The 144,179-nt window shown below is 39.4% G+C and overlaps 1 protein-coding gene, 1 long non-coding RNA gene and 1 pseudogene across 18 annotated transcripts; all 3 read right to left on the reverse strand.

Annotated features, from left to right (window-relative positions):
- Positions 1–44,923: 44,923 nt before the first annotated feature.
- Positions 44,924–48,436, reverse strand: LOC107803646 (uncharacterized). Of its 3 annotated transcripts, none has more exons than XR_001652052.2 (3): positions 48,284–48,436; positions 48,082–48,148; positions 44,924–47,313 (listed from the first exon to the last, which is right to left on the reverse strand). It is a non-coding gene; the product is annotated as an uncharacterized LOC107803646 (long non-coding RNA). The 3 variants fall into 3 exon arrangements; XR_001652053.1 differs by lacking the exon at positions 48,284–48,436 and having other exon boundaries at positions 44,924–46,345; positions 47,162–47,313; positions 48,082–48,277; XR_001652051.1 differs by lacking the exon at positions 48,284–48,436 and having other exon boundaries at positions 48,082–48,277.
- Positions 48,437–51,468: 3,032 nt separating this feature from the next.
- On the reverse strand, positions 51,469–80,111 carry LOC107803645 (pre-mRNA-processing protein 40A). Of its 15 annotated transcripts, none has more exons than XM_075252329.1 (30): positions 79,808–80,047; positions 79,276–79,323; positions 78,893–78,952; positions 74,600–74,821; positions 74,182–74,502; positions 73,773–73,931; positions 73,624–73,700; positions 66,179–66,248; positions 61,825–61,877; positions 61,654–61,711; positions 61,174–61,529; positions 61,018–61,090; positions 60,726–60,824; positions 60,485–60,553; positions 60,334–60,411; positions 60,062–60,148; positions 59,876–59,910; positions 59,624–59,729; positions 58,501–58,581; positions 58,312–58,404; positions 58,146–58,199; positions 57,930–58,046; positions 57,712–57,810; positions 55,150–55,197; positions 54,976–55,068; positions 53,692–53,799; positions 53,551–53,603; positions 52,907–53,009; positions 51,998–52,285; positions 51,469–51,902 (listed from the first exon to the last, which is right to left on the reverse strand). In XM_075252329.1, the coding sequence occupies exons 4-30, from the start codon at positions 74,609–74,611 to the stop codon at positions 51,756–51,758; spliced, it is 2,937 nt and encodes a 978-aa protein (XP_075108430.1). In that variant the 5' UTR covers positions 74,612–74,821; positions 78,893–78,952; positions 79,276–79,323; positions 79,808–80,047; the 3' UTR covers positions 51,469–51,755. The 15 variants fall into 15 exon arrangements, with proteins under 15 accessions (XP_075108430.1, XP_075108425.1, XP_075108421.1 ...); XM_075252324.1 differs by having other exon boundaries at positions 74,600–74,668; positions 79,808–79,946; XM_075252320.1 differs by having other exon boundaries at positions 73,773–73,934; positions 74,600–74,668; positions 79,808–79,946.
- On the reverse strand, positions 74,020–74,133 carry LOC142180506 (U6atac minor spliceosomal RNA; annotated as a pseudogene).
- Positions 80,112–144,179: the final 64,068 nt, after the last annotated feature.

Raw genomic sequence — 144,179 nt, forward strand, 5'->3', positions numbered from 1 at the left:
CTTGCCTAACTTTGTGTGGGGGAACTACCCCTTAGGGGTTGAGTCATTTGTACTAATTGTGTCATGTGAAGGCTGTGTACGCGAGGTGACGAGTACGTACTCAGGCTTATTTTTGGAAATTTGACCGTTTTACGCTCTTAGGTTCTTATGTCCATTAAAAAGGAAGTTGTCTTATCATGTAAAATCCTCCATTTACAAAATTTACCCTTACGTGTCTTAATTGGAGTTGATTAATTTATGTTCTACCCTTGTTGCCAATAAACTCTTATGTGCCTTAACTGAAGTTGTCGCATCTCTTATTGCCATGTTGTCCTTTCCGTAATTGCTTATCCTTAATTGAAGTTATTGATGTTCTTTCCGTAATTGCTTATCCTTAATTGAAGTTATTGATGTCTTTTCTAGTAATTGTTTACCCTTAATTGAAGTTATTGATGTCTTTTCTGTAATCGCTTATCCTTAATTAAAGTTATTGATGTCTTTTCAAAACCCGGTAGATATAAGTCACAAGCTCTAAAGAGAAATACTAAATATTCCTATACATCAGAGTCTAATGAGGATAAGGTGACAACAAAATAAAGATAGAGGGGGACTCGAGATCTGCGGATGCTGGCAGATATACCTTGAAGTCTCCACGTACGGACTAGCTCACTGATACCTGGCCTGGTAGGCAGTACCTAGATCTACACAAAATGATGTGCAAAAGCGTAGTATGAGTACACCACAATGGTACCTAGTAAGTGCCAAGCCTAACCTCGGTAGAGTAATGACGAGGTCAGGTCAGGCCCTACTGGAAATAATAAGAAATAAGGCAGAAGATATAATAATATAATAAAATGATAGAGAGTGAAACAATTAAAATTTACAAAAGGTAATCACACGGAATCAAAGAAAGACAATACAACATGTAAGGAAAGAAAAAATCTTACAAGTTAAGGAACAACAACAACAACAACAATATAGCAAATAGAGAAAATCAACAAGGGCACTCCCGAGGTACCGCCTTGTAGTCTCAAAAGTAAATATCTCACAATCTTTTCTTATATCACCGCGGGAGCCTTTATATTTTGTTTTGAAAATCATTTTTCCGAAATAGCATCCCGCGTTTTAGCCAACCTTATCATATCGCATGACTTCTAGTAGTTCCCCTACTAGCCACGCTTATCAAGCCCACCTTATCTCACCGCATGCATTTCAACACCCAGACCTAATACCACTGCATGGGTATCAATAATCACAATGGCACGGCAGAAATCTCGTGCAACAATAACGATCGCACGACAGAAACCTCGTGCAACAAGCAAACAATCATCTCAACAATAATCACGGAAACCCAACATAACAACTAAAACAACGATATTTCAAAAATAGCAATTTCAAGTAAAGAATCCCACAGTTAAATAAGGAACATGGAATCAAGAAGGCAGGTAATTCAACTAAATAGGTAGTACAAGTTTCAAATAAGAGATAAGACAAGTAGACATGTGAAATTAGGCTAAACATGAAGACTATACATGCTAAAGTAACTCAGTTAAGGCATAGAATGGAAACTACTTAAATAAAATCGGGATTTCAACATTTAGCATGGGTACTCACTCGTCACCTCGCGTACACGGCCCTCACATATCACAAATTTGTCACAACAATACCAAATCCTAAGGGGAATTTCCCTCACACAAGGTTAGACAAGTCACTTACCTCAAACCTCGCTCAATCAATCAATAAGAAGGCCTTTCCCTTGATTTTCCAACTCCGATCGGATCGAATCTATCCAAAAATATTTCATACTATAAATATAACTATAGAAAACTAATTTAAAAAAAGAACTTATGACTTTTGCAAAGAATTGAAAAATCACTCCAAAACGTCGACCCGGGCTCACGTCTCGGAACCCAACCAAAATCATAAAATTCGAACACCCATTCGATATCGAGTCCAACCATACAAGAATTATCCCAATCCAACATCATTTAGTCTTTCAAAACCCAAATATTTGGTCTGAGAACTTTACACCTCTTTCCCCTAATTTTTCAACCGAAATCCTTAATTAAATGAAGAATTTAATGATAGATTATTGGAAATTAATCAAAAATGAGTCAAGAATCCTTACCCAAATTCTTCCTCTGAAAATCCCTCAAACTTTTACCTCAATCCGATCTCTATAGGTCCCAAAATGAATTCTGAAATCAAACCCTCGAAAATCCCCTTTCCTGCCCAGTGAATCCGCATCTACGATCCAAGGCCTCCCTGGCCATATCTGCTTCTGTGATGCATTCCTCGCATCGACGTGTCTACTTCTGCGGCACATGGACTGCACCTGCGGCCCAAGATGTTCATGACAAAACTCGCTTCTGCGGCTTGAGGGCCGCTCTTGCGGTGCCGCACCTGCGACCCAAAATGCACAGGTGCGATTGCATCAGAAGCAGCAGTGCTTCAGCAATGCACCAAGTCAAATATTTATCCATATTCAATATGAATCACACCGAGGGCCCCCGGGACCCCGTCCAAACATACCAACAAGTCCTAAAACATTATACGAACTTAGTCGAGACTTCAAATCACAACAAACAACGCTAAAAATACAAATTGCGGATCGATTCAAGCCTAATGAACCTTAGAACTTCTAACTTCTACATCTGATGCTGAAACCTATCAATTCACGTCCGATTGACCTCAAATTTTACACACAAGACATATTTGACATTACAGACATATTCCAACTTTCAGAATCAGAATCCGACCTCGATATAAAAAAGTCCACCCCCAGTCAAACCTTCCAAAATCTTCCAACTTTCGCCAATTAATGCCGAAATGACGTACGGACCTCCAAATCAACATCCATACACGCTCCTAAGACCAAAATCACTATACATATCTATTGGAACTAAACTTCGTTCCGGAGTCATCTTCACACTAGTCCAACTACAATCAACTCCTATGACTTTAACTTTCAATTTAGGGACTATGTGTCCCATTCCTCTCCGAAACTCTCCCGAATCCGACACCAAGCACCCCATCAAGTAAAGTAACCAAAAAATGAGATAAAGGGAGAAACAAATAGGGGATCGGGGCTAGCACTCTCAAAACGGCCGACCGGGTTGTTACATCTGCTAACTGGTGAGATTATGGGTAAGGGTTCTTGTTCTTCTAAGGGAAGGTGTTAGGCACCCCTTAAATCTACTTGGGGTAGCTCCATAGGACTTAGACTAGATTAAAGGGTTAGTTGTTTGTATTATGCTTAACTAGTATTAGAGAGGTCGTATGCTATGTATCTATTTTTTAAAGACTTAATACTTGAAAAAGGGTGCACGGTTTTAAAAGACATAGGTTTAGAAAAGCTTTGAAGATAATGTTATATATATATACATATAATTGAAAGAGTTTAGAGTATTGTAAATAATGCTCGTATTTATAAAACGTATGAGATGAGGTTAAGTTGTAAACACTTTGTATTCAAATAATTGTGGCTATTTGTGTAACTCTAATGAAGTAAAATATTGTGGGGAAATAGGTCAAGATATACCTTAGTTTCTAAAATTATCTAGATCTTAGACTAAAGGGGATGTTGGTAAATACTTTACATTGAAAATCCTTCGGTGTCATTAAACATTAAACCCAAAAGGAGTAATGAATATCTATGGGTAGAGTTCCACTCAAGGTCAAAGCCCCCTTGTTAACCCCCTAATATTTCAAAGTTCCCAATGGTCTCTAGGGCCCAGAGTCAATGCTTGTGCTAGAGAGAGCAGCCCAACCAAGAGCTAAACCCCACTCCCAAATACCACTAACCATTAATGATTCACTCTTCCCTACAGGTTCAAGTGCCAATGAGGCACTTTCAATATAAACCAGTCACCATAACTGTAAGGCCCTGTAAATATTTGCCAAGGAATTTAAGGTTTCGTGGTACCGAGGTAGGCTAATGGGTTTAAGGATTGTAAAAAACAAGCCACGGTATGAACCTTTTGGGTTGAAGAATGCACTGAAGTATTGATGGGAACCTTTGGCAGAAGAAGGGAATTCTGCGGTCAATTTAGCGACCGCAGAATCGTTCCGCGGATCTCCTAAGCATCGTAGAGTGGAACAAAAAATGGGTTAATTTTGAAAAACAATTATGCTGGCCGCAAAATGATTCTGCGGGCCGCATAACCATTCTGCTGGCCGCATAATCATTCTGATGGCCGCATAAAATTTTGCTGCCCACATAACGATTCTGCTGGCCACATAATCGATTCTGCTGCCCACATAATGATTCTGCTACCCACATAACGACCCTATTTTTGATATAAGGCCTTAGGGGGTCATTTTAGAAGGAAAGATCTAATATTTTAGAGAGAGGAGAGAGCTATTATAGAGAGAGAAGGGAGGGCACCAACATCTTCATGCTTCAAATTCTTGCTCAAGCTTTGGAGATTCATGGGAGAAATCCACAAGATCTTCATCTAATAGATAAGGTTCTACTCCCTAGCCCTAAATTTCATGATTTGGACTGAAAGTAGGTAATGAAAAATGTGATTCTTTGGTATGAGAGTTGTTATATATGCATGCATATAAATATAAAGATGGTGGGAAGGTAATTGAGCTAATATGAGTAAACTCTTGGTACTGAATGGGTTATGGAAATATTGTAGAAGAACCTTGTGGTCAAATTTGCACACCTAATGTTTGATAAAATACCCAAATGAGCTGAAACCATGAATATCTTTCTAATTTGTGTTTAATTTTGTTATGTCTCAAAATAGATTGGGATTGCTAGGATTTTTGGAACATTATAGTAATTTAAGGAAAGCTCAAAGCAAGGTATGTTGGCTAAACTTTTCTCTAAGAATCGAACCCCACAATGTCCTCGTAAGTTTCATGTATGGTTGGTTCAAGTTCTTAATTCCCATGTTCCAAGTTATTCCTAATAAATTCGATTATCTCGAGTAAACAAAGTGTTGCAAGTTATGTGTTCAAAATGTGTTCCGAATGTTCCTATCACATTATGTTATCCTTCGGGAATGTGTTCACGAATGTATGTGTATTAAAATGTTATGGCTTTGAGAAGTGTTTCAAATGAAAGTTATGATGCCAAATTGTGTGAGAAAAACACGATGTGCTTAAGACTCTTAATTTCTCATATGTGTACCTAAAGTCTTGATTTGAAATACATTATTGTTGATAATCTATAAAGATGCTTGAAAGTGAAAGAAGTGGGTTGAAGATATAAAGTGTGGCCACCGTGCCAATAATAAAAGTTATACTTGCGGTCAATGGTGCCAATAAAATGAAATGATGTGACAGACGTTATGGTATGAGCCTTGATTCAACTGTTCCAAATTGACTTCAAAAATAGATTTGCCTAAAAGCGTATGTACTCAAGTCGTGCCCAAATGTGGTTGTTTAAACTAATGTTATGCTTTGTAAGTATTTCCAACGTGTTTTGAGCTCTTATATATTCATGAGTTAAAATTTTATTTCCCTTTTGGGAAAAAATATTTCAAGAATAAATGATGTGTTACTCGTTTATGATTTTAACTTGTGCTTGGATTTCCAATCATTTTACTTGGAAAGAAATCCATTGTGTTTAAAATCTTCATTACTAAAGAACCTAAAGTTGTGATTTCTGGAATATTCTATTTATTGATATTTATGATGATGATCCATGAAAGGAAAGAAATGAAAGTGTGGAATATGAAATACGGCCATTGTTCCATGAATGAAGAATCATATGTATGGCCAAGAGAGCCAATAAAATAATGATGTTGTAAGTGCTTGAAAGTGCCAATGAGGCTATAAATGGTGTGAAAGGTTATGAGGTAAATGCAATTGTATTTCTGTTTCCCTTGTATGAAAATGAAAAATATTATTTTTGGAGTATCGTTAGTCACCGAGGAAGGGTAGGTTGACATAACCTAACCCCGGAATACACCTCCACCCGCATACATTGGGGTGAGGCGGCAGGGCCTCTTTGTGTAGAGATTGTGATTGTGAATACACCTCCACCCGCATACATTAGGGTGAGGCGGCAGGGCCGCTTTGGGTAGAGATTGTGATTGTGAATATACCTCCACCCGCATACATTGGGGTGAGGCAGTAGGGCCGCTTTGTGTAGAGATTGTGATTGTGAATACACCTCCACCCGCATACATTGGGGTAAGGCTGCAGGGCCACTTTGTGTAGAGATTGTGTTTGTGATTACACCTCCACCCGCACACATTGGGGTGAGGAGGCTGGGCCACTTTGTGTAGAGATTGTGTTTGTGATTACACCTCCACCCGCACACATTGGGGTGAGGCGGCAGGGCCGGTTTGTGTAGAGATCGTGTTTGTGATTACACCTCCACCCGCACATATTGGGGTGAGGTGGCGGGGTCACTTTGTGTAGATTGGATGTCTTCAGATGAGAAGGCCTAGCTGATCAGAACGTGATCGGAACCCGTGCTAAATTCACGGTGGTGTATTGGTGTTAAGGATCTCCCAACCAAAAACAATATTATCTTCATATTTTGAATATCATCTTCACAGTATTATCTTCGTATTTTGAAAATTATTATGTTTTAACTTGGCATTTGGATATCATTGATCGTTGCTTGTTGTTTCCATGGTTGTCCCTCTCTTATATTGGCATTCTATTTCAAAAGAGGACATTTAGCTTTACATACTAGTACTATTTCACATGTACTAATGCCCGTTTTGCCAGGGGCACTGCATCTTCAATGGATGCAGGTGGTTCATCAGCGGGTAGCTTTAGTCCTCGTTAGCAATCACTCTCTATTTAGCGGGTTTTGGTGAACCCTACTCTATTTCGGGCATTATGTCATTTGATGTGGTATTTTGAGCTTTGAGTTATAGCCGGGGCCTTATCGCTGACACTTCCATTCTTCTCTTCTGTTGTACTTAAAGGCTTCGTAGACAGGTTGTGGTTGGTGTTTGATGTTGGGTAATGAACTAGAAGTGTTGGTACGTGGCAAACATGTTTTTCATCATATCTATAAACTTGTAATATTTTGGAAGTCGTAAATGAATCTCTTTGAATAATGGGAAACACTTAAGTCTTATCATGTCTATCTATTGTACTGATTCGTATATTGTTAATGGGCAAGGTTATGTAGAAGGCATCTAGTAGGTTTACTTAACCATGGTATCTCGATTGTGCACGGTCACGCTCCCCGAGGTCGGGGAGTGACAATAACAATACCATACCACAGAAGTGTACCCCTCTTAATAAAGCCAAACAGAATACCATGAGAACACAAAATAATTTATTTACACCATCATAACCATGTTTCCAAATCAAGTGAATGACTAACACATTAACAAATCAAACGGTTGAGTTTTAGACACATATAGAAGCATGGACATTGTCATGTTATCATTAGAGAACCAAAGCATCCGAGATCAGGTAACCTTGAAGGTAAAAAGAAAAGCATACAGTTCATCCCTTCAACAGTTAATGAATGCAAGTGTATTTACCTTTACAGCCTCTTAATTAGACCAAAAGGCAGTGATTGTGTAAACGCAAGTCTGGTTTTATCATATACAAGTTAATGAGATTACTGGAAGTTTTGAAAGTATTAACCAAGGTTTCAAACAGATAGTCATAGTCAGAACTTCTACAGATACTGTTACAGATACCAAAATACACCCAGAGTTTCAATCAAGACTACTAGTTTATAAATCTATATAGACCTCATGCCATCAATCTTCTTATCTCTAAGATCATGATGTGACTACTCCTTTATAAGAATGTTAAACCCTCACTTATGGATAAGTAGACTGTTATATTCAAACAGGAACAACAGGATGTTCACCTTAGAGTTCTCATACTAGATTCAATTTATTTTAAAGGAAAGAAAGAGCTTGATATAGTTTCAAAATAGTGGAAACATATGTGAAATCATAAAAGACATAACAGAAGCATTGGTGAACCGGGATGGGTACAAGATCACAAGAGGAACACACACAAAATGTACACAAGCATGGATATAGAATGATAAACAGAGATGGGCACAAAATTCTTATTGAAGTTGTACATAGGATGCTCAAGCAAACGCATTTACCAAACAAGATTGAATTTCATTCATTTATAAAGTCAAGTCATTACTGGGTTTAGAGAAGTTCAAAATAGGAGAGACCTTATACTAAGCATTTTTAACTTAACTGCACAAACTAAAGAGTGGTAGTTCAAATGTGATGGTATTCATTTAAACCTACTAACACAGTAACTAATACTCAATCACAGCAGATATGATTTGTATCCTCAGAGTTGATTATTTATGACAGAACACATACAAAAAGAGTCATTGATGTTCATCAGAATTGGTTTGGTTGCCTTAATGAGGCTGTTTCATATGATAAGGCTTACATATGTGATTATCAGTTATAAACACAAAACATTCATAATAATGACTCAAAGGTTGCTTCAGATTATCAAACACTTATGTGAAGAATGAAAGCACTTTAAACATTTAAGCTTAGCATACTTCAACCATCATCAAATAAAGATTAAACTATGAGAATATATATCCATCTTAGTTAAAATCATCAAACAGTAACTTCAAGAGCAGATTTCAATAAACAGGATTAGAGTGATAGGCACGAAGATCACAACAGAACACTAAAGGAATCTAAAGATAGAACAAGTAGAGGAAACTATCAAGACACATTAAAGAGCTTAATGGTATAGGCCATTTGATTCAAGATAACAGTCATCACGGTCACATAATAATTCAAGAAAAACTAGTTCGAGACTCATAAAAGCATAGACTTCAATCATAAATTGGTAACAAATCAATATGAGTTGGAACATGCACTTATAAACTAATGACAAACATCATAAACAAAAATAGTCAATAGAAAGATAGCAGTATATTCATGATTTTCAAAATAGGACAGTCAAAATAGAATGGGTGGAGGTATACTGACCTCTATTTGTGCAGCAGACCAAACAAGGTTTAACTTAGTCGTGTAAGAATCAAAGATTCAAGCTTTTGAGTAGTTAAAGAACTCGGAAACAAAAGAGAAATAGAAACTGATGAGAGAGAGCCTAAGCTTTGAAATTTTAGTGGTTTTTGGTACTCGTATTAGATTTTTTAGTTCTCGTTAGGTCTTGTTAGGTGAGAACATTCAAAGCCCTATTTATAGTGGTTGTGAAAACCTAGGGTTTCGGGGATTCAAATCACTTAGTGGAGAGTAATGGAGGATGGATGATGATAGCAAAGAAGGTAAAATCAGAGTAAAATTAGAGTGAATCAGAGAGTAAACAGATGAGAATCTTACCATGAGTGCGCGACAGCCATGACAAGTGAAAAACTCATCGGACAAAGATCGGAGGTCCAGAGGTCATTCCATTTGACCTCTGGTTTAGAATAATCATCATAAGGAGGTCATGAATGCCTTAATTTCATTACAGCATCAGAAGATTTGAAGACTGAAGTTTCATGATTGTGTTTGGGTCAGAGAACTCAAGATTTTGAATTTTTAAGATGAAACGGGGAGATAACAGCGAGATTCGCAGAGTCAGGAGACATAGGGAATGATTTGGGGTCATGATTCATAACATTACACGATTTGGTGCAAGGTTTTCTGGTACTGATGGTCTGAAGCTTGAGAGAAAATAAGAGAGGAAAGAGAAATGGGGCAGTAGGGATGAGTGATAAATGAATTAGGGTTAGGGAATGAGACCAAACGGTCTCTAGGTTAAAGCGGGAGGAAAAGATCTGGGCCGTTGGATCATTTGATCAGTGACCCTCATAATTTAAGTACTAACGGATATTAATGAGGAAATATAGTGTTTGTTGGATCCCTATGATCCAACGATGAGGATTAAATCTTCTGGGCATTTAGAATTAAGAGGAGAATGGGAGTTAAAACTTAGACCGTTGATCAAATGGATGGACAGTCTAGATCAGATGTGTTTGTTTTGCGAGTGGGTAGTGATAAGTGAGGATTTTGACTGCTTATTAGCGCCTTTTAGCTTTTGTTTTAGTCTAAAAATATTGAATTGTGTTCCCAAAACTAATGAAATTATGCAAAATTGCAGGAATACTGAAAGTTGGTCTCCCGAGATGAAACCCAACTCAAAAAGGAGTAGTCCGAAGCACAAGGTAATAAAGGCCGCGGAAGCACAAATGTGTGGTCCGCAGAAGAAATTATGAACCGCAAAATTCCATCTGCGGCCACAAACAAAAAAGGAAAATGCAGCAGACATTTGCGCAAATTGCGGACCGCACATGAATTGTGCGGCCGTAAAGCTGGGCTAAGAGTCGAAGATCAGAGAGTATGCAAAAAGATCAAGTCTAGAGCCTTAGTGAATTGCGAACCACACAAGAATTGTGCGGCCGCAGTCCAAAAATGTACGGCCGCAGAAGAATGCCTCGCGGCTGCAGTTCAAAATTGTGCGACCGCAAAACTCCAGTTCCTGCCAGATGAAGAAATCTGCGGACCGCACATGGAATTGTGCGGCCGCAGAACCTCCTAAGGGGCATTTTTTCCGAGTTTTTCATCCTTGTATAAATAGACGAGTTTCACAAAATTAGGTCAAGTTTGAACCTCTGAAATTGTTGTAGCCATTTTTCTTTGCTATTTTAGGAAGTTTTACTTTGCTTTGGTGTATTTACAATAGATTTAATTATTTTAGCTTCCATTACGAGTTTAATTAGTCTTTCTTCCTTATTTTCTTCAAAACCCATTATGAGTAGCTAGACTTCTACTAGGGTTGTGACCCAACCCTAGTGTGTAAACCTTATGGGTATCTAATTTAGTACTTGTTTATGATTAGGTGTTTATTATTTAGTTTAGTTCATGCTTTAATTGTGGAATTAATGGTTGCAAATATTAGTTCATGCCTATTTGACTTAGTCTCTACTTGAGAAAGAGAGACTTAGTTTAGGATAACATAGCTAACATGGAATTGGGTCAATTGAGATATTGATTAACCTAATTAAAGGGTTCTACCTAGAGATAGTAATAACCCGACTTGAGCTATTATCAACTATTTTGGGTGATACCCATTTGGTCTTGTGAAAGAAAAATTGGGCAAAACCACTCTCTGACTGAGAGGTATTGAGAGGGGAAATTAGAGTTGATAGATATAATATACCCTAATCAACGAAACAAGCATTAAGGTCTTTATCCCATTAGGCAAACACCTAGGTCATGGTCACAGCCCTAGGCTTTTTATCCATTTGGAAAAACCTTAAAACAATTTTCTTTAGTCTTCTTCATTTATTTTGAAATCAATTGAGTAAAATTAGAAATAAAAAACAAATCTTTGTGTGGAAGTGTAATCTAGATAATTCAATCACTCACAGTGAAATATATACCTCTAACCCCCATCTTAGCTCCATGTGGATTCGACCCTGACTCTTAGTTGGGTTTCTATTATTTCAAATGATCGTTTCATATCTCTTTTGAGGTGTGTTTTGGACGTGATCAATTTTTGGCGCCGTTGCCAAGGAGTTAAAAACGGTGTTAGCTATATATTTGGGTGTGTTTTTGGAGTATCTTCTTTTCCTTCCGTGTTACTAACTTGTTTGAGAAATCGTAGGTACAACCATTGCAAACAATGAGCTCGAAAATATTATTTGGGGGATGTAGACATCGAGGATGAGCAAGTTGATGAGGTTCCTCTTGAACCTCAAGCCAATAGAAGAGGCCGAGTGCCTCATGACAATGTCCCCATTCCACCCCCACCTCCACCATGAGCGGCTCCACACCGGGTGTTACCCAATGAAGGATATGCAAGTGAAATAGTCCCTCCCTGTATTGGGGTGGGCAACTTTCAAATCACCAATGTGATGCTCACTTTTCTAGAGCAACAAGGTTTCTTCACCGGTGCTCCAAGTCAAAATGCATACAAACATTTGAAGGGGTTTGTGGACACTTGTTGGGGGAGAAAGCAAATAAATGTCTCCGAGGATGCATTGAGGCTAAGGCATTTTCCCTTCTCTCTATGGGGGAAAGCTTTAGATTGGTTGGAACGTTTGCCGAACCATTACATTCACACTTGGGATGAGTTGGCGGAAAAGTTTATTTCTAAGTTCTTCTCTCCGGGGCACATGGCTACACTTCGGGATGAGATTTTGGCATTCAAGCAAGATCCAAATAAACCACTACACGAGATATGGGAACGCTATAGAACAATGGTTAAGGAATGTCCCAACAATGATATGACGTAGAATATGATTCAACAAACTATCTATTGTGGGATCAACACAACCAACCAATGTGTAGTGAATCAATTTGCAGGTGGGAACTTCATGACTACGCCTTATGCGGAGGCGTGTGAGATTTTAGATGAAATGGCGGAAACATCATCGGCATGGCAATCACGGGCTAATGTTCCACAAGGTGATCCCAATGTAACCCACTTTCACAAAGAATTGCATGACCATGAGCAAGCCATTGCCGAATTGACTACCACCATGAATCAATTAGCAAAGGCTCAACTTCAATAAGTGCAAAATCCTAAGCAAGCCAATGCCATGGAGGGGGTGAACATGATGGTGAACAAAAGGAGAACCAAGGGCCCACAAGTGCAACATCGAGTGGACAATTTTGTGCAAGAGGATAGTGGTTTTGATCAAGATGATTCTTACAATGACCAAGAAGAGGAGGTGCAATATGTGAACAACTTTCAAGGGCAATGAAACAACTTCCAAGACCCAAACCAACAACAATGGTGACCTCAAAACAATCAAGGCTATTGGAATTCTAATAACCAAGGGAATTGGACTGGCGGAAACAATCAAGGGAATTGGCATAACAACAATAATAAAGGAAATTGGAGCGGAAATAATCAAGGAAATTGGTTGTGGGGGGGGAGGTAAAAATCAAGGCGGATGGAACAATAATCAAGGCAATCGGGGGTTGGGTTTTCAAAGGCCCCCGATGTATCAACAATCAAACAACCCACCTCCTTATCCTTACCATGGTCCTAGTTCTTCAACCAATGAGATGGGTCGTATTGAGAAGATGTTCAAGCAAATGATGGAAAAGAATGCCGATACAAATGCCCAACTTGCCTCGCACAACACATCGATCCGCAACTTAGAAGTTCAAATGGGGAAAATCTTTCAAGCTCTAAATTATCGTCCTAAGGGGGCACTACCAAGTGACATGGTGGTAAACCCAAAGGGTGAAACAACACGGGACATGGCATGGCCTTTACTACAAGAAGTGGAAGAGGTGGGAATGTATCCACCTCAAGTCAAAAGAAACTTGTGGATGATGAGCAAGTGGAAAAAGAAGAAGAGGTCCCGAACAATATGGTGCAAGCAAATGATGAAGTTCGGATTAATATTGATGATAGTGTGGAAGAGACTCAAGAGAAGGTGAACCCGTCTAGGGATCACATTATTGACATACCAAAGCCGGTAGTGCAAAAGGCTAAGGCATCTTTGCCTAAGCCTCCACCTCCATACCCTCAAAGACTTGTCAAACAAAATGGCGAGAATCAATTCAAAAAGTTCATTCAAATGATGAATAGTCTCTCAATCAATGTGCCATTAGTTGAAGCTTTGGAACAAATGCCCAATTATGCAAAGTTTATGAAGGATCTTGTGACAAAGAAGTGGTCAATGAATTCTGAAACTATCAAAGTCACTCATCAAGTGAGTGAAATTGTGCATTCAATGGCTCCTAAGTTGGAAGATCTTGGTGCTTTCACGATTCCTTGTACAATTGGAAGTGCCGAGTTTACTAAAGCTCTTTGTGATCTTGGGGCAAGTATCAATTTGATGCCCTATTCAGTTTTTAAGACCTTGGGAATTGGAAAACCAAGACCCACCTCTATGAGATTGCAAATGGCCGATCGGACCATGAAGAGACCTTTGGGAGTGATTGAAGATATCTTTTTCGTGTTGATAAATTCATTCTTCCGGCGGATTTTGTCATTCTAGATTGTAAAGTTGATTATGAGGTGCCAATTATTCTTGGAAGACCTTTCCTTGCTACATGAAAGGCTCTTTGTGATGTTGAAGCCGGAGAACTTACTTTCCAGGTGGGTGATGAAAAAGTGGTATTCTATGTGTGCAAGTCCATGCGGCAACCAAATAGCAACGAGGTGTGTTCTTTTGTGGACTTAGTGAGCGATGTTATTGTTGATGATAAAAGTTCCACGATCAATGTTTGTGATATGTTGGAGGCCTTCTTGCTCAACTTTGATGATGACGAGATGGATGGCTTCATGGAGTACAATTATGCACCCCGGAAACTATCTTTGGATCTTGAAAATAGGAAAACTCCTCCTACAAAGCCTTCCATTGAAGAGCCTCCTACCTTGGAGTTGAAGCCATTGCCTCCACATCTTTGGTATGAATTTCTTGGCCCTTATTCTACTCTACCGGTTATTCTTTCCTCTTGTTTGACTAACATGTAGGTAGATTATACATTAGCGGTGCTACATAAGAGGAAGAAGGCTATTGGGTGGACATTGGCGGACATTCGGGGGATAAGCCCCGCATTTTGCATGCATGTTATCAACTTGGAGGAAGGAGTTAAACCATCTATTGAACATAAAAGGAGACTCAATGAGGCTATGCAAGAAGTTATCAAAAGGGATATTATCAAGTGGTTGGATGTCGGGGTTGTCTACCCCATTTCCGATAGTTCGTGGACTTCTCCGGTTCAATGTGTCCCAAAGAAGAGGGGCATGATGGTGGTCACCAATGACAAGAATGAGTTGATTCCTACAAGAATGGTGACCGTTGGAGAGTGTGTATGGACTATCGCAAGCTCAACAAAGTCACAAGGAAGGATCATTTTCCACTTCCCTTCCTAGACCAAATGCTTGATAGGTTGGCCGATCGTGCTTTCTATTGCTTTCTTGATGAGTATTCGGGCTACAACCAAATTCTTATTACTTCGTAGGATCAAGAGAAAACAACCTTTATATGTCCCTATGGTACCTTCGCCTTCAAGTGGATGTCATTTGGTTTGTGTAATGCACCGATGACTTTTCAAAGGTGTATGATGGCTATCTTCACGGACATGGTGGAGGACTACCTTGAAATTTTCATTGATGACTTCTCGCTTGTTGGGGATTCTTTTGAAGATTGTCTTGCAAATTTAGATAAAGTGTTGGCAAGATGTGAAGAAACGAATTTGGTGCTCAATTGGGAGAAGTGTCATTTCATGGTCGAGGAAGGCATTGTCCTTGGCCACAAAATCTCAAAGAATGGAATTAAAGTTGACAAGGCAAAGATTGAGGTGATTTCTAAACTTCCACCTCCAACTTCGGTGAAGGGTGTACGGAGTTTCTGAGGCCACGCGGGGTTTTATTGGCGTTTCATCAAAGATTTCTCTAAGGTGGTGAACCCGTTGTGCAAGATCCTTGAGAAAGATGCTAAGTGAACTTCAATGATGACTGCATAAGAGATTTTGAATTGTTAAAGTTAAAGTTGACAACTACTCCCATCATCACCGCTCCAAATTGGAGTGTCCCTTTTGAACTTTTGTGTGATGCAAGTGACGTAGCAGTTGGGCTATTTTGGGGCAATGCATCAACAAGATTTTTCATCCGGTCTACTATTCTAGTAAGACCGTGAATGGTGCCTAAGTCAACTATACCGTTACGGAGAAAGAGCTCCTTGCCATTGTGTTTGCAATTGAGAAGTTCCGCCCGTGCTTGATGGGTGAGAAAGTTATTGTCCACACGGATCATGCGGCACTTCGTTATCTTATGAGCAAGAAAGATTTCAAAGCTCGGTTGATGAGATGGGTACTTTTGTTGCAATAGTTTGATATTGACATCCAATATAGAAAAGAGAGTGAAAATCAAGTGGCGGACCACTTGTCTCGTTTGGAGGAGGAGGGGAGGTCGCATGATGGCCTTGAAATCAATGACTCCTTCCCCGATGAGCAACTCTTGGCCATTTCAATGAAGGAGGTGCCATGGTTCACGGATCTAGCAAATTTCCTTGTGTGTGTTATCATCCCAGATGAGTTATCTTTAAACCAAAGGAAGAAGCTCAAACGGTATTGTCAAGATTATTATTGGGATGAATAATACCTTTTCCGAATTTGTACGGATGGGGTGATTAGAAGATGTGTACTGGAAGAAGAGCAATATGAAATTCTTGGGGCTTGTCATTCTTCTCCATATGGTGGTCATCATGGTTGAGGAAGAACGGCGGCAAAAGTGCTAAGTTGCGATTTCTATTGGCCCACTCTTTACAAGGATGCTAGTGAGCTAGTGAAAAGATGTGATGAATGTCAATAGGCCGGTGGAATCTCGAAGAAAAATGAAATGCCTCTCACTACCATTTTGAAGATTGATATTTTTGATGTGTGGGGAATTGACTTCATGGGTCCTTTTGTGAGTTCTTGTGGAAACACTTACACCTTGGTCACGGTGGATTATATGTCCAAATGGGTGGAGGCCGTTGCTCTAGCAAACAATGAAGCGAGAAGTGTGGTGGCGTTCTTGAAGAAGAATATTTTCACAAGGTTTGGTACTCCGCGAGCTATTATAAGCGATGGGTGTCACATTCTTGCAACAAGGCTTTCGACACTTTACTTAGCAAGTATGTTGTTACTCATAAATTCACGACTCCCTATCATCCACAAGCTAGCGGTCATGTCACGCCCCAAAACCGAGGAGCGCGACCGACGCTCAACCGAGTGAACCCGGCCGAGCAAGCCTATTAGATTTCCTTCTATCCAAACTCATTCATGAATAGAGAGAATATATATGTTTTCGTTAATCAACCAATAAAGTGATCATGTTGCAATACCAATTTCTTATCATCAGTTACTTTATTTTAAAGTCTCAATTCCAAACACATTTTTCATAATCTGAAGTGGAAATAGTAATTCAAGCACAACACACGAGTTTGACACCCCCAGCACCATTATACAACCCACACTATGTCTACGGAGTCTCTATATATAAAGATGAGTACAATGATAATGCCGGTAACAAGTCCCTGGATACACCTTAAACAGAATACATAAAGAACAAAAGATACATGACCCCGGGATGAAGTGGGGCTCACCAAGTCAGCTGGGAAGAAGGTGTGCTGCTATCACTGATCAATATCTCATGCTGTGGAACCACCTGCATCAATTTAAAGATACAGCGCCCCCAGCAAAAGGGACATTAGTACCGTCGAATAGTACTAGTATGAAAACTAAACACTAATTTAAGAATTCAGAAATACAAGATGAATATGATGAACCAGTGCAGCAATAGAATAATATAGATAACCGTTTAAACCATAGCAAGCTTATTAAAAGCTATCAATAACATTTATAAGATTTAAGATGAGATCCTCTATAACCATCTTCACACAAAGCGGCCCCGCCGCCTCACCCGATGTATGCAGGTAGAGGTGTACGTACAATACCACAACTCTAATCAAGCGGCCCTGCCGCCTCACCCCAATGTATGCGGGTGGATGTATAACCACATTACCAAGAACCTACACAAAGCGGCTATGCCGCCTCACCCCAATGTATGCGGGTGGAAATGCATCAACGATACCAATACCAACACTAAGCGGTTATGCCGCCTCACCCCAATGTATGCGGGTGGTGGTGCCACAACAATACCAAAACTATACACAAAGCAGTCGTACCGCCTCACCCCAATGTAAGTGGGTGGAGGTGCAGTCCCACAATACCATATTCCCTACACAAAGCGGTCATGCCGCCTCACCCCAATATATATGCGGGTGGAGGTGTATCACAATCACCATCTCTATACCATAATCCCCATACAAAGCGGTCATGCCGCCTCACCCCAATGTATGCGGGTGGAGGTGCATCACAATCACAATCTCTACACAACTTGGCATAATAACTTTCACATAAATCATGACTAGAAATTTTAACATGTGGATACATAACCCATAGTTTGGGACACATTCTCAATTTATAATGCAATATGATAAGAGCATTTGAAACATGAATTGAACATTTATATTCATCACAAAATTTATCGGAATACTCCATTTATAATCAACATCTCGGAAATTACAAGGATATTGGGAATTCCAATTCTTAAAGAAGATTTTAGCCAACATACCTCACTTGAGCTTCTTTACACTCTAAATATTCCGGAATTCTTAGCAACTTCCATCTATTTTAGAAATATAACAAATTGAAACAAAATTAGGAAGATGATCGTGGTTCTAGCTCATTTGAGCATTTTATCAAACACAAGGTGTGCATAAGGTTTCAAGACCCTTTTATGGAGAATTCCATCATCCCCAACCCAATATTTACAATGCCTAGTTCAACAATCTTCCTACACCCCTTGATATCACATGCATGTAAATAAACAACCCTCTTGCCCAGAAATTATCTTGCTAATTATCCAATTCTACACAAAATTCGAAAGTGAAGGTTAGGGTGTAGAATCTTACCTCTAGCAATCTTCCAAAACTTGGGCAAGAATTGAAGAACAATTATTGAAGAACACCTTCTCACTCTAGGGCACTCTCTCTCACTCTAAAATATCAGATTCTAGTTCAAAAATGGCCCAAAGAGTGTATTTAACAAAATAGGGTCGGGTTTTCAAAACCCAAAAATGGAGCTCTAGAACGGTTCTGCGGTCGCATATGCGACCACATAATGGATATGCGGACCGCATATCGGTCGCATAATCGCTGACAAAAATGATCAAAAATATGTCTGTGTATGCGGTCACTTTTCAGTTCACATAACTGTTATGCGTTCGCATAATGCACCTCATAACAGTTATGCGGTCGCATAGTCGACCGCATCGCTGCTTCCAGAATGGTCCTCTCCTGCTCACTTCTGCGGCCATTATGCGGCCCGTAGAGTGATTATGCGGTCGCATAATGGACCGCATAAACGCGCTTTTCTGCCAAATATTTTCTTTTACTTTCCGGTGCATTGTTCAACCCAAAAGGTCCTAGCTTTCTACAATCCTCAAACATGTAAGCCTAGTCCGGCACAATGAAACATTATTTTCTTTGCAAATTTTACCGGGCTTTACACTTAAGTACTTCGAAATTTTCCGGGATGTTACATTCTCCCCCGCTTAGGATCATTCGTCCTTGAATGAGGGTAAAAATCCGTCATTAGCATCGTATGCAACTTAGTTTGTTTTATACCACAAACTTGCAGCTCCAAATTTGACTAACTCTCTAAATTTCCAAAAATATCGCCAGAGTTTCCATTGTAATTATGCCTATGCACCTGTCAAAGAGCCCCAGAAACACATCCTAACAACATATACATATTCCAACGACGTAACATAATACAAAACAACACCAACTGTGGCCTCATAAGCAATATATTTCCAAAAATGAACACCCTTAACGCCAATTGTTCAAATGATACAAAATTCATAAAAAGTAAGTCTTATAATTTTTTTCCTAGATCACAACAAATACATGGTCATTCAAACAAATAAGGATACTTTTTCTTCATTTATTCCTCAGCCTCCCAAGTAGCCTCTTCAACCTGTTGGTTTCGCCACAACACTTTCACGGAGGCAATTTCTTTATTTCTCAATTTCCGGACTTGCCGATCAATAATAGAAACCAGAATCTCTTTGTAAGTCAATTTCTCATTTACCTCAATAGTATCAACCGGAACAATGAGTGTCGGATCTCCAACTACTTTCTTCAACATAGACACATGAAACACCGGGTGTACTAATGACATCTCAGGTGGTAGCTCAAGCTTGTACACCACATCACCGATCCTCTGAATGATTTTGTACGGTCTGACATACCTCGGACTCAATTTCCCTTTCTTACCAAATCACATTACCCCTTTCATGGGGGAAATTTTCAAGAATACCTAATCATCTTCTTTGAACTCCAAATCCCTACGACGAACATTCGAATAAGATTTCTGATGACTCTGAGCAGTCTTTAACCGCTCCTTAATGATTTTAACTTTTTCCATAGCCTGATACACGAGGTCTGGCCCTATCAACTCTGCTTCCCCAATTTCGAACCACCCAATGGGAGATCTACATCTCCTACCATATAAAGCCTCGAACGGTGCCATCTGAATGCTAGCATGATAGGTATTGGTGTATGCAAATTCTATGAGTGGTAAATGATCATCCCAGCTACCTTTGAAGTCTATAACACAAGCGCGCAACATATCCTCAAGCGTCTGAATAGTCCGCTCTGCCTGCCCGTTAGTTTGCGGGTGAAAGGCTGTACTAAGATTCACCTGAGTACCCAAACCTTGATGAAATTTCTTCCAAAAATTAGCAGTGAATTGTGCTCCCCGATCAGAAATGATGGAAACTAGGGTTCCATGCAACCTGACTATTTCTTTGATATACAACTGAGTATACTGCTCCACTTTGTCGGTAGACTTAACCGGCAAAAAGTGTGTTGATTTCGTGAGTCGATCCACAATCACCCAAATTGAGTCAAACTTGTGCGGTGTGCGCGATAATCCTACCACAAAGTCCATATTAATCATTTCCCACTTCCACATTGGAATTTCTATATTCTGTGACAACCCACCGGGCCTTTGGTGTTCGGCCTTCACTTGCTGACAATTTGGACATTTTGCCACAAAATCCGCCACAATCAAACTTAGAGAACAAACTTGCATGAATGTTGTTCGGCCTTCACTTTCTATGTTCTGTGCCAACCCACCGAGTCAAACTTGCATGAATGTTGTTGGGGAGTTTGTCAGCCCAAAAGACATCACAAGGAACGCGTAATGACCATACCGAGTCCTAAAAGCAGTCTTCGGGATATCTGGCTCCCGAATTTTCAACTGATGATAGCCTGAATACAGGTCGATCTTAGAGAACACTCTGCACCCTGAAGCTGATCGAATAGGTCATCAATACGTGGTAATGGATATATGTTCTTCACTTAACCTTGTTCAACTGGCGATAATCAATACACATTCGCATAAAACCATTCTTCTTCTTTACAAACAATACAGGAGCACCCCAGGGCGACACACTGGGCCGAATGAAGCCCTTATCAAGCAACTCTTGCAACTGTTCCTTTAATTATTTCAACTCTGTTGGGGCCATCCGATAAGGTGGAATAGAAATGGGCTGAGTGCCCAGTAACAAATCAATGCCAAAGTAAATATCTCTGTCGGGCGGCATGCCCGGAAGGTCCACTGGAAATACGTCTACAAAATCCCTCACTACCGGAACTGACTCGACGGTAGGAGTATCGACACTAACATCTCTCACACAGGCCAGATACGCATCACACCCATTCTCAACCATTCATTGAGCTTTAAGAAATGAAACAACCTTGCTAGGAACATGATCCAAGGTACCTCTCCACTCTAGCCGCGGTAGACCTGGCATAGCCAACGTCACCATCTTGGAATGACAATCAAGGATAGCGTGATAGGGTGACAACCAGTCCATGCCCAAAATAACATCGAAATCCACCATACTGAGCAATAATAAATTGGCTCAGGTCTCAAAACCACTAAGAAAAATCAAACACGACCGATTCACGTGGTAAACAATAATGGAATCACCCACGGGTGTAGATACATAAACAAGTGAACTCAGAGAATCACGGGATACACCCAAATACGGGGCAAAATAAGATGACACACAGGAATAAGTAGAGCCTGGATCAAATAAGACTGATCCATCTCTATGACAGACCTGAACAATACCTGTGATAATGGAATCTGATGCAACTGCCTCTGTCCTAGCAGAAAGGGCATAATATCTGGTCTGGCCTCCCCCTCTAGGGAGACCTCTACCTGTCCGACCTCCACCTCTAGCTCGTTGTGCAGGTGGGGTGGTAGCTAGTGCTGTAACCATATCTTGAGGACCCAGTGGAGCACGCGGTGCCTGAGAAATTTGTGGAGGCGCACCCCTCCTAAATCTGGGGCAATCCCTCACCACATGACAAGTGTCACCATACTCAAAACAAGATCTCAGATGATGTGACTGATGTGACTGGCTTGGGCCTGATCAACTGGACTGACCACTGAAAGCACCCCGTACAAGAGGCACGCAAGACACTGGCGGTGCATAATAAGGATCTTGGGGCCTAGTAGTGGCTAAAGCACCGCTAGCAGCTGGAAATGCTAAATTAACATGGTGACCCATATAACCCCTACCCTGACGAGCTACAGCCGGGGCACGAGCACCATTGTAAGTGCCAGACTCTCGAGACCTCTTGGCCTCTCTCTTCTCTCTATCTCGAGTCAGCATACCCTCCAACCTCCTAGCAATCCCTACCACCTCCTGGTACAAAATATACATCTCCAACTCTTGGGGCATGCTCAATCTGATACTAGGGTTAAGCCTCTAAATAAACTGACGGACCTACTCTCCAACAGTAGCAACCAAGGCCGATGCATGCCTAGCCAAATCACTGAATCGGACCGCATACTCTGACGCAGTCATAGAACCTTGGCGCAACTACTCAAACTCTGTGCGCCAAGCATCTCTGAGACTCTGGGGAACATACTCCTTCAAGAACATATCTGAGAACTGATTCCAAGTGAGGGAAGCTGCCTCAGCCAGACTATCTAACTCGTATGCGCGCCACCACTGATAAGCCGCTCCTCTAAGCTAGAACGTAGTGAAAGAAACTCCACTAGTCTCCGCAACACCTATAGTATGGAGGATACATTGGCACCTCCTCAAGAAAACCCTGGGCATCCTCTTACGCCAAGCCACTGAAAGTAGGAGGGTGGTACTTCTTGTACCTCTCGAGCCTAAGCTGCTCCACCTCGGAAACTGCTGCCCTAACCTTGGGCTGAACTGGAGCTACCGACTGCATCGGTATGATCTCTGGAACCTGGTCGACCTGAACCCATTGATCTAGGGTACCGGCGACGGGAGTCTGTGCTCCTCCCCCGACCTGAGATATGTCAGGAGCAAGTGGTATCAATCCTGCCTAAGCCAAGGTGCTGAACATGCTTAGAAACTGGGCTAGAGTCTCCTGGAGGGATGGTGCAGTTGACAGGCATCTCAGGTGCCTTTCCTCTAACTGGAGATACTGGTGGCTCCTCTGTAGCACCTTGTGTGGGTGCTCTAGCAGGGGGCGCGAGTGTCTAGTCATCTGATCCAGTTGTACGTGTCCTCACCATATGTGAGAGAATAGAAAGACTAAAATTTAGAATCCGAAACCAAAATCTTGCACGATAAGGAATCAAAGAAGTGAAGCTTTTCCTAATAGTTCCATAGCCTCCCGAAGATAAGTACAGACGTCTCCATACTTATCCACGAGACTCTACTAAACCTGTTTGTGACTCATAACACCTATGAACCTAGTTCTCTAATACCAACTTGTCACGACCCCAATTTTCCTTTCGTAGGATGTCGTGATGGCACCAAGTTTCTAAGCCTAGGTAAGCCTAACAATTTGCGGAATAAATAATTAATAAACTGAACTCCAATATCAACACATGATATAAAAATATAAACTGCAAATCAATAATTACAACTCCCAAAACCCGGTAGAAATAAGTCACAAGCTTCTAAGAGAAAATACTAAGTGTCTCTATACATCAAGTCTAAAGAGAATAAGGGAAACAACATAATAAGGATAGAGGGGGACTTCGAGGTCTGCGGACGCTGGCAGATATACCTTGAATTCTCCACGTACAGTCCAGCTCACTAGTATCTGGCCTGGTAGGAAGAACCTAGATCTGCACAAAAAGATGTGCAGAGTGTAGTATGAGTACGCCATAACGGTGCCCAGTAAGTGCCAAGCCTAACCTCGGTAGAGTAGTGACGAGGTCAGGTCAGTGCCCTACTGGTTTTAAAAAGAAAAAAATAAAGCAGAAGATATAGTAATATTTGAAATGACTGAGAATTTAAATAACGAGAAACTTCAGAAAATAATAGCACAGCAAACAGAGGTAAACAACAGGGACTCTCCCGAGGTACCGCCTCATAGTCCTGAATGTAAATATGCAAGACAGGGGGATCTCCCGAGGAACGTAGTCCCAAAGTAAATATGCAGTACAGGGGAATCTCCCGAGGAACCGCCTAGTAGTCCCAAAGTAAATATGCAGTACAGGGGGATCTCCCGAGGTACCACCTCGTAGTCCCAATGTAAAAATGTAGTACAGGGGGATCTCCCAAGTAAATGCCCCGTAGTCCCAAAATAAATATGCATCAGATAACCGAAGGAACAACGAATTTACAGCAAGAAATCTTACAGTTAAAGATTTAATATAAATCAAGGGAAGCAGGTAATTCAACTAAGCATGTTGCACAAATTGCAAGTAAGAGTTAAGGCACGTAGACATGCGATACTAGGCTAAACATGATCACTACATATTCTAAGGCAACTAAGTTAAGGAATTTAAAAGAAGACAACTCAACAAGAACCGAAAATTCCACAATTAGCCCGTGTACGCACTTGTCACCTCGCGTACACGGCGCTCACATATCAAAATTGTTACAACAGTACCAAATCCTAAGGGGATCTCCCCAACACAAAGTTAGACGAGTCACTTACCTCAAATCTCGCTCAATCAATCGGTAAGAATGCCTTTCCCTCGACTTTCCAACTCCGAATGGCCCAAATCTAGCCAAAAGCAATTACATCTCATGAACAAAACTACAAGAAACTATTTTAAATCATAAATTTATGACTTTAGCAAAGAATCAAAAATTCGCCCCAAAAGGTCGACTCTGGCCCACGTCTCGGAATCGGGTAAAAGTCACAAAATACGAACATTCATTCGATATCGAGTTTACCCATACCAAAATTACCAAAATCCGACACCAAGTCGCCACCCAAATCCCCAAATTTAACTCTCCAAATCCCTAGCCTCCAACTCCCAAATTTCACCTTAAACACACAGAATCTAGGTGGGAAAAATCAATGGGGAAATGAGGTTATTGATCAAAAATAAGTACAAGAGACCTACCTCAAAAAATCCCTCGAAAATGCTCTCAAAAATTGCCAAACCCGAGCTCAAAATGTTTTAAATGAGCAAATATCGCGAACCCTTGCATTTAAGTATTCTGTCGAGCATTTCCGCTTCTGCGGACACTTAGCCGCATCTGCGGCGTCGCAGAAGCGACAACATACCCACATCTGCGGTTCACACTCTCTTGTGGTCAACTCATCCACATCTGCGGAACTTCCGCTTCTGCGGTCCTAAATCCGCTTCTGCGGACTCGCTTCTGCGAGACGAAGGCCTCTTCTGCGGAGCTCCGTTAGCCAGGTCTCTTTCGCTTCTGCGCTGCCTCCTTCGCATCTGCGATCTCGAAGATGCAAAATTACCCTTGCATATGTGACCTCTGCCCACACTGCTCCAGCCGCTTCTCCGGTCAACAAACCGCTTATGCGGGCTCGCACCTATGGTCAATCTTACGCAGGTGCGATTACACTAGAACTAGTGCCTTCAGCCATTCTCACAAACTCCAAATTTGATCCGTTAACCATATGGAATCCACCCGAGACCCCCGAGACCCCCGAGACCTCAACCAAACTTACTAACAAGTCCTAAAACATCATACGGACTTAGTTGAGCCTTTAGATCACATCAAATAACGCTTAAAACATGAATTGCACATCGATCCAAGCCTAATGAACTTTTAAACTTCAAATTTCTACATCTGACGCTGAAACCTATCAAATCAAATCCGATTGACCTCAAATTTTGCACACAAGTCAAAATTGACATTATAGACCTATTCCAACTTCCGAAATCAGAATCCGACCCAGATATCAAAAATTTCACTCTCGGTCAAACTTCCCAAAAATCATCCAATTTTCCAACTTTCGCCAATTGACGCTAAAATGACCTACGGACCTCCAATTCAACATCTGAACACGCTCCTAAGACCAAAATCACCCTATAGAGCTATTGGAACCGTCGAAACTCCATTCTGGAGTTGTATTCACACAGTTCGTACTACGGTCGATTCCTACGACTTTAACTTCTATTTTAGGGACTATGTGTCCCATTTCACTCCGAAATCAAAAATAAATCCTCCCGGCAAGTCACGAAACCCAAAAATGAGATAGAGGGAGCAATAATTAGGGGTTCGAGGCTAATACTCTCAAAACAACCGGCCGGGTCATTACGATATAGAAATGGTCCAACGACTAATGTACATTTTATCGCCTCTATAAAATCAAGCTCTGATGAGACTGTAATCCCAAATCAGGAATATAGTAATAGATATGAACCATGTTGTCAAGACTCAAAATCCACTATAGGTCGTGATGACGCCTAACGCCGGCGTCAAGCAAGCCAACGGTGATTTACCAATTTGATTGCTCATTTTATTACTTTCGAAATCACAAATTTTAATAAGAAAAGGAGATTTACACTTCCAAGTCATGGGAACGCACAATGTTTGTAATTTATAAAAGAAATGAAAGGCAATAATAATGTACGAAACCCTAAGCATCAACTAGTATAACCCCAAAACCCGGTGTCACAAGTGCATGAGCATTTTCTAAGGAGTACAATAATAATACAACATCTGTCCAGAATGTAAATAAGACAGGATAAAATAAATAATACGATGGAGACTCGGTGGACTGTGATGCGTAGCCTGAATTGCAGCTCACATAAAGTCTCTTCAACAGATGCGCCTACGCGCCAAGATGATCACCAAATGAACCTGTCAGATCCTACACATTTAGTGCAGAAGTGCAGCATGAGTACGTAAATCAACGCGTACCCAGTAAGTATCTAGCCTAACCCCGGAGAAGTAGTGACGAGGGGTCGACATCGAAACTTACTAGAGGTCCAATAAAATAATGTAATAATTCATAACAGATATGAAGTGCACAACGATAGTGGGGTAAATCTATAAATTTCATAATCTTCCAAATATTTCTTTTAAAGTATAAATTTCTCGATGTTGTATTCTACCTTAATAGCTCAGGAAATGCCAAGTGTCAATATCAAATAAATAAGGAATACCATAAAAATGTCGGGCATCAGTGGAAGGTATATCTTGTGAATATTCGGACTACTAGCAAAATAACGCATGATTCTGCCGAGGTCGTTTGGCCCAATCCAGAAAAATATGTACACTGTCGAAGATCGAGCAGCACAAACCACAGATGCATATATTATACTGCCGAGGTGTTCAACCCGCTCCACAAGAAAGGAAGTTACCGAATTACGAGACGTGTTTACAATACAGTAATGAGCACAGAACGAATATAATCTTTGTCGTTTCTCAAATAACTCGCCCAAAACTTAAAGTGTTAATGCTCGGCCTATTATACATATATTTATTTCTAAATCAAATTTAGTTATAATTTTAATTAATTAAGCCAGCAGGACGAGTTCAAATAACTCTATTATTACATGATAAAGTCCTAAGTCTACCAGGACATAAACATGCTTTAGCTACGTACGGACTCTCCTCACCTCGTGCGGACGTAGCACTTACAACTAGTTGCACATAACAATAAATATCACCTAGGGGTAGTTTCTCCCTCACAAGGTTAGACAAGAGACTTACCTCGCTATGAAGTTCCATAACCAGCTCCAACGCCTCTCTAATACCTCAACCCAAAGCCAAATGATCTGTAACTAGTCGGACAATGTGCAACTCAATCAAAATATACTCCAATGCTTATAATTAATCAATTCATAAAAATCCAAAAATCCGCTCTAAAAGTCAATAAAATCAACCCTCGGGACCACGTGCCCCGATTCCAAAAACATTTGAAGATAAACTTTATCCATAACAACACAAACTCAAATATATAATTTATTCCTAATTCCATTTCCAAAATCGTGGTCAAAATCAAAAAATACCAATTTCTAGGTTTTCCACCCAAATTCCAAATTTCTACAAATTCTCATGCTTAAATCCATATATAAACCATGCATTTAACTCACAATATGAAGAAATCACTTACCCCATAATAGATGATGAAGATGGCACTCCAAAATTACTCCAAAATCGGCTCACATGGACGAAATGAAGTGGAATTGAGCCAATCCCCCGTTTTAAAAGAACACATTGCCCAGCCCGACCTTCGCACCTGTGTTCCATTAGCCGCTTTTGCGGAAATTCCCATCACAGGTGCGGTTCCCACTAAGCCCAGCCAAGTCCGCTTCTGCGGACAAAACGCCGCACCTGCGGCATCGCTTTTGCGACCTCTCCTTCGCTTCTGCGGAAAATCCCCCAACATGAAGCCTCGCACCTGCGGAAACATTCCCCGTTTCTGCGGCTTTGCAGGTGCGAGATTCTTCCGCTCATGCGCCTTCACCCGCTTCTGCACCCAGGGTTTTTCTTCTGTGCTTGCGCAGATATGGCCAAAGCTCTGCACCTGTGGCCCTTCTCCATGCCGGCTTTCTATGCTTCTGCGACGACCCCCATTGCACCTGCATTTCCGCACCTGCGACCAAGCCACTGCAGGTGCGGTGACACCATATTTCAGCAGTTTCCAGCATTACCTCAAATTCAAATTTCAATCCGATTTCAATCCGTTTCAAACCCGAGGCCCCCGAGACCCAATCCAAACATACCAACACATCCCAAAACACGACACGAACCTACTCGGGGTCTCAAATCACACCAAACAACATCAAAGTTGCAAATCGACAATCGAAACCTTTCTTTAAACTTTCAAACTTCGACGAACGCGTCCAATTCATATCAAAACATTTCGGAATGACGCCAAACTTTGCGAACAAGTCATAAATCACATTACGAACCTATTCCAAGGCTCGGAATCCCAAACGGATATCGACAATACCAAAGTCCACCTCAAACCAAACTTAGGAAATTTTAAAGCCTTCCAAATGCCAACTTTCCACAATAAGCACAGAAATGCTACTGGGTGATCCGATACTCAACCCGAACCTACCCCCAAGTACGAAATCATCATACGAACCTATTGGAACCTTCAAATCCTGATTCTGAAGTCGTTTACTCAAAAGTCAAACCTTAGTCAATTTTTTTAACTTAAAGCTTCCGAAATTAGAATTTTCTTTCCAAATCAACTCCGAACTTTTTGAAATTCAATTCCAACCACAAATACAAGTCATAATACCTGAAGTGAAGCTACTCAAGGCCTCAAACCACTGAACGACGCCCTAGATATGAAAACGACTGGTCAGGTCGTTACATTCTTCCCTACATAAACATACGTTCGTCCTCGAACGTGTTAAGGACTCCTCGGAGTTGTCCAAATTCACTACTTAACACCTCGTGCACCTACCCGTGCCACCACAACCCATTTGAATACATTAGCTCGAGTCATACTGAAGATCCTCCCTTTTATTTAGTCAATAAGACTTAGAACCAAATTCCAACCTCTGAATTTCTCTACAATACCTAATTCTAACATACGAACACTGTATCAATCACCACACACAGTACCAAAACATGATCATGCACCTATGCTGAAATCACACCATGCACCACATAAGTCGGTTGCCCATAATAGCATCCTCCGACTACAATAGCTAGAATTTCACAAATCTGGTGCCCGCAATACGCCTCATGACGCATATAAGTCCTGTTCCAACTCTCGAAATACTGCCACGACGAAAGAGACGTGAAGAAACTCATAACCACCTACCGAATCAATAAATGACGGAGTCTCTCCTCCTCACACGAACCATTATAACTTCACACGCTGAAGGAACTGATCTTTGCCACAATCATGCTGATTCAGCCATTACTAACCGACCCAATTTCTTCTAATTTACTCTCGACTTTCCTTAGAAATAATAATAGCCCCAGTCAAAAATGTAACGAACCAAATCTGCACTCATCTCGAGTGACCCGCATCACGATACCACATCGTCTCAATACTCATGAACCATCTCATACTCTCCTTATGCGCACAATAGCATCTCCAACTGGTGCACCCATTCTGCAAGACCTTCCGCGAATCCGAAGCTATTTATTCCTTTCCTCCAATACTGCACCGCATACCCGATGATAACATAGAACATTCCAAGCCCCATCTCATAATCCACTGCAACAACTCGATCTTTAGCCACACAACGGACCCTAAATCCTTAGGCATTACACTTTAATTCTTGAACCCACTAGGACTGTTGTCGAGAGTCACCCACTCTGACCTGGTCTCGAATATAACCAAACTCCAACGCTCTACTAGCACATGAACACCCTCTCAAAGAAGCAACTAATGGTAGGCTATAATCTCATATTTTAGTCGATTATTACACTCTAATTTACTGCACTTTAATTGAGTTGGAACTTTAATCGCTAGTGTTTTGCACTAATTGTGTGTTTTATGCCTTGTAGGAGTGATTTCGATCTATGTAGATGTTAGGGAATGAATTCATGCTATTCGGGAGCTTTGAAGTCTGAGTAAAAGCCCAAGGATTAAGTCGGGATCGTGTTCGGGGATCAACGGATGATAGTGCATTTCGCTCAGAACTCCGTTTGGGCTCCACAATATATCGTTGGAAAGATGTTTAAAAGTGCTACAACTTTCATGTTTTACATTTTCCCAAATGCTCAACAGAACGCTATCCATGTGCGCGGCCGCGCACTGGAGGCAGAACATGGTGAAAAATGTGCGGTCAAGTGCGCGAGCACACTTCCAGGTGCACGGCCGCGCACGGCCTGTCCAGAAAAAGTGTCATATTTTGCGTAGGAGAAGGTGTATTTATTTGGGCCCGACCCTACTTGGTATATATACATGGAAAAATGGTATTTTGAGGACTTTTGACATAATTTAAACCTAGGAAGCTAAGGAGAAGAGGGAGAAGCAAAAGTACAAGGATTTCACCATTCATCCTCACTCAAGACAAGGGTATGGATGTTTTATGTTTTCCTTTGACGTAAACTTAATTGTGATGAATTTCTCCATATCCATGGAGTAATTCTTCCTTAGGGATTGATGGATTTGGTGTTTTGAGAATTGTTTGTGGATATTAACTCTAGTTTTATGTATTGAAGCATTTTGGATTTTTTATTGTTGCATATATATTCACTTGTTTATGTAATCGAAAGAGGCATAATTTGTGATGTTTTGCATTATCTTATTGGTTGAATTCATTGATTCTTGTTAGTAATCGAAAGAGGATAGTTGAATTAATGTTTAGACCTAGTTAGGAGGATAATCGAAAGAGGTTCTCCTAAGGATCAATCCACTACGAATTCTTCCATATCTTCACCAAGCTTAACTTAATTCATATCGTAAGGTTGATACTTAATCGAGAGAGGAGTTTGTACTGAATGTTTGAACATAATAGAGTGAATTCGAGAGACTCACTTGAACCATAAAAGTGAAGTAACTAGAGTTAGTTCCCAAACAAGTATCCTACACCTATCCAATCAACCCCTATTTTCTCCCTTTGATATCTTCTTGCTTACTCTTGTTGCGATTGTCATTAGCCAATAATTTAGACTTTTAGTAAATTTTAGTTTTAAATCACACAACTCTAAATTGTTGATCATCTTGAACAGCAATAAAGCTGTAAACTACGAAATTACTGTTTAACTCCAATCCTTGTGGATACGATATTTTCTATACTATATTCTACTAGCGAGCATTAATAGTGTTTGAAATAGTTTGTAGTGCTAATTCAGGAATTTTATTTTTTATTTATTTTTTACTTTTTACGGTTGGTGTTCTTTGACTGTGCGCAGGTTACAGGTTAGATTGGTGCATGACCCGATCTTCTGGGAAGGAATTGCTACCATACGAGCCGGAAATTGACAAACAATTGCGACAGTTAAGGAAGGAAAGAAAGATCACTGAGACGTTAGAAAAGGTTGGGCAATCCTCAACCAAAGATATGGCTGGAAACGGTGAAGATAATGTTGATTTGGCTGCGAGAGAGGCAGCCCAACTTAGAGAAAAAGCAGCACGAGATGCTGAAGAAGCACCACTTAGAGATGCACAAATTGCTTATGAGGAGGAGAGGGCTCAAAGAATTGCACAGAATCGACCTGTGGGTGCAAACCAATTCGGAAATATAGCTCCCGGTGCCGGGAGACCACATGGTGATTATGCTAGACCGGCCTACAACCAAGGCTTATCGAGTGTGAAACCACCTCCTGTTGCAGCTAATAATTTTGAGTTAAAGCAGGGGTTACTTCAAACCCTCCAAAATAGTTGTGTCTTTAGAGGAAAGATGAACGAAGATCCAAATAATCATCTGATGGACTTCGAGGAGATTATGAACACCTTCCAATATAATTGTGTGTCACAAGATGTAGTCTACTTAAGGGCATTCCCCTTCACTCTCAAAGACGATGCAAAGCACTAGCTTCGAAGCTTGCCTAATGGATCAATTAGAACACACGATGAGATGACAAGAAAATTTCATGACAAATATTTCTCATCAGCTAAGATGGGCAAGTTTAGAAGGAAAATCCACAACTTCTGTCAGAATGAGACTGAAACGATGTTTGAAGCTTGGGAGAGGTTCAAAGAAATATTGCTTAAGTGTCAGCATAGTGGAATAGAACTCTGGATGCAACTCCAGGACTTTTGGGATGGATTTACACCGACCTCACGGAGAACATTGAGTAATGCAGCTAGAAGCCCGTTGATGAAAAAGACTCCAGAGGAGATAGTCACAATTCTAGATGAGTTGTATGAGGATGCAAATCAGTGGCCCTCTGAAGTTGCTGAAAGAAAAATAACAACTAGTGTTCACCAGGTCGACGCGAACACATCTGTGCAGGTACAGCTTTGTAACACCCCGGAAAAAATTCAAAGTACTTAAGTTAAGGCCTGGTAAAATTTGCAAAGAAAATAATGTTTTATGGTGCCGGACTAGATGCATAATGTTTTACGTTGTTGGATTATGTATATGCTGTTAGGATGTGTTTCTGTGGCTCTCTGACAGGTGGATAGGCCTAATTACAAAGGAAACTCTAGCGAAAATTTTGGAAATTTAGGGAGTTAGTCAAATTTGGGGTTGCTGGTGCGTGGTATGAAAGACTAAGTTGCATAAGATGCAAATAACAGAATTCGACCCTTATTCGAGGACGAATGATCCTAAGCGGGGGAGAATGTAACACCCTGGAAAATTTCAAAGTACTTAAGTGTAAAGCCCGGTAAAATTTGCAAAGAAAATAATGTTTTATAGTGCCGGACTAGGCTTACGTGTTTGAGGGTTATAGAAATTCTTCGCGGCTCGGACTTTTTGGGTTGAACAATGCATGAGAATGAAAAGGAAAAATTTTGGCAGAAAAATGTAATTCTGCGGTCCATTATGCGACCGTAGAATCACTCTGCGGGCCGCATAATGGCCGCAGAAGTGAGCAGGAGAAGGGCCAGTCCGGGGAAATTATGCGGTCGATTATGCGACCGCATAACTGTTTTGCGGTGCATTATGCGATCGCATAACAGTTATGTGGACCGCATAGTGACCACATACACAGACAGATTTTGGCCAACTTTGGAGCTTTATTGTTGGGTTCGCAAAACCTGTTTCGGAGCTTCATTTTTGGGTTTTGAAAACCCGATCCTACTTCATTAAATACGCATTTTGGGCCATTTTTGAGAGATAATCTGACATTTTAGAGTAAGAGAGGGTGCCCTAGAGTGAGAAGGTGTTCTCCAATAATTGTTCTTCAATTCTTGCCCAAGTTTTGGAATATTGAGAAGGGAAACTCACTAGGTCTTCATCCTAGAGGTAAGATTCTACACCTTAACCCTCAATTTCGAATTTTGTGTAGAAATGGATAATAAGCAAGATAATTTCTGGGCAAGAGGGTTGGTTATTGTACATGCATGTGTTATCAAGGGGTGTAGAAAGATTGTTGAGCTAAAAATGGTAAAGGTTGGGTTGTGGGATGATGGAATCCTCCATAAAAGGATATTGAAACCTTAATGCACATCTAGTGTTTGATAAAATGCTCAAATGAGCTAGAACCATGATCATCTTCCTAATTTTGGTTTAATTTGTTATATTTCTAAAATTGATTGAAGTTGCTAAGAATTTCGGAACATTTAGAGTGTAAGGAAGCTCAAGTGAGATATGTTGGCTAAACTCTTCTTTAAGAGTTGGAATTCTCATTATCCTTGTGAGTTCCGAGATGTTGATTATAAAACGAGTATTCCAATCAGCTTTGTGATGAATATATATGTTCAACTCGTATTTCAAATGCTCTTATCATATTGCATTATAAATTGAGGATGTGTCCCAAACTATGGATTACGTATCCACATGTTATAATTTCTAGTCGTGATTTATGTGAAAGGTATTATGCCAAGTTGTGTAGACATTGTGATTGTGATACACCTCCACCCGCATACATTGGGGTGAGGCGGCATGACCGCTTTGTGTGGGGATTATGGTAGAGAGATCGTTATTGTGATACACCTCCACTCACATATATATTGGGGTGAGGCGGCATGACCGCTTTGTGTAAGAATTATGATATTGTGGGACTGCACCTCCACCCGCTTACATTGGGGTGAGGCGGTACGACCGCTTTGTGTATAGTTTTGGTATTGTTGTAGCACCACCACCCGCATACATTGGGGTGAGGCGGCATAGCCGCTTTGTGTAAGTTCTTAGTACTGTGGTTATATATCCACCCACATACATTGGGGTGAGGCAGCAGGGCCACTTGATTAGAGTTGTGGTATTGTACGTACACCTCCACCTGCATTCATCGGGTAAGGCGGCGGGGCCGCTTTGTGTGAAGATGGTTACATAGGATCTCATCTTATATCCTATAAATGTTGTTGATAGCTTTTAATAAGCTTGCTATGGTTGAGACAGTTATTTATATTATTCTATTGCCGCACTGGTTCATCATAATTATCTTGTATTTCTAAATTCTTAAATTGGTGTTTAGTTTTCATACTAATACTATTCGACGGTACTAACGTCCCTTTTGCCGGGGGTGCTGCACCTTTAAATGGATGCAGGTGGTTCCACAGCAGGAGACATTGATCAGTGATAGCAGTACACCTTCTTCCAAGCTGACTTGGTGAGCCCCACTTCATCCCGGGGTCATGTATCTTTTGTTCTTTGTGTATTTCGTTTGAGGTATAGTCGGGGCCTTGTTGCTGGCATTACCATTGTACTCATCTTTATCTATAGAGGCTCCGTAGACATAGTGTGGGTTGTGTATTGGTGTTGGGGAAAGACAAACTATGTTATGTTGTGGTTGTATTACTTGTCCATTTGAGACTTTAAAAATGATGAAACTATTGGTAAGAAATTGGTAATTGCAGACATGACCACTTTATTATTTAATTAAGGAGAACATATATTCTCTTTATTCATGAATGAGTTTGGGTAGAAGGAATCTAATAGGCTTGCTCGATCGGGTTCACTCGGTTGAGCGCCGGTCGCGCTCCTCGGTTTTTGGGGCGTGACAAGCTTGATGCCATAGCAAAGGAAATAAGGAAGCTAACTTTAGCTTCAAACCACAGTGAGCCTCCTGCAGCATGTGACATATGTGGTAGAGGACACCCTACTCATGAGTGTCAAGCCTCGATCGAGGAAGTTAATGTTGTTGGTAATTACAACTTCAATGCAATGGGTCAGAAGCACCCCGATTTTTCATGGAGTTCACCTGGGGGTACAAAAAATGCATGGCAACAAAATAACTCCAGATTTCAAGGAGCTCCTGGTTTTGTGAATCAGCAGAGGCCGCAGTTTCAGCCTCAACAGCCAATTCAGTCTGGGTTAGAATATCTGATGAAATCCTTCATTGTCAAGACAGATGAGAGATTAGATGCTCATGGTGTAGCTATTAAAGAACTTGGGACAGGCTTGTGAAGTTTGGAGAGACAAGTGGGACAAATTACAACTATATTATCCAAGAGAATCCCAGGTGCTCTGCCAGCTGATACTGAAAAGAATCCCAAAGAAATGGTAAATGTTGTAACCTTGAGAAGCGGACAAGTGTTGAAAGATCCCACTCCAATTCACAAAGAAGCTACGCCTGAAAAAGAAAGTGTGAAGGAGCTGAAAATTGAAGATGATGATAAAAAGACAGAGAGAAAGAAAGGCAAGAAGGGAGCTGAGAAAAAGAAAAAGGAGGAAACTTCAAGAAGGGAGGAATCCAATAAAGACAGCAAGAACATGCCTGCTTTACCTTTTCCCCAAAAGCTCTATAGAGAAAAGTTGGATAAGCAGTTTGAGAGATTTCTAGATATGCTGAGATAGGTTAATGTAAATTTACCATTTACGGAGGCTCTCTCACAAATGCCACCTTACGCAAAGTTCTTGAAGGAGATCCTTACAAAGAAGAGGAAGATAGAAGAGACATCAGTGGTCAAACTTACAGAGCATTGCAGTGCAATATTGCAAAACAAACTCCCACAAAAGTGTGGAGATCCAGGGAGTTTTACGATACCTTGCTCTTTAGGCACTCTTAACTTTGATAAATCTTTATGTGACTCTGGTGCCTCAATTAATCTAATTCCATTGTCTATTTATAGGAAACTGGAGAAGGAGATTAGAGAGATAAGGTCGGTGCCAATATCTTTGCAGCTGGCAGACCAAACGACTATAACACCCGAGGGGATAGTAGAAGATATTTTGGTGCGGGTGAATAAATTTGTATTTCCTGTAGATTTCATAGTGGTGAATATGGAAGAGAACAAGAAAGTCCCCCTCATCCTAGGAAGACCATTTTTAGCAACGGGTAGAGCTATTCTTGATATACATGATAGAAAACTCATGCTTAGAGTGGGTGAGGAGACGATGACTTTTGAGATGAATGTAGCAACTAGAGTGAAAAAGAAGAAGCCAGCTGCAAGTGTTGAGTGGAAGCTGAAGAGTTCAAAAGAAAAGGCTCCAGTGATTGAGAAAGATTAGTGTATGGTGTACCTCAAGAAGGCTGAGAAGAATTTGTCAAATGGTTCAAATAAATGGTCAATTCAAACAAATGGGTAAGGCTTGTAATGTGGTTGCCAAAAAACAGGATTACAGGCTCAACGGGGTTAACTACGATACATAACAAGTTGGTGGGTAAACTATATAGCTGGCTCAACAAAGAAAAGCCTATATCACTTCCAAGACTGAACAAAACTACTATTTCGCTTTGCAAACACACGGGGCAAGTTTTAGACATCAAATGCAATGCACAGAATATACCAAACCTCACATACACATGGCACATAACTCACTCAAGATTGGATCATCAAGACACCCTAGTCAAAGCAATTAAGCAAGGTTAAGATTATACAATTTAAGGCACTTATACAAGAGTAAAAAACTGAGTCTAAGCGTCACAACTAAAGCATTCACTATTCTCAAGACATAATAAAGTCAAAAGATATTGCTTCCATTTCAAACCATAGCACAAGGTTTCCTACTCCTAAAAACAAAAATCTAACTACACCCGGTTCAAACAAAACCCTTGGAAAAGAACCGCGGTACAAAAAAACTAAGGGGTAATTAATACACTAACTACAAAAGAAAAGCTTTTTGTCTTTTTCTTTCGACTTATTCCCTCAAGAAACTCGTCGAATGATATCCATCGTCGGGAAAATCAAAAAATTTAAAAAATTTATGTTTTTTTTCAATTTTTTTCTATCTCTTACTACTAAAATTAACAAACCTTTGATCAACTAAGGCACTGCACTGCAACAACTCGATCCTTAGCCACACAACGGACCCGAAATCCTTAGGCACTGCACTTTAATTCTTGAACCCACTAGGACTGTTGTCGAGAGTCACTCACTCTGATCTGGTCCTGAATATAACCAAACTCCAACGCTCTACTAGCACATGAACACCCTCTCAAAGAAGCAACCGACTGAACTCTTTTCCTTGTACATCACATCCACAAAAAGCACAAACTCTGAGTCTTCCTAAAAACCTGAACATGAATCGATAAAGCCAAATATATCACACATCCATCAAGTTCTTTGCCCGAATTACCCCTGATGGTTTTATTCCTCAGTCATAATAACCCACCAATACACCGATAACCAGAAATCGCACAAGCAGACAACCACGTGATCCAATCGTAGACGGTGGGGCTCCCCCACTTAGCTTTAAGCTACCATTACATAAACCCAGAACCCACGAGGATTCCTCCTTCTCAATTACCATGGTCTCGCACCTTTAACTCGCCAAATTTCTCGAAATCTTTCGTCAAACTGCTCATGAACATTCCGTATTATCCGCCACAATCGCATATTCGACCTTTTGTCGGGTAGTAAGTAGAACTCTTCGCAGAAACTTCATCAGAATCACGCAGCTACTAATCTGGTCACAGGAGATCACCCACTTGTGGAATTCCTTACCGACATCTTCCAACGACGTTGCACTGGGTACAACTACCACGAAATCAGTAAACTCTCATGAGCCCATGCTCGCCCACCAGTTGTACAAGTCCGTTCATTCCCCCATTGACATCAACTAAAAGTGCGATAACACATGCCAAACTTGAAGTCATGTTGCATCCCAACGATAATCAAGTTTTCATACCCCTCTTCATTTCAAGCAAACTCCTGTCATATTCAATGTTCCTCAATACAATAGCCACCATCCCAAATAAAATCCGTAGACCTAGTCACTTTTCCACCATGATTCCCAAACCGCTCTAAACTTTCTCAAGACATGCGGCTATCCTACCACAGAATCCATATGCTAATCTGCAACTCTTACTTCGGTTAAATCATCTCCTTTAATCAAGTTCTCGACCTCTGCTTTTCATACTTGACCTTCTAGTACTTTAACCACCGCGAAACATTTCCCGCCATGTCCTTTCTCATACTTCGCTACCCAAACATTGCCTCAAATCAAATCCATACCTGTAGTACTAGAACTAATGAATTGCTACCAACTCTAAACCTCCTAGAAGATCATCTTTCTCAAGCCATCAACATTAGAAATACCAATTTGATTCTGAACCGCTACCCACCGCTATCTCTGACAACCGCTTCTTAGGCGCCACTTCCCAACATCCTGCCCCGAAGGCAACTCGAAGAAGACCATAACACCGGCGAACCTTAATGCGTTCCAACAAGGACGACGACACCACATCACAAATGAGAATTCCACCACACTCGAAAATATCAAGTCTCGTCGCTTCATTGACCAAGGCCTAAACATCTATAGTCCGATTGCCTTTCCTTTGCTGGAATTAAATGTTGAACCTCTAAATCATGCACTGAGAAATCCTCCTTTCAAGTCATTCACTACCTCGACACATAAACAAGCACCTTACCATTACACCAACATTGTGCGATAACAACGCATAGACATCGTAGCAATCCGTGCAGTCTCGAAACCATAGAAAATACAGATACTGAGCTGGAACAAAAGAACATTCTTCCGCAAGACGACGATAATAGCCTGCCCCAACACGCAGTAAACAATATCCTGCACCATGTCTGCAGTACCGCTACAACTCCTCGACGCCTAATTGATAACAAGCGTCCCACGTCGCGTAAGATTTCTGTATCAATTTTGTTGAATCAAAACTTGATCCAAATTAAGCATAGATTCATAAATACTATGTAACTTCTGGAAATTTTGCTTTCAAGACCATTTAGTTTTCTTAATTGACTGTAATACTATTGTTACTGTGAAATCCCATGTCTTGAAAAGTTAGAAAGGGAAAAGCCAAATGGCAAAGTAAATTACGGGCTATTAAAAACAATCATAGTAGCCAAGAGCGGGTCCCGCCTGATTTGGATGTCTTGGGGAAAAGTTAATCATGACGTGACCAAAGGGTAAAAATCGCCCATTAGGATATAAGCTTTCAAGGCAGCAGCAGAAACCACATTTGTCAGCCAATGGAATTATTTTATATTGATGTATTTACAAAATCACCCTTTTGATCCGAATTGTTGCTGGATGCAGCTCGTGGGGGTAGCCCGGGCTTCGCCTGGCCCAACCAACATAAACAAATGTATATTATTTTATTATACACTGTGTTACGCTTCCGATTCTAACTGAAATAAAAGATTATTTGGATTTTGTCCCTTGTAAATGGAATGCAACTGATTTCATATAATACAAAGTTCTAGTCACATTCTATATCTACCCTCACAAAATATCTCAAAAAACTGAAGATATAAGTTTTATCATTACTCTTGAAAGTTGAATCAATTTTTTTAGTACTTGAATCAAAAGAAACTTCAACAACAGGGCTATTGTCCTTTCTTCCCTGCATGCATATAGTAATGCAAAAATATTTAAAAAAAATTCAATCTTCAAACTTATTACTAACCAAGGAGCTTATGAATAGTCACTTTTTGTTGCTCAAAGTCGGGGTCCGTCGAAAGAGCTCATAAACGTTTCTCCCCAATAACTTCAATTTCAGTTCATGAAACTTATTTCGTCACCTCATCGTCGTATACTCGTGCCCTTTACCCATAGAAAAGTCTGTATCAAAACAAAAAGATGCACATTAGTTATCATCAACAGTATTTTACATCACTAATGTAATTCAGTTTGGTGGCCAAAATGAAAAAGGAAGTTATAACATTGAGTTGATTTTATCAGTCAACATGATATTCCGCTCCTATGGACCATTCCATTTCACCTTTGAGTTTTTGATCTGTTTTAAGTTTTTCTAAAAATTCTTGAAGAAATGTAATTTTCATTTAAAGAAAGGGTGCCACAAATCATTGGATATTAAATGTAAAAGTTTAAAGGTAAATGAATGATAATTGAATATAGGTTCCTCTGGCTATGAGAACATAAGGTTACATTAGGTATAGCATGCGTACCCATGACAATTGGGAAAACCACTATATCACAGCGCAACAAACCATGTTGATCTTTTCAATTATATGTGCCCGGTAAGTATACTCAAGTTAGTGAATATAACTTTGAAAATATCAACGTTGCTTCATAAAGACAGCATATCAGTACTATCTAAGAGAAGTAGGGTCTAATATTATACCATTAAGTTCCTCTGAACGTACAGAGGAGATCGATTATGAGTAGTGCCTTGGGAACGGCTCTATTTACATAAGAGAACCCACATAGTGAGCTTGAGGATATTTCTTTTTCAGTAGTGACCATTGGACAAATAATTGATCGGTCAAAGAAAGTATCATGATTCTTGAAATGCTCTCCACATAGAATAAGTAGCTTTACCAAATCCCATTTCTCGCTAAGTTTATTAACATTTTTCTCTCATTTTCATCTATTTGTTCTTGTTTAGTTTTCCTTTATTATTATTTTAAATTTGAAGGAAGGGCCAATGGTGTAGCCGTGTAGGAATATGACAGGATACTTAAAATAAGCTCGACTATTGGTAAATAGAGTTCCCAATAACACCTACCATGATGCTCCAAAAGAGAATATAGAAATGGTCCAACGACTAATGTACATTTTATCGCCTCTGTCTTTGATGAGCCTGATATCCCAAATTAGGAATATAGTAATAGATATGAACCATGTTGTCACGACCCAAAATCCACTATAAGTCGTGATAGCGTCTAACGCCGCCGTCAGGCAAGCCAACGGTGATTTACCAATTTGATGGCTCATTTTATTACTTTCGAAATCACAAATTTTAATAAGAAAAGGAGATTTACACTTCCAAGTCACGGGAACGTACAACGTTTGTAATTTATAAAAGAAATGAAAGGCAATAATAATATACGAAACCCTAAGCATCAACTAGTATAACCCCAAAATCCGGTATCACAAGTGCATGAGCATTATCTAAGGAGTACAATAAATAATACGATGGAGACTCGGTGGACTGTGATGCGTAGCCTGAATTGCAGCTCACATAAAGTCTCTTCAACAGATGCGCCTACGCGCCAAGATGATCACCAGATAAACTTGTCAGATCCTGCACATTTAGTGTAGAAGTGCATCATGAGTACGTAAATCAACGCGTACCCAGTAAGTATCTAGCCTAACCCCGGAGAACTAGTGACGAGGGATCGACATCGACACTTACTAGAGATCCAATAAAATAATATAATAATTCATAACAGATATGAAGTGCACAGCGATAGTGGGGTAAATCTGTAAATTTTTAATCTTCCAAATATTTCTTTTAAAGTATAAATTTTTAGATCTTGTATTCTACCTTAATAGCTCAGGAAATTCCAAGTGTCAATATCAAATAAATAAGGAATACCATAAAAATGTCGGGCATCAGTGGAAGGTTTATCTCGTGAATATTCGGACTACTAGCGAAATAACACACGATTCTGCCGAGGTCGTTCGGCCCGATCCAGAATAATATGTACACTGTCGAAGATCGAGCAGCACGAACCATAGATGCATATATTATACTGCCGAGGTGTTCGACCCGCTCCACAAGAAAGGAAGTTACCGAATTACGAGACGTGTTTACAATACAGTAATGAGCACAGAACGAATATAATCTTTGTCGTTTCTCAAATAACTCGCCCAAAACTTAAAGTGTTAATGCTCGGCCTATTATACATATATTTATTTCTAAATCAAATTTAGTTATAACTTTAATTAATTAAGCCAGCAGGACGAGTTCAAATAACTCAATTATTACATGATAAAGTCCTAAGTCTACCCGGACATAAACATGCTTTAGCTACGTACGGACTCTCGTCACCTCGTGCGGACGTAGCACTTACAACTAGTTGCACATAACAAAAAATATCACCTGGGGTAGTTTTCCCCTAACACGGTTAGACAGGAAACTTACCTCGCTCTGAAGTTCCATGACCGGCTCCAACGCCTCTCTAACACCTCAACTCAAAGCCAAATGATCTGTAACTAGTCAAACAATGTGCAACTCAATCAAAATATACTCCAATGCTTTTTTTTTTTATGACCGAGAAATCCGTCTGGGGCCGATCCTTTGGACCAACCGCAGCCTTCGAAACTCGGTGGATAATGGACCCGCCCCTCTACCCTTCTCCACATAAATACCAGGCTTTACTTTGCATGGTGTGGGGGCTTGAACCTGTGACCTAAGACACAAATCCACCACCCTTTGCCACTTGAGCTAGGCCCTGGGAGCAAATATACTCCAATGCTTATAATTAATCAATTCATAAAAAGCCCCAACTCCGCTCTAAAAGTCAATAAAATTAACCCTCGGACCCACATGCTCGGATTCCGAAAATTTTCGAAGATAAACTTTACCCATAACACCACGAACTCAAATATATAATTTATTCCTAATTCCATTTCCAAAATAGTGGTCAAACTCCAAAAATACCAATTTCTAGGTTTTTCACCAAAATCCCAAATTTCTACAAATTCTCATGCTTAAATCCATATATAAACCATGTATTTAACTCAAAATGTGAAGAAATCACTTGCCCCGTAATAGATGATGAAGATGGCACTCCAAAATCGGCTTCCATGGACGAAATGAAGTGAAATTGAGCCAAACCCCCATTTTAAAAGAACACACTGCCCAGCCCGACCTTCGCACCTGCGGTCCATTTGCCACTTCTGCAGAAATTCCCATCTCAGGTGTGGTTCCCACTAAGCCTAGCCAAGTCCGCTTTTGCGGATGAAACGTTGCACCTGCGGTGTCACTTTTGTGACCACTCCTCCGCTTCTACGGAAAATCCCCCAACACAAAGCCTCGCACCTCAAAGAACATTCCCTGCTTTTGCGGCATCGCAGGTGCGACATTCTTCCGCTCCTGCGCCTTCACCTGCTTCTGCGCCCAGGGTTTCTCTTCTGCCCTTGCGCAGATGCGGCCAAAGCTCTGCACCTGCGGCCCTTCTCCTGGCCGGCTTTCTCCGCTTCTGCGACAACCCCCATCGCACCTGCGTGTCCGCACTTACGACCAAGCCACCGCAGGTTCGGTGACACCAGATTTCAGTAGTTTCCAGCATTTCCTCAAATCCAAATTTCAATCAGTTTCAAACCTGAGGCCCCCGGGACCCCATCCAAACATACCAACACATCCCAAAACACGACACGAACCTACTCGGGGTCTCAAATCACACCAAACAACATCAAAGTTGCGAATCGACGATCGAAATCTTTCTTTAAACTTTCAAATTTCGACGAACGCGTCCGATTCATATCAAAACATTCCGGAATGACGCCAAACTTTGCGCACAAGTCATAAATCACAATACGAACCTATTTCAAGGCTCGGAATCCCAAACAGAGATCGACAACACCAAAGTCCACCTCAAACCAAACTTAGGAAATTATAAAGCCTTCCAAATACCAATTTTTCACAATAAGCGCTGAAATGCTCCCGGGTGATCCGATACTCAACCCAAACCTACGCCCAAGTCCGAAATCATCATACGAACCTATTGGAACCATCAAATCCCGATTCCTAAATCATTTACTCAAAAGTCAAACCTTAGTCAATTCTTCTAACTTAAAGCTTCCGAAATTAGAATTTTCTTTCCAAATCAACTCCAAACTTCCCGAAATTCAATTCCGACCACACGTACAAGTGATAATACCTTATGTGAAGCTACTCAAGGCCTCAAACCATTGAACAACACGTTATAGCTCAAAACGATCGGTCGGGTCGTTACACATGTGCAACCTCAAACTTATTGGGATTTGAATCAAGCATTTTTAACGTGCAATTCAGACATACTAAGGCAAATCGAAAAAGGAAAACCGAAATATCACTCTCTAACATACGAACCTTAAAAAACATAGTGGAGTACATGTTCCTGGACCATTGCACATGATCTAGGATATCAAAAAGTATATAAATCAGTTAAGCAGGATCTTAAAAAGAAAAAAGAATCTGGAGATGCAAAAAGGTTGCATTGGGAGAGGGGGTTTCCGAAAAAGTAATATGAATTAAGTTTGTCTTTTACCACTTTAGGCCTGATCTTGATCATCAAGTATAACGTATGTGCCAAAGCAATCAATGTCGTCCTAACGGAGGTAATATATGATTGACTAACTTCTCAACTTCGATGTATTTGCATTAATTCTTCCTACTCATCTATTCCTGCCTAGATTAAGAGGTGAGCCTGTTAAGGTACACAATATCATGGATCAATCAAATCAATAAATTGTGCCTCAATCCAAAATTCAACAGCGAAATATGTATTACCCATATTTTGCTTAAATGCTTAAATAAAACTGATTTAACCTAAAGCTTCACGAATATTTGCAAACTAAATAATTCCACCAACTGTGAGGGGAAAGGGGGGGTGTTCGCAGGCTACTCTAAGAGTTGCTTACTGACAAGTCAATACCAGTTCAACAGATATTGTAGGATGCGTTGTTAGTGCAAAACCAAATACTCAAATTGTAGAGTACCAAAATATAGTACAAGAAGACTAGCCTCAATTACTTGAGCATCCAGTGAATTTATGTTAAGACTTTAGCTCCTCAACATCTTTAAATAGTGTCAAGTTTGTTGTCTCCATGTTCATATGTTTTGATTTGACAACTTCATTGGACTCCCCATTTTTAGGAGAACTCAAGTTGATGTCTTCCACAGTCTTTGCCAATTTTGGCTCCACTTCTTCTGCAACAAAATATGTACCCTTGTTGTTCTCAACCAACTGTATTGAGAAGCAATTGTCTAATACATCGTCACGGTTCAAAAAGTAGTCATTACGTAATCGTCTTTTATAAATATTTGAAATATTGTTTCAACAACCTCATCGGTATTGGACTTTGTATCTTTTGCAAAGTTCAAACCTAAGTCCACAATTTTTTCCAATCTTGGTTCCTCTGTTTCTTCTTCAAATTTAATATCCTTGTTGTTTTTACCTACCTGCATTTGAGAAGAAAACTTTTACTACTAGATTATCACAGTTTTAGAAAAGGAAATGTCTCATGGTAGTATGGTTTTTCTCTTGATGCCAATGACCAATTGTACCAAAAATTAATGCCACCAAAGTTATTAAATGGCAGAATATATATAATCAAGATATACTTTGGTCAAATGTTTACAAAATGTATCATGTACAATAAATTATCAAATACATCTTTTTACAGTGGAGGAGCTAGTGTTGGCAGTTTGAAGCTCAAACCAAAAATCATGAGCCATATAAGCAAATCATGAGCCATATAAGCAATCTTCTCCTTTATATCACATATATTTCTGTTGTCAGCAGTTGAGCGAGTTAACTCTTTTACCTAAGAAGTTTAGCAAAAGCATTTAACCCAGAAGTTTAGCAAAAGCTACGTAATAGACAAAACGTTCGAAAATATATGAGCTAAACAGAGTTTGCAAAGAATAAAAGTAACTAAGGCATATGCTCAAATTTACAAGACATATTCTCCCTCTTCCTTTTACACATACAAAGCCAACCTCAAATTGTTTACATAAGCAACACCTACTCGAATCTAGAATTTGAGAGAGATGATGATATCACAAAGAGATTTACAAACTCCAAGTCTAAGAAACTTTTTGATTATTTGAGTCTAATATTAAGTCAAAAATTTATAAATTAATCAGTACGTGTTACGGACAAAGGTTATACTATAAGTAAAGCAAAATGCTACTATCAACACTAATTTCTAAAAGCATATCAAATGCTAAATACTAAAAAAGCATAGATGATCATTCAAAAGAGACAAGCAAACCTGGTATGATGATATCAGGTACCATTTGAATTGGGGGATCACCAAAGCTTGTTACAGAAGGCTATTCTTTTAGTACTCTGCTAAATCAACATTAATTATATTGCTATAAAACACAGTATAGATGCAATTAAGAGTTGCATTTATAGTTTTGAATATTTGATAAGAAAAAAATGATCCAGACAAATTTATAGTGTGTTTCAAATGCGGCTATCTAACTTCTATTAAACGTGAGTCTAAAATATATTTAGAGCTTAACTTATCCATAATTTTTTCCTGATATCTATCGTTTGATTAGGAAAAAGTAAAATAGATAAAACTTGGTACATCTATAATATTCACTTAAACACATATGCAATCCACACACTTCATCTAGGTTGATGCCATGAGCAAAAAGAGAGTACTTGTGGTCACATGTTGACTATTTGGCAATCAAGTAATATAAGCACGTCGAATGATGTATTCTTTGATCATGGCACAGCAAGATGCAGCAATTGCGAAGATGGAAAACATCCTTCTCATATTGTATGCCATTAACACTCGCACCAACACTCCAGGAAGAACTGATTATTAGCTAAAGTATGTCATATGATTTTCAAGAAATGAATTTTTTGAAACTAAATATATGAAAAGGAAGGACTATGTAAACAAAGCTCAACAATGAAATTACGTATTACCCATGTTTCGCCTCTTTTTGAAGAAAGTTACAGAAGAAAACTATTTTATTGCTATAGTGAGCACCTCCAGTCCTATAATCTCAAATGAAATGTAAAACTTCTTAATTACACGATGATAATGCAAAACAATGTCCACATAATACTCCAGGAAGAACTGATTATTAGCTAAAATATGTCAAATTATTTCCACACAGTCTGATCCAAGCTAATATTACTTACCTTCGAGTCCACCTAGGTGATGTTTGATATGGATGGAGCAAACTTTCCCTTAATTTTGTCAATCCAAACAGGATCTACAACTTGACTGTTCTCGCAACAATGCGTCGTCAATATGCCATGATATCTCCATAACTTGTGATCCATGGAACATTCTGCGTATAAAAATAAAGACACTTCTATGAGCTAAATACTTGTGGTGAAAACTTTTTGAGGGTGACAAGAGTTACAATTTTCCTACCATGGCAGTGTTAACCTACAAATATAAATTATAAGGTTCCGAAGCGTTATCGAATCTTTTCCATTAATTCACTGGAGGGGGGATATCATTAAACTGAACATAAAAATGCAGCTAGATAATAAAAGAGTTGGCTAAACCATGTCTATTAACAATGAATAGGAAATCACAATTCATGACGAAAATACTTTCAGTAATATGTCTGATACTTTATCTATATCTTCCATATGCACTACCAGTAGGATAAAGTAAACATCATTAGCCCGTGACCTGTTGTGTCAATCATAGAAAGTACGCTTATTTTATGTAGGTATACATCATTGAACTGATGGAAGGCGAAAATAATTTCTGACAGCTTTAAAGAACTTCAAGAGCTAGCCAAAAAAAAAAAAGACCCAAAAAGCATAAAGTTCAAATTTTGAAGAGATAAGGTTATGAAATTGTTCACAAGAACTGACCGCAGAAGCTGATTTTGTAAGGCGAACCACACGTTTAAATCGTTTGAAGGTGTGAGTTAAGATTTGTTGAAACAACATATTAAAAAAAATTCACGTCAATCTTAGTTTCTTTCGGGCAATTTCGCAAACACTTCTAATGCAAACCCAAGTTCAAAACATGAGACGCAAACATTGTTCAGATAAAAAACCAACTGAATCTTAAATCTAAATAACAGTAGTACTCGTACCTTTATTGTATATGACCCAAAGAGCAAAAACTTGGAAGAGCTGGTGCACATATGTACAAACGGCAAACTGAAAGACAGAGCAAAGAAGAGAGGAGCTTGAGAAATCATCAAAGATTTACACAAACAAAACAGAAGAAGCGGATGAGAATAATTTCACAGAGGAAGTCGATGAGCAATTTTGCTTGGTAAGGACGTGTCAAACCTGGAACAAAGCGGGCAGCACGCGTCTAATGTTACAATTAAACCCTCTTTCTAACCGGACGTTACTCTTTTTTTAACCGGATGCAGCTCTTATTACTACTATTAATAAGCGGAAATTTGAGTTGCCTCCGGTTACAACGAGAGTTGCATCCGGTTACTATTTGGGTCATAAGGGTATCTATGTAATTACGGTGAAATAGAGCAACACTATAGGCTAAAAGGGTTTATTACTGTAGCTCACCTACAAAGTTTTGAATGTGTTGACCAATTGAACCTTGGTGATATGCATTCCCAATAAGGGCCCACTTCCCCACTGCAACCCCTTTAACTCTTCACGTGTCTTCATTATTGTTGGTGCCATTTGAACTCATCACATTCACAACCATTAAATACGTAGAGCGCTTGTAAAAAAATATTTTGAAGGGCTAACAAATTAGCTTTTAAAGAAAAGTATAAGAATAAAAATAGCTACTCCTATTTCTTTCTGGAGCAACAAGCGGTAATGAGAGGGGATTGAGCTAATTGTGAAAAAAATGAGTTTATACTGGTTAAATGCAAAAAATAAATCCAACAAAAACAAACAACACTGGCTACACATGATTATTCAAAAATGTTTTATATTCAGCCGCTTCAATTCATTTATCAAAAAATTCATAATTTTCTCTAAACACAAAAAAGAAAAAACAAGTGAATTCTTCAAAGAAACTTCTAAAATGCTACGGTTTATTTAATTAATAAATAATAAGTATTTGCTTTCGATTTAAAAAAAATTGACAGGTATTATTTGCAATCCTTTTTTTAATAGACAAAAGATAATACATCAATCCTTAAAAGAACACTCGGGGAAATCTTTTGCAAGCAAACAATGTTCAATATAGTGTTTGACAGAGGTGGACCGCGAATGTAGCATTTGAGCAGTCGATTTATCAGAATCCAGTACTTTCGTTTATGAAACCTAAATTAATGTGTAAAAATTTAATAAAATTGTAATAAATAATATGTCTGAACCGATAATTAAAATAATAATAAATTCAATAGTTAGCTTATCCATAATTTATTTTACTTGTAAACCTACAATAAGAGCACTACAGCAAAGATTGAACAGTAAAATAGTAGTAGTAAAATGATATAAAAAAATAGAAACTTACTTTTAAAATTATCAAATATAAATTGAATAAAATAATTAGAAGAACAATAGAATATTATCAAAATTTATGAATTTATGATAACCATCTCAAGGTTAGACTATATTGTTGCAAGCTTTCGTTCGTATAAAAAATATATAGAGAGAGATTAGAGAACGATCAATTAATGAAAGTATCGTTTAAACGACATGATTTGAAATAATAAAAAAATATTTGAAGAGAACTCAGATAATATTTGAAGTTGATATTAGAAAAAATATTAAGAAATTAGGCGTTGTCCGAAAAAGGAAAGAAAGAAATCATTTTAATTTTTGCTTCAGCATACAACTTTTTCAAAATGCAATGTGACAAGTTGGGAAGGATCTTATGACTAGGAGTATTCATGAAAAATAAAAAATAAAATTAATTTAAATTAGATTCATATGAGAAAGTTTAACCGACTATGAAGTACCATAAAGAAACCACAAGAGTTGAGGGAGCGAAACGCATATAACTGAAGATGCAAAATATACAGACTCATGCCCATCATACTTGCAAAATATCAACCAATACTCAGTTAATTTTTTCATTATGAAAGGATATGTTTCAGAAAAAAAATATATGTTCTCGTCGACCATCCCAACAAAAATAAGAACAATATGACACAGAAGGAGTTGAACCATCATCAATTTCAAAGTAACATGCTAGAAGATCCATAAAAAAACAAACATTCACATTTTAATATAATATGTATTATGGAGAAAGTTTTGGAAACAAAATTTCATGCCTTTGTGTTGGATTATATTATAAAAATTGAACAATTTTTCAAAAGTTTAAACTAAAGGAAAAAAATAATCTATTTACTAAAGGAAACGTTTTTTAAAATCTTGAATTAGCTTTGATTTTGAAACCCACATTTGTCACATTGCTTGAGTAACATGACTTTGTGCGGACTAAATGTGCATTTGAACTTCACAAAAGGACTTTGAGAAAATAATTTCAATAAAAATAAGAAACAAATACTCTGATTGAAAGAAAAAGGAAACTTTAAGAGAAAACAACTTTACAAAACTTTTTAGTATGATCAATTTAGGTAAAAAAATTAGTTTTTTAATGTAATTTTATCTTTGTTAAGTTAGATTAGTAATTAAATTAAACCTTTTAATTATCACCATATAGATATATCTGACCACATTTTTATGAGGACGATTTAAGTTTTTTCACTAAGATATTATTAAATAGGGAATTTGATAATAAAAGTATTGTAACTTAAAATCTTTATATTTTTCTTGATATACTAAAATATTACATTTGCCAAAATTGGTTAATCAAGTTTAAATTAGTTTTGAATAAACTTGGTTGTGTCAAGCATTAATATGTTATAACTCAAATTGACTTCAGCAGAATTGTTTAGGATATAGTAATTTTTTTTGTACAAAAAAAGGGGTGAAGAGAGAGTATCTATTTTGATCATGCAAATAGTGGCATTTTGATTACAAAGTCAAACGTTCTACATCACCAAGTGACTTCTAATTATCTTTTTATCAACTATCCCACGGTTCCCTATGATCTTTTATAGATGCTTTATCCCTCAAAAACCAACTTTATTTAATTAACTACTAAGCAACTCGGACAGAAAGAAAACTTTACCAGTTTAGCTATGACAATTGGGCCCGAACTGAGCCCGGGCACACCCTCACTAGTTATAGTATATATAGGATAAGACATCTCTGAAGTGCCAATACGAGCCGAAGGTAGGACCTGAAGAACAACTCCTATGCCTTCAATATGGAAATCACCTACGTCTAAGCTAGAATGGAAGAAACTGCAAGTGCACCTACTATACCAGAAATGCACCCCCCAAGTCAGATGCACTCGTCTTGCTCAGCCATTGTATATGCCACACCGTAACTTTCAACTAAGAAAAGCAAAATAGAAAATCATAGGGCATTAAAATTTAAGTTAACGAGGTCTGAGCTTTCTAAAAATTCATTTGTTTGTCAATGTCCATGGCATATAACTAACGTTGCTTCACTGCATATAAGTTTTTGGACTGGTCAAATGATAAAAGAAGTTGATGTATGAATCAGCACCTTCCAAATTATACTCCTGAGCTAAATAATGCCACCAGAACATCTGCTTATAAAATATCTAAACCAGAACAAGAATTGACTTTGCTGCAACTACAATCAATTGCCAAATAACATTATCATCAAGTCCTTTTTCCTTTTTCTTTGGGGGTGGGGGTGGGGCGGGGGGGGGGGGGGGGGGGGGGGGCAATATATCATTGCTACTTTATATTTACACAAGAAAATGAACATATAAGAGATCATTTCGAGAGAAAAAAAGCTACCGAACTTCTCCATCCTCACCAAATTCCCCATCTTTATGATCCTCACTGTCACCATCCCTATGAGAACCACTCCTATGATCTCGCTTTTGTTTCTTATGCTGGCCCTCGGAATTAACTTCAGAACTCCACACGTGCTGGTCCACCTATTACATCAAAGCTCTATGCATTAGAAAGTTTCAGAGTTACCAAAAGGAACAATCTCCCTAATCTTCAGATATTTTCAAAGATGATATCAGACCTGTTTTGACTTCTTATGATCATTATCATGTCTGTAAGAATTTCTTGAATGATCTTTCTCATTTTCATTGTCATCAAAGGAACTCATATGCCGCTTGCGGTGTTTCTTATCTCTGTCACTTCCTAATCTTTTGATCTCCTCGAAACTGTATGTATCAGCCTTGTCGCTGTCTGTGCCATCTTTCTTGGTTCTTTCCCTCTCTTTCCTGCTTTTATCCCCTCTGTCTTTATCCCTTCTATGCTTTTCCTTCTTCTTTTCTCTATCTTTCCTTTCCTTCTCTTTTCTTGCCTGCAGAGCCATAATTCAAGGCTAGTCAGCTTACCTTGGATGCTTTGACTACATCTATGACCAAGATGTATATATTGATTGGTTATTAGGTTTTATTTTTGGGTTTATGTCATATTATATAGTTACATAGAGTATGAGAATCCTTTGCTATTACATGCAATATCTTACAAATAAAATATTAGGCGTTTATAAAGAAGTAATTTTTTATTTGTTTCAGTTCAACAACTTTAATTAACTGAATATATCCTTTATATGTCGCAATATACATTTATTGGTTGTATCTCGGCACCCGTATCCGCACTCGGAATACCCCCAAATCCAAATATTTATGTAATGAAGAATCTAACCTCTAGATCCCCACCCGTACCGGATACCCGCACCCGAGTCCGAGACACAGGTTTAAAGAGAGCTCCTTAGAATCTTATGGTTCAGTAAGGGTGAATCTAAACTTTTCAGAAAGAAAATAGAAGACAATCCATATCAACCGAAATCACACCCATATAAACTTTTCAGAAAGAAAATAGAAGACAATCCATATCAACCGAAATCACACCCATACCACATCTACAACCCAAAATACGAAAGCGAGAGGAGAATAAGGGTTTGTAGTAAGTCAAGTACCTTATCCTCTTGCCGCTTCCGCTCCTTCTCTTTTGCCTTTTCTTTTAGTTCACTACTGAATTTGTCAAATATTTCCAGAAGAAAGCTCTCTTCGCCCATTATTCTTTAAAATAATAACAGCAAAAATAATCCATTCAATGTTACGACATAATGAGAATGTGAGAGTATGAGTAAAGAAGACTATTAAATATCAAAAGCATTTCGTTACAGCAAAAGAGGATAGACAAGTTAATAGTAGAGATCATAATAATTACTTCATTGGAATCTAGAAACAATCCACAAATATCAGAAATGAATAAACTAGTAACTGCTAGGTATTAAACTCTCGGTGTTGAAACAACTAATAATTGATATCAACCCATTTCCTTTGAGCGACAAGTAATTAAAAGTGATTTCGTGAAATGGTAATTCACGCTATACTATAAAAGACATAGCCAACTTAAACGTTGAGGAACATAAGCACCATATTATTCATCATATTGACTATTCTAAGTTATTTTTTAGAAGTATGTGAATTAATGGGATTAGAATATTCAAGGAGTTAGTTTTTGAAAATAATATCAATTATCAGAGTTTCCAAAGATATGATCCTTGCAGTAATGACTACTAATTCTAGATCAATAAAAGCCAAAGTAGCTCCGTGCCTATCTCCGAAGATGGATTTGCAGTCCTCCCATTTTGATGATGCAGTAATTTCCTGCAATCAGAGCAAAATAGATATACTGTTTTAAGGAAAACGTCATGGGATCGTTGCAATGTGAGAGATTATAAACTGTTTACTATACCTTTGATGTATGCAGAAGTTCATAGAATTCATCTGCTAGACGTTTACGTCTTTTAGCTTCTTTTTCTTCTCTCTCCCTGGCCCTTTCCAGTAACTCTTCAAAGACAAACTGTTCGGATGAAACAAGCAAATTCAATACTCAATGACTCGGCATGTCCAAAAGAATAGAGCAGAAAGTTTAGAAAGGAAGCATGGCAGAAGATTCAACATAGTCCGTGTATGACTTCTTATTCCTCCATTTGGAAGGGCAAGGGGGATAAGTTCTTTAAAAGTACTATTATCATCTTTTTGGAGTAATCCCTCATATAATATGGCTATTTTTTAATAAAGTACCTTACAAAGATTTTGAATGTTAAAAGTTTACTGTAAGCATACAAGAAGCCAACCAACTGTCTAAGCATAAGTCCTCGATAAGATACCTTGCAATTCCCGAGTACATAGATTATAGGTTTAAACCATGAACATAAAGAACTTCCAAAACCCAAATGATATTTGAAGAATGAGAATATCCCCATTACAAAAATATAAAATAATTTTGATATCATCCAGTTATGTTGTTTCACCAAATTTGTAGAGTAAAACTCTAACCCTCTATAGCTATTACTTAATGTACATCTAACCATAAAAAACAGAAACAAGGCAAACTGCTTTGGCATTAAGCAACTTGAGATATGTACTGTAGGTGTAATATTAAGCACCGCTGTCCAGGAAAGAAATAAAGTAACTATGGGAATGGTCGCACGACAATAGAAGCAAAAACCTTCCAGCACTAGCGGATGACATTAAAATAACAAGTCCAATGACCCACTCTTCTGCAGCTCTTTTCAGGAAATAGCCTTCAGTAAAAGCAGAAACTAACACCAAATGTTGGATCAATGTGGTCCTCGCCTTTTTGCTAGAAGGTTTCAGGTTTACTTGTTAACCGACGCACAAGTCTTCTTTTAACTCCATTACCTGAAGATGCAAAATTTTATACGGTATAGGTTGTGGGCTTGTGGCTGATACTAAGGAAAAATGACACTAACCCCAGCTGACTGACTACCTAGGAGTCGCCAATTTAGCTTTCATAAAGTGACCAGCTTCCAATGAAACATAACATGGAAGTACCACTTACGCCTTACCACTCAGTCCAATCAACTTACTCAGAACCTCACCAAACACAAAAAGGAGACAAATATATACAGATTTATATAGTGAAAGAGCGTTCTTTAGTTTCACTTAAAACTCAATTCTAACAAAAGCTCGAAGTGGAACAGAGTATACAGTGCCTTAGCCATAATTAGACCTTTAAGTTGGTATCTGATATCGGTGGAGAGCTAATATCCTTTGCAATTGCAACCTTAAAATCTTCAAGCGTCCAGGTTGATGTCAGTCCTATCTGAAAGCAGAGACGGCTCAGCAAAAATATTAGGTACTGGCCAAAGCACTGCAATGATTAAATATGAAGAGTAATGGTTACCTCAGCCATCCTAACTGCATCTCTAATGCGTGACTTGTCATCAAGATACTGCAGCAAGATAACCAAAATAGGATATTATATGGAGCCTTGTCCATGCATTTGAGTTACCATTAAGTCTATAAATTACAAGCAGGGTGATGGCATGAAATATTTGTCATGAATACATCATTTCTCCATTTGTTCAAAGTAGGACATCTAAAATACCACAACGCAGTTGACTTGATTGCATTGATCAGGTTGAATTTGAAGGAAAAATCAAGCACCACAGTTTGGATAAAAGCAAAAATTATTGGACGGTATCTCTGTTAACAAGAATCAGTTCTGCACGTTAACAGTAATACAAACTTTAAGCATAGAAGTCGGCATCTTTATCTCAGAAGAAAAAAAGGATGTCAGCATCTGACTATATTTCGAAAGCGCATCTAAGAAAATATGACCAAATCCAATCATTGAAGGAGAGCGGGAACAAGATCATTACTATGTTGAGGATACCAGCATGGACCTCTTTCATCAAGCAAAGAGATAAATACTGATAACATTGATCATTAACTTGAATTCTTTTAGGAAGGGGCAGAAAATGAAAGAAAATATCTTTTAGTTAGTGTAAGTGTCTAGCCAAAGGCCAAAAGAGGCTTGAGTTTAGGAACTTGGTTTCTAAGTAAAATTTTTCTAGTGGGAAGTAGTTATTGGTTTCCTCCAAATCCCAAGGACATATGGCCTCCATACAAATGAGTGAATGCAAAGTAAAAGCAATAACCATGTGAGACATAAAATTCATCTAGCAGGTTAACTTTTTTTCCCCCTATTGCGTCTTATAGAATAGGAAATGAAACATCTAATCATTTCCGAGAGAATAACTCTAGTCCAAATTCTCCTTCCATTTCTTTACCAATGATTTTCTTTTTCTTTTGATAAGGAGTTTAACATTGGTAACTGCCTCTCATGAATTCATAATGCTTTAAAAGTGTAAATGTTATACAACCTGGCCATATGATAGCTTAATTAATTCCATAACCTTTGGATTACAATTGGTGTTTGACAGTTAACATCGCCTTATAGAAAGCAAGTCTTCTCACATGTATACTCCTTTCTTATCCACACCCAGTCGTTGTCTTTTGATATATCAATTTTTTTTTTTGAAACTTGTATCCAATAAACATTTTGGGAAGTATGTAAGATCCTAAATCCTTTTTCTTGCAAAGATCTTCTGTGTTGGAAAGTGCATAAACAGAACTTCCCAAAATTTCAGGGACTCGAGGACTTCAAAAACAGCTATTGAAATCAACTTTTCAAGGTTCTTCAGATGATCCAAAATACAGCAATTATCCTCCCAAAGAACAAATGACAGACTTTGACAAGCATGCTAGCCGAACATATCTTCTTTAAGTAAGGCCCCCTTTTGTTAAAGGAATTTTCTTTTTTGATGAGGTAAGATTTTATTAGAAAAAACAGTATCAAGCTGATACTGTTTCTTTGTAAGATCCCTTTTGTTAAAGCAATTATTCTAACCCATTCACAATGACATTTCTTTTTGACACGCATGCTAGTCAAACATATTTTCAGTAAGTAAGGCCCATTTACAATGATATTTCAAAAGCAAAATTTCTCCCAACAGACACTATGCACCTACAGGTGCGCTTACGTAACAAGATAACGTTTCCATATAATAGGGTGGAGGAGAGAGTTATTGAAACATTGCACAAGAACTTGCAGTTCTTCCAGAATGCAACTACTTGTAATGCTAAGCTAGAGTGCCATCCAAAGATGTGCTAAGGTATGCATTCAGGTGATCATATCATCAGAAATGACAACTAAATATCAATGGATCACTCTAAGTACTAGTAACCTTCTACTAAATATTAATGCATCACCCAAAATACATGTAACGCTGTAGTTTATGTTTTCTTTAAGAAAGCCTTCCCTCTAGTTTATGCTTCTCAAGAAAAGAGCAAAGTTTATATCATGAAGCTTGCACTAGTAAAATCTGTCGGAGATTCTGTCTCTGATTGATGAGCAAACAGAGAAGATCGTGGAGGCATGTCAGGCTTCAACTGGTAATTGACTAAAATGCTTCAGATCAAAAAATTTATGACGGCTGATTTGTTAAATCCCCTTACAAACTGTAGTTGACAGATATATCACCAATTTAGTCCTTGCTTGCTTTAATAAATCAATTTGGTTGTTTGGCACCATGATCTCTGCAGAACACTCAGTTTGTAAATTCAATCTGTGTTTGTCTAGTGGAAAGGATATGAAAACCTTATAAAAAGAAAATCTGTGCACACACCTTTTCACATAGCAATTGTGCCACAAAAGTATAGTCCTTTTTCTCTAACCTCTAAATTCCATATCCTACAATATTATTTCCATCAGTACCTCCTTTTCCTCTTTGATATCAGGCCGAATTAAGCATGATTTGGTAATACTAATCAACAATAAAAAGCAAAATGCTATCATCCACAGAAATTCACATGAAACATATCTCCCACGCCACAAGAAACTTCACCAGTACATTTGTGAGCCAATGTACTACTTAGAGAGATACTAGCAACCTATGTTCACCTGTTTCTCCAGCTCATCAAAAACATCTTGAAATAAGTCTTTTGCTGTTGGCCCTGAGGTATTTGATGAGACAGCCTGATATGCAGGTAAATCTTTGACCTGAAAGCACAAAAAATAAAGAAGGAAATTCTTGGTTATGAAATTCAAAAAGAACACAAAACAAAAAGGAAATTAATGAATATAATCACTCTCAGGGAAAGTAAGAAAGAATTAATAACCTTGATGCAATAATCACGCCAGTTAGTTTTTGCATTAAGTATTCCCGCAGCAAGATGCTCTTCCATCAGTTTTCGGAACTCATCACGATTTTTACGTTCTGCTTTCCTCAATTCATCCTATTTGAATCCGTGGTATATGTTCAGTCAGAAAGAGATAAAACAAAGTCTCAAAAGGTAAATTTAATGGCAAACCCCAGAGTCCAATTAACAATATACCATCCGCAGTTTCCTGTGCTCCTCCTCTTCCCTCTCTAAATCACGTATATATTCCTAATGTACAGAAAAGCAAAAAAAAAAAAAAAGGTTGCAACATAACTTCAATGCTGGTGCTTACAAAATGAGATGTTAAAAAAATTGTTTGAGTAAGAAAAATAAGAACTACCTGGAAAATCTCCAAACGGTCAATTTTCTCAAGGCAAGAGCATCTTTCATCATCTTCTAAGCGGTCCTGAACTTTCCGCCACTGGCTGCTGGCCTGAACAAAAGAAGTCAGCAACAAAAGAAAGTTCTACCTCCTGGAAATGGAAAAACATAATATAGGAACTGGTGCTAATTCCACTGGGACAAATACCTTAATAAAGTCACAGGATTTTAAAAATTCTAAATACTCCACTCTGTTGCGCTTCTGCTCCTCCAATGCCCTTGCACGCTCCTAAAAAAGATTCAGTACAAAGTAATAAGATAAAATTTCTCTTTAAAGCAGACCACTTCTAAAAAGGGACATCATCTACACTTGCATGAAAGTATTGAAAAGCTTCTTCTATTTTTTGGGGCGAAAGGGATCAGCAGAGGGAGGGAGAAAGAAGCGTGTCATGGTTTCGATTCAAGCAAAATTCCATTCAGTACAGGAAAGACGGAAGAGTGAAGATAAGAAAGTGTGTGCAGAAATACCAATTAAAAGTCTGTTTAGATTGGAATTCATTGGTGAACAAATTTAAAATGCTGTCGCCCCTTGAGAACCCATTTAAAATTTATTCAATGAACACTAGATTTTAAGTTGAAACTTTAGAACACTTATTTTTTCCCTCTTTAAACCAAAAAAAAAAGGGTAACAAATTAAAAGACGTTTTGCAGAGGGAATGGAATGAATATTGTTGAGGTAATGAACCGAGAACCTAACTCAATTCTGAAAGCTAAGGTGGGGAGAATTGTCCAAGACCATATAAGGAAACTACAGCCCATACACCTAACTGATGAGGGATTCTAACACATTAATCGCATGCCCAAGACTGGACAGAGCATCGAGTAACCTACGTGGCTAATATTGAATAGTCTAGCATCAGGATAGGTCTGCCTCTTAAACCATGTTTAAGATTGTCCAAGACCATATAAAGGAAACTACAACCCATAAGCCCAACCGATGTGGGATTCTAACACATTAATTGCACACCCAAGACTGGACATTTGGGGCGTTGAGTAACCTTGGTGGGCTAACAATGAATAGTCTAGCATCAGAATAAATCTGCCTCTAATACCATGTTTAAGATAATGGACCTTGTGGCTTGCCTAACTCAACATGAAAGGCTAACTCAATTAGTGAGGCTTGTCCAAGATCATACAAGGAAATAACAGCCTGCAACTTAACCAATGCTGGATTCTAACAAATACAAGCAGACAAGAATTGATTGACACAAGGGAAATCCACAACTTCTTGTAAGTGCCTTCCTTTACTAACTCTGTGGAAGAAGATTCACCTTTTTCTCAAGTTTCTCCATATAATCTTCAAAAAGGTCCTCACGATCTTTTGCTCGTTCAACAGCTTTAAAACGTTCATCATGTTCGAATATGGAGATTGCCTTACTGAATAATCAATAGCAGATAGTTAGTGGATCAAACTGAACTTGCACAAATGATGGAGCAAATTCAAGGTACACAAAAAATACAAACAATGATCAAGAACAGAAAACCAGCAGCATACAACTTAGCATTACAAATGAAAGACAAACCTCCATCTTGTAGATGGTGCCAGCTCCTTGCACTCCTGTGGAAGATTGAAAAATAACAGCAATTGTTGTGAAAATCAAATCTTTTTTTTTTTAAATAAGTGAAATATACCAAGTGTCTTACACATTAAGATATATCAAATGGAAGAAACTCACAAAAGAAAATCATAAAAAGAACATTTCGCTTACTTCTAACATTATCCTGAAATCTTCCCGAGCTTTCTTCTGTTTAACACGTCTCTCTTCAGCTTCCAGTTTTTTCTTATGGCTCAGATACTGGAACAGAACACAGAACTTACATATTAAGCTATAGATCTTATCTTTTTTTAAGTACAGTATGCTGAAACATTGAAGCAGCAATTGACCCATTCCAGATATTTGTTATGTAACCAAAACATCAACTGGAAAGGGAAAATTTTCCATCAACTGCATCATCATCAAATGCCTACTAGGAGAGATACCTCATTAAAAGCTTGCTTCCGCTCACCAAGAGATTTTAGAGCACCATATCTCCGGTCATTGATTATTGCTCTCATTGCCTGACAAATACAATTCATATCAAATGATCTTCCTCAATTATTCCGCATGCACAAAACAAAGCAAGTAATAAACCTGATCCCACGTCCAGTCAGACCCAATATTTGCAGACTCTAGAAGAATTTTGAATGCACTCTTTGCCTCCTGAATTTAGCAGCCAAGAGTTGAAGACAATATGCAAAAGGATATCATAACAAGCAATGTAAGCAATAACTCGAGGTAATAAAGCTCAGATACTTAAACAGGAGAATAGGAGTAAGAGAAATTTTCAGAACATACAACAAAGGGAGAAAAACGGAAAAACAATTAAATTTACCGCTTTGCTCTCATAAACTAATGGTCCCGGCTCAACTGTTTTCTCTTCTGATGGAGTAACACTGCCTGTTTCAGATATCGTAGCATCTTTCTTAACTTCCTGCATTTAAGGCACAACATCAAGCACAAAGTACAGAAGAGAAAAACTCATTGGAGCATAATCTTTACCTGTTAGCAATTGACTAACAACTGCAGTACATTGTTGGATCAACATCCAGCTAATAAAAGCTTTCTTAGGGTTTTAACCACTAGTACTTACCTAATCGCATAATTATTTCAAAAAGGCAAAGTACCTCCGTATTTTCCAGAGAAACTCCATCTTCATACACTATTGAGTCCTGAGCTGAAGGAAACTCAGAACTAGTCCTGCAAAAATTGAAGTCCAAATATGATAGCAACACAAGCCAGAGGCAAATTTAATCTGAAACATATGAATCTTTCTAGCATACACTGGTGTTGCAACAGAATTTTCCAAGGTTACTGCTGTTCCATTTTTCTCTGAAGTAGCAACAGCTGGCGAGGCAGGTTCCAAAGAATTCTGCATTTCGACTGCACCAATCGTCAGGGAAGAAATATTACCAGATAAACTTGATGATTCTGAAGCCACAATAGTTGGTAAGTTAGAAACTGGTGCCACAGCAATTGGGCTTGACATAGCTCCTTGTGCTGAGACTAGTGAACCATTTGCACTGGGGGATGATGTTTTCACACCAGAAATGGATCCAAAATCAGAAGCGTGTGAAATACTGTCCCTTTCTTTTCCCAATCCCTTGACTAAATCCACTTTCATACCCTGACGAGCCAACTGTGGATGCATAAATAATAGATTTTTGAGAAACAGATACAACAAAACAGAATAGTTTCCTCTTTTTTTATCATGGAATTTAAAGCAATGAAAAATCCATATTGGATTTAAAATTTAACATCACCTTGACTTCATCAGGCATTTTCCATTTTGACTTTCTAGTAACCTTGTTGTAGTAATACCTGTAGAGAATAATCAAAGCAATCAGCATTATGCATAAATAACACACAAAAGTATCCACACTGTAAAAGAACAACCAGAACAAGGACAAGAAGAACCTATATAAGTTACACACTTTTTTCCCTGAGGACTTGTAAATTCTCTCCAGTCAGTTGATGCATCCGCCCTCTGTCCCCAATGAAAACAGAATGAACGCAGATCAAGTCAAAAAGCTGAACATACAGTATCTCAGGAATAGATATCAGTAACTTCCAGCTGTACAGTCCAGGATGGAACATGGAAGCATGCGTGCAGTGGTTCAAAATAACATATGCATCAAGAAAGACAGCCCTCAAACAAGCTATAATCAAAAACCAAAGAAAACATGCAAATTCAAATGTTGAATAAGAAAACAATGACATTAACACCAGTCGGAGGTTATTGATATCCCCTGCCAAACTTCAAAAGAGAAAAAGGAAAAGGTTCAAATTGCCCTTGTGGTTTGTGAAATGGTCTACTTTTACCCTCCTTTAAAGTTGGGGTCAATCATAGGGGTGTTCAAAATCGAACCGAAACCGAAAACCGAACCAAAACCGAAGCTTAATGGCTTATTGGTATCGGTTTAACGGACGGGGAACGGATTGAAATTTTTTTATTAACGGCTTATCGGTTTGGGGGCGGATTATTCAATTTTCTTAACGGATAATCCGTTAACCCGTTAAGAATATATATATATTAAATATCAAAAATATATATGTATATAAAATTTATTTTTATCCATATATATATTAAATAATCAAAAACCCTTCTTCCACTTCCAGTACTCTATCTATTACTAATTTACTATTAGACATTTAGTTATAATTTACTATTCCAGTTAGTTACTATTAGATAATTTTGATGTCATGTGTTATACCCAGTGTTCTCTTCTATTTCTTCTGATAGTTATAAGTTGTTAATAGGCTCATCCCCAGAGATGATTCTACTGGGAAATACGCTGGAATGTAGCTCTATATTTCTTCTATTTAGCTCTCTTCTTAGGTGTCATATTCTATAGACTGGAATGTAGTCTGCTGAGCATATGAATTTTATTTTGAGTCACAGCGGTCAGCAAATAATCCGATAAACCGCCCGATAACCGCCCGATAAGAGCTAAACCGATACCAATCCGCCTGATATCTTATCGGGTGGCTAGCGGATTAATATATTTAAAAGCCGATAACCGATAAGCCAAACCGTTAAGAGTAAATAACCGCCCAATCCGCCTGATAAGCAGCCCTAGTCAATCATACCCTCGTCGTTACACAACTGGCACACATTTGCCCTTGTTTTCAATTCAGCTAACAGAATCATTAGAAAAGAAAATGATCATATTTACACCTATACTTTAGAAAATTGTTAATATTTATCCCAAGTTTAATGTTTGGGCTAATATAGGTCCAGACAGTTTACGTTTGCCCTCCACTTGAAAGTTGCCCTTGACCAAATTGGGTAGGGGAAGTGGGCGGTGGGCCAGGAAGGGGGAGGTTGGTCAGGGCGGGGAGTTAGAGGGTGGGCGGAGGGTGCCATGGTGGGGGTAGGTCCGGGCGAGGTCGAGGTACAGTGTGGTAGGTCAAGGCTCCGGGGATAGGGGGTGGCAAGGGTGTGGATTGGGGGGGTAAGGGTGGGATGGGGAAAGTTGAAAGAGAGCCTTGGAAAATGTTTTCCCTCCTCTTGGTAGGGAAGTCATTTTCCTCCATTTGGAGAAAAATGATTTCAACGACAACCCAGTGGAATCCCACAAGTGGGGTAAGGAGAAAAATGATTTCACAAGAAAAATATTTTTTCATAACATTTAAGCTAACCAAACATGGGAAAGTTGAAAAACATTTATACCAAACACACCCTAAGTATAAAAATTAGCAAAAACGTTTAGAATTATAATGAATTTTTCTTCTTCTTTTTCTGAGAAGGCAAAGACAATCTTTGAAAGTATATTTTTTTATCCTTTTAAACCCACCAATTACATGGATCATCTTTTTCGGGCCATATATGTAAAAAAACTTAGAACAACATTGTTTTGGCTACAATTGTTTTGTTTGGCTAAAGATAATGATATTCTAATCTAAGTTATTTTTACATACTTGACCAAAAAAAAAATTGCATCTAAAGAAGAAATAAAAAGAAATACGCAAACGAACTCCATTATTTTGGCTAAAAATAATAAAATTCTAACCAAATGTTTTACAAATTTGACCCCAAAAAATAAATATATAGTTAAAACAAATAACTATTGCATGAAAAAAAGAAATTATTCTTTCTCTAGAAAATGCACGGTTTGAACTCCATTGCATTAGCAAAAAAATAATGAAATTCCAACCAAATGTTTTACAAATTTGACCCAAAAAAATAATAAATAGTTAAAACAAATAGCTATTGCATGAGGAAAAAATACACAATCTTTTTCTTTCTCTAGAAAGTACACTCTTTGAACTCCATTGCTTTGGCTAAACCTTCTTTTTATTTAGCTCAACTAATGAAGTTTGATTTGGCCCGAAAAGAAAAAAGAGGATTTACACAGTTGGAACAAATAACCATTGTATCTAAAGAGGAAACAAACACAATTGGGATAAAATACGCCATGTATATTAAGAAGAAACAAGGAGAAATACAATAGGAACAAATAAATCATTGTATTTTATTATGTGGCAATAATAGTTGGAAAATACCCCACTTGAAAGCTAATTTCTTTTTTTCCCATCCATCGCCTAAAAGAGAGTGTATTTATGGTTTTTGCCACATCAGCATCCCGGAGGGTCGAGGCTATCAAATGCGAAGTTCAGGGAGTAACTAGAACCAAAATTAGTTCAGGTGTGCACTGAACAAAATGTGCTAAGTTCAAGGGGGTCCAGATATATTCTGCAAATAATTAACTATTTGTATATATTCTTGATTGGCGCCTTTCTTTGCTAAAGCTCATACTTTAACTGCGCTTTGTCCTTACAACTCCAACAAATTTTGACACTTTTCTACAGTTTCTCTTTGACAATAGAAGGAAATAACGAGATTTCCTCACATTTTAACAATCCCATCAGAGTGACTAGAGGAAGGAACTCAAGCTCTTAAAAGAATACCTAATCCAAGCACACATTTTAATATTGATATTAAGATACAAAGGACTAAAAGCAAGTGTCAGAATGCAAGCCAGCTAATGAAACTTGGCAGGTTGTGTTTCATACATCTGTAACTTCTATATTTATTGTTTGATCTTCTAGTTTATAAGCTGCACATCACAACAACAGCTAATTGCTCAAGTTTTAGGAACAAAGAATGAAGGTAACTCCGAGGATATATCATATGTTCCCTCCAAAGAGAAGAAAGTCAAGACACCTATGGTTTCTCATTGTATGACACATATTTAGGCAAATAGATCCAAAGAAAACGTGCATTGTGTAGCCTCATCTTAAAGTACTAGTCAAAGAAGCTTGTTGCTTATATCCATTTATGATTCAACTCAGTCCTAGAACACTTGAATTAATTTCCAAAAGTTTATAAAGTTTATTTGTGATTTGGGACCATCCTCAACAGATTAATTTTTGGGGTCTTGGCAAAATCCTAAATTATCATTCTTCCACTTTTTTACTTCTTCCATGTTTTGTGCATATTTATTTCAATAGGATAAAATTTTACGCTTTGAATAGTAACATTACTGCTTTGTAACTTGCAAGTGTTCAGACTTCCTTATACCTCCAGCTCTTAGTCCCTTAATATTTGTCCCTCACCTTAAACAATCAAAGTCCAAAAATCTCCCCACCAGCCAAACTACTCTTCTGTAAACCAGAATGTGAAGAGTGAACCTCAGTCTTACATCAAGTTTCCACTCCCCATCTAGCTATAGAGTAACAATGACATTACATTAATCAAGACAAAAAAATTGCTGGTAAAAAAATGGCCCAAAATAATCATGTATTGCATATGCTTAACACACATCTTTTAGAACAATAGTGGAAAATACAAAATCTTTTATAGCTATACTGGAAACAAAAGGCAAATGAATATCCCAATTGAAGACTACATAGTATAGCAAGATCAGAGAGATCTGCTCTCTCTCTCCGAACATTATGCAGAAATCACAGATGTTCAGGAAAGAAAGAGTGTTAAGCTTCATACTTCAAGAATAGGATAAAACTTTTTTTTTAAGTACAAGAAATTGGATAAAACTAAACTGTCACTATCTGCATAAAGCAACAACAACAACAACAACCCAGTATAATCCCACTAGTGGGGTCTGGGGAGGGTAGTGTGTACGCAGACCTTACCCCTACCCTAGGGTAGAGAGGCTGATTACGATAAACCCTCGGCTCCCTCCCTCCAAGAACTCCCCAACTTGCTCTTGGGGTGACTCGAACTCACAACCTCTTAGTTGGAAGTGGAGGGTGCTTACCACTAGAGCAACCCACTCTTGTCTGCATAAAGCAAAAGACTAAAAGCTGGCTGACAAGTGACCTCACCTCCATATCTGTCATCAGCTCTAGAGGTTTCTCCCAGCTAGAGATTCTTGTCCTTCGATTATAATAATATCTAAAAATTTAATTGCAGAATTGTAAGAAAGTTAGTAATTGGTTGAAGTGATAAACCCATAGGAAATATAATAACAATAGCAATCATGATTTGCAAGTGATCATTAAAAGATGCTCAATTAGCAATACCTACTAGCATGAATCCACATGTAAAAGATGTATGATGGTAAATTGGGGTCAAAATAACTTCATTGATTGAGGTGGATCAAGTTCTGCTTATCAATAGTCAGATAGAACTTGGTTGCGGTGAATGGCAGTCCATGCGGTGTCTTTGGCAGTCCGAGGGGACTCAGACTGCAGGGCACATTGACTTTGATACTACTGGAACAAAAATGATGGACAAAGCAGTTGTAGGTGGATACTTGAGGGACTTCTTGACAGTAATGGGAGCCAATTTACCCACTATTTGTTCGCAGACAACACATTAGTGTTTGTGATGCAGACATTAACCCAATATGGTATGAGATAGTATCAAGATCTGAAGATAAACCTCACAAAGTATGAGATCATGTGAGTGGGCGGCGCAGTGGACCATATCGATTTGGAGCTCTACCCACTATACATCTTGGTGTGCCTTGTGTGCGTCTAACAAGGACCAAACACAGTGAAAAGTGATGATTGAAAGAGTTGAAAAGAGATTAGCAGGATGGCACAGGAACTATTTGTCAAAAGGGAGGAAGGGAGTACAGAGTGTTTTGTCGACTATTCCGACATGCTTCATGTCACCGCTACAAGCATTGGTTAGTATTCATATAAATTAGAGAGACTCCAAAGGAACTGCTTATGGGAGTAAGGAAAGGGGGCTCCGAAGCTTCACTTAGTCAGATGGGAGAGAGTAACGACACCAAAGAGATGGGGAGGCCTCACGGATAGATCTTCATGTTTTCAGCAAGGCTCTACATAGAGATTTGAGATCGAGGAACAAGCTCTATGGAGGGGGTAATAGCAGAAAAACATGAAAGGTGGATGGGGCCGAGGACTTAAAACACATTTTCCTTTTGGGAGCAGCCTGTGGAGTAATATTATGAAGGGATGGGACGAGTTCAGCGGATAAGTCATATTTAGGGTTGGGGATGGAACTAGGGGCAATTTTTGGAAGCACATGTGGTGTGGTTGATTCACACATTTCCAAACATCTACGGAAAGAAATGACAGAACAGCGGGTAAGAAGGATGCATGAGGAGGAATTCAATGGGACTTGAAGTATAGGAGGAGTGTCTTCAAGATTGGGAGATAGATGAACTTGAAAGCCTATTTGAAATGTTCTACAAGGTAAACGCATTGCTTGTCAAACAGGACTAATGGAGATGGGGTTGGGATCAACAGGAGGCTCTCAGTTAAGTCGTATTACCATAAGCTTTTGGTTAGAGAAGAACTAGCATCCCTGTATCAATCAATTTGGCTGGGACACCAGAAAGGTATGTTTTTTGGCTTGGTTGACAGTAAGAGGAGTGATCTCAACAGCGAAACTAGAACGAGGAGGATTACATATGTCAGTTGGTTTTTTATGTATAACACTTCGTGTAAAGATATAGATCATCTCCTTTTGCATTATATGTAGCATATCAGTTATGGTGGGAGATTTTGAAATGGTTCGGCTTACAATGGAGGATGTCAGGCACAGTGAAGGAGGCAATATTAAGTTGTGCTTTCAGAAGAAGGGAGAGAAGACAAAGGTGTGGGATATTGCTCCACTAGCTCTTATGTCCTTCCTTTAAAGGGATAGAAATATGAGAGCTGTTGAAGGGATAGAAAGTGATTGTGTACATTGATGAATATTACCTCTAATTTCTTTTTGGTGCACCAATTAGAATCCAGTTTGTAAGGAGATTGGGTATCTTTTATAGAGAATCATCTTTTTTGCGGATTTTCTACTTTATGGTTATACAGCTTGTTTTCCAAACTAATTACAATCATAATAAAGTTATTTTACCTTTAAAAAAGCATAGTAAAGAGTGCATATAGAAGCATTCAGGCGTAAGATATTGTTTTGATGCATTCCACCAAACTCTTCTACTTATTTCTCAAAGTTACACTGTAGCAAGGGCATGGAATAAGATGCTAAACATGAGAGATATCAGTTGAGTATGCAAGGAAACATGAAGAACCATTTTCCAGAGTCGCGACAGAATTACAAGAAGAAATAGAGACATTGCTTGGGAAGTGACATTTCCAACAATGATGTGGACAATTTGGCGAGAAATTGAAGAGTCTTAAAGAGGAAAGGAAGTGCTAACTGTCAACTTGCCTGGCGAGCAGATATCTGAGATAAGCAACACATTTAACATTTTGACAGATGGCGCGTAGCAAGACGATCTAGAAAGAGGGATAAGAGCTCTAAGTTCACATCATCAGCTTCTATTAGAGGGATGGATAATTCTCCCAGGCACTGATACAGCCCTCCCTTTTTTTGGTTGCCCAGAGTGAATTCCTCTAGGAACAACTGAACTATTAGCCAAAGGTCTAATAACTCTTGTTAGTTTATAGATATGTATAGTGTAGTCTTGTCCCACATTGGAAGAGGAGTAATATCTCCTTGTAGTGTATAGCTATAAATAGGGACCTCTTGTATTGTATTTATCATCCAATATCAATAACATATTTTCTCCCGTGCCTTCTCACATGGTATCAGAGCATTAGTGAGAAAAGATCGTTGTGCGTCATTCCAGCGTTAACCGGGAAGAAAGAACTTAGTCATCGTGTAATTTTTCCGGTGACCTAAGGCTTGTCTAAGTAAAAGTCACTTTCTGTCGGTGTTGTGCTAAAACCAACACCACCACGAGGTAGATCACCCTCCGACTACCAACCCCTGAAATTTTATCCGGCAGAAAAGCCGCCACGCTCCTCCACGCGGCGGCAACAACTTTTCCGACGAGGGTTCCGGCCACTTTCCGGCAATTTTTTCGTGAAGCTTCTTCAGGACAGTGTGCTCTCCTCAAAATTCCGAACCTACCCATCTAATTCAAATCAAATTCCGGCCACTTTTATATTTTTCCGGCGTGAACAGTGACCTTTCTGGCCATTTTTTGAAAATATTTCTTCAGGACAGCTTGCTCGCAAAGGAATTCCGAGTCTATCCATCCTGGTTACAACAAATTCCGACAACTTTGAAATTTTCCGGCGAGCTACAGTGTTTCCGGCGTGAAATAGTGTTTCCGGCACAGAACAGTGTTCTGTTTTCCTGCTGTAAACAGTGTTTTTTCAAGCTATTTCTTCAGTTTTCTCACAGGAGTTATTTATTTCCACTATTTCAAGTTAACCCTACTGCTACAAATTGTAGCGACATGGGAACCGATGCTTTGAATAGTCGGATGGTTTCTTTAGCAGAGTATATTGAGTTCCTTCAGTATAAAGCATGTAAGCAGACATCTTCTGAGATAGCTTCTGTTGTTCAAACAGGTAATAGCGTGACTTGTTTCTCCCAATCTTCATCCTCTAAGTCTTGGGTCATTGATTCAGGTGCATCAGATCATATTTCTGGTAACAAATCTCTTTTCACTACTATTTCGTATTCTCAATCTCTTCCAAAAGTCACAATGGCCAATGGGTCTCAAACCATGGCAACTGCAATAGGTCAAGCAAGCCCACTTCCTTCCTTACCTTTAGATTCAGTCCTTTATGTTCCCAATAGTCCTTCTAATCTCATAGTTGTTAGTCGCTTAGCCAAATCACTTAAATGCGTTGTTTTATTTCTTGATGACCATGTTTTTATACAGGAACGCAGTACGGGGTGGATCATTAGTACCGGGCGTGAATCAAACGGACTTTATTACCTTATTCTTGCTAAATCACATGAACTCACATCTTGTCTTCCTTCTACAACTTATCATGTTACTGATTCACCAGATTTATTACATAAACGGTTAGGACATCCCAGTTTGTCAAAACTTCAGAAAATGGTATCTGGTTTATCTCACTTGTCAGCTCTAGAGTGTGAGTCATGTCAGCTCGGTAAGCATACCCGCTCCCATTTCCCTCGGCGTCTTGATAATCGAGCAGAGTCACCTTTTACTTTAGTCCATTCAGATGTTTGGGGTCCTAGTCGGGTCAGTTCCACCTTAGGATTCCGCTACTTTGTCAGTTTCATTGATGATTATTCCAGGTGCACTTGGATATTTTTGATAAAAAATCGATCTGAGCTGTTTTCTATTTTCCAGACCTTCCACGCTGAAATTCAAAATCAATTTGGGGTTTCTATTCGCACATTTCGTACTGATAATGCCCGAGAGTATTTGTCTTCCCCATTTCAGCAGTTTATGAAATCTCATGGGATTATTCATCAAACATCTTGTCCGTACATATCTCAACAAAATGGGGTAGCTGAAAGAAAGAATAGACATCTTATTGAAACTGCTCGTACCCTACTCATACAATCTCATGCTCCGTTGCGTTTTTGGGGGATGCCGTTCTTACATCTTGCTATCTTATTAATCTTATGCCATCTTCAGCTATCCAGAACCAAGTTCCATTCTCTGTCATGTTTCCCCACTTACCTTTGTTCTCTCTTCCACCCCGTATCTTTGGAAGCACTTGTTTTGTCCATAACCTTACTCCAGGAACAGATAAGTTAGCTCCTCGTGCTCTTAAGTGCGTATTTATGGGTTTCTCGAGAACACAAAAGGGGTATCGATGCTACTCTCCTGACCTCCAGCGGTACCTTATGTCTGCTGATGTTACCTTCTTTGAAACCCAATCATACTTCACAGGTTCAGGTCATCACTTAGATATTTCTGAGGTACTACCAGTTTCATCTTTTGGAGATTCAGTCACTCCAGCTCCACCACCTACAGCTCCAGTTGTAGCTCCACCACCTATAGCTCCAGTTGTAGCTCTACCACCTATAGCTCCAGTTCCACCACCTATAGCTCCGGTTGTAGCTCCACCACCTATAGCTCCAGTTCCTCCACATAATCCAGTTCAACCTTCTGCAGCTCCACCACTCTTGAATTATCATCGTCGTCCACATCCAGCATCAGGCCCAGGTGATTCACGCCCCGCAGCAGATTCTGCACCTACTGCGGACTTCTCTCCTCTTAGTCAACCAATTGCACTCCGCAAAGGTGTACGATCCACACTTAATCTTAATCCCCACTATGTCGGTTTAAGTTATCATCGTCTGTCGTCACCACATTATGCTTTTATATCTTCTTTGTCCACTGTTTCTATCCCTAAGTCTACAGGTGAGGCACTATCTCATCCAGGATGGCGACATACTATGATTGACGAGATGTCTGCTTTACATGCGAGTGACACTTGGGAGCTTGTTCCTCTTCCTGCAGGTAAGTCTACTGTTGGTTGTCGTTGGGTTTATGCAGTCAAAGTCGGCCCGAATGGCCAGGTTGATTGGCTTAAGGCTCGTCTTGTTGCAAAAGGATATACTCAGATTTTTGGGCTTGATTATAGTGATACTTTCTCTCCCGTGGCTAAAGTAGCATCTGTTTGTCTCTTTTTGTCCATGGTTGTTGTACGTCATTGGCCTCTTTATCAGTTAGACAATAAGAATGCTTTTCTCCACGGTGATCTTGAGGAAGGAGTTTATATGGAGCAACCACCTGGTTTTGTTGCTCAGGGGGAGTTTAATGGTTGTGTGTGCAGATTGCGCAAGTCACTATATGGTTTGAAACAGTCCCCTCGAGCTTGGTTTGGTAAGTTCAGCACAATTATTCAGGAGTTCGGCATGACTCGTAGTGAGGCTGATCACTCTGTGTTTTATCGGCATTCTGCTCCTAATCTGTGTATTTATCTAGTGGTTTATGTTGATGATATTGTTATTACTAGTAATGATCAGGATGGTATTACTTATCTGAAGGAACATCTCTTTCAGCACTTCCAGACTAAGGATCTGGGCTGATTGAAGTATTTTCTAGGTATTGAGGTCGCTCAGTCTAGCTCAGGTATTGTTATTTCACAGCGTAAGTATGCCTTAGACATTCTTGAGGAGACTGGAATGATGGGTTGCAGACCTATTGACTCTCCTATGGATCCGAATGCTAAGCTTATGCCTGGACATGGGGAGCCTCTTAGAGACCCTACGAGATATAGGAGGTTGGTTGGCAAATTGAATTACCTCACAGTGACTAGACCTGACATTTCTTTTCCGGTGAGTGTTGTAAGTCAGTTTATGGATTCTCCCTGTGATAGTCACTGGGATGCAGTTGTTCGCATTCTTCGGTATATAAAGTCAGCTCCAGGCAAAGGATTACTATTCGAGGATCGAGGCCACGAGCAGATTGTTGGGTACACAGATGCTGATTGGGCAGGATCACCTTTTGATAGACGTTCTACGTCTGGATATTGTGTTCTAGTAAGAGGTAATTTGATCTCGTGGAAGAGCAAGAAATAGAATGTAGTTGCTCGATCTAGGCCCGAAGCCGAATATCGGGCCATGGCTATGGCGACGTGTGAGTTAGTTTGGGTCAAGCAGTTGCTCAAGGAGTTAAAGTTCGGAGAAATCAGCAAAATGGAACTAGTGTGTGATAACCAAGCTGCTCTTCATATTGCGTCAAATCCGGTGTTTCATGAGACGACTAAACACATTGAGATCGATTGTCACTTTGTAATACTTTCAGGAGATATTGTTACAAAGTTTGTAAAGTCGAATGATCAACTAGCAGATATTTTCACTAAGTCTCTTGCTGGTTCTCGTATTAGTTACATGTGTAACAAGCTCGGTACATATGATGTGTATGCACCGGCTTGAGAGGAGTGTTAGTTTATAGATATGTATAGTGTAGTCTTGTCTCACATTGGAAGAGGAGTAATATCTCCTTGTAGTGTATAGCTATAAATAGGGACCTCTTGTATTGTATTTATCATCCAATATCAATAACATATTTTCTCCCGTGCCTTCTCACAACTCTCAAATACACGTGTTCTAGGGAATTGAGCGTCATATTCTTATGAGTAACCTAGGTGAATATAATCCAAAAGCAAGGATTCCGATAAGTCAAATTCGGCATGCTCTTCTTTTAGTGTCTAGAGCACTCAAACTATAAATGATTGGATCTGGATGAAAAGCTAATACTTTTCCACACCTTTTCTTGTATACCAATATTTTATATCAGTACATTCACTGGAATCTTAAACGTTTGCTTACCAAAAATTGGAGTATCATAGAATTGAAAATTTGACTCTCTTAGTCACTACACACACCCATTAACCTTAACATGTTACCAAGTATTAAAGCCAAGTCAAAAAGGGAAATCACATACTTCTTTCCATTTCCAGAAGTATGTTCAATCCAATCTGACGGAGTAGCCTCAACAGAAATTGCAGTATCATAGAATTGAAATTTGACTCTTTTAGCCGTTACACACACCCATTAACCTTAACATGTTACCAAGAATTAAAGACAAGAAAAGAAGGTAATCACATACTTCTTCCCCTTTCGAGAAGCATGCTCAATCCAATCTGACAGAGCAGTCTCAACAGAGTCAACCCCGTAAACAGCTTCCTGAAACCCAAAATATATTAAAAACATTGAAACAGATAGAAACATACACAATTAAACACATTGAATTCTCACTGGAACAGCCAAGTGGGCTGCTAGTTCCCCAGTCTTCTGCATATTTGTCACAGAGTTCACATTATGATTACTTGTTGACATCCAGGGTTGTCCCCCTGACGGAAAACTATGATCATGTATCTGCATCTGATAATGGGAGCTGGAAGAATCTGCATTTACCTGCTGTTTCCCACAAGATGAAGATGGCAACAGAAATGATGAATTTCAACAATATGATGAAAGAAAACATTTTTTTTTTTGGAGATGGAAAAAATTGGGGTAAGATCCACCGAAGCGGGAAGCCTTAACCGGATGTGTTGTAACAGGTAAAGCCCGAAGGCTGTCAGGGGAGATGCCAACCATCTCTCCTTTCTACGAACATTGAAAACTAATAAAACAATAACCACAAGAGCTCTTCTCAAGGTCTTACATTATATGAAGAAGATAATGGCAAACTTGGGCCACCTGCACCAGGCATGTGGTTATTTGACATTGGAAGATTTGGCTGAAGTGGTGCTTGAACAGGAGTGACAGGCCTATTTCGCTGAAAATCATGGGGAGTAGGTGGTCCTTGAGGCATGATATGTCCTCCTACTACAGGTCTACCAGCAACCTGTTGCATTGGTTGAGGAAATTGGATTTGTGAAGGTTGAGGAGGCATTGCAACATTTGTATGTCCAAGTGGCTGAAACTGTTGAGATGGCCCGGAAACATATGGTTGTGCCTGCTGGGGTGGAAGCATAGGCTGGAACTGCTAAAACGTGGGAAACATAATTATCATAGCAATTCTACAGTCAAACACCATTTATCCCTCCACCCCAGCCCCCAAAATACGTAAAAAACTTTACCTGCAGCGACATGGATGGAATAGCACCTTGATGAGGACCTGGAGGACCAGCCAAAGGCGGTATAGGAGGCTTTCTCAACCAACATTCATGCAAGGGAGAACAGATGAAATCAGCAATATAACTACTTTTCAATCACATTTAGTTGATTTTCCAATCATTGCAACAATGTTGAGAGTATCCATGCACAACTGCCTAAATTAATTCGAAGGACAAGACCTGAATCTGGGAGACAAAACGGATAGTAACATGAAAACCTTTTTCTTGTTTTGATAAATCAGATAATCTTTCATAATAACAAGATGGTGTAAAACTGTGTACAAAATAACTGGTGTGGCTCAACCACTGTCATCATCTAATCAATACAAAGCTTGAAATGAGAATAACGACAGATAGCAAACATATGGCCTATCATAGCGCTTGACCAGAATGGACAAAATTATAAGCATCTTTACCTAAAGGCTTGGGTTCAACTGCTTCTGATGGACAAAGTGTCTTTTCTTTTCGGGTTACAAGAAACACATCTTTTAATGCAAAAATTGTGTCAAACTAGGAAAGAACTAGAATATATTAGTGAGACTTCAGCTAAGCTAGTTAAGATGCAACTCACTGGTAGTTTATTGAGTTGGAGTTGTTATTCTACAAGGGTGTGGTTACTTTTTAATAACCATCTGACATAGTCTCATTCCACCCCACTCACTATCCATTGATACACCTATCCGAGCCAACTAGTTCTTTCTACTTTTGAGCCACAATGTCCAAATCAGCTGTTAAGGGCTCTGCCTGTCTTTCCCAGGTAATTGCAGAGTACTGAATCTTTTAACTTATGACAAACCTTCCAAGAAAATTAACACTGAGAATTGGCCAGAAAATGAAGTAACTTTCTAAGAATACATGAAATCGTCCACCTCACTCTCATCTAAACTTAGAAGAAAAGGAATCTACACTAAAACGGGATGAACGGAAAGCACCGTCAGGCAGAAGAAAAATGAAAACAAACTGATGGCCAAGTGACGCAAAAAGTAGAACTACTTTACAAACAGTATGCATTGCACCTTGTACTTGACAGTTGGAGATGGGAGAAGGGGAGGGATAGACAGTTCTCAGTCAAATTATTCTATCACAAACTCCTAGTAAGGAATGAAGTAGACTTCACCCCATTTTTCGATTAGGATACCAAGGGCGCCCAAAAAACGGCGCTTCTTTGTGTGGTTGGCTGCTAAGGGAGCAATATTGACTGCCAAGAATTTGAGAAGGAGAATCAGACATGTTAGCTGGTGCTATATGTGTAATTGTTCAGGAGAAGATGTGGACCACTTACTACTACATTGTCAAGTAGCTACGCGCCTATGGTGGGAGGTCCTAAACTGCTTAAGAGTACAATGGGTCACGCCAAGAACAGTAAAGGAGGCAATGTACAGCTGAGCTTTCAGGAGGAGGAGAAGACCCAAGGCATGGGATGTAGTTCCAGTAGCTATTTATGTGGGTAGTTTGGAGGGAAAGGAATAGGAGAGCGTTTGAAGGGGTCGAGGATGATTTTGTACATGTAAGGAGCAACCTCCTGTCTCTAGTTCCTTTTTGGTACACCCATAAGGTCCTTGTTTGTATAGATGATTAGGTGACTTTTGTAGAGAAACATAGTTCGGTCTAAGTTGCTCTACTTTTTGGTATACTACTTGTATACGGGGATTTCCCTTACATTAATTAAAATTAATTACCTTACTAAAAAATAGGGCCAATAGCATTTTTAGTCCATGTGTTATTGCATTATTACTTTTTAGTCCTTGGATATGTGAAGAAGCACATTTGACCTTCAATTAAGCAATGTGTGTGTCTAGTCCTTATACAAACGAACATCAAACAAAATTATGGGCTGTTAAACATTAAGGACAACAAATTCAGGCATCTAATTTTCCCTTGTTTTGTACTCCATAAATTATTTCTTGTATTGTATTCTGGTGGGTTAGTCATCAGACGTGGCAATAAGTTAAAAAGCAACATTGAACACTCAAGACTACACTTTGCATTTGTTATCGTCATGTTCTGTTTCTATCTCGTTTAAGCATGCAAAGCTCATCTGAGCTTACATTTAATCAAATCCTACATAGTTTCAGAACAAAAATTCATGGGAGCAACAGGAGAAGTGGAGAACCCCACCGTCAAGCAGCAGCCGCAGGCAGAGGCTTCCAAGGATAACGAGCAGCATCTGGCGACGAAAAAACCTGTTATATCAATGGGAAGAAACCCAGAAATTTGCCGAGGGTATTATTCATTCTCCTTACCCTCGAGAAAACCTCCATTTTTTTATCGCTACTTTCACATTCACTAGTATTTCATATGGTGTTACTCTCAGTTTTGCTCAGCTCATCATTTTCATTTGCCAATTTTGGTGAATTTAGATTTTGTAGCTTAGAATTTCAGTGTTCTTAAGATTGAGATGGAAATATTGCAGATAATCAAGGAGTCTCTGTTGGCTCTGAATGGAAAAGGAAGTTCAAGTCCCGTATGCAATTGTTAAGTACATGGGAGACAAACACTACCATTGAATTTCAGGAAAGTTCTTAGTCTTCAGTTGAAGAATTCTACAAGAAAAGGAGAGGAAAGGTTTCTTTGTAATGGCAGATAATCTAATTAAAACATAGGGACTAAAAATGCTATTTGCCCAACAAATATCTATTTTTAACAGGGAAAACTAGTAACTTAAGGAGAAACATCCAAGGATTGGAATAGGAACCTCTGTCAGTAGACCTTGAGCTCTAGTTGTCTCTATTGTCATAAGTTTTACAGAAGTTGTTAGACTCCAAAGATGAGTGCCAAAACTAACCTCTCCAAGGAAACGCTTTTAGATAACCTACTACTACTACTACTACTACTACTACTCCTCCTCCTCCTCCTCCTCCTCCTCCTCTCCTTCTTAGAGTGGTCAACAAGTTTCCAACCACGTAACCTTTTGTCAATCCATTTTAGAAAGAACATGCATCACCCATACTCTTATAAGGATAAATATTAAGAAATATTTTGATTATCAAACTCAGGAAGAGTAAAGCAACAAACCAAAGCAAACAACAGGGAAATAATGAAGTAATTTCCAATCAGAAAGCCTCTAGGAGTTCCATTCCAGAACTTGGTCCCTAAATGTATCAAATCAGAGGTGTCCTCTAAAGGCAGCCCCGTCAAGAAGAAAGCAGAAACAAAACAGATCAACCTACTAGTCCTTAATGGAAGCTATCCTCAACTTCTCTATGCTCGTAGAGACACTAACAGCAGCACAGATGTCTCAACTATTAACTGTAATAAATTCAAAATATGACTGAAGAATGATAGGGACAGAGCTCTGCTATCAATATTATCCAGGAAAAGAATGTTGTCAGTAAAAGACGAAAACCGAAAGCAAACGTGATAATAGAATCTCAACCAATTCTTTTACCTACTGCACATCAGTTTTCAGATCTTTCTTACTCTAAATATCCACCACCAAAGTAAACAGAGCAGACTGACAAACCACGTCACCTCTTTGTTAATAAGGGTTAGTTTCATAGCAACAACATTCAAGTTAATAGTAAACACATATAAGACACAAACAAATTCTCCAGGAGCAGTACTCAGGAAGATTTTAGAAGAACGTACTTCCATTTATGTATATTGCCTCACGTGGGTGACCGGGGTTCAATCCCCGGCAACGGTGTACCTTCCTTTCCTTATCAGGAAAAAATTGTATATTGTCTAGACATATGTAAGTCAAGGCAGAAGACTACTGATAGAGAAGGCGTAAGATTCTAACAAAATTAGTAAAGAGGATTAGGCCTAGGATAGTTGTTCTCATAACAGATTTCAAACAAAACTATTGAAAGACTACATTTTTGTTATTAAGACAAAATCTCCCTCTCTCTCTCTCTCTCTCTCTCTCTCTCTCTCTCTCTCTCTCTCTCTCTCTCTCTCTCTCTCTCTCTCACACACACACACACACACACATGTGTGTGTATGAATGATACAGATTGCATATTCATTATACCTTGGCACACCTCCATTCAGCAACTACTGTGCCTTCCGAGAAGCCTTTTCTGATAAAGTAACGTTCATTGATGTAGTGGAGGAAAATTCCGGTATACAAGTGGTATACAAAAAGTGGTAGAACCTTATTCTCTACATACACAGATTTTGACACCAACGTATTCGATGTACCAGAGATACCAAAGTATTTGATGTATAAATACCAGAGAATGCATAAGAATTTTATATTAAACCGAAATTTTCTAACTTTAGGAAAAGGGAAAAAGATTCTTCTGGAAGGGATACCTGCATGCCAGTGAAGTGAGAATTATTAGCCATGGCAGGATGGCCAAATCAGAAGCAACCCTGGAAAACATCAGTGGTTTCACATCAGAATATTTATGCAATATGTTGAAACATAAGGACTAAGAAACATATGTAAAAACATGCCAAAAGATAAAATTTCATGTTATACAACCATCGAACTAAACAATGGATAACATGGTAGAAAACACAGTGCAGAAGTACATAGCATGTCATGCCATATTTTACCAAAAGAATCTCAAGACAAAATATAGCGGCATTAAATCAAATATGAAAAATATAGCATTAGATGCCCTCCATGACAAACCCCATACTGGTGCATTTCAAAAGGATTTCATTATATGCTCCAAACAAACAATGGTTACCTCTTGCTTAATAAAACCAGTATATTCAGTCTGGAAGGAAATGAAGTTCTGCAAGTAATGAAGTTCCAGGAACAAAAAAGATTAAAAAACATAAATAAATATAAAATAAAGCACATTAAACAAAGTGGAAGAAGACCTACATAGAGAAAGAAAAAAAAGCTCCTTTTTTACTACATTGACACACATGCATGCAGATATACAAACAAGTCACAGTTCAAAAATTAAACTTTAAAGAGTCCAAGACTTCAAAATTGGGTCTATAAAGTACTAGAAATTTAATAGGGAAACTCATTATTGGTGCAATTAAAATTGTAAATAAAATCGACCCAAAAAAGTTGTTTATCAAATTAATAGCTCGAGATTATTAAAGAATATCCCACTTCTTAATCAAACAAACCCTAAACCCTAAGAGAAGGCAAAAGGAAAACCAGCGTTCTGTTATTAATTTCAATCAAACAATCTAAGCATGAGGAGTCCATTTTGCATTTCAATAGAGAGGATACTACCAATTTAATATAAAGCTAACACATACGATGTCTTGTCTTCTGGTATTTCGCGAAAAATATGAAGCTTGGTTTGGAGTTGGGAAAAAATGCAGCAGTGACTATTCAAGGAGCCGTTCGGAGGGATCTATTCCAGTTTTGAGAATAAAGGAAATGGTGTACGATTTTATACAAAAACGGATCACGTGATGTTAAAACACCATATTCATATTTACCAACAAAAAAAAAGGACCATATTCATGCTCAAGTTTTGTGGGTTAGCGTCTTCCTTTTTCGTTTTTGTGTTAATCGGGTATTTTAGACCCTTCGAGCACTAGTAATTGCAGATTGGGTAAATGCAATGCAAAATAAACTCAACCAATTTGAAAGGAGTCAAGTTTAGCATATGGTACCAAGACCCTTGGATAGATCAGTAATTGACATTAAGTGGGTCTTCAAAAATAAACTTGATGAAGATGAAACCGTTACAAGAAACAAAGTAAGATTGATGGTTCAAGGATATAGTCAGGAGGAAGGCATAGACTATGATGAGACTTTTGCCCCAGTGGCAAGGTTGGAAGCTATAAGGCTCCTCATAGCCTTTACTGCCTACATGGAATTCACCATTCACTAGATGGATGTCAAGAGTGCCTTCCTAAATGGCTATTTGAAGGAAAAAGTGTTTGTCAAACAACCTCCAGGGTTTGAGAACAAGGAAAATCCTGATCATGTGTACAAACTTGACAAAGCACTTTATGGGCTCAAGCAGGCACCAAGAGCATGGTATGAAAGATTATCAAAATCTTTGCTTGAGCATGACTACAAGAGAGGCAAAATTGACAATACTTTGTTCTTGAAAGCAAAAGATAAAGATTTTTTAATAGTTCAGATATATGTTGATGATATAATATTTGGAGCAACTACTGATAAGTTAAATAAAGAATTTGCTAAACTAACGAGGAGTGAATTTGAAATAAGCATGATGGGAGAGCTTAATTTCTTTTTAGGCTTACAAATTTAAAAAAATTCAAATGGAACTATGATCCATCAGCAGAAATATGTAAAAGAGTTGCTTAAAAGGTTTAAAATGGAAGATTCCAAAAAATTGACACTCATATTGCAACAGCTGCAAAGTTGGATATGGATGAACCTGGTTCATCTGTCGATCAGAAGTTGTATAGGGGAATGATTGGCTTATTGTTGTATCTCACTGCTAGTAGACCTAACATTGTTTTCAGTGTAGGCCTTTGTGCAAGATTTCAGGCAAATTCAAAGGAGTCTCACTTGACTGTTGTCAAGAGAATTTTGAGACATCTAAAAGACACCACTGATCTCTGTCTATGGTATACAAAAGGTAGTAATTTCAATCTAGTGGGATATGCTGATGCTGATTATGCAGGTTTTCTAGTGGATAGAAAGAGCACCTCAGGTATGGCACACTTTCTTGGCTCATGTCTTGTGTCTTGGGCTACCAAAAAGTAAAATTCAGTGGCCTTATCTACTGTTGAAGCTGAGTATGTTGTTGCTGCTTCATGTTGTGCTCAATTGTTGTGGATCAAACAACAATTAATGGACTCTGGAATTGATGTTGGTTGTATCCCTATTTTTTGTGATAACACTAGTGCAATTAGTATGACCAAGAACCTGGTTCATCATAAGACAACTAAGCACATAGATGTTAGGCATCACTTTTTGAGGGATAACTATGAAAAATGATTGATCACTGTGGAATTTTGTGTTACTGACAAGTAAATAGCTGACATCTTCACAAACTCCTTTTGGACTTATCTGTTACAAGTGAACCAATTCTGTTCAAAAGAGTCTCAACCGAATTGAAGTACCTAGATTCTAGGGATACACTCCAAAATTTTTTCAAAACTGAAATTCAGTTTGATTAGACTTCCACACTCACTATCATCCCTTCCACCACCCCAACCTCTAAGAAAAGAGTAAAGATGCTTGCTCGCAAGGCTGTTGCAGGGAGAGAACAAATTTGGAGAATAGGTTTATACTAGTAGGGTCTATAGCAGGTGTTGAAACTACAGAGTCTGGAGGAATTAATGGTAAAAATGAAAAAGAAAAAGAAAAAGAGAGCAAGGGTGTTCGAAGTGCTGTGAGGAGAAAGGGTAAAAGAGTGGTTGATTCTTCACCCACTCCTGTGAGTTTAACCAAAGACACAAGTGCAATGGTTGTTTGGGAAGAAAAATATGCTGGAGTAGAGGAGAGTGTAAAGAAAACAGGGGGAAGTGGGTCTGGCGAAGCCGAGAAGGGCTGGTTCAACTTGGGAAAAATATAGATGAACCTGTTTCATCTGAACAGGAAACCCTCGCAGACCTACTGAAGAGAGTGACTGAGAGTTATAATCCAAAGAAGAAAGGGAGGTTGGTACAAGCAAGGATCATTTTGGGGCAAATACGCTACCTGCTTGTGACTATGAAGTCCATGTCACTCCTAAAGAACCTGGTTCATCTAAGAAGGTACTAGTGAATAGCAAGGTGCGAGCCTTGGTGCAAGAAAGTGGGGCTAAGGATGCTGAGATTGAGAGGCTGAAGAAAAGGTTGGCTGAGGTAGAGTCTAAGAGAGATGCTCTCAGAACTGAACTAGCAAGGGAAAAGGAGAAAAATGATGGAATTCTTCAAGATATCCTGAAACTTCTCCAAGCCAAAAAAAAAACCAAGCACCTAGTTCTTCCAAGCCTTAAGCCTCCTAGCCTAGTGTAGATCAACCAGTGACCCAGTTTGGGATGTTTTTTGTTTGCTCATGTTTTCAGTATTTTTATTTCTTCTTATGCTTTGTGGTAGAATCTTATTAATCATCAATGAAATTCACTATTTTTTCTCTAACTGTTTGTTTATATTTCTTTGATGGTTAAAATTCTTAGCTTGATCTATGATGATTAATCCATGATTGCATTTGAAGTAACTCCAGTGGCCATGAGTAAGTTTTAAAATCTGGTTATCTTACAGTTTTTATGCAACTTTTCGATGATGCCAAAAGGGAGAAAAAGGTTGTGCTTTACACTTTGAATAGTGATATTTATAACCTAATAAACATGGTCCTTGATGATAAGTGATAAAAAGAAAAAATGTTTCTAACATTGTGTTGATGTTGAGCTAAGTTGAAACAGGGCCTAAGCTTATGGAAGCACAAAATTTGTCATCATCAAAAATGGGGAATTTGTTGGCCCAAGGAAAGGATAGTTTTGAAGATTGATAAAGGAACTCAGGGATGAACCAGGTCCATCACTGGTAGGCATAGACACGGGCATATTCAAAGCACATGAGATGCACATACAGGAGATAAACGAAATCTAACATAATAATAGATATCTCCTGATCGAAAAGATTGCATAATTGATAAGGAGAAGGTCTCCTTACTCAACGAGAAAATTATCTAAGATAAGGGAGGAGTTAGAGGTTGAGATCAACTAGAACTCTTCCACCAAGGAAGAGTAGCATTAGAACTCTAGTTGTTTTCTACTCTACTAACTCTATAAATCGTAGGAAGTTCTCATTCTACATGGGACGCACAAAAGCAAAAGTTAAACGTGAATTGAGAGCAAAATAGCAAGGCATTTTGCAAGCAGTTCGTGTGTGATTCAAGTGTACGAACCTGAAGCTACATGAACCAGATACAAGAACCAGTTCCAAGTGTCTGTCTTTTATTCTAGTTCAATTGTAGTAGGTGTTTTCATATTGTACCTTTCAGCTTTATCTAGAGGCAATTGTAATAGGTACTCAGAGTATTCAAGTTAGAGTTAACTTGAAGTTGTCGCAATAGTTAGAGGCTGTGTGCCACAACGGGATTAGAGTTAATCCTAGGCTTACAAAAGTATTTTGTAAATGCAATTTTTGGCTCAGTGATTTAGTGAAGAGTTTTGGGAAAATCCTACTGGGAAGTAGGTCGTGGTTTTTTCACCTTTTGAGCCAGGTATTTTCCACATAAGAATCTTTGTGTTCTTTAATTTCTGCATTTATTATTCTGCAACAGTAGTATAAGGAATACATAGAAGAACCAGGTCTTTCCATAATTCGTGCACGCGAAAAATTGGACACCACACAAATCACCCCCCTCTTGTGTGGTATTGAAGTTAAAACATCATTAGATATTAATTACCCATGTATTATTACACCTAGTTTAGGTGAATTAAAGGTAAAATTTGGGGATCTTTTTCTATGATTTTGGAGAGTAAAAATTTATGATTTGAGGGTCGATTTGAGGTCGATTTTGGATGAAACACATTTATTTGGACTCGTAGTGGAGTGGGTGTTCGAGATTTGTGAGTTTTGTCAGGTTTTGGGGTGCGGGCCCATGGTTGGCTTTTTGGGTTGGCTTTGCATATTTGGACCAAGATCTTAGCTTTATTGTTTGGGGTTGTTTCCTATGGCTTTTATTGATTATATTGAGTTCCTTTGACTAGATTCGAGCTTGGAGGTTGATTCACGTGGGAAATACTTTTTGGAGTATTGATTCATGCGTTTTGAGATAAGTAACATATCTAAACTTGGTTTGAGGGTAATTATCCATGTTAACTATGATACTTGAGATGTGTTGGGGATGACGCACGTGCTAGGTGACAGGCGTGTGTGCGTACACTGGGGTATTCATGATCCAGGTAGACTTTAGGATACCATAAGACTTGTTTGCTTTCATGCCTCGTTATATCCGTGTTTTCCCTACTTGATATGGCTATTCTTGCTATTTTGAACTGTTTGTCTTATTGTACTCATATTCTCAGTCATAATTCTTCATCCGCATATTATATCTCAGTCTCTATACATTATTTGTATGTGATAACATATGTTGTTATTGCCTTCTATATGTGATGTTATTTGAGCCGAGTTCTATGAGATGTGAGCCATTGAGACTTGAGCGGTTGATGACTGATGTGGGTCATAGAGTCGTATTGTGATTTTATATTGGATCGGGTTGCACGCCGCAACAGATTAATATCTGGATCGGGTTGCACGTTGCAACAATTATATTGATTGTTGATTAGCGCTTGGGAAAGGATCCGCCCCTCCGGAGTCTGATATTACAGTGAGCGTAGGTACGATATTATATATGTGCTTTAGTGAGGGAAATTTGTGCCAGGCACCCGTACAATGCTGAGTGTGGTTGTGTGTGTGATGGTGAGGGGCACTTGTGCCAAGCACTGTGAGTGTGCTGAGTATGAGTGTACTTATCACGACCCAAATATCAACATGTCGTGATGGCGCCTATCACAGTACTAGGCAAGTCGACAATCACCAATAAACTATGAATTTTAAATTGAAAACATGATGTAATAAGTTTAACAGTGAAGAATCTCATAAATAACTGATAGGAATAACTGCGACTCAAATACAAAATCTCCAAAATCCGGGTGTCACCGAGTACATGAGCTACTAAATGTCAACACAGTCAAAACTTCTAATGCAACTGTCTGGAAAGATAGAACAGTGCTAAATAAACTAAAAAGAATGAGAGTTGAGGTCTGCGGATGCCATAACAACTACCTCAATAGTCTCCAAGCAGGTAATGCTCCAAGTCTAGAAACCACCGGGTCCAGATGTATCTGGATCTGCACATGAAGTGCGCAGTGTAGTATGGGTACAACCAACCCAATGTACTCAATAAGTAACATGACTAACCTTGGGCTGAAAGTAGTGACGAGCTCACAAAGGTACAGTCTAAATCCACATAATGACCGTACAAATATAACAGGGAAATGACAGTAATAACTTAGAAAAATCTCATAATCAGTTTGTACACAGTACAAAAATGTAGACATGCTTTCAAATTCAATAGTTTAGGCTCAATACTGATAAAATATGCCAAGTATAGCTAGCATGAGGAATGTTACATCTCTATGTCTACATGTCAAATATGCATGTCACCTGTAATGCAACACAATTATAAACTCATATACTCACACTCTCGGAGAATTCAACCTCACTCAGCACACTCAATCGCTCAACACTCTCAATCGCTCAACACTCTCAATCACTCAGCACTCACACTCGGCACTCGGCACTCGCACTCAACACTCAATAGTACCTGCGCTCACTAGTGGTATGTCAGACTTCGGAGGGGAGTATCCTGCCCAAGCACTAATATAAGTCAACATGATATGCTGCGGTGTGCATCCCGATCCCATAAATATGTCAATAAAGCCTGATGCAATGTGTAGCCTGATCCCATAAATATCACTCACAAGCTGACCCTCAGGCCCCAACTTAGTCATCAATCTGTCTAATCTCTCGGGCTCACAAAACTCATACCAATCAGCCCAAACAATGATAACATGATGTAACAATAAATGATAACAGAGACTGAGATATGATAAGAAAATGATTGTTGTGACCAAGTACATAATTGCAATTTAAGCAAATAACTCAACAACAGAAATGACCTCAGTGGGTCTCACCAGAATAAGCATATAACCTAAGTATGATTTCTAAAATGGATCGCGACTCAATTACTCTAACACGTAGGGAATACATTAATAGCAACAAGATATGATAACTACACAGTACCACAGAATCAACCGAGTCACAATTACCACGGTGCACGCCCACACGCCCATCACCTAGCATCTGCGTCACCTCAACACCAACCATATAACACGAAATCCAGGGACTCATACCCTCAGTACCATGTTTAGAATTGTTACTTACCTCAAACCGCACAAATCACAACTCCAACAAGCCCTTGCCTCGCGAATCGGCCTCCGAACGACTTGAATCTAGCTACAAGCAACTTAATACAATCAATACAAGCTATAGAAATCTATTCCATACGATAAAGCTAAGTTCTTTAACCAAAGTTAAAAAGTCAACCTCGGGCCCACGTCTCGGAACCCGACAAAACTAACAAAATTCAAACACGCATTAAACAACGAGTCCAACTATACCAAAATCATCCAATTCCGACCTCAAATCGCCTTTCAAATCCTCAAAATATAGCTAATGAAGTTTTCCACAAATTTCCCCAATTTTCAAACCCAAAACACTAATTAAATGGTAAAAATAATTATAGATTCATGTATATTAGTCAAATCTGAGTTAGAATCACTTACCCCAATAAACTCCTTGAAAATCCCTTCAAGAATCACCCAAAACCGAGGTCTCTAGCTCAAAAGATGAAAAATGGGACAAACCCTCGATTTTAAAATAATATACTACTGCCTAGATGCCCTTCTTCGCGAATGCGGAAAGTGCCTCGCGTTCGCGAAGTACAAAATCCCCAACTTCCAAAAATCTTCTTATGTGAAAGCGATACCTCCCTCGCAAACGCGATGACCACAGAACCAATGCCTACGCGAACGCGACCCATCTCCTGCGGACGCGAAGGCTTACAAGCCTGGTGCCCCACCCGCCTCACCCTTCTATGCGAACGCGAGTCCCCTCTCGTGATCGCGATCGTGATGCACAAACCCCTTATATCTTCGCGAACGCGTGGCCTTCTTCGCAAATGCGAAGAACGAACTTCAAAATTCACCCCGATACACTTCGCGAACGCTAGACCTCTCTCGCGAATGCGAACAAGGAAACCAAACACCAGAAATTCTGCAGCCCTACAAGGCCAAACTCAATCCCCAATCAATCTGAATCTCACCCGAGGCCCTCGGGACTCAATCCAAACATACCAAAACATCCTAAAACATCATACGAACTTAGTCAAATCCTCAAATCACATCAAAAAACATCGAAAATACAAATCGCACCTCAGTTCAAGCCTAATGAACTATTGAGCTTCCAATCTCTAAAACCAATGACGAAACACACCAAATCAACTCTGATTGACCTCAAATTTTGCACACAAGTCATAAATGACACAATAGACTTATTCCAACTTCCGAAACCAAAATCCGTGTTCGGTAACAATAAAGTCAACTCTCGGTCAAACCTCCTAACTTTCCCACTTTCGCAAATTCAAGCCAAAATGACCTACGAACCTCCAAATCATTATCCAGACACACTCCTAAGTCCAAAATCACCATACAAAGATATTGGAACCATAAAAAATCCATTACGGAGTCATTTACACATAAGCCAACATCCGGTCAACTCTTTCAACTTAGACTTCCAATCTTGGGACTAAGTTTCCCAATTTATTCCGAAACATACCTCGAACCAAACCAACCACCCCGGTAAGTCACATAACAACAAACGAACATAGTAAGAAATAAATGGGGAAACAAAGCTACAATACTCAAAATGACCGGCCGGGTCATTATATTCTCTCCCTCTTAAACAAACGTTCGTCCTCGAACGGGTCTATAATCATTCCTGGAGCCTCAAATAGGAGTAGATAGATGCTCCGCATATCCCGCTCGGTCTCCCAAGTAGCCTCCTCAACTGGCTGACCTCTCCACTGTACTTTCACTGAAGCTATATTCTTTGATCTCAACTTTCGAACCTGCCGATCCAAAATGGCCACTAGCTCCACATCATAAGTCAAATCCCCATCTAACTGAACAATGTTGAAGTCCAAAACATAAGACGGATCACCGAAATACTTCCGTAGCTTGGAAACATGAAACACTGGGTGAACCCTCGATAGAATTGGTGGCAATGCATGATTGTAAGCCACCTCTCCAATCCTCTCAAGCACCTCAAAAGGGCCAATATACCGAGGGCTCAACTTACCCTTCTTTTCGAACCTCATAACACCCTTCATGGGTGAAACTCTGAGTAAAAACTTCTCTCCTGCTATGTAGGCATTATCACGAACCTTTCGGTCGGCATAACTTTTTTGTCTAGACTTAGGCCGTGCGAAGCCGATCCTGAATCAACTTAACCTTTTCCAAAGTATCCTGAACTAAGTTAGTACCCAATAGTCTAGCCTCACCCGACTCAAACCAACCAACCGGAGACTGACACCGCCTGCTATACAAGGTCTCATACGGAGCCATCTAAATACTCTATTGGTAGCTTTTATTGTAGGCAAACTCTGCAAGCGGTAGAAACTGATCCCACGAATTCCCAAAATCTATAACACAAGCGCGTAGCATATCTTCCAATATTCGAATGGTGCGCTCGGACTGTCCGTCTGTCTGAGGGTGGAATGCTATACTCAACTCAACCCGTGTGCCTAACTCTCACCGCACTGCTCTCCAAAACTGCGATGTGAACTGCGTGCCCTGATCTTAAATAATGGACACCAGCATACCGTGAAGGCGAACAATCTTGTGGATATAGATCTCAGGAAATCTCTCCAAAGAATATGCGGTTTCAACTGGAATGAAGTGCGCGAACTTAGTCAATAATTCACAATCACCCAAATAGCATCAAATTTCTTCAAAGTCCGTGGGAGACCAACTACGAAGTCCATGGTGTACGCTCCAATTTACACTCAGGAATCTCAAGCCTCTGAAGCAAACCACCCGACCTCTGATGCTCGTACTTCACCTGCTGATAATTCAAGCACCGATCTACAAACTCCACTATATCTTTCTTCATTCTCTTCCACCAATAGTGCTGCCTCTAGTCCTGATACATATTCACGGTACTCGGATGAATGAAATATCGCGAACTGTGGGCCTCCTCAAGAATCAACCCACGTAAGCCATCCATGTTAGGCACACAAATTTAACCCTGCATCCGCAACACCCCATCATCTCCAATAGAAACCTCCTTGTCATCACCGTGTTAAACCGTATCCTTAAGGATAAGCAAATGGGTCTGATGTGATCATATAAAGAAGACCGAGAAACCATGCAAGCTAGAACCCAACTAGGCTTCGAAACATCTAAACTCACGAACTGATTGACCAAGGCCTGAACATCTGATGCAAGCGATCTCTCACCAATCAGAATATATGCTAGGCTACCCAAACTCACCACCTTTCTACTCAAGGCATCGGTCATCACATTGGCCTTTCCAGGATGAACAAACTGGTAATATCATAGTCTTTTAACAGTTCCAACCATCTCCGTTGCCTCAAATTTAGATCCTTTTACTTGAACAAGTGCTGAACACTCCAATGATCTGTAAATACCTCATAAGACATGCCGTAGAGATAATGCCTCCAAATCTTCAATGCATGGACAATGGCTTCCAACTCTAAATCATGAATGATGTAGTTCTTCTCATGAAGCTTCATCTGGCGTAAAGCATAAGCAATCACTCTACCCTCCTGCATCAAGACACACCTAATACAATCCGAGAATCATCATAATACACTCTATAAGAACCCGATACTGAAGGCAAAACTAGAACTGGAGCTGTGGTCAAGGCAGTCTTAAGCTTCTGAAAGCTCTCCTCACACTTATTAGACCACCTGAATGGGGCACCCTTCTCAGTCAACCTAGTCAAAGGTGCTGCAATGGGCGAGAAACCCTCCATGAAGCGACGATAATATCCGGCCAAGCCAAGAAAATTTCAAATCTTATTAGTTGAAAATGGTCTAGGACAACTCTGAACCGCCTCAATCTTCTTCGGATCTACCTTGATCCCCTCACTGTACACCACATGCCCCAAGAATGCTACCGAATTGAGCCAAAACTCACACTTAGAGAACTTAGCATAAAGCTTCTCCTCCCTCAACATCTGCGGTACAATCCTCAGATGTTGTGCATGCTCCTCCTGGCTACGTGAGTACAACAGGATATCATCAATAAATACTATGACAAACGAATCAAGATATGGCTGAAATACACTATTCATCAGATGCATGAATGCTGCTGGGGCATTGGTAAGCCCAAATGACATCATAAGGAACTCGTAGTGACCATAGAGGGTCCTGAATACCATGTTCAGAATATCAGAGTCCCAAATCTTTAACTGGTGATACCCAAACCTCAAATCAATATTAGAGAACACTCTAGCTCCCTGAAGCTGGTCAAATAAGTCATCAATGCGTGACAAAGGATACTTGTTCTTAATTGTAACTTTATTCTACTGCCTATAGTCAATGCACATCCATATAGTACCATCCTTCTTCTTCACAAATAGAACTGGTGCACCTCAAGGCGACACACTTGGCCTAATGAACCCCTTATCAAGAATCTCCTGAAGATTCTCTTTCAATTCCTTCAACTCTGTTGGTGCTATACGATACAGAAGAATAGAAATGGGTTGAGTGACTGGCACCAAGTCAATACCAAAATCAATGTCCCTGTCGGTCGGAATGCCCAGCAGGTCTATTAGAAACACATTCGGAAAGTCTCGCGCTGCCAGAAAAGAATCAATGGTAGGAGTATCAACACCAATATAACCAAATACAACAAACACCCCTTCATAACCATCCGTTGGGCCTTCAGATATGAAATTACCCTACTAGGGACATAGTCTAGAGAACCCCTCCATTCTATCCTAAGTAACCCCGGCATCGCCAACGTCATAGTCTTAGTGTGACAATCCATAATAGCATGACATGGAGACAACCAATCCATACCAGAATCATGTCAAAATCAACCATACTAAGCAATAAGAGATCAACTCTCATATCCAATCCTCCAATGGTCACCACACACGACCGATACACACAGTCCACAATAATAGAATTGCCCACCGGCATAGATACATGAACAAGCAAAACTAAGGACTCACAGGGCATATCCAAATATCGAGAAAACTATGATGATACATGTGAATAAGTGGAATCGTAGTAAAATAATATGGAAGCATCCCTATGGCATACTGAGACAATGCCTGTGATCACTGCGTTTGAAGCAACAACCTCTAGCGTGGCAGGAAAAGCATAGTATCAAGCCTGACCGCCACCAGATCGGCCTCCCCCTCTAGGGCGACCTCTGGCTGCCTGAGCCCCACCCCTAGCTGGCTGAGCGGGTGGTGAAGTAACTGGTGTAGAAGTCATAACCTAGCCCCTCTGCTGAACTGGACCTCCAAAACGACGAATACATTGCCTCCACACATGTCCAAACTCCCCGCACTCGAAGCAACTCCGATCCACCAATGGTGGTGCATACTGAATCAAACCTCGAGAACCAGAATAATTGCTAGAAGGACTTGGTACCGATGAACCCTGAACTGATAGAGCACGAGATGTACTTTGAGCTGGGAAGGCACTGAGAGATGACTGACACAGATGAGTACTGTATGAACTATGGCTAGCTGATGCACCACAATGAACCGGGCGAGCCATTTGAGCGAGCCTATAAGGGCGATACCTGCTGTGGTGGGAGTGTCCTCCAGAAGAAACACCGCTGAAACTACCCGAACTGCGAGGCCTCTTGGCCTCCCACTCCTCGTGCTCCTGGCTGCAAACCTGCTCTAGACGCCTAGCAATATTAACCACCTCGTCGAACCAAGCACCTGATGCAATCTCCCGAGTCATGAAGAAGCGCAGTCCATAGTTGAGGCCATAAATGAACCTCCTAATCCCCCCTCTCTCTCTTTGTGGGAACCAACCAGATCGTGTGACGAGCCAACTTTGAAAATCTCATCTCATACTTGGTCACTGACATACCCTCATGGTGTAGCTGCTCAAACTGCCTACGCAACTCCTCCCTATAGGTCTGTGGAACAAACTTCTCTTAGAAGAGAATTTAGAATTCATTCCATGCAAGTAGTGCAGTGGCGGCTGGCCTGCTCAACTCATAGGCCTCCCACCATCTGAAGGCTGCCCTCAATAGCTGAAAAGTTATAAATGAGACTCCACTAGTCTCTAGAATACCTTCCATGCGAAAGATTCGCTGGCACCTATCTAAGAAGTCCTGAGCATCCTCTGACTCACTCTAGCCTCTTTTGCTCCTTGTCACTCGTAGGGGGACCTAGCTGGGCCTGAGAAATTGCAACCAACTAGGCTGGTAGTACCCTAGTGTCTGAAGTCGCTGAACCACCTACTCTGGAGTACTGGCGGTGGGAGTCTGAGCACCTCTCCTACCCTGAGAAGTGCCTGGTGCGGCCTGAACTGAAACTGCATGAGCAAGGCTAGTGCATACAATCAATATCTGGGCTAAAACCTCCTAAAGGCCTGGAGTCACAATGGGCACATCTGGTGCATGAGCTGGTCCCACCGGCTCAACCATATATGGTATCTGCTCCTAAGCTGGAGCAATCGGTGGATTCACAAGTGCTGCTCTAGCTACTGTACGAGCTACAACTCGGCCTCTACTGTGGCCTCGGCCTCTCGCAGCCCTAGCTGGTAGTACTGGTGGCCGTCTTGCCCGATCCGATCACACGTGTCCTCACCATCTGTGAGAGAATAGAATATTAGAAGTTTAGTTTCCGGAATCAACAAATCAACATGACAAGAATACAAGAAAGTGAAGTTTCCGAAACACCCTATAGCCTCTCAAAGATAAGTACAGACGTCTTCGTACTGATCCGCAAGACTCTACTAAACCTGGTCATGACTCGTGAGACCTATGTAACCTAGGCTCTGATACCAACTTGTCACGACCCAAATCTCAACATGTCGTGATGGTGCCTATCACAGTACTAGGAAAGTCGACAATCAGAAAATAAATATGCATTTTAAACTAAAACATGATGTAATAAGTTTTAACAGTGAAGAATCTCATAAATAACTGATAAGAATAACTTCGACTCAAATACAACACAGTTAAAACTTCTAATACAACTGTCTGGAAAGATAGAACAAAGCTAAATAAACTAAAAAAAAGGAGAGTCGAGGTTTGCGGATGCCATAGCAGCTATCTCAATAGTCTCCAAGCAGGTAATGCTCCAATTCTAGCAACCACCGGGTCCAGATGTACCTGGATCTGCACACAAAGTGCAGAGTGTAATATAAGTACAACCAACCCAATGTACTCAATAAGTAACATGACTAACCTTGTGCTCAAAATAGTGACGAGCTCACAAAGGTACAATCTAAATCCAGATAATGACCGTACAAATATAACAAGGAAATGATAGTAATAACTTAGAGAAATCTCATAATTAGTTTGTACACAGTACAGAAATATAGACATGCTTTCAAGTTTAACAGTTTTGGCTCAATACTGATAAAATATGCCAAGTATAGCTAGCACAGGGAATGTTACATCTCTATGTCTACATGTCAAATATGCATGTCACCTGTAACGCAACACAGTTATAAACTCATATACTCACACTCTCGGAGAATTCAACCTCACTCAGCACACTCAATCACTTAGCACTCTCAATCGCTCAGCACTCACACTCCGCACTCGCACTCACACTCCGCACTCACACTCAACAGTCAATAGTACCTCTCTCACTGGTGGTATGTCAGACTTCGGAGGGGCCGATCCTGCCCAAGCACTAATATAAGTCAACATGATATGCTGCGACGTGCATCCCGATCCCATAAATATGTCAATAAAGCCTGCTACGGTGTGCAGCCTGATCCCATAAATATCACTCACAAGCTGGCCCTCAGGCCCCAACTTAGTCATCAATATGTCTAATCTCTCAGGCTCACAAAACGCATGCCAATCAGCCCAAACAATGATAACATGATGTAACAATAAATGATAACAGAGACTGAGAAATGATAAGCAAATGATGATTGTGACTAAGTACATAATTGCAATTTAAGCAAATAACTCAACAACAGAAATGACCTCAGTGGGTCTCACCAGAATAAGCATATAACCTAAGCATGATTTCTAACATGGATCGCGACTCAATTACTCTAACACGTAGGGATTACATGAATAGCAATAAGATATGATAACTACCAAGTATAGCTAGCATGAGGAATGTTACATCTCTATGTCTACATATCAAATATGCATGCCACCTGTAATGCAACACAATTATAAACTCATATATTCACACTCTCATAGAATTCAACCTCACTCAGCACACTCAATCGCTTCGGAGGGTATGTCAGACTCCGGAGGGGCGGATCCTTCCCAAGAATTAATATAAGTTAACATGATATGCTGCGACGTGCATTTCGATCCCATAAATATGTCAATAAAGCTTGCTGCGGTGTGAATCCTGATCCCATAAATATCACTCACAAGCTGGCCCTCAGGCCCCAACTTAGTCATCAATCTGTCTAATCTCTCGGGCTCACAAAACTCATACCAATCAGCCCAAACAATGATAACATGATGTAACAATAAATGATAACAGAGACTGAGATATGATAAGAAAATGATTGTTGTGACCAAGTACATAATTGAAATTTAAGAAAATAACTCAACAACAGAAATGACCTCAGTGGGTCTCAACAGAATAAGCATATAGCTTAAGCATGATTTCTAACATGAATCGCAACTCAATTACTCTAACACATAGGGATTACATGAATAACAACAAAATTTGATAACTACACAGTACTACGGAATCAACTGAGTCACAATTACCACACGCCCACCCGCCCACACGCCCGTCACCTAGTATGTGCATCACCTCAACACCAACCATATAACACTAAATCCAGGGATTCATACCCTCACTACCAAGTATAGAAGTGTTATTTACCTCAAACCACGCAAATCACAACTTCAACAAGTCCCTACCTCACGAATCGCCCTCTGAACGACTCGAATCTAGCCATAAGCAATTTAATATAATCAATACAAGCTATAGAAATTGATTCCATACGATAAAGCTAAGTTCTTTAACCAAAGTAAAAAAGTCAACCCAAAAAGTCAACCTCGGGCTCACATCTTGGAACCTGACAAATTTAACAAAATCGGAACACCCATTCAACAACGAGTCCAACCATACCAAAATCATCCAATTCCGACCTCAAATCGCCTTTCAAATCCTCAAAATATAGCTTATGAAGTTTTCCACAAATATTTCCAATTTTTCACCTCAAAACACTAATTAAATGGTAAAAACAATGATAGATTCATATATATTAGTCAAATCCGAGTTAGAATCATTTACCCCAATAAACTCCTTGAACATCCCTTCAAGAATAGCCCAAAATCGAGGTCTCTAGCTCAAAAGATGAAAAATGGGACAAAACACTCGATTTTGAAATAATATACTGCTTCCTCGATGCCCTTCTTCGCGAACGCGGAAAGTGCCTCGAGTTCGCGAAGCACAAAATCCTCAGCTGCCAAAAATTCTCTTACGTGAACGCTAGTCCTCCCTCGTGAACACGATGACCACATAACCAATGCCTACACGAACGTGACCCTTCTCACGTGAACGCGAAGGCTTATAGGCTTGGCGCCCCCACCTGCCTCATCTTTCTTTGCGAACGCGAGTCCCCTCTCGCGATCGCGATTCAAAAACTCCCTATACTTTCACGAACGCGTGGCCTTTTTCACGAACATGAAGAAAAAACTTCACCAGTCACCCAGATACACTTCACGAACGCGAGACCTCTCTCATGAATGCGAACAAGGAAATCAGACACCAGAAATTCTGCAGCCCTACAAGGCCAAACTCAATCCGCAATCAATCCAAATCTCACACGACGCCCCCGGGACCCCATCCAAACATACCAACACATCCTAAAATATCATAAGAACTTAGTTGAACCCTTAAATCACATCAAACAACATCGAAAATATATGATTCTAGCCCTAGCCTTCAATTTCGAGATTTAACTGAAAATAGGTAATAAGCCAAGCAATTCTTGGGTGTGGGAGTTGTTCATTATGCATGCATGTACTATCTAGGGATGTGGGAAGATTGTTAAGCTCAATTGGGTAGACTTTGGGTAGTGAAATGGAGGAATCCACCATAGGAGGACCTTGAACTCATAATACCTACCTAGTGTTTGATAAAATGCTCAAATGAGCTGGAACTATGAACTCCTTCCTAATTTGTGTTCAATTTTGCTATGTCTCTAAATAGATCGAAGTTGCTAGGATTTTCGGAACTGTGTAGTGAATTAAGAAAAGCTCAAACCGAGGTATTAAGGCTAAACTCTTTTTTTGGTATTGGAATTCCCGTGTTCTTACAAAACTCCATCATGTGAAGTTCGAATACGGAACGCTATTGATGTAGGGTATTCAAACTAGTAAAATTTATTTTCGATTGACATAACGTGTTAGAACCCTCGTGTGTTAATGGTTCTCTATTTTTAACTTAATTATGTTATAACCCTTTTGGGAAGAAGATCTTGTATCAAATTAATGTGATTAAACACTTATTTCTCATATGATGAAACCTTATGAACTTAGACTTGATAAGGCCAAAGGTTCCAAATGGTTGATTTAAAAGGGAACTCTTTTGTACAAACTATTATCGTTTTGGGAATCTGAAGTGTGGCATTGTGAATACACCTCCACCCGCATATATTGGGGTGAGGCGGGAGGCCTTTTTGTGTAGAGTTTTGGTAATATGAATACACCTCCACCCTCATACATTGGGGTGAGGCGGTAGGCCGCTTTGTGTAGAGTTTGTGGTATTGTGAATACACCTCCACCCGCATATATTGGGGTGAGGCGGCAGGGCCGCTTTGTGTAGAGTTTCTGGTATTATGATTGCACCTCCACCCGCATACATTAGGGTGAGGCGGCAGGGCCACTTTGTGTAAAGGTAATTGTAGAGGATCCCTGACTTAAGAATTCATAAATATTATTGAAAGCTCCTAATAAATTTGCTATGTCTTTAACGACTAACTAAGCCTTTTATTGTTACCATGATTCATCATATTCATATTGTATTTCCAAGTCTTTGCATAGGTATTTGGTTTTCATACTAGTACTATTCGACATGTACTAACGTCTCTATTTCCGGGGGCGTTGCATCTTTAATGGATGCAGGTGGTTCCACAGCGGAGGGCATTGACCAGTGATAGTGGTACACTCTCTTCCCGGTTGGTTTGGTGAGCCCCACTTCATTTTAGGGTCGTGCATATTTTGTTATATGTGTATTATCTTTTGAGGTATAGCCGAAGCCTTATTTCCGGCACTATCATTGTACTCTTTTATATCTATTAGAGGCTCCGTAGACATGGTGTGGGTTGTGTATTAGTATTGGGAAGTTCAAGATAGTAATGTCATATGTGTATTACATATTCCACTTCAACTATGAAAGTGTATACATTTTGAGACTTTATAAATGAAGTAACTAATGGTGATGGAATTAATGTTGTTCATGAACCCTCTTGGTGTTAATTAATGAAGTTTACCTTCTCTTTATTTATGGGTGAGTTGGGTAGAAGCAAATCTAGCAGGCTTGCTCGGTCGGGTTATCTCGGTTGAGCGCCGGTCGCGCTCCCCGAGGTCGAGGCGTGACAGAAAACACAAATTGCACCCCAATTCATTAAAGCCTAATGAACTATTGAACTTCCAACTTCTAAAACCAATGCCGAAACACACCAAATCAACTCCGATTGACTTCAAATTTTGCACACAAGTCATAAATGACACAATGGACCTATTCCAATTCCCAGAACCAAAATGCGAGCCCAGTAACAACAAAGTCAACTTTCGGTCAAGCTTCCCAACTTTTCGATTCTTCAACTTTCCAACTTTTGTCAATTCAAGCCAAAACGACCTACAAACCTCCAAATCAATATTTGGACACATTCCTAAGTCCAAAATCACCATACGGAGCTATAGGAATCATCAAAACTCCATTCCAAAGTCATTTACACATAAGTCAACATCCGGTCAATTCTTTTAATTTAGGCTTCCAACCTTGGGACTAAGTGTCCCAATTAATTCTGAAACATCCTCGGAACCAAACCAACCACCCTAACAAGTCACATAACAAAAAACAAACATAAAATAAGTAATAAATAGGGGAAGGTTATAATACTCAAAACAACCGACCAGATCGTTACAGTACTTGATGGTTTCATTGTGAGGTTATTGTCTTGACATGTATATTTGACATGTAGGCATATAGATGTATTTTTCTCATTCTATATGGTAAGTGAAATGTCTTATCTGTTGTTGGAAGTTTGAAAATATCACAATTCCTTGATAAACACATATTTTAGTAATTTCGGTGGAAGATTGGGCTTTGACTGTTATACTTGGAAAGCAAGTCTAATTTTTCCGTAAATGTGAACGAGCTGAACATGATATCTTATGAGTTATTTACTTTTACTGTCATCATTATTTCATGAGTTGTTATTGATTATTAGTTTTGGATACTAGTTTTTCTCCGAGCTCGTCACTGATTTCAGCCCGAGGTTAGGTTTGTTACTTATTGAGTACATGGGGTCGGTTGTACTCATACTATACTCTGCACTTTATGTGCATATCCAGGTACTTTTGGACGTGGTGACTGCTAGATTTCGCATCGATTCTAGCTTGTGGAGACTACGAGGTAGCTGCTATGTCATTCACAGACCTTGAAGTTCTCTTTTGTTTATCTTTGTTATCACTTTTCTACCATTTAACAAATCTACACGACAAGAATGCAAGAAAGTGATGTTTCCTAATGGTTTGGTAGCCTCTTGAATATCAGTACGGACTTCTACATACTGATCCGTAAGACTCTACTAAACTTGCTCATGACTCGTGATACCTAGGCAACCTCGTGCTCTGAGACCAACTTGTCATGACCCAAACTCCAATCGAAGCCGTAACGGCGCCTAACACTGCTTGCTAGGCAACTATTTCACAATAACAATAAACTCAATTAACAGAAGCTTAATAAATTTCAAAAGTAGAATAATCATAAATATCTGAAAGTAGCAACAATGACGCAACTATAACCATCCCAAAGATCTGGTGTTGAATAGTACATGAGCATAACAGAATCTCAAAATACAGAGTCAGTCCTCAATACAAAATTATCACCTACACTCGAATCTGTGCCAGTTGTGAATGAATTTTCAGAGGTCTTTTCTGATGAGCTCTTTGGGATTTTGCCAGACATGGAGATTGATTTTAGGATCGATGTGATGCCAGGCACGCAGCCTATATCTATTCCACCCTATAGGATGGCACCAGCAGAGTTGAAGGAGCTAAATAAGCAATTGAAGGATTTGTTAGAAAATGGATTCATTCGACCGAGTGTGTCACCATGGGGTGCACCGGTTCTCTTTATAAGGAAGAAAGATGGATCGCTGAGGATGTGTATTGACTACCGGCAGCTCAACAACATCACAATTAAAAATAGGTACCCGATACCAAGAATAGATGATTTGTTTGATCAGTTACAAGGTGCTAGGTACTTCTCCAAAAATTGATTTGCGGCCCGGGTACCACCAATTGAAGATCAGGGAGCAGGATATTCCAAAAATAGCTTTCAGGACCTGGTATGGGCACTTTGAATTTCTGGTAATGTCTTTTGGGCTAACAAATGCCCCGACAGCTTTCATGGACCTTATGAATCGGGTTTTCAAGCCTTTCCTTGACTCATTTGTGATAGTATTCATTGACGATATTCTTGTGTATTCACGAGGTCGAGAGGACCATGCCGATCATCTCAGGGAAGTTTTGCAGACTTTTTATCAGCACCAATTGTATGCGAAGTTTTCAAAGTGCAAATTTTGGCTCGAATCTGTCACATTCCTGGGTCTATTGTCTCTAGAGAAGGAATTAAGGTTGTTCCTCAAAAGATTCCAGCACTAAGGAATTGGCCTAGACCTACAATGCCAGCCGAGATTTGTAGTTTCTTGGGCTTAGCAGGGTATTGCAGGAAGTTTTTGGAGGGATTCTCTACTCTTGCCTCTCCGTTGAATAAATTGACTCAGAAAGCAGTTAAGTTCCAATGGTCCGATGCTTGTGAAAGGAGCTTCCAGGAGTTGAAATCGAGATTGACTACAACGCCGGTATTGACCATGCCAGAGGGTACAGATGAATTTTTGGTATATTGTGATATTTCAGGAATTGGTCTTGGATGTGTATTAATGCAACATGGCAAGGTCATAACTTATGATTCTAGGCAACTCAAGAGTCATGAAAAGAACTATCCAACACAGGACTTAGAACTTGCGGTGGTGGTTTTTGCATTGAAAATTTGGCGTCATTATTTGTATGGGGTCCATGTGGATGTATTCACGGACCACAAGAGTCTTCAATATATTTTCAAACAAAAGGAGCTGAATCTGAGGCAGAGAAGATTGCTTGAGTTACTCAAGGATTACGACATCGATATTCTATATCACCCGGGGAAAGCCAATATTGTGGCGGATGCTCTTAGACGGAAATCTATGGGTAGTTTGGCACACTTGGAGGTATGTCAATGGCCGTTGGCCAGGGAGGTTCATCAGCTATCTAGTTTGGGAGTTCGTCTTGCGGACTCTAGTGAAGGAAGGGTAATTGTACAAAATAGGGCTGAATCGTCGCTTGTTGTGGAAGTCAAAGAGAAGCAATACAATGATCCATTTTTGGTACAACTGAAGGAGGGGATTCAAAAACATAAAACTATGGCTTTTACTCTTGGCATGGATGATGGTACACTAAGGTACCAAGGGCGGCTATGTGTTCCGAACGTAAATGGTCTCCGGGAAAGAATCATGACCGAGGTTCACGCTTCCAGGTATTCCGTGCATCCTGGCTCTACAAAGATATATCATGACCTCAAGAAAATCTATTGGTGGAATGACATGAAAAGGAATGTGGCGGACTTTGTGGCAAGGTGTCCGAATTGTTAGCACGTCAAGGCTTAACACCAACGGCCTGGTGGGTTGGCACAAAACATAGAAATTCCAATGTGGAAATGGGAAATGATTAATATGGATTTTGTGGTAGGATTACCACGCACTCCACGTAAGTTTGACTCAGTTTGGGTGATTGTGGATCGACTTACGAAATCAGCACACTTCTTGCCAGTTAAATCTATCGACACAGCGGAACAATATGCTCAGTTGTATATCAAGGAAATAGTCAGGCTGCATGGCACTCCAGTTTCTATCATCTCCGATCGAGGGGCTCAGTTCATGTCAAAGTTTTGAAAGAAATTTCTGCAAGGTTTGGGTACTCAGGTGAATCTTAGTACAACCTTCCATCCATAGACCGACGGGCAAGCAGAGCGGACTATTCAGACGCTCAAGGACATGTTGTGTGCTTGTGTTCTTGATTTCAAGGGTATTTGGGATGATTATTTGCCACTCATAGAGTTTGCTTATAACAACAGCTTTCATGCGAGTATTCAAATGGCACCTTTTGAGGCATTGTATGGTAGGAGATGTAGATATCCCATTGGGTGGTTCGAGATTGGGGAAGATGAGTTGATAGGGCCAGACCTCGTGCATTAGGCTATGGAGAAGGTTAAGACCATAAAGGAGAGGTTGAAAACTGCCCAGAGTCATCAAAAATCCTATTCGGATGTCCCTCGCAGAGACTTAGAGTTCAAAGAAGATGATTGGGTATTCTTGAAGGTTTCCCCCATAAAGGGTATTATACAGTTTGGGAAAAACGGGGAAATTGAGTCCGAGGTATGTCGGGCCGTACAAAATCATTCAGAGAATTGGCCAGGTGGTGTACAAGCTTGAGCTACCACCCAAAATGTCATTAGTCTACCTGGTATTCCATGTGTCTATGTTGAAGAAGGTAGTTGGGGATCCGTCAGCCATTGTTCTGGTTGAGACCATTGAGGTAAATGAAGAGTTGTCATATGAAGAAATTCTAGTTGCCAATCTTGATAGACAAGTCCGAAGGTTGAGAAATAAAGAAATTGCCTCCGTGAAAGTGTTATGACAAAACCAGCAGGTTGAAGAGGCCACGTGGGAGGCCGAGGAAGAAATGAAGAAGAAATATCCTTACTTGTTTGAATAGTTGTGTAATCTTTTCTTTTTATGAACATTGTCGCCTATGAATTCTGTATCACTTGTTCAGTTAATGTAAAGGTGTTCCTTTTGATTATATGTTGCTTCTGAGGCCACGGTTGGTATTGTTATGAGTTTTGTTACGTCGTCTGGTTGTGTATATGTTTGTAAGATGTGTTTCTAGGGCTCTCTGACAGGTGGATAGGCCTAGTTACAAACAAAACTCAGGCGAAATTTTTGGAAATTTGGGAAGTTAGTTAAATTTGGGGTTACTGGTGTGTGGTATGATAACCAAGCTGCATAAGTTGCTAATAATGGACCTTGATCCTTATTCGAGGATGAATGCTATTAAGTGGGGGAGGAGGTGGTGCACTCTAGAATAGTACAGTCAGATATGAATACTAGAATGTTCAAAAAATTCAGAAGATAGGCACTGAAATCCTAGAAGAGATATATGTAAAGCCCCGTAAATTTTTTCCTAAAAACCTGGATTTCCGTGATGCCAAAGTAGGCGTAGAGGTTAATAGTAGTAGAAATTCTTTGTGGCGTGCTTCCGAGCCGCGGTTTGGAATCTTTGGATTGAACAGTGCGCTGATGAGCTGAAGAAAATGTTGGGAAGAAGTAGGCATTTCTGCGGCCTATTCTGCGACCGCAGAACCACTCTGCGGACCGCAGAATGGTCGTAGAGTGGGTCAGTTTTCTGGGCCATTTTGGTGTCAAATTTCGCGGCCATCATGCGACCGCATAACCGTTTTGCGGGCCGCACTCTTGTCGCATATCCCCTCTTGGGATTTTTCAGAGGGAGGTTCTGCGGTGCACTATGCGACTGCAGAACCGTTCTGTGGTGCATTATGCGACCGCAGAACAGGTCTGCGTGCCACATAGTTACCGCAGACCTGGTCAGTTCCTCTCCAGTTTTGGTACCCAATTTTGCGGACCGCATAACCATTATGTGGTCGCATATGCGACCACAGATCTTGTTCCGGAGCTTCATTTTCGGGGTTTTTAAACCCGACCCTATTCCGTTAAAACACTTACCTTGGACCATTTTGAACTTATTTTCTGATCTTTTTAGAGTGAGAGAGAGGGTCCTAGAGGGAGAAAGTGATCTTCATCAAATTTCTCTTCAATTCTCACTTAAAACCTTGAAGATTATCAAGAGAGGCACCTAGGTCTTCTTCCTAGGTGGTAAGATGCTATCACCCAAACTCTTAATTTCAAAATGTAACTAAAATGGGCCATTAGTAAGGTAATTCATGGGGATGGGAGTGCTTACCTTGCATGCATGTGTTCCTACGGTATATGGGGAGGTTTTGAGTTAAAGATAGAAAAGAATGGGGTGTGGATTATTGGAGTCTTTCATAAAAAGGGCCATGAAACCTTAATACACACATAGTGTTTGATAGAATGCTCAAGTGAGCTAGAATCATGATTGTTTCCTAATTTTTGGTTCAATTTTGCTATATTTCTAAAGTAGATTGAAGGTTCTAATATTCCGGAAACATCTTAGAGTTTTAAGAGGCACAATTGAGGTATGTTGGCTAAATCCCCTCTTCTTAGAATTGAATCCTACGGTATTCATGCATTCGACGTAGAACGTTCTAGAAATTGCTATCCCAAATGTGCTTTCTTTGCAAATGTATGTGTAATATGTATTCCCATGCCTTCATCATATTATATCGTCATCTGAGGAAATGTTCAAGACTTAGAATATATGCTAATATGCCTAGACTTCACGTCAAATTCGATTTAAGACTATTATGCCAAAATGTGTGAAAAGCCTCTATGTGCCTTGAAATCTAAATTGCTCATATGTGAACTCAAGAGTCTTGAATTAAAACTGTGTTGTTATTGATGATAATAATAATGTTGGATTGTGGAAAGGAACTTGAATTATGAAATAAGGCCAAGTGCCAAGAACGACTTTATAATTAAAGCCACTTGTGCCAATGTGTTGAAAAGATGGGAAAGGAATATGAAGTAAGACGATCGATTGGAATGGTTGATGTATCGAATGAGATGGCTTAGCCGATCGGGTCGAGATCGGACTCCGTGTAACAACACGGTGGTATTGTGAATGAAATAGTGAATATGGTTGATGTCTCAAATAAGATGGCTTAGCTGATCGGGCCGAGATCAGACTCCGTGTAAGAACACGATGGTATTGTGGACTGTGGTATATTGGCATAAAAATTATAAAACCATCCAACCAAATAACGTGGCAATTGACTTGGAAATCTAAGTGATCTTTAACTTGATGTTTTAGTGTTATTTGAAGCTCATTTTCCATTCTTGACTATCCCTCATGTATTATTGTTCATTCTATTGAGATAGTGTTTAATTATACATACTAGTACTATTCGACAGTACTAACATCCTTTTTGCCGGGGGCACTACATCTTTAAATGGATGCAGGTGGTTACATAGCAGACAATGTTGATCATAGATAGGTGCCGGGGTCATGTAATTTATCTTTTGTTTATATTGTTGTACTTTCTGAGGTATAGCCGGGGCCTTGTTGCCGGCACCTTCTTTACACTCTTTTGTATCTTTAGAGGCTCCGTAGACATTGTGTGAGTTGTATATGGGTGTTGGGAATTCTCAACAAGTTATGTTGTGTTTGATCACTTGTTCCACTCGGACTATGAGAATATGTGTATTTTGAGACTGAAAGGTGAAGTAGATAATGAAACAATTTAGTATATCATGAATGAGCTTCCTACTGTATAATTAATGAAATCACGTCTTTTCTAGATCATGGGTGAGTTGGGTAGAAGGTATCTAGCAGGCTTACTCGGCCGGATTCACTCGGTTGAGCGCTGGTCGCGCTTCCCGACGTTGGGGCATGGCAATAAATATTTACCTTTGTATGACTCCCATCCCTAGTAAAGAGAGAATATTAGGCGACCCGAAGATCCGGTGAGATGGAGCAAGGGGAGATAAAAGCGAAATAATGTTGTGTTTAGTTTTTAAAAAGGTAATAGACAGAAACATTAGTAAGAGAATATGAAAGGAGTAAATGAAGCATTATGAGTGAGTTGTGATAAATGGGTGATAACGGTAAATCAAAATATGACAGGATGATAGAGTCTACAGTCAAGTAAAGGAAAAGACAAGAGGAGACATGCTTTGAGACTATAAAAGAGTGTAAGCCATGAAATCATATCCTCATTTCGAGAAATGAGTTGGTGATTCTGACGTAATTACCGGAAGGCTAAGTTAGACCCCGGTGTAATAGAAATCTATATGGGCTAGTAAACAAGATAAACAAACACATGAATTAGGGACCGTAGGATTCGATAATAGTTGACATCGTGAAAATTTCAGAGATCACGCTCTAGAAATAATAGAATGGACAACAGGAAAATAACCTTTAAAGGTCATTCAGGTAGAGGCTTTCCTTTAGCAAGCGTTGTGAGCAAAGTTAAGCTTATGGGACTAAGTATGCGAGCTACACTAAGTGTCAGCCTCGTGCGTAAGAAATTCAGTTATCCTTGGTACACAAGGGTTACTTCAAGGCGAGTAAGGGTCATTGAAAATGTGAAAAGACACCGAAGATGAAGAGGTAAAACATCTACTAATAAAACTTCAGAGCATTAAATGTTAGTACTCCCCTAAACGGGGGAAGACGGTGTGATATGGTATTAAGTCGGAGTTAAGTAATTTAGGTAAATATAGAATGGTAAAGAAAGAATGCGGTAAAAAGTCAAAATGAATGGGATTGCATTTATTCAAATCCTATAGATATGTCACGACTACAGAACGTTATACAAACACAATGCCTGGAAGAGGCAGTAAAGGTTCTCGACCAGGATGTTATTGATAAATAAGTGCGAATGGACATTTGATACATAAACAGCCAGTGCGAGAGGTAAGTTAAGAGAAAAGACATAACCCAAGAGAGGTTACACAGAATATGGATATGAGAATGGACAAACGAGTAGTTAGTAGTTGATTTAGGAAGAGCCTAATTATGGCTAGACAAGAGGTCATTGATAAATTAGCAGATCATGCAAGATAAACGTAGTGAAACCAACATAGAGAATTCAATCTCACAGATACGAGATCATAATCCTGGCGAAATAATCAGACAGGAGTTGGAGTAGTTAAAGGTACCGTATGTGTTACAGAAATAAAAGAGAGTGCCCTTGGGGAGACAACCAAAATTTTAGTTCAGAAGTAACCCTATGAGCACAAGGGCACTGAGGTAAGTAACTAAGGATAATTATAGACGAGTAAGAACATAAAAAATTCCATTAAGTATATGATGTAGTAAGCTCGCAGCCTTACAAGAGTCAAAGGGTCTCCCCTAAATACGATCACGAAAGACTAGCTGGGGAAATATGGAAGAAGGCATCGACCTAGGCATTGTAACCTGGAGAAGAAATGATCTTGTAACAACAGTCTTATTAGAATATTGTATGCACTCCATAAGAAAGTGACACCTATCGTGACTAATGAACGAGAAGTAAAAAAATCAAAAGTAATATTTGAGATCATATGAGCTACACAAAATTCCATTATGCGTGGGCACCAAGATAATCCAGGTATTCATGCAACAAGTGGCAGAACGGTCAGGAAAAGTAATTGCTTACCATTAAAGACACATGAGAAGGCATGAAAGGAATTATTCGATCTATGATCCAGAGTTAGTTATGTTATGAACGCAATTAATGTTTCAGAGTATTATCCATGCAACATATATGTTAGCATTCTTACAATTATAGGAGACTCCGGTATAATTTAAAAGAAAGAATTGAGTCCATGTCACAAACAAAGGCTTGAATTGTTAGAAGATTATAACATGGATGTTCCATAGCGTCCACAAAAGGCTAATGTAATAGCTAATACCTTGAGCTGCAGATTGGAAGACAGTGTCACGCCCCGACCTCGGGGAGCGCGACTGACGCTCAACCGAGATAATCCGGTCGAGCAAGCCTACTTGATTCCGTCTATCCAATCTTACCCATGAATAATATAAAATCAATATCAAGAGATATACATGAGGGGAGTGAAATGTTCCCCATTATGTTCCCATTTCTCAAAAGAAATTCATTTTCAAAAGAGATGAACCACCTGCATCCATTGAAGATGCAGCGCCCCCAGTAAAAGAGACGTTAGTACATATCGAATAGTACTAGTATGTAAAGCTAACTGTCCTCTTTCAAAATAGAATGCCAATGTAAGAAACGGAAAACCATGGAAACAACAATCAATAATCAATGATATCCAAATTCTAAGTTAAAACATAATAATTTCCAAAATACAAAGATAGTATTATTTTTGGTTTGGAGATCCCTTGTAACAACCTCTACATAAAGCGGACCCGCCGCCTCACCCCAATGTGTGCGGGTAGAGGTGTAATTTCAATACCTCATTCTCTGCAAAAAGTGGCCCTGCCGCCTCACCCCAATGTGTGCGGGTGGAGGTGTAATTTTAATACCATATTCTCTACACAAAGCAGCCCTGCTGCCTCACCCCAATGTGTGCGGGTGGAGGTGTAATTTCAATACCACAACCTCTACACAAAACGGCCATGTCGCCTCACCCCCAATGTATACGGGTGGGGGTGTATTCACAATCACAATCCATACACAAAGCGGCCATGCCGCCTCACCCCAATGTATGCGGGTGGACATCACATTCCGCTAGCAATCATCTCATCCCAAATAAGGGGAATTATATTATCACATCAATCTCATCCCAAATAAAGGGAATAATCACAATGCACTCCTACACCGGCACATGTAGTTTCAAGGTTAGGTTATTTCAACCTACCCTTCCTCATTGACTATTGATACTCCCAAAAACATTTTTAATTTTCATACAAGGGAAACAGAAATACAATTGCATTTACCTCATAACCTTTCACACGATTTATAGCCTTATTGATACTTTCAACCACTTACAACATCATTATTTCATTGGCTCTCTTGGCCATATATATGATTCTTCATTCATGGCACAATGGCCGCATTTCATATTTCATACTTTCATTTCTTTCCTTTCATGGATCATCATAAAAAATATCAACAAATAGAATATTCCGGAAATCACAACTTTAGGTTCATTGGTAATGAAGACTTTAAACACAATGGATTTCTTTCCAAGAAATGGAGTAAAGTGATTGGCAATCAAAGCACAAGTTAAAATCATAAACCAGTAACACATCATTTATTCTTGAAATACTTTTCCCCAAAAGGGTAATACACAATTTCAACTCATGAATATATAAGAGCTCAAAACACATTGGAAATACTTACAAAGCATAACATTAGTTAAAACAACCACATTTGGGCATGACTTGAGTACATAAGCTTTTAGGAAAATCTATTTTCGAAGTCAATTTGGAACAGTTGAATCAAGGCTCATTTCATAACCTTTCTCACATAATTTCATTTCCTTGGCACCATTGGCCACAAGTATAACTTTCATTATTGGCACAGTGGCCACACTTTACATCTCCAACCCACTTCTTTCACTTTAAAGCATCCTTATAGATTATCAACAACAAGGCATTTCAAATCAAGACTTTAGGTACACATATGAGCAATAGGAGTTTTAAGCACATCAAGTTTTTCTCACACAAATTGGCATCATAACTTTCATTTGACACATGACCCAAAGCCATAACATTTTAATACACATATCATTCTTGAACACATTCCCTAAGGATAACATAAGGTGATAGGAACATTCAGAACACATTTTGAATACATAATTCTTGACACTTTGCTTACTTGGGACAATCAAATTTATTGGGGACAACTCCGAACATGGGAATAAGGAACTTGGGCCAACCATACTTGAAACTTACGGGAACATCATGGAATTCAATTCTAAGAGAGTAGTTTAGCTAACATACCTCGCTTTGAGCTTTCCTTAAATTATTACAATGTTCCGAAAATCCTAGCAATCCCAATCTTTTAGATGAAGACCTTGTGAGCTTTCTTGTTGAATTTCAAGGCTTGGGAAAGATTTTGATGAATAATTAGCTTAGGGATTTCTCCTCTCACTCTATGTCACTTCCTCTCTCTAAAAATATCAGATATTTCCTTAAAAAATGGTCCCTTACGTCTATTTATCAAGATAGGGTCAGGTTATAAAGATAGAAGAATGGATCCTCCAAAATCTGGATCGGGCTATAGATGAGGCTTCGCGAGCTCTATAGAGAGCTACAGACCAGACTGCGCGAGGGATATAGCATGGTCTAGCACTCTACAGACCAGGCTTCGCGAGGGATATAGCACGGTCTAGCGCATTACGAGCTAGGCATTGCGAGGTCGAAATGATTCAACTCCCTAATGCACTGTTCAACCCAAAACGTCTGAAAATACAATACATTATCGTAGATAGGCACCACAGAACCTTAAATTATTTGAAGGAAATTTATGGGGCCTTACATCCTCCCCCACTTCGGATCATTCGTCCTCGAATGAGGAGTAGAGTCCGCCCCAAACACCTAACATAACACTTCTCTTCTCTCACACATCTCAGGCTCCCAAATTGGATTAACTCCTAAATTTTTTAGAAATTTTGGCAGAGTCTCCTCGGTAATTGGGCCTATCCACATGCCAGAGAATCACCAAAACCACTCCTAACAACACATCCACAACTCGATAAAGCATCACAATATATATATCAGCAGCACTAGTCTCAACATTACATGCATTATATTATCAAAAGTGATATCTGAATATGAGTTGCACATATTTGAATCATAACACATAGAAAGTACCTTTCGATCCACAATCATTTGACTATATAATCAAGTGAGAACATTTTCTATCCTTAACACTTTCGGCCTTCGAGGTGGCCTCTTCAACTCACAGACTTCACCATAACACACGACAGAGGTAATCTTAACTTCCGGACTTATCTAACAAGGATGGCAATTAAGTACCTCTCATAGGCCAATTATCCAATAACTTCACCTTCACTAGCTTTCACCGGAACCATAAACAAAGGATTTCTAACTACCGTATTAGACATAGACACATGAAACACCGGGTGCATGGAGGACAATGATGGGGAATTATCATACTCATAGTTTGGCATATTTCCTTCAAGATTTTGTAAGGCCTAATGTGACTACACATACTTTACCTTTATTAGCAATTCACATAGTATCTTCATGGAGAAAATCCTGAGAATAACCTGTTCACTTTCTTCAACTCTAAATCTCTAATGCGAACAACCAAACTAAACCTTTGGCGACCTTCAACAATTAATCTAAAATATGCTAGCATGAATATGACCATAAAATTTCCTACCCAATATGTTTGATCATGGGATGATGCTTCTTCTTTGACCTGCTTCTGCCATAATAACTCTCAAACTACAATACCAGGCCATATCATGGGCAATTACAATACTAGGAACAAAGTGAGTTACTCACTGAGGCATGATCTAGGTGGACATGAAAGTCATACTGAGATGGGCAAACAAAAAGATCTTCCTGTGATGAATTTGTGAAAATCTCAAATTTTCTAGAAACTTTATGCGGAGAAGTGACCCCTTTCAATTGACATGTACACATATGATAGGTGCTCAGATATGCTCTCATGATACTAGACAGTGAAAAAAATTCATGATAATATTCACAAAGGAGTAAAGTGACTGTTCCAACCATAGGAGCCACATACACCGGAGAGAGAAAGAGTGGCTCAAGAAGGATCTCAACACTAGGCTGCTTTACATTAGATTTGGTACCACATAGGTAAATATTATGATGGTGCATGCATAGGCACAAGTGAGCGGATGTTATCCATTCCAATCAAAAGGTTCTGTAAGAAATTCATCAGGTATAGTCCCTTGTTGAGAATTTAGGGAAGCAAGTGGGAAGTATTAGCCTAGGGTTATAACTCAATTCAAGGAAATACTTATAGAGCTCAATTCCACAAGAGGTTGTTTATAAGAGAATTTGTGATAGAGTGGCTTTATGAATAATGCGTCTCGTTTAGAAAGTAAGTACATGCAATTTTTGGTGATTTAGATTCTCGTTAAGACCATACTTATGCAGGCTCTCGATATAGATGTAGGTATATAATAAGGAAAAGCATGTGGTGTTCAGAATGATATACTAAGGGTTGACTTGGTAACTTTAGATTGACGGGGTAGTGCCTTAACTAATGCCCCTCGACTCCACAACCGTAACATACATTGGTACCATAGTGACATACCCCTGAATGACATCTCCTACACTTCACATAATGAGAATGAGGTCCGTTAAACTGACTCGCCCCACCGACCTGTTATTTACCCTTTTGCATACATCATAAACATTCCCCCTATCCTTTCTCTAGGACCCCATGATGGGATTAACAATCTCTGCACCAGCTTGCTGTATGGGCTTTTGGAATTGCCCAAATCTACCACCCCTAACATGCTCCTGAGCATACTCAGAACACGACACAAAATGTTCTCGCCCGTATATCGGGCAAACCAGGATATGTGTACCCAACCTAAGGGCATTTGTTCTTCTTGTGCCCCCTATTTCCATAACCATAACATATTTCAAGAATCATCCAACATAAACTTGAGTGGCTCTTCTTTCATATCAAACATTCTGGCTTAGTGATGCCAATAACCCTCTTTCATTTCTTAGGTGCTCTCACCACATATTCCGGTGGCACAGTAACATTAATAGGAACAAGGATACTTCCCCTAGCAACTGGTTCTTTCAATACCTCCTCGCTGCCTCGAACCCGTGGGTTACTCATATGGAAAATGAGACACGACGAGGAAATTAGCTTCCTATCTTGAGCTCTATCGCACGATCTGGAGTACCAAAGAAGGGTGACATTCTTAAGTGCTCAAGTAGCCTCCTAATTATATATGTGGTCGACAACACACCGATAAGAAGGACTCTACTATACACGACTCCGAGACATCCTAGGACACTTTAAAACCTTAGGCTTTAATACCAAGGTTTTCACGCCCTTACCTCGGGGAGCGCGACCGGCGCTCAATCGAGATAACCCGGTCGAGCATGTCTACTTGATGAGGTCTATCCAATCTTACCCATGAACAGTATAAAGTCAATATCAAGAGATATACATGAGGAGAGTGAAATGTTCCCCATTCTTTTCCCATTTCTCAAAAGAAATTCATTTACGATTTCCAAAATATTGCGAGTTTACAGATATAATGAAAAACAACATGTTTGCCTAATACCAACACTTCTAGTTTGATGTAAGGCCCCATAAAATTTTGCCTAAAAACTCGGGGTTTCGTGGTGCCAAAGGAAAATTTTTGGCAAAAAAAGACATTTTTGCGGCCCACTATGCGGCCGCAAAATGGCCGCAGAGTGAAGCAAAAAATAGAGCAAGTTTGGATGATATTGTGCGGTCCACTATACGATCGCAAAATTATTTTGCGGGCCGCACATCGACTGCAGAACCAACATGAAAATTTTCGGAGGGAAGTTCTGCGGACCGCATACTGGTCGCAGAGTTGGGCAGCCTTGCCCAGTTCCGGAGGGCCAATTGTGCGGCCGATTTGTGGATCGTATATCCATTCTGCGGTCACTCTATGACCGCATATTGTGTTTCAAAGCTTCATTTTTCTGGTTTTATAAATCCCACCCCATTCTTATAAAACACTGTTAAGGGTCATTTTAGAAGGTTCAAACTTATATTTTAGAGAGAGATGAAGGTGGTCTAGAGCGAGAAGAGGAGTTCTAAGTCATTTGTTCATCAATCTTTGTTCAAACCTTGAAGATTTCTCTAGGGTAACTCACAAGGTCTTCAACCAAAAGGTAAGATTCTACACCCTAACCCTTAATTTCAAAATTTAACTAAAAATGGACAATTAGTAAAGCAATTCTTAGGTGTGGGAGTTGTTTATTTTACATGCATGTACCATCTAGGGCAGTGGGAGGATTATTAGGCTCTTTTGGGTGAACTTTGGGTAGTGGGGTGAAAGAATCCACAATAGGGGGACCTTAAAACTTTAATGCACACATATTGTTTGATAAAATGTTCAAGTGAGCTGGAACTATGAACTCCTTCCTAATTTGTGTTCAATTTTGCTATATCTCTAAATAGATCGAAGTGGCTAGGATTTTCGAAATATTGTAGTAAATTAAAAAGCTCGAGGAAAGGTACAGGCTAAACTTTTCTCTTAGAATTGGACCCTGCGATGTCCTTGTAAGTCTCGTGAAGCTCTTTATAAATTGAATTTTTGTCAAATAAGCCTTGTATCAAAATAATTATGCGTTCAATATGTATTCCAACGATTCTTGTTACGTTGAGTTAATGTTTGAGAACGTGGTTTAAGTATGGGTTGTGTGTTACTATATGCTATTCTTCGGGAGAGTATTTGAAGTATGAGTATGTATTAAAATGTTGTGACTTCAAGTCAAGTCCAAATAAAAGTGATCACATCAAATTGTATAAGAGATCATATGTGCCTAAGACCCTAATTTGCTCAAGTATGTGTTTAAAGTCTTAATTTGAAAGGCCTTGTTGTTGATTATCCATGATAATGATTGAAAGTGGAATTGTGAGCATGAATTATGAAGTACGACCAATGTGCCAAGAATGTTATTGCGTTATGGCCGATGATGCCAATAAAATGAATGACTTGTAAAAGAATATGAACTGAGTGGTAAATGCTCTTAATAATAAATTCCTTGGGAGTATAGTCTAGCCACCAAGGAAGGGTAGGTCGGAACAACCTAACCCCGAAACTACACGTTCCGGTGTAGGAGTGACTGAGAGGTAAATCCCCGTGTTAATGAGATGAGACTATTTTCCCTTATATGGGATGAGATTGGTGTGTTGAGATGTTTTCTCCTTAAATGGGATGAGATTATTGCTAGCGAGATGTGATGTGATGTCGATCCACATGGCATTATGGTGAGACGGCTTAGCCGATCAGGCTGAGATCGGACACCATGCCGCGCACCTGGTGGTATTGTGAGTGTACGTCTTGGGGTGAGACGGCTTAGCCGGTCGGCTGAGATCGGACTCCATGCCAAAAGACTGCGGTGTATCGGTGCTAAAGATTTCCCAACTTAAATTACTGAGGCCTATTTGAAACTTAACTTGACACCTTGATACTGTTTGAGTCTTTAATTATTGATTTTATGTTTTAGTCTCCATTTACCGTTGCTCGTTCTATTGAGAGGGTGTTTAGTTTTACATACTAGTACTATTCCATATGTACTAACGTCCCTTTTGCCAGGGGTGCTGTATCTTTAATGGATGCAGGTAGTTCCATAGCAGGTGGTATTGATCAGTGATAGCAACACACCCTCTCCTCAGCTAATTTGGTGAGCCCCACTTCATTTCGGGGTCCTGTATCTTTTATCCTTTGTACATAGCGTTTTGAGGTATAGTCGGGGCCTTGTTGCTGGCACTGTAATAACACTCTCGTATTCCTGTTAGAGGCTCCATAAACATAGTATGGGTTGTGTCTATTTTTGGGAAGGTTAAACTAAAAATGTGGTAATCGTATAACCTGTTCCACTTTAGCTATGATTGTACAATATACTATTTTTGAGACTTGTTAATGACGTGACTAATGGAAAAAGGACCGATGTTGTTCACATGACTTCTTACTGACTTATTAATGAAATTAATTCTTCTCTTTATTTGTGGGTGAGTTGGATAGACAATACTGTGCAGGCTTGCTCGATCGGAGTAACTCTGTTGAGCGCCGGTCGCGCTCCCCGAGGTCGGGGCATGACATTCAATTCCCAACATCAAACATCACCCACAACCTATCTACGAAGCCTCTAAGTACAACAGAAGAGTAGTATGGAAAGGCCGGCAACAAGGCCCCGGCTATACCTCAAAACACAATGTAAGACATCAAATGACATCAGGCCCGGAATAGAGTAGGGCTCACCAAAACCTGCTGAATAGAGAGTGACTGCTAATGCGGATCAAAGATGCCCGCTAATGAACCACCTGCATCTATTGAAGATGCAGCGCCCCCGGAAAAAGGGACGTTAGTACATATGGAATAGTACTAGTATGTAAAGCTAACTGTCATCTTCCAAAATAAAATGCCAATGTAAGAAAGGGAAGACCATGGAAACAACAATCAATAATCAATGATATCCAAATTCCAAGTTAAAACATAATAATTTTCAAAATACAAAGATAATATTATTTTTGGTTGGAAGATCCCTTGTAACAACCTCTACACAAAGTGGCCCCACCGCCTTACCCCAATGTGTGCAGGTGGAGGTGTAGTTTCAAAACCACATTCTCTACACAAAGCGGCCTTGCCGCCTCACCCTTATGTGTGTGGGTGGAGGTGTAATTTCAATACAACATTCTCTACATAAAGCGGCCTTGCCGCCTCACCCCAATGTGTGCGGGTGGAGTTATAATTTCAATACCACAATCCCTACACAAAGCAGCCCTGCTGCCTCACCCCAATGTGTGTGGGTGGAGGTGTAATTTCAATACCACAATCCCTACATAAAGCGGCCCTGTCGCCTCACCCCCAATGTATGCGGGTGGAGGTGTATTCACAATCATAATCCATACAAAATGCGGCCTTGCAGCCTCACCCTAATGTATGCGGGTGGACATTACATTTCGCTAGCAATCATCTCATCCCAAATAAGGGGAATTATCTCATCACATCAATCTCATCCCAAAGAAGGGAAATAATCACAATGCACTCCTACATCGGCATGTGTAGTTTCAGGGTTAGGTTATTTCAATGTACCCTTCCTATGTGACTATCGATACTCCCAAAAGTAATTTTAATTTTCATATAAGGGAAACAGAAATACAATTGTATTTATCTCATAACCTTTCACACCATTTATAGCCTCATTGGTACTTTCAACCACTTACAACATCATTATTTCATTGGCTCTCTTGGCTATACATATGATTCTTCATTCATGTCACAATGGCCATATTTCGTATTTCATACTTTCATTTCTTTCCTTTCATGGATCATCATAAAAAATATCAACAAATAGAATATTCCGGAAATCACAACTTTAGGTTCATTAGTAATGAAGACTTTAAACACAATGGATTTCTTTCCAAGAAATGGAGTAAAGTGATTGGCAATCGAAGCACAAGTTAAAATCATAAACAAGTAAAACATCATTTTTTCTTGAAATACTTTTTCCCAAAAGGGCAATACACAATTACAACTCATGAATATATAAGAGCTCAAAACACATTGGAAATACTTACAAAGCATAGCATTAGTTAAAACAACCACATTTGGGCATGACTTGAGTACATAAGCTTTTAGGAAAATCTATTTTCGAAGTCAATTTGGAACAGTTGAATCAAGGCTCATTTCATAACCTTTCTCACATAATTTCATTTCCTTGGCACCATTGGCCACAAGTATAACTTTCATTATTGGCACAGTGGCCACACTTTACATCTCCAACCCACTTCTTTCACTTTAAAGCATCCTTATAGATTATCAACAACAAGGCATTTCAAATCAAGACTTTAGGTACACATATGAGCAATAGGAGTTTTAAGCACATCAAGTTTTTCTCACACAAATTGGCATCATAACTTTCATTTGACACACGACCCAAACTCATAACATTTTAATACACATATTATTCTTGAACACATTCTCGAATGATAACATAAGGTGATAGGAACATTTGGCACACATTTTGAATACATAATTCTTGACACTTTGCTTACTCGGGACAATTGAATTTATTGCTGACAACTTCGAACATGGGAAAAAGGAACTTGAGCCAACCATACTTGAAACATACGGGAACATCATGGAATTTAATTTTAAGAGAGTAGTTTAGCCAACATATCTCGTTTTGATCTTTCCTTAAATTACTACAATGTTTCGGAAATCCTAGCAATCCCAATCTCTTAGATGAAGACCTTGTGAGATTTCTTGTTGAATTTTAAGGCTTGGGAAAGATTTTAATGAATAATTAGCTTAGGGATTTCTCCTCTCACTCTAGGTCACTTACTCTCTCTAAAAATATCAGATATTCCATTCAAAAATGGTCATTTACTTCTATTTATCGAGATAGGGTCGGGTTATAAAGATAGAAGAATGGATCCTCCGAAATCTGGACCGAGCTACAAACTAGGCTTCGCGAGCTCTGTAGCGAGCTACAGACCAGTCTTCGTGAGCTCTATAGCGAGCTACAAACCAGGCTTCACGAGGGATATAGCACGGTTTAGCGCGCTATGAGCTGGGCGACGCGAGGTCAAAATGATTCAACTCTCCAATGAACTGTTCAACCCAAAAAGTCTAAAAATACAATACATTAGCCTACATAGGCACCACAAAACCTTAAATTACTTGCCGGAAATTTACGGGGCCTTACAGACAGCTTAAGCCTACTTAAAGGCTGAGAGAGAAGAGGAAGCTCGAGAGTTACATCAGCTAAGTAAAAAAAAAGTCCTAGTATTAGACCAAGATGGTTATAGAAATCATGACTCAGGACTTTATAGAATCACTCTTAATAGCAAAAGTACAATAGAAATAGTACATCGAACATATTCTATAACCGATCTACGATAAAACAGCTAGAAGGGTACCGACCTTAGAGATAACAAAAGATGGAGTGGATATGGTAGGCTAAATATATGCCCCAATTGTTGCGAGACTCCGAGACATTATTGGGACAATGGGGCATCATTTTTACCATTTGAGTAAAGAACGCAGACAACAAAAGAGTCGTAATCTAAAATACTGCAGAAATAAGAAGACATGATCTGAGAAGAGCATAATCTTGTGATCTTTACTTCAAAGATGATCGCATACTATAAAGTATAACATAGATGAACGACTCTCCGGATCAACTGTTAAGTTCAAAAGTGTCTGTTAGGACAAGCCATGCTAAAAATAGAAATGTGCTAGCTGTTACAAAAGTACCATAATTTAAAAGATCAAGAATGTGAGTGAGCTAAGATGACAAGTATAAATTTGTAAGAGACCGAGATAAGTCAGGAGGCTAGAATACGAGGTTTACAAGTTGAAACCTATCCTAAATCACTCACTCCCCAAGCGGAGCAGAAATATAGGTTTATCTCTATACCAGGTGCGATGGAAGGGTTGAATAGCAATGTTACAAGTACTAAGCTGATAAATAAGCTTAAGAAAAGTAAAGCGAGAACTATGAGAGCCTAGGTGAGGGTTATATTTGGCTATAAGAGCATCAGAATAAAAATTATATGATGGCCAAGGTCGTAGAATAAAAATTTCTAAAGTACGAACTTATGGAAAGTCATAGACGGCTGGGTATTTCTAAATAATTTGCCTACGAAAGACGTCATGAGATAGGCAAGCTTAGCCCGAGAAATATGGGGCCTTATAAAGTTATTCAACAGATAGGCAACATAGTTTTTGAGCTTGAATTGCCTCCGGAGTTAGAGTCAGTCCATTATCCATGCTACGGAAGTGCATTAGAGACCCTTCTTGGGCTGTCCCTGTAGATGATGTGTAGATTACAGAAGATCTATCCTACGAGGAGATTCCAGTGGCTATTATAGATCGATAGATCTATAAGTTGAGGACCAAAAAGGTAGCCTCTGTGAAGGTATTATAGGGAAATAAGATCGCCAAAGAAATGACATGGAAGGCCACAGAGGAGATGAATTATGAATACCCCTACCTAATTCAAACGCAAGATATGGCTTGAGATGGGATATTACAACACAACCCAGTTCAAACCAGTAGGTCGTAAGGTGAGCTCTTATTTTTGACTTGCAGTACTTATGATTGATGGCCGTGTGAGGCCAAGGTATAGCTATTTGTAGACATTGGCCTTGTGTGGAATGCATAGTATGTTTTCTGGCTGCGTGCAGGTTGGTTTTAGTCCAGTACACAAGGAAGACTATAGCAGGATTTCTGCAAACCTTTAAGAGTTAACATTCGAGAACGAATGTTCCTAAGGGGGGAAGGATGTTACACCCCGTACTTTCATGTTGGAATTCGTATTATGTGAATCGAGATAAACCAGAGAGTTTAAGGACCTTTACAAAGTTAATGACAAGTTAACACAGGTGTTACAGAAGTATCGTGAGGGTTGGAGGCTAAACGAATCAAAGATGTTATAACCCGTACTTTCGGGGTAAAACTAGAAGTAATTAATAATATAAGTAGGTAATGTTTTATGGTGTTTGAAACATATAATATTCATACGTTATGTTTTGAAGTCAAACAAGTTGTAAAACAAAATTCGACAAAAGTAGTCGCAAGATACATTCATAATCATACTGAAATTTGAGTCTAATGTCATTGAGGTTTTCTATCAATATACTTGGATTTATGGGGCTACCCACCTACCAAATTGAATATCTACAATTATAATTTCCAACGCATTAAACCGTTCATCAATATGACATCGGCACAGAGAGATATTCACGTTTTTGCGAGACTGTGCAGGCAGCCCCTATGGGACCTACTTGATCGGTGGCCGACCTTCACCTATTTTTATTTTATTTTTGGGATTAAATTTGATCATTTTTTGACCATATTCCATCCTCACACTTTCCAAACCCTACCAAACAGTTCCCCCAAGGTCCCAAACAAATTCCAAAAAAATACACCATAATCCAATATCAAAGTTAGCCAAAGGTGAAGAATAACCCCTCTATGGTGTTGTGATGTGAATAAGGATGATGGGGAGCTAAGTTAAGCTTGGGGTTAGAATTGTATCTACTGCCTAAGGTATGTTTAACATCCTTTTAGTTGTGTTTAAGGTTAATTATATGTTGGTTGTGGTGTTGGAGTGCAAGATTACAAATAGCACTTAAAATGGAAAGAGATGTTGTTATCTTTGATTGTTTAAAGCCTATATATACATGTTATTATGGCGGGAAATTGGGGAAAATTATTTGATTACTATATGGTTTATATTGTTATGCATGTCTAATATGTTTATCAAGTGAATTGATGAAAGAAACATATGAAACTATGAATTGAAAGTGAAGGTTGAGGTGCTAGTGCATATGGGACTATTTTGTAAGGTTTTTGAGCTAGATTTGGGCTGGTTATTTATGTAGTATCTTAGATACGTTATTGTTGATATTGTTCCTATTGTTTTGGTGTTGTTTGGAATTGGAGAAAAGTGAAAGTTATAGGAGAAATGTTGTCCGATTTTCTACAAGTAACCTACTAGCTTAGAAGCATGTTTGTAAGTCATTCTATGGAATTAACTACAAGTAACCTGCCTTAGTGTAGATTGAAGTCTTCGGGAAGATATACATTGAGTTGTTAAGTAAACGACAAAAGGTATGTAAGGCTCACACCTTCATTCTTTTGGCATAATCTACGAATAAACGTAACCATAACAACGTCCCTTCAAAAGGAACTCTATTCTCAGGATTAAAGCTTATGAACCTCATTGTTTCATATATATATATATATATATATATATATATATATATATATATATTTCATTAAACCTATATTGTCGTTCTTTGTCGCAACCAATTACCGCTTTGATAGCCTTATGATCCTTGTTGACTCTCGGATAATTGATACAAACATAATTACATAACGATAATCGGAGGATAACAACCTTGAGTCACTCCGATCAGATCCATAAGGGCATTTAGAGTCATTGCTTAGATTGCACTTATATATATGTATGTATTATACTCTATTGAGCCACTCTATAGTCAGCCGGGTACGTCACCTATTGTGCAACCACTGATCAGTTGGTTATTACCGAGCCCTTTGTGGCCGAGTACAATCGAGCCCTGTTTGAGGCCGGGTACGTTATGAGATATTACTGAGTCCTTTTAAAGGCCAGGTACGACCAAGTCCTCTTCGAGGACAGGTTCGTTATGATATGACATGATTTGCCCCAAAGAGTGGCTTGATATTATATTATATGGCCCCGTCGATGTCCTGATTTTTACAGACATGTATATATATATATATATATATATATATATATATATATATATATATATATATATATATATATATATATATATATATATATATATATATATATGATTGTGACAGTGTATGCCCTTAGAGGCTTGTTATGAGTTTCAGGTTGACTTCTATACTCTTCCTTCACATTTCATCTTATATGCTTTACATGCCTTACATATTCAGTACATCTTTCATAATAATGACCCTTTGCTGGGGTGATGCGTTTTATGCCCACAGATACATATAGTGATTCAGATGATACCTCGCAGTAGGTGACTCGACTCAGCTGAAGGTTGTCACGCTCCCTTCTTCCAGAGCTGTTTAGTGAGCTGATAGGTAAGGTGGTTGAATGTATATACATAGTTGGGTATGTTGGGGTCCTATCCCGACCTTATGTTGTTGATGTACTCTCTAGAGGCTTGTATATAGATGTTATGTGTATTGATGGTCATGGCGACCATGTAGGCATGTATGTCACATGTATATAAGCTTGTATATCATTTTGGGTCATCCCTTATCAAGTTTTCTTTCATGTTTTAATCAGATTATCTCATAGAGGCTTTTTCAGCCCATTTATGCATGGTAGCATGGTTATGGATGCATGTTATGTTGGTGCTCGGTGAGGTAGGCTTGAGTGCCCGTTGTGCTCCTCCGATTTGGGGTGTGACAATTACACCTAGTTTATGTGAATTAAAGGTGAAATTTGGAAATTTTTGACTATGATTTTGGAGAGTAAAAATTTATGATTTAAGGGTCGATTTGAGGTCGGTTTTGGATGAAATACATATATTTGGGCTCATATCGGAGTGGGTGTTCGCGATTTATGAGTTTTGTCGGGTTTCAGGCTGCGGGCCCGGGGTTGAATTTTTGGGTTGAATTTGCATACTTGAACAAAGATCGTAGCTTTATTGTTTGGGGTTGTTTCCTATGGCTTTTATTGATGATATTGAGTTATTTTAGGCTACCATAAGACTTGTTTGTTTTCATGCCTCGTTATATCCATATTTTATCTCCTTGTATGATTACTAGAGTTATGATTCATGTTAGAAATCATATCTAGGCTATGTGCTTATTTGTTTGAGACATCATAGGGCTATTTTTGTTGTTTTGAGATGTTTGCCTTATTGTAGTCATATTCTCAGTCATAATTCTTCATCTGCATGTTATCTCAATCTCTATACATTTTTTGTATGTCATAACACATGTTGTTGTTGCCTTCTATATATGATACTGTTTGAGCTGAGTTCTGTGAGATGCGAGCCATTGAGACTTGAGCGATTAATGACTGATGTGGGACATAGATCCATGTTGTGATTTTATATTGGATCGGGTTGGACGTCGCAACGGATTGATATTTGGATCAGGTTGCACGCTGCAACGTTTATATTGATTTTTGATTAGCGCTTGGATAAGGATCTGCCCCTCTGGAATCTGATATTATAGTGAGTGTAGATATAGTATTATATGTGCTTTGGTGATGGGCATTTGTTCTAGGCACCCGTACATTGCTAAGTGTGGTCATGTGTGTGATGGTGAGGGGCACTTGTTCCAGGCACCATGAGTGTGCTGTGAGTGTACTTGATGGTTTCACTGTGAGGTTATTGACTTGACATGTATATTGACATGTAGACAAGGAGATATATTTTTCTCATGCTTGCTGGTAAATGAAATGTCTTATCTGTTTTTGAAAGTTTGAAAAAATCACAGTTCCTTTATAAACTCATATTTTAGTAATTTTAGGAAAAGATTGGGTTTTGACTGTTATACTTGGAAAGCAAGTCTAATTTTTTCGTAAATGTGAACGAGCTGAACATGATATCTTTTGAGTTATTTACTTTTATTATCATCATTATCTCATGATTTGTTATTGATTATTGGTGCTGGACACTGGTTTTTCTCCCGAGCTCGTCCCTACTATCATCCCGAGGTTAAGTTTGTTACTTATTGAGTACATGGGGTCGATTGTACTCATACTACACTCTGCACTTTATGTATAGATCTAGGTACTTCTAGACATGGTGATTTCTAAAGTTCGCACCGGTTCTAGCTTATGGAGAGTACGAGGTAACTACTATGTCATTCGCAGACCTTGAAGTTATCTTTTGTTTATCTTTTTTATCACTGTTCTATCACTGTTCTACCAGATCTTTGGGATGGTTGTAGTTGCATCATTATTTCTATTTTCAGATATTTATGTTTATTTCGGTGTTGAAATTTATTAAGCTTCTATTAATTGAGTTTATTGTCAATCTGAAATAGTTGGCTTGCCTTGAAAGCAATGTTAGGAACCGTCACGGCTCTGGTGAGAGTTTGAGTCATGACATTTAGGTTATTTAGATCAAACACCTAGAGTGCATAACATTCTACCACCTCTAGTAATGGTATTTATTCATCCAACAATCCCTCCTTCCCACAAACAAGAGATCCTACAACATTCTTGGGCTACTAACGACCTCCTTTATTACCATTACAATCATTAATGAACTCACATCCACCCAATTTTACTAATTAACTCATTGCAAAATCTCTATAACACCCAATATTTAGGTTAGGCACTTATGGCTTTCAATCACTATCCCATAAGTGCTAATACTTATTTCTTGTTAATATATTCACTAACAATTCATTCATGTAGGTTTAAGAGTAAGGGATTAGCTCTTGTAGCCCAAATGTTGAAAACCAACTTTGGGGTGTTCTTGAGATTTTCAAGAAATCCTATAGAATCCAAGATAAAACCTTATTGTAACTCGTGATTGAGAAGTGAAGTCGTCATAAAAACACACTTAAAACCTCACTTTAAGTGTGTATTGGAAGCCTTGGCCGATGGGTGGTGGAGAGAACACCATAGCCTTAAAATCCCTTTTATTTTTCTCTCTCCCCGGTCATGTATTTATAGGACCAGGTCTAAGTGCAGTTTGTTTTTAACTGGCACTATATCTGTGCTATAGAGCTTTAGCTCACTGGTTTGCTAAAATTTCTGCTTCCTTCCTGTGCTATAGCTGCGCTATGAGAGATATGTCCATGTCTTTTCCTTAGTTTTATTGCTTTGAAATTAACATCCAAGTGTTCCCCATTAATCCAATACTTAAAGATTAATAAAATAATTATCCCCAAGTATCCAAATAACTTTATCCACTCCAGTAATTCTCATGTAGTTCGGGTTTAAATTAAATTAAATTTCTAAGCTCGAAATTTGCTCGAATTAGTTGTAGAAATTCTTGGGGCCTTACACGAAGTCACTTCCAAACCTTCATATAAGTATGAAACCATGTTTAAATGATGACACCCTCATCCGTGGCCATCCGTGGCACTCAAAACAAAAAGTGGAGATCTCGAGGCGCGCATTAAGTTCTTAAACTTATTAGAAAATTTGAGGACCTTACAATAATGTAGAATCAAAATCCAATAGAAATTACTTTTATATTGAGAGAGTTATACTTGTCCAAAGTCAAGGGGTGCATGACTTAGGACACACCGTTCTGGTTAACATTTCCAACTTGTTCCAACCAAACCCTTTTTACTTCTAAACTTCATTAACATGCTCCAAATAATTTCCCTAATGCATTTTTGTGACCAAATATTGTTGTCCAATTTAGTAGGTTTCCTTGGATACTTGAAAACGTTATTTCCAAATACTGTTGGTGCACTTTTAAAATATTAAATTATTAGGAAATTTTACGGGGCCTTACGTTCTTCCCCGCTTGGGAACATTCATTCTCGAATGTTGGATATTAGCCTTATTAGTCTTTATTGCACCCTATTTTATACGAGTTAAAATAAAATACAACTTATGGTTCTTCTGAGGTTCATAAAAAGTGAGGAGTCGCCACCTAATATTTTAAGGTATATTAGATTAACTATAAATTAGATATGGATCAATATATTAATAGTTTGCTAAACCAGTGAGATTCTAGGTAAGGAAAAGGTGTAAGGCATCCCTTAAAATCTATTATTTGTCTATCAATCACGAAAGCTGTAACTACCTGGCCGGTTGGTTCGAGTATTTTAGCCCCGTTTCCCCTATTTGATGCCTTACTTATGTGTAATTGTGGTTATGTGACTTTCCCGGGTGGTTGGTTTGGTTCGGAGAGGTTTTGGAGTGAATTGGGATACTTAGTCCCAAGGTTGGAAGCCTAGTTTGTAAGAGTTGATTGGAGTTTGACTTTTGTGTAAACGACTCCGGAATGGTGTTTTGATGATTCCAATAGCTTTGTATGGTGATTTTGGACTTAGGCGTGTGTCCAAATTTGAATTTGGAGGCCCGTAGGTTGATTTGATACTTTTTGGCGAAAGTTGGAAAGTTGAAGGTCTGGAAGATTGATAGGTTTGACCGAGAGTTGACTTTGTTGATATCAGGTTCAAATTTTGATTTTTGGGAGTTAGAATAGGACCATTGTGTTATTTGGGACTTGTGTGCAAAATTTGAGGTCATTCTGGGTTGGTTTGATGTGATTCGGCATGCGTTTTAGAAGTTGGAAGTTCATTAGTTTCATTAGGCTTAAATTGAGGTGCGATTCGTGGTTTTGATGTTGTTTGATGTGATTTGAGGCTTCGAGTAAGATCGTATTGTATTTTAGGACTTGTTGGTATGTTTAGATGGGGTCTCGTGGGCCTCTGGTGTGTTTTAGATTGTTGGCGGAACATTTTTGGACTTTGAAAGATTGCTGAAGTTTTGGAGTTCTAGTGCAATCGTACATGCGAGGGATTGGCCGCAGATGCGAGGCTACAAAAGCATCCTGGTGATCGCAAAAGAAGGCTAGGCTGGAGCTGGGGAAGAGCGCAGGTGCGAGGGCATTACCGCATCTGCGAGTCCTCAAATGTAAACGAGTGAGCACAGAAGAGGAACTTGACGGAGTCCTGAGAGTTCCCAGATGCGGAGGTTGGATCGCAGAAGCGGTCCCTCAGGTGCGTAGAAGGGCCCGCATGTGTGCATGATCAAGATTTAATTAGTTTTCACAGGTGCATGATTTTTACCACATGTGCGCATTGATTATTACATCTACTTTATGTGAATTTTAGGTGAAATTTGTGATTTTAGGCTATGTTATTGGAGAGTGAGATTTGATAATTTGAGGGTCGATTTGTGGTTGGAATTGGATAAAATTGGTATGTTTTGGACTCGTATTTTAATGAGTGTTAGGAATTTATGAATTTTGTCGGGTTCCGGGGTACGAGCACGGGGTTGACGTTTTTGGGTTGACTTTGCATATTTGATTCAAGACTTTAGCTTTATTATTTGGAATTGTTTTTGATGCTTTTATTGATGATATTAAGTTGCTTTGGCTAGATTCGAGTCACTCTAAGGTCGATTCGTATGGCAAGTGCTTTTTGGGGGTATTGATTTGTACGTTTTAAGGTAAGTAACATATCTAAAATTTGATTTGAGGGTATTTAACCATAGGAAGTATATTATATGAGAGGTATTGGGGTGCGTACGTGCTAGGTGATGGACGTGTGTGCGTGCACCAAAGTGTTCATAATTAGAGGTGGCTTTTAGACTATTATGGGATTTGTGTCACTATCTTGCCTCATTATATTCGTGTTTTCTAAACCTGTATGATTACTTGAGTTATGATTCGTGATAGAAATCATGTCTAGGCTATGTGCTATTTTTTTAAGATATGATAGGGCTATTCTTGCTGTTTCTGAGATATTTGGCTTAATTGTACACCTACTCTCATTCAAAATGTTAAATCCGCGTATGATATCTCTTTCCCAGTACTTCTTATTTGATTCCTCACATGTTGTTGATGCCTCATATGTGTAACACTATTGAATTGAGTACTGTGAGATGTGATTAACTAAGACTTGAGCGGTTAATGACTGAGCTTGGGCCATAGAGCTAATTTGGTATTGATGTTGAGGTGACGCATACGCCAGGCTCATATTGGGCTAAGTGTTACTGTTTTGGGGCAATACACCAGGCCCCACTATTGGGCTATGTCATTATGATTAGCGCTTGGGCAAGATTCCCCCCTCCAGAGTGTGACATGCCAACAGTGGGCGCAAGTATAGTGTTATATATACGTGCTTTGGTGAGAGGAAATTATGCAAGGCACCCGTACAGTTCTATGTGTTGATGTGAGTGATGGTGAGGGCCTTGTGCCAGGCACCGTGAGTGTTCTAAGTGTGGTTATCCTTGATGGTTTCATTGTGATGATATTGAGGAAATTTGATACAATATGGGTTATTGTGGACAGACTGACCAAGTCTGCTCATTTCATTCCAGTTGTGACTCCTACTCTTTAGAGCGACTGGTAGGGGTGTTCATAAAAACCCGAAAAACCGAACCAAACCGGAAACCGAACCAAACCGATCAAAAAACCCGATACCTTTTAGGTTTGTTTTGGTTTTGGTTTTAAATTTTAAAAACCGATCAAATTTTATTTGGTTTTGGTTTTAATAACCGAAAAAACCGAATCAAACCGACTATAAAAGTAGCTATTTAAATTTATTAAACACCTATATATATGTGTATTTTTATATAAAGTTTCTAAAATTTTATGGTACATATTAGTCATTTGTATTTTTAGTCTAGTTCTTTGCTATTATAATAATATAATTCTTTGTCTTTTAGTTTGATTAGTGAATTTCTTTTGCTAAGTACAAGAATTTATTTCATGTTAAAAATAATTGATTTTTAATTGAGTAATTAAATTATTCATCACTATTTGAGTCAATTATCATCAATATACTTGGTAAATGATAGATTTCCCAAAGAGCAATTGGTTTGATAGCGTTACGTGGAAAATGTAGTCACCAGAATGTGCGTTTTGTAGTGTATGTATCATATTTAAGAAAAAACAGATAAATAACCGAAAAAACCGAAAAACCGAAAAAATCAAATCGATAAAAAACTGACTTAATTGGTTTGGTTCCATTCTAATATTTGAAAATCCAACTTACTTGGTTTGGTTTCTTTTATGGGAAAAGTCGACCTAAACCGAACCACGAACACCCCTAGCGACTGGCTTAGATTTACATTCGTGAGATTGTTTGCCTTCATGGTGTGCCCGTGTCTATCATTTCGGAATGAGGTACTCAGTTCATGTCACAGTTTTGGAGAGTAGTGCAATGAGAGTTAGGCACAGGGGTAGAGTTGAGTACATCATTTCATCCCCACTCAGACAGGCAGTCTGAGCGCACTATTCAGATATTGGAGGACATGCTACTTGCCCGTGTTATTGATTACGGAAGTTCATAGGATCAATTTCTTCCATTAGCAGAGTTTGCCTACAACAACAACTTTCAGTCGAGTATCTAGATGGCTCCTTATGAGGCCTTATATGGGAGGAGATGTAGTTCTCTGGTTGGCTGGTTTGAGCCTAGGGAGGCTAGGTTGTTGGGCACTGACTTGGTGCCTTGGAGAAGGTGAAGGTGATTCAGGAGCGGCTTCGTACATCACAATCCAGGAAGAAAAGTTATACTGACAGGAATGTTCGTGATGTTGCATATATGGTGGGTGAGAAGGTTATGCTGAGAGTTTCTCCCATGATGGGTGTGATGAGATTCGAGAAGAAGGGGAAGTTGAGTCCTAGGTATATTGTCCCTTTCGAGGTGCTAGAGAGAGTTGGAGAGGTGGCCTACAGACTTTCCTTGCTACCTAATTTATCGGGTGTTCACCTAGTGTTTCATGCGTCTATGCTCCGAAAGTATTATGGTGATCCGTCACATGTTTTGGACTTCATCACGGTATAGCTAGATGGGGAATTGACCTATGATGTGGAGCCGGTGGCCATTTTGGAACTACAGGTTCAAAAGATAAGGTCGAAGAACATAGCTTCGGTGAAGGTGCATTGGAGGGGTCATCCGATCAAGGAGGCTACATGGGAGACCGAGCAGGAGACGCGGAGCAGATATCCACACTTATTTGAGACTCCAGGTATGATTCTAGACCCGTTCGAGGACGAACGTTTGTTTAAGAGAGGGAGAATGTAACGTTCCGATCGGTCATTTCTAGTATTTTAGCCTTGTTTCCCCTATTTGATGCCTTACTTATGTGTAATTGTTGTTATGTGACTTTTCAGGGTGGTTGGATCCGTTTTGGGGAGGTTTTGGAGTGAATTGGGACACTTAGTCTCAAGGTTGGAAGTCTAGTTTGTAAGAGTTAATCGGAGTTTGAATTTTGTGTAAAAGACTCCGGAATGATGTTTTGATGATTCTAATAGCTTCAGATGGTGATTTTGGACACAGGCGTGTGACCGAATTTGGATTTGGAGGCCCGTAGGTTGATTTGATGTTTTTTTGGCGAAAGTTGGTAAGTTGAAGGTTTGGAAGGTTGTTAGGTTTGACCAAGAGTTGATTTTGTTGATATCAGGTTTGGATTTTGGTTCTGGGAGTTGGAATAGGACCGTTCTGTAATTTGGGACTTGTGTGCAAAATTTGAGGTCATTCTGGGTTAGTTTGGTGTGATTCAACATGAGTTTTAGAAGTTGGAAGTTCATTAGTTTAATTAGGCTTGAATTGGGGTGTGATTCGTGGTTTTGATGTTGTTTGATGTGATTTGAGGCTGCGAGTAAGTTCGTATTGTGTTTTAGGACTTGTTGATATGTTTGGACCCGAGGGCCTCGAGGATTGTTGGCGGATCATTTTTGGACTTTGAAAGATTGCCGAAGTTTTGGAGTTCTAGTGCAACCGCACATGCGAGGCCACAGAAGCGACATGGTGATCGCAGAAGTGGGTTAGGCTGGATCTGGGGAAGAGCGTAGGTGTGAGGGAATTACCGCATCTGCGAGTCTGCACATGCGGACAAATGAGAATAGAAGCGAAACTGGACGGAGGCCTGGGAGTCTGTAGATGCGGAGGTTGGATAGCAGAAGCCGTCCCGCAGGTGCGTATAAGGTTCCACATGTGCGCATGGTCAGGATTTAAGTGGTTTTCGCAGGTGCATTATTTTGACCGCAAATGCGGCACTGCAGGTGCGGTGATTTGGACCACATATGCGGGAATCGCTGGGCAGATATTTTAAAATGAGGTTTTGGTCATTTTCTCATTTTGGAAATTGTGAAGCTCGGTGTAAGGCGATTTTTGGAGTGCTTTTCATCCTAATGAAGAGGTACATAAAGTTTAATCACTTTTGATGATAGATATTGATTACCCATTGATTATTACACCTAGTTTATGTGAATTTGAGGTGAAATTTGGGGACTTTAGGCTATGTTATTAGAGAGTGAGATTTGATGATTTGAGAGTCGATTTGTGGTTGGAATGGGATGAAATTAGTATGGTTGGATTTGTATTTGAATGGGTGTTCGGAATTTGTTAATTTTGTCAAGTTCCGTGGTGCGAGCTCAGGATTGTCTTTTTGGTTCACTTTGCATATTTGATTCAAGACTTTAGCTTTATCATTTGGAATTGTTTCCGATGGATTTTAGTGATGATATTAAGTTGCTTTGGCTAGATTCTAGTCGCTCGGAGGCCGATTTGTGTGGCAAGGGATTTTTGGAGTATTGATTTGTGCATTTTGAGTTAAGTATCATATCTAAACTTGGATTTGAGGGTATTTAACCCTGGGAACTATATTATATGAGAGGTATTGGAGTGACGTACACGCTAGGTGAGGGGTGTGTGTGCATGCACCAAAGTGTTCATGATTAGAGGCGGCTTTTAGACTATTATGGGACTTGTGTCACTATCACTCCTCATTATATCCGTATTTTCTAAGCATGAAAATTATAAGGCCCCTTAAAAGTTCGCCAAGAATTTAATTTTTTATGGTGCCAAGGTAAGCTAATGTGCCACAACATAAATTTTTGGATTGTGCAATGCATTGTGAAGTTGCTAGCAGAAATTGCAGAAAAAGATGATTCTGTGGTCCATTATGCTATAGCGTATCTATTCCGCTGACCACATAATGAATCAGAAGCCACTTAAATTTGAAGACCATTTTGTGGCCATTCTGCTGGCCGCATATCCATTATGCTACCGCGAAATTGCATCGCAGATCTGACCAGACCCAACCCAGAATTTGAAGACCATTTTGTGGCCATTGTGCTGGTCGTATATCCATTCTACTACTGCAAAATTGACATACCATTTTGTGGCCATTTTTCTGGACACAGAGCTGTTCTACTACCACAGAATTGCACCACATAATTGACATCGGGGGGAGGGGGGTATTTTTTGAAATTTTCTAATCCGACTCTATTTTGATATAAGGCCTTAAGGGGTCATTTTATAAGTTATAACCTAATGTTTTAGAGTGAGTATATCAATTTAGAGAGAGAGAGAGAGAGAGAGAGAGAGAGAGAGAGAGAGAGAGAGAGAGAGAGAGAGAGAGAGAGAGAGAGTCTACTCATCATTCTTGCCCCAATCTTAAAGAATCAAGGAAGCCACTCACTAGGCCATCAACTATACGGGTAAGTCCTTCTCCTAAGCTTTTTTGCAAGTTGTTATGTGTCTAAGTAAGTTGTGGAGTTGGAGACAGGACATGCATTTGCCAATATGATGTATTATGTGGGGTTGTTGAACTATTTTGGGTAGATTCTTGTTAAACTCGGTTGAGGAAGGAAGGGATTACCATTGTAGAGCCTTGCATTCGATTTTGCACAGTAGATGTTTGACGAATTTCCCAAGAGACTTATATCATGAGAATCCTTCTAATTATTATTCAATTTTCACTATCTTCCTATAGATTGAAATTGATAGAAGTATTGGGATGTTGTAGTAATCTCAGGAAAGCTCAAGCATGGTATGTTGGCTAAACTCCTTTTCTAGAATCGGAATCCATGAGTTCCTCGTGAGTTCTAAATGTGGTTTGTTCAAACTCTCATTTCGACTATTCCAAATTGCTTCCAAAAATGGAATTGCGTAAATGCTTATGTACTCGAGTCACGTTCTAATTTCCCCTATCATATTATGCTCCCCCTTTGTGGGAAAATGTTCAAATATGGTCGTTGTAACTAATGCATACGATTTGAACCCATGTTTCAGTTGTAAATCACCATGCTCTCCTTTGTATGTATTTCTAAGGTATTTTGAGTTCTTACATACTACAACAACAACAAACCAGTATAATCCCACTAGTGGGGTCTGGGGAGGGTAGTGTGTACACATACCTTACCCCTACCCTAGAGTTGGGTAGAGAGGCTATTTCCAATAGACCCTCGGCTCCCTCCCTCCAAGAACTCCCCACCTTTCTCTTGGGGTGACTCGAACTCACATCCTCTTGGTTGGAAGTGGAGGGTGCTCACCACTATAGCAACCCACTCTTGTCCCTACTAAGCAATTTCTTCAAATAAAGGAAAACTAGTTCATTTGCTAAAAATATAGACAACAACAACAACCTAGTAAAATTTCACTAATGGGGTTTGGGGAGGGTAGTGTGTACGCATACCTTACCCCTACCCCGAAGGAGTAGAGAGGTTGTTTCCGAAAGACCCTCCGCTCAAAAAAACAAAAAGACACAAGGACAAAAATGAGACAATATTAGTATCACAACAACAATCATAAGAAAAATAGGAATACCATGAAATCCAGAAGAAAGATGCAAAGCAAAGGGAGACAATACTAGTAAATATTAGTATCACCACAACAATCATAAGAAAAATAGGAACACCATGAAATCTAGAAGAAAGATGCAAAGCAAAAGTGATAGCTAGTAAATAGGACATGCACTGAAAAGTGAAATAGTAAGAGACAACATTGCCACTAGCTATCTTAGACAAAAGCCCTACATGGCTAGTCCCATAATGGTACGAAGTAAGGCACGACTCAAATACCTCCTAACCTACAACCTTAATACTCGACCTCCACATCTTCCTATCAAGTGTCATGTCCTTGGAAATCTGGAGCCTCGCCATATCCTGCCTGATCACCTCTCCCCAATACTTCTTAGGCCGCCCTCTACCTCTTCTCGTTCCCTCTACAACCAGCCGCTCACACCTCCGTACCAGAGCATCTGGGCTTCTCCTATGAACATGTCCGAACCATCTAAGCCTCGCTTCACGCATCTTGTCATCAATGGGAGCCACATGCCCCTTCTCCCGAATATTATCATTCCTAATCTTATCTATCCTAGTGTGACCGCACATCCAGCGCAACATCCTCATTTTTGCTACTTTCATCTTCTGGATATGTGAGTTCTTAACGGGCCAACACTCAGCCCCATACATCATGGATGGTCTAACCACCGCTTTATAGAACTTACCTTTGAGTATCGGTGGCACTCTCTTGTCACACAGGACTCTAGAATGCTAACCTCCACTTCATCCATCCTACCCCAATATGGTGTGTGACATCCTCGTCGATCTCCCCTCCCCCTGGATAACCGAACCAAGGTACTTGAAGCTGCCTCTACTCGGGATGACCTGCGAATCAAGCCTCACATCCATGCCCACTTCCCCTGGCTCAGCGCTGAACTCACACTCTAGGTATTCCGTCTTCGTCCTGCTCAGCTTGAAACCCTTAGACTCAAGAGCCTGTCTCCAAACCTCCAATCTCTCGTTAACACCGGCTCGCGACTCATCAATAAAAACTATGTCATCGGCGAATAGCATGCACCATGGCACATCCCCTTGAATATGGTGTGTTAACGCGTCCATCACTAGGGCGAATAAGAACGGACTGAGCGCAGAACCTTGGTGTAACCCCATTACAACCGAAAAATGCTCAAAGTCACCTCCTACTTTCCTAACCTGAGTCTTAGCCTTATCATACATGTCCTTAATTACCATGAGTTCTTACATACTCATGAGTTGAAACTGTATATTGCCCTTTAGGGATAGTATTCCATGAATAATTGGTGTATTAATCACTTGAGAATCTAATTTGTATTTCAATTGCCAATCATTATGCTAATCTCTTTGAAAGTAATTCCATGTGTTGAAGTCACTCATTACTAATGACTTAAAGCTATGAGTACCTGGATCTGCACAAAAAAATATGTAGAAGCGTAGTATGAGTACACCATAATGGTGCCCAGTAAGTATCAAGCCTAACCTCGATAGAGTAGTGATGAGGTCAGGTCAAGACACCTACTAGGATAAAAATAAGAAATTGAACAAGTATAATACAATCTAAGAATGACACAAGGAAAATTAGGCATAAAGAAATACAACAAGATAGACTACAAGTTAATGTAAAGCAATAAATGCAACAAGAAAGGATCACATAATAAGAACATCAAGGAAACAATGCGGGCAAAATACAACTGAGGGAAATGAGAGATAACCACAAGAATCACAACTGAGGTACCGCCTCATATTCTGATTTCACAATTACAATCACAATCTTTTCTTATATCACCATGGGAGCCTTACATTTAGTTTTGAAAATCATTTTTCCACAAATAGCTACCCGCGTTTTAGCCCACCTTATCATACCACGTGGCTTCAAGTAGTTCCCCTACTAGCAACACGTGTATCAAGCCCACCTTATCCCACCAAATGCGTATCAACCCCTATCCTTATACCACCGCATGCTTATCAATATCACAACATATCACAACTCGCACCTTAAGTGCTCAAATACCACAACTTGCCAAAAGAATCAACAATAACAATGTTTCCACAACAAATAACCCATGGTTCAACCACAACGTGTATAAGAGTCTCAACAATAGCAACTAAAAGCAAATAGTTCAACAAGAATGTTATTTCAATAATTTACAACTGTACCTCAATGTGATCGCGACTTTCCAGAAATAACTCAACAATCAAATAATTAACAAGGCAATAAGGAAACCGTAACTTCAACTAAGCATGTAAGGGTAAATAACAAGTAAGAAATGGGACAAGTATTAACAATTTCAAATAAAGCATGTAAAGATGGATTAACGATGATAGATATGGCATGTTATGACAATTCGATTAAAGGCATGAAAAGAATCTACATAGCTTAAACCGGTCAATTACCACATATAGCCCGTGTACCCACTCGTCACCTCATGTATACGGCTTTCACATACCACAAATGACACAAAACAACTCAAATCCTAAGAGCTAATTCCCCCATACAAAGTTAGGCAAGATGCTTACCTCAAACACGCTAACTCAATCCACTAGTAAACCTTTTTCGCGAATATCCAACTTTGAACGACTCGAATCTAGCCAAAATAACTTCATACCATAATTACAAACCTTAGGAAACTATTCCGGATAATAAAGTTGCAATCTTTAAAGAAAATCAAAAAGTCAACTCAAAAAGTCAGCCCTGGGCCCACATCTCGGAACCCAACCAAACTTACAAAATCCAAATACCTATTCAATAACGAGTCCAACCATACTAAAATTATTCAATTCCGACCTCAAATCGATCTTCAAATCCTCAAAATATAGCTTATGAAGTTTTCACAAATTTCCCCAAATTTTCCAACTCAAAACACTAATTAAATAATAAAAATAATGATGGATTCATGTATAATAGTCAAATCAGAGTTAAAATCACTTACTCCAATCAACTCCTTGAAAATCTCTCTCAAAATCACCCAAAATCAAGGTCTCTAACTCAAAAGATGAAGAATGGGAACAAACCCTTGATCTTCCCCCTTTTAGACTAGTGATTCCGCATCTGCGGCTCCGCACCTGCAGAAAATCCATCATTAAGCTGGAACCTTTTTGCTTCTGCGGGCAATGGCTTGCTTCTGCGAGCCCATTTCTGCGGAAGATTGACCGTACCTACGGTCCTCCCCATCCCAACTCAAATCCACTTCTGCGACAGCCCACTCACACCTGCGTGTCCGCACCTGCAGCCAAGCCCACCGCAGGTGCGATGATACCAGAACTTTAGCAACCTTCAGCAATCAACTAAGTCCAAAAATGATCTCGATTTCAATCCGATTCACACCCGGGGCCCTCGGGACCCTGTATGAACATACCATCAAGTTCCAAATCACATAACAAACCTACTCTAGGCCTAAAATCACATCAAACAATATCGATTCTATGAATCGCAACCCAATTCAAACCTATTGAAACCATGAACATCCAACTTCCAAAACTAATGCCGATTCATACCAAACCAACTCTGATTGACCTCAACTTTTGCACACAAGTCATAAATGGAACAACGAACCTATTCCAACTCCCGGAATTAGAATTCGACCCCGATATCAATAAAGTCAACTCTCGGTAAAACTTCTCAATCTTCCAAACTTTCAACTTTCTAATGAATATCCGAACACGTACCTAAGTCCAAAATCATCATCCAAAGCTACCAGAATCGTCAAAACTCCATTTTGAAGTCATCTACATAAAAGTCAAACTTCGGTCAATTCTTTCAACTTAAGCTTCCAACTTTGGGACTAAGTATCCCATTTCACTCCGAACCTCACCCGAAACCCAACCAACTACCCTGTCAAGTCACATAACCATAATATAACATAGAAGAGGTAATAAGTAAGGGAACATGGCTAAAATACTCAAAATGACTGACCAGGTCATTTCATTGAGTTGGTAGGACCAACTCAAGCTCCGGTGGTTAGCATGGATACGCCTGGTCTTCATGAGACTTTGGCCAAGATTTTGACATTGCACACGAGTTTGGCTCAGGTAGGTATGATACCAGTTGCACCAACTACCTCACAGGCCTGGGAAGGAGCCCAGACTCCAGCCGTCCATACACCGGAGTAACTAGCTCGAGGTTATCAAACACCGGGGGTTCTGTCGGTGCAGCCTATTATTGAGGCTAAGTCCTGGATTAGACCATCCTTGACTATCGAGGGGCAGAAGAAGATGGAGAGATTTCAAAGACTTCATCCTCCTCATTTTGGTGATGAGCCTACTAAGGATTCATAGGGTTTTCTTGATTAGTGACAGTGAATTCTACACACTGTGGGTCTATTGGACTCCAATGGAGTTGACTTTACTACTTTCCAGCTGACAGGGCCAGCCTACAAGTGGTGGTAGACCTATGAGTTAGGCAGGCCAGCTAGCGTAGCACCACTTACATGGTATCAGTTCTCAGTTCTCTTCCTAGAGAAGTTTATTCCATAAACTCGTAGAGAGGAGTTACATAAAGAGTTTGAGCATCTATGGCAGGAGAGCTTGACTATGACCCAGTATGAGATAAGGTTCATAGAGTTGGAACGTCATGTAGTATTGTTCGTCCCTAGTTAGTGGGAGAGAGTCACGAGGTTCATTGATGGCCTCAACTATGGTATTCTATATGGCATGGCCCGAAAGGACGGGACTGATGCTAGTTTTCTCTGGGTGGTTGAGATTTCCAGACACTTGGAGCATGTTCATAGGCTTGAGCGAGAGGAGAGGAAGGCCAAGAGGCCCCGTGGTTTGGGTGTTTTGGTGGTGCCTCATCTGGAGGCTAGTCACATCACATCAGATGCCGTCCTTTTAGGTTCGCTCAAGCAACTCGTCATATTCCTCGTGGTTCATCAGTTATCCACGATTCATATAGTGCTCGCCCAGGTCAATCATCTTTTAGTGCACTACCGACACAGAGTTCTTACCGACTCCATTTGCTCATGGTTCTACGGGCAGATATTCGGGTTCGCAGGGTTAGCAGCCTCGTCAGAGGAGAGGTTGTTTTGATGTGGGGACTTAAGTCATCTCAAGAGGGATTTCCCCATACTTCTAAGTAGTGTACCACACCAGGGCACATAGTCTATTATTCCAGCACCAATAGCTACACCACTCACACAACCAGCTTATGATGGGGCTCAGTCAGTTAGGTCTCCCTGGGGGGGGGTGAGTCAGGTGGTGGACAAGCCCGTTGCTATGCATTCCCAACCAGGCTAGAGGCAGTTGCTTCTGATGCTGTGATCACAGGTATTGTTTCACAGTGTTCCAGAGGGATGCTTCAGTATTAATTGACCCCAGTTCCACTTATTCTTATGTGTCATCATACTTTGCTCATTATTTGGATATGCCTCGTGGTTCTATTGATAGTATTGTGCATGTGTCTATGCCTGTTGGTAATTCTATTATGGTAGATCATGTTTATCGGTCTTGTGTGGTTACCATTAGGGGTTATGAGACTAGGGTTGATCTTTTATTGCTCAATATGGTTTATTTTGAGGTGATCTTGGGCATGGATTGGTTATCTATGCATCATTCTATTCTTGATTCTCATGCTATGACCTTGACATTAGCTATGCCGGGGTTGCCAAGTCAGGAATGGAGAGATTCACTTAGTCATACTCCTAGTAGAGTGATTTCTTTTCTAAAGGCGCAACGGATAGTTGAAAATAGGTGTTTGGAATATCTTGCCTTTGTGAGGGATGTTAGTATTGATACTCCTACTGTTGAGTTAGTTCAAGTAGTGAGGGAGTTCCTAAATGTGTTTCCTGCAGACCTATTAGGTATGCCACCCAACAGGGATATTGGTTTTGGTATTGATCTGGTACCTTGCACTTAGCCCATCTATATTCCACCATATCACATGGCACCAACAGAGTTGAAGGAATTAAAGGAACAATTACAGAAATTGCTTGATAAGGGTTTCATCAGGCCGAGATTTTCAGCTTGGGGTGCGCCAGTACTATTTGTGAAGAAGAAAAATGGTTCCATGAGGATGTGCATTGATTATAGGCATTTGAACAAGGTTACCATCAAGAACAAGTATCCAGTGCCGCTTATGGATGACTTATTTGATTAGTTTCAGGGTGCTAAGGTGTTCTCAAAGATTAACTTGAAATGTACAGTGCCTGTTATAGCCCTCACACCTAGTTGAAGATCAGGGCTTCGTATATTCCTAAGATGACTTTCAGGACCTGTTATGGCCTTTATGTATTTTTGGTGATGTCATTTTTTTGTTGACAAATGCCCCAACAACTTTCATGCATTTGATGATCAGTGTATTTCATCCTTAATTTGATTCCTTTATTATTGTGTTCATTGATGACATATTAGTGTATTCCCGTAGTATGGAGGAGCACGAGCAGCATTTGAGGGTTGTGTTACAGATTTTGAGGGAGAATACATTATATGCCAAGTTCTCTAAGTGTAAATTCTCGTTGGATTTAGTGGCATTCTTAGGCCACATGGTGTATAATGATGGGATCAAGGTGGATCCGAAGAAGATTGAGGTAGTTCAGAGTTGGCCCAGGCCTTCTAATGCTACCAAAATCAAGCGTTTTCTAAGTCTGGCTGGATATTACTGTCAGTTTGTGGAGGGGGTTTCATCTATAGAAACCCCATTAACTAAAATGACCTAGAAGGGTTCTCTATTTAGGTGGTGTTTTGAGGGTGAAGAAAGCTTTCAGAAGCTCAAGATTACCTTGACTATAACTCCGGTTTTGGTTTTTCCTTTGGGATCGGGATCATATATAGTTTATTGTGATGCTTCATAGATTGGTCTTGGGTGTGTATTGATGCAGGATGGTTAGGTGATTGCCTACGCATCACACCAGTTGAAGCCCCATGAGAAGAACTATCTGGTGTATGATTTGAAGTTAGCACTTATTTTACACGCACTCAAGATTTGGAGGCATTATCTTTATGGCATGTCTTGTGAGGTGTATACGGATCATTGGAGTCTTCAATATCTATTTAAACAGAACGATTTTAATTTGAGGCTGCGGAGGTTGTTGGAGCTATTAAAGGATTATGATATCACTATTCTATATTATCCGGGGAAGGCTAATGTGGTTGCATATGGCTTGAGTAGGAAGGAAGAGAGTATGGGGAGCTTAGTATTTATTCCAGTCGTGGAGAGGCCTTTAGCCATAAATGTTTAGGTGTTGGCCAACAAATTTGTGAGATTGGATATTTCGGAGCCTACCAGGTTCTTGCTTGTGTTGTATCTTAGTCGTCCTTGTTTAAGTACATTAAGGCGTGTCAGTATGATGAAACCCCCACTTTCTTGTCCTTATGGATACGGTGCAGCACATTGATGCTAAGGAGGTGACTATTGGTTATGATGGGGTATTGAGGCTTCAGGGTCGGATTTGTGTTCCTAATATGGATGGCTTGAGAGATTTGATTATTGATTGGGCTCATAGTTCATGGTATTCCATTAACCCAAGTGCTACGAAGATGTACCGTTATTTGAGGCAGCATTACTTGTGGAGAAGGATGAAAAAAGACATTGTTGGGCATGTTGCATGGTGTCTGAATTGTCAGTAGGTCAAGTCTGAGCATCGAAGACCAGGCGGTTTCCTTCAGTAATATTGATATACCAAAGTGGAAGTGGGAGTGTATCACTATAGACTTCGTGGTAGTGTTTCCATAGACCTTGAGAAAGTTTGATGCCATTTGGGTCATTGTGGATTGGTTGACCAAATTGACGCATTTCATTCTAGTTATGACTTCCTACACTTCAGAGCAGTTGTCTAGGATCTACATGTGGGAGACTGTTCGCTTGCATGGTGTACCTATTTCTATCATTTCAGATAGCTACACTCTGATTACCTCGCATTTATGGAGGGTTGCATAATATGAGTTGGGCACGCAGGTTGAGCTGAGTATAGCATTTCATCCTTAGATGGATGGGCATTCCGGGCGGACCATTCATATCTTGGAGAATATGTTGAGGGCCTGCACTATTGATTTTAGAGGCCAGTGGGATCAATTTCTACTATTAGCAGTGTTTGCATATAACAACGACTACTAGTATATTATCGAGATGGATCTGTACAAGGCCTTATATTGGATGCGATGTCGTTCTCCGGTTGGTTGGTTTGAGCCTGGGGAGGCTAGATAATTGGGCACATATCTAGTTCGAGATGCTTTGGATAAATTTAAGTCAACTCAGGAAAGGTTTCGTACGGTACAGTTCAGGCACAAGAGTTATGCTAATAGAAAGGCTTGTGATGTAGCATTCATGGTGGGCAAGAAGGTTCTACTTAGAGTTTTGCTTATGAAGGGCATGATGAGGTTCGGGAAGAAGTCCAAGTAGAGTCCTTAGTTTATTTGTCCATTTGATGTCTTGGAGAGAGTTGGTGAGTTGCCTACATGCTTGCTTTTCCACCCAGCTTGTGGGGACTTCATCCGGTGTTCCATGTTTCCATGCTTCAGAAGTACTATAAGGATCCGTCACATGTGTTAGATTTTAGCTCGGTGCAGTTGGAAAAGTATTGGACTTATGATGAGGAGCCGGTGGCCATTTTGGATAGGTAGGTTCGGAAGCTAAGATCAAAAGATATTGCATCGGTGAAGGTACAGTGGAGGGGTCAACCAATCGAAGAGGAAATTTGGGAGACCGAGCATGATATGTGGAGCATATATCCTCACCTTTTTGGCATTTCAAGTATGACTCCAAATTCGTTCGAGGATGAATATTTGTTTAAGAGAGGGAACAACGCGGCCAGTTATTTTGTGTATTTTAACCCCGTTACCCTATTTGATGTTCCTTATACGTGTATTTTATGTTTGGTTACGTTCGAGGATAGTTGGGATTGGTTTCGGGATGATTTTGGAGTGAATTGAGACACTTAGTCTCATTTTGGAAGCTAACTTGTAAGAGTTGACCAAGGTTTGACTTTGTTGTAAACGACCTTAGATTTGTATTTCGATTGTTCCAATGGGGTTTTATGGTGATTATGGACTTGAGGGTATGTCCGGAGTTGGATTTGAAGGTTCCTAGGTTAATTTGACTCTAATTGTCGAAAGTTGGCAATTTGAAGGTTTGAAAAATTCATAAGTTTGACCGAGGGTTGATTTTGAGGATATCGGGTTCAGATTGTTGTTTCGAGAATTGGTAAAGGTCCAATTTGTTATTTGAAACTTGTATGCAATGTTTGGGTTCATTTAGAATTGGTTAGGCTTGAATCACACGTTTGATTTAAAGTTGGAAGTTCATTAACTTAAGAGACTGATCTTGATCGATGATTTGTAATTTTGATGTTAATTTTAGTATTTTGAGCCTTCAGATAGGTTTGGAGAAGGTATTAGGACTTGTTGGTGTGATTGGACGGGGCCCCATGGGGCTCGGGTGTGTTTCCGGGTGGTTTCAGATCTTCTCCATTAGTTTTGGACGTCAAACTTTTTCGCTGGTGTCGGGTGTTCTTCATCTTCGCGGGGGTGCGTTGCATTCACGATGAAGGATTTGGGAGCTGGGAGTTTTTTTCTTTGCATTTGCGGAGTGGCAACCGCATTTGCGAAGAAGGAAGCTGAGCTGGGCAAGAGACCTTCACATTCGCAAGGGGGTTGAGCGCTTTCGTGAAGAAGAGGGTTCTTTGGCCTTCGCATTTGTGAGACCCCTGCCGCATTTCCGAAGGGTACCATTGGGCAGAAGTATAAGTGATGTAATTTTGAGACTTAGACCCATTATTTTATATTTTGAAACCTACACTTGGATTGGGGCAATATTTGAAGGGGTTTTCACACAAGGTAAGATAGTAAGTGATTTTTGTTCGATGTTTATGTTATATCTTGTTTCCCCATGAATTTTTACACATAGATTATGCGATTCGAAAGATTAATTTAGGGGTTTTGGCTATGGTTTCTGAGATTTGGCGGCCAATTTGATGTCGAATTTGGATGAAATTTGTATATTTGGACACTTATTGGAATGGGTAACCGGGATTTCTGCGTTTGGTCGGGTTCCGAGGTGCAAGCTCGGGTCAACGTTTTGGTTGACTTTGCAGATTTGTATAAATATTGAAGCTTTTATTATTTGGGGTTGTTGATATGGCATTATTTAGTGTTATTGAGTTACATTTTGCTAGAGTCGAGCCTTTCAGAGGTCGATTTGTGCGGGAAAGCATTTTTAGAGTATTTCTTTGGCTTGTTTGAAGTAAGTATCTTGCCTAGCTTTGGTTTGAGGAACTAGTTGCTTGAATAATTGATGATGGCTACACACCAAGGGTGACGCACATATGAGGGATGACTGTGTGTGTGTGCACCGGGGTTTTATTCATTCTCGAGATAATGCTTAGACTAATTTATGCCATGATGCTAAGCTTCTTTATATCATGCTTCTTATGTTTGTACCCCTTTGTGAGCTACTCAAATATGTTAGAGATTCTAGTAGGTTAATCTCTCGTTCAAAAGTATTAATTGTTATTTATGTGGCATATTCGCCTAATCTGAGCTATGATAGTACACCTTGCACATGAATACAACTTAGCGTATCATTTTTACCAGTCCATGAGCACATGATTTGGTATTAATTGTTGGTATAGATGTATTCTTGTATATGCTTTCTGTGAAATATGGACTAGTTCGTAACACGTGAGTGGTCCGTGCGGGTTTGGGCTATGATAAGCACGTGACTGGTCCGTGTGATTGATAAAGATCCATTACCCTAGGGTCATCCTCTCATGTTTCTCTCATGATGACATACACGCGGTATAAGGAAAACTAATTAGTGTTTGGGTTTTTGCATCTTTTCGCTATTTGCAACTACCTTGGGTGTATACATGTTTTATCACATATCTTCTCTATATGCTATTTGACTGGAACGTGAAGGCACTGTACATATCTTCTCTATATGTTAACCTATGAACATTGATTTGATTCCTAATGCATATCTTCTCCATATGTTGTGTTGTTAATGGATACAAGACTTGTACATCTTCTCTATGTACACTGATTTAGTTATATCTATGGTTTACTCTTAATTTGGTACCATTGCTGTGTATTTGTACAATTTATGAACTGAGCAGGTTGTTAGCGAGTATCATTGGTAATTCCTACTATTATTACATCGCCGAGGTTAGTGATGATACTTGCTAAGTACATGGGGTCAGTTATACTCATATTACACTCTGCACTTAATCATGTAGATCTAAGTGCTGATCCTAGCTGAGAGCTATTGCGATTGTTGTTGAGGTGCTGACAGACGAGGTAGAGCTGTATTCCAACCACAGTCCTTGATGTCTCTTTCCATTTTTGTTACTATTGTCATTATTCAAATTGTATTTCCATTTCATTTTTTCAAACTTGTATTTCCACTGTAGAGCTCATCACTCTGTATTGCCAGTTACCAGTTTTATGTATTGACACAGTTCATTTATGATCTTTGGCTTTAGACTTGTATTAGTTTCCTAAATTTTGTTATCATGTTCTTCTATTGTTATGCTTGACTTGCCTAGTAAGTGAGTTAGACTCCATCAAGACAGGATGGTGATTTTTGGTCTTGACATGATTACCCATGTTACCTTGGGCCCTGTGTGCGTAGATACCCGTT

This window comes from Nicotiana tabacum, chromosome 4 (genome assembly GCF_000715075.1).
Source record: "Nicotiana tabacum cultivar K326 chromosome 4, ASM71507v2, whole genome shotgun sequence".
Taxonomy (NCBI): Eukaryota; Viridiplantae; Streptophyta; class Magnoliopsida; order Solanales; family Solanaceae; genus Nicotiana; species Nicotiana tabacum.

What these genes read in the sequence shown, in the direction of transcription:
- LOC107803645 (XM_075252319.1), bottom strand. Translation starts at nt 78,925, where the DNA reads ATGGCTAATAATTCTCACTTCACTGGCATGCAG. An exon ending in TATCAGATACCAACTTAAAG is followed by an intron (nt 53,800 to 54,975) that starts GTCTAATTATGG and finishes TCATCCGAACAG; the next exon opens with TTTGTCTTTGAAGAGTTACT. An exon ending in AAATCCATCTTCGGAGATAG is followed by an intron (nt 53,010 to 53,550) that starts GCACGGAGCTAC and finishes ATTATTTTAAAG; the next exon opens with AATAATGGGCGAAGAGAGCT.